Source organism: Onychomys torridus, chromosome 2, assembly GCF_903995425.1.
Source record: "Onychomys torridus chromosome 2, mOncTor1.1, whole genome shotgun sequence".
Classification (NCBI taxonomy): Eukaryota; Metazoa; Chordata; class Mammalia; order Rodentia; family Cricetidae; genus Onychomys; species Onychomys torridus.
In genome coordinates this window covers 134,005,125-134,116,805 of record NC_050444.1, presented here as the reverse complement: position 1 = coordinate 134,116,805, position 111,681 = coordinate 134,005,125, and the positions used below count along the sequence as shown (strand labels likewise).

At 44.8% G+C, this 111,681-nt stretch overlaps 4 protein-coding genes, 1 non-coding gene and 1 pseudogene across 8 annotated transcripts; 4 read left to right on the top strand and 2 right to left on the bottom strand.

Moving 5' to 3' along the window:
• The first annotated feature begins 5,525 nt into the window (after positions 1 to 5,525).
• On the top strand, positions 5,526 to 12,586 carry LOC118577686 (40S ribosomal protein S26-like). Its single transcript, XM_036178218.1, has 2 exons — positions 5,526 to 5,566; positions 12,174 to 12,586. The coding sequence occupies exon 2, from the start codon at positions 12,174 to 12,176 to the stop codon at positions 12,519 to 12,521; it is 348 nt and encodes a 115-aa protein (XP_036034111.1). The 5' UTR covers positions 5,526 to 5,566; the 3' UTR covers positions 12,522 to 12,586.
• A 22,112-nt stretch (positions 12,587 to 34,698) lies between these two features.
• LOC118579054 lies at positions 34,699 to 34,857 on the top strand. The gene has a single exon (XR_004944421.1). It is a non-coding gene; the product is annotated as a U1 spliceosomal RNA (small nuclear RNA).
• Positions 34,858 to 38,201: 3,344 nt separating this feature from the next.
• Positions 38,202 to 67,327, top strand: Rimkla (ribosomal modification protein rimK like family member A). Its single transcript, XM_036178792.1, has 5 exons — positions 38,202 to 38,478; positions 53,454 to 53,684; positions 56,915 to 57,001; positions 61,103 to 61,306; positions 64,024 to 67,327. The coding sequence occupies exons 1-5, from the start codon at positions 38,316 to 38,318 to the stop codon at positions 64,476 to 64,478; spliced, it is 1,140 nt and encodes a 379-aa protein (XP_036034685.1). The 5' UTR covers positions 38,202 to 38,315; the 3' UTR covers positions 64,479 to 67,327.
• A 12,998-nt stretch (positions 67,328 to 80,325) lies between these two features.
• Positions 80,326 to 81,405, bottom strand: LOC118578575 (annotated as a pseudogene).
• A 1,270-nt stretch (positions 81,406 to 82,675) lies between these two features.
• Positions 82,676 to 107,341, bottom strand: Zmynd12 (zinc finger MYND-type containing 12). 2 transcript variants are annotated; one of them, XM_036179767.1, is made up of 8 exons: positions 107,034 to 107,341; positions 99,456 to 99,597; positions 94,924 to 95,095; positions 91,106 to 91,275; positions 88,368 to 88,490; positions 87,225 to 87,336; positions 85,324 to 85,469; positions 82,676 to 82,980 (listed from the first exon to the last, which is right to left on the bottom strand). In XM_036179767.1, the coding sequence occupies exons 1-8, from the start codon at positions 107,141 to 107,143 to the stop codon at positions 82,858 to 82,860; spliced, it is 1,098 nt and encodes a 365-aa protein (XP_036035660.1). In that variant the 5' UTR covers positions 107,144 to 107,341; the 3' UTR covers positions 82,676 to 82,857. The 2 variants fall into 2 exon arrangements, with proteins under 2 accessions (XP_036035660.1, XP_036035661.1); XM_036179768.1 differs by having other exon boundaries at positions 107,090 to 107,148.
• Positions 107,266 to 111,391, top strand: Ppcs (phosphopantothenoylcysteine synthetase). 3 transcript variants are annotated; one of them, XM_036179763.1, is made up of 3 exons: positions 107,266 to 108,207; positions 108,370 to 108,473; positions 110,625 to 111,391. In XM_036179763.1, the coding sequence occupies exons 1-3, from the start codon at positions 107,502 to 107,504 to the stop codon at positions 110,946 to 110,948; spliced, it is 1,134 nt and encodes a 377-aa protein (XP_036035656.1). In that variant the 5' UTR covers positions 107,266 to 107,501; the 3' UTR covers positions 110,949 to 111,391. The 3 variants fall into 3 exon arrangements, with proteins under 3 accessions (XP_036035656.1, XP_036035659.1, XP_036035657.1); XM_036179766.1 differs by lacking the exon at positions 108,370 to 108,473 and having other exon boundaries at positions 108,144 to 108,207; XM_036179764.1 differs by lacking the exons at positions 107,266 to 108,207; positions 108,370 to 108,473 and adding an exon at positions 108,515 to 108,688.
• Positions 111,392 to 111,681: the final 290 nt, after the last annotated feature.

The following is a 111,681-nucleotide window of genomic DNA, read 5'->3' as shown; positions in this document are numbered from 1 at the left end:
TTTGCCTTAGGGCTTCTTGTCTGCCTTTCCTTCTCTATGTCCCGCTTACCTTGCTCCCTCCACATCTAGAAGGCTGACCACTGCCTGGCTGGCCCCCCCGGGGTCTCCCTCTCTTTTTCCCCAGTTCTCTTCTCTCTCTAGCCTAGACTCCTCCTCCTACTTATTCTCTCTGCCCCTTGGCCCTGCCTATTCCACTACTGGCTAGCTATTAGCTGTTCAGCTTTTTATTAGACCAATCAGGTGCCTTAGGCAGGCAAGGTGAAACAGCAACATATCTTTACAGAGTTAAACAAATATAACACACCTGAGGTGATATTGTGTTCCCCAAAATATTGTGCACCCTAATAAACTTATCTGGGGCCAGAGAACAAAACAGCCACTAGATATAGAGGCCAGAAAATGGTGGCACACACGCCTTTAATCCTAGCGTTCCAGAAGCAGAATTCCATCTGGATCTCTGTGAGTTCAAGGCCACACTGGAAACAGCCAGGTGTGGTAACAAGAGCCTTTAATCCCAGGAAGTGATGGCAGGAAGCAGATAGGTATTTAAGGCGTGAAGACTAGAAACTAGAAGCTTTTGGCCTGGTTAAGCTTTGAGGCTTTTGAGCAGCAGTTCAGCTGAAATCCATTTGGATGAGGACTCAGAAGCTTCCAGCCTGAGGAAACAGGATCAGCTGAGGAATTGGTGAGATGAGGTGGCTGTGGCTTGTTCTGCTTCTCTGATCTTCCAGCGTTGACCCCAGTACCTGGCTCCAGGTTTGTTTTTATTAATAAGACCTTCTAAGATTCATGCTACACACACCTTTACATGGTTAAATATTCTGCAACAGATAGCCTAGACTAGGACAGCACCATGCAGGAAAATAAGATATGGGCTGTCTACTTTTAAGAATTCAGTCTAGGGGCTAGCAAGATGGCTCAGCAGGTAAAGGAGATTGCTTGCTGCACATGCCTGGTGACCAGAGTTCAATCCCTGGAATCCACATAAAAGTAGAAGAAGAGAACCACAGGGTTGCCCTCTGACCTCCCCATATGTGCACATGCCCATACACGTACACAATTTAAAAAATATCTAGGTACGTGTTTATATATAACTTCAGCTCTGGAGAGGATATGAAGGAGGATCATGAGTCTGAGGTCATCCTGGACCACATGGATCCTGTCTCACCAACAAAGAACTTGGTCTAGTGGGAAATAGATTAATCAATCACATAACACCACAGTGATAAGGAAAACATAGTCCCAAAGAGGATGCCCCCACCTTCCTGAGAGCTTCAGTTCATCAAGGGAATTGGAATTTCCTGGTTTGCTGGTCTATTGGGTGGATCCTCAATGGAACATAATTAACACTAGCCTTCCCAGCCTTTCAGGTCTCAAAGCCGACCTTCCTCCACCTGAGCTATAGACAGAAATGTACTAAAGAACAGCCCGGGTCACATATTTAAAAAGATGGATACAATGGTTCCCACTGGTCAGGGGGAACTGAAGTCAGGAATCACCAGGGTTTAACCTGGGATCAGAATCATGAAAGGCCACAGTCAGAAATCTCCCTGAGACACTTGAGGGGAGAGTCAAAAGTACAAGACACACATGGACTTAGCCCTAAACCCATTCACTACCTCCTCTCACAAGCCACGGGCAGGACACGTCTAACTGTTTTGGCTTTCTGAGACACTGCCTAGGGATGTGTATTCTGGTTTACAGAGGGCACAGAACTGGGGGAAGAACCTGCTAGAGTGGGATGGGAAGCCACTACTTTTGAGGAACAGAACCAGAAGCCACTGAGATTCAAAAGGTGGAAGACTGATAAAATTGTTCTTTATATGGGATTCCTGCTACATGAGTAGAATATAGCTGGTCTGGCCACAGAAACAAAAGAAAAAAATGAATCATGGTAAGAAGATAGATGTGCCAATTTGCTTTGTTATAGTAACCTGTTAACCATGGCTTTTCATCCCATAACATTGTGCTGTACACCTGTGTGTTGTTCGAATGTTAAATGCTCTTATAATAAAAACAAAACTCAGAGCCAGATATTGGGGTGAAAGCTGAAAGATCAGAGAAGCAGAGCAAGCCACAACCAACTTCACCTCACCAACTCCACCAATCCTCTGACTGAAATCCTCTAAGTGCCTGTCTCCTCATGCCTTATATACCTTTCTCCACCCCATCATCACTTCCTGGGATTAAAGGCATGTGTTCTTCCCAGTACTGGGATTAAAGGTGTGTGCTACCACTGCCTGGCTCTGTTTCCAGTGTGGCCTTGAAATCACAGAGATCCGGATGGATCTCTGCCTCTCGAGTGATAGGATTAAGGATATGTGCCACCCCTGCCTGACCTCTTTGTCCAATCTAGGGGCTGGTGCTGTCCCCTGATCCCCAGGCAAATTTATTAGGGTGCACAATATATCACTACATTGTATGATCCCACAGAGGTTTCCTAGTGAGATTTGAGCTTGCTTTACCTACAGGGCAGCATAAGAGGATGGTTGGACCACAGGCCTGGGTACCAGGTGTTTGGAAGAGTCTACACTTGGCTGTATCTAGCAAGGGGGAGGCCTTTTTCTTTGCCCCTTGGCATTGTTATAAAAAGTCTTTTGAATAAAGTTCTGAGCCGGTGGATAAGGATCCAGGCCCTCCGAGGCTATCCTGTTGCTGTCTTTTTCTCTCCCTCTGTCCTTCTGTCTAAATCTCTTATCCCTCTCTCCTCAAGAGTACCCTGGGGTAAAAGGTGGGGGCTGGTCCCCCACATATAACTTAAACATACACAATGAAATTAATTTTAAAAAATTAACATGTGCAGCAGTACACACACACACACACACACACACACACACACACACACACACAAAGATTGCAATGGCCATAGCAACAAAAAAGGTTCTGGGACCTTGCAAGGAAGAAACATCTAAAACAGAGGTTGGAAGGACAGACCTGGGTACAAATCTAATTTTTCTTAACTTCCTTTGTTGCCTATATCAAATGCAGTTTCTTTCCATCTCTATTCCTGTATCTACAAACTAGATCACAGAGACCTAGCCAAAGAGATTGTGAACAGGCTATCACCAAGTCAGAGCCCCCAAAGACAGCTGTTTACTGTATACACAGGTGAGAGTCAGCATAGGAAAAGAGTAGTGTGCTGTCTTGGGAGGGGAGGTTAGAACAGGATGCTGATAGGTTGGGAGAGAAAGTGGAGCAGGATGCTGATGCTGATAGGTTGGGAGGGAAGGTAGAACAGGCCAGCCCTCAAAAAGGAGATGGTAAGTCTGGGGACCTTAAGGGACAGATTGTGCAAAACAGAGACATGAAAGTGCTACTGTTCTTAATTCCCCAGCTTTATGTGGACTGTAAATTCCCTGAAAAGGACATAGTACAGTGCTGAGCTGTAAGAACCCTATGAACCAAAGATTAGGTACTTCAATGGCAGGATGTTTGACAAGTGTGTGACCCCACGGCCACTTAGACAAACAAGATACCTTCTAATCCTTTTGTCTGTATTTTTTGCAAATGAAAAAAAAAAGGAAAATGAGAAATGAATTTAAAATGAGCCAAGATTTGCAAGAGGGAGAAGAGAGAAACATGAGGTAGGGCCTTCTAGATTCCTTGGGTATCTTTATATAATACATAATTTCATGTATTATATGTAAAAAAATATATATATAAAGCTACACATAGGCCATTGGGAAGCTCTTAGCACTGCTTACAGCTACTTAATCACAACCCTTGAGTCACTATACATACTTAAAGAGCAGTCAACAATCATCTATCAAGTGCCTACTCATTCCAAGCATTGTGCTAAACATCAAGCAGTTAAACATGAATAGATAAACAATTCATTTCAATGCAATTCAACGGAGATTTGTGTTTGTGCCATGGAAACAGAGATGAGGCAAGGCAAACTGTTCAGTTTGGTATAGGAAGCTGTAGACATGGAGGGACAAAGAAAGCTTCCCCCTTAAAAGGTAGGGATAGGGTTAAGTCAATAAATGAGAAGAAGTTTGCTGTCCTGAGACAGTGGCAGCTTTGGGAATAGAGAAAAGCTTAAGTGAGGAGAGAAAACAGAACAGCTTGTATAAACGGGGAAAGGTTGGGTGGATACAAGAGCCAAGGCACAAAAATGAGTCTTATGTTATTAAATACTCATGGCTGATGGCGATAACTAACTCCCGGAGCTAGACCACATTCTCTATGTAAACCACTCTTAAACGGATTTCTCCCCTCCGGTAGCTTGGCTTTAGCTTCTAACTGTATAGGTAAAACAAAAGATAGTTTCCCAAACTGTATGAGCCACACATTTTCTGTAGAAAGGTCCAGCTTAGGCTCAAGTCCATCACCACCAGTAAAAGGGCAAGATAATTTATTTGCTAATCTGACAACAAATTTGCACTAGTATAACACACACACACACACACACACACACCTGCCTCGAACCTTATCTTACCTATACTCTCAGAATCAACCAAGCTAGTTAAAAACATAATGAGAAACACAAAGGCAGCAAGACAGCCGAGCAAACATGAGCCAATGCATAGACTGAATGAAGTAGTCACATTAGCTGTAAGCAGTATCATAGATGAAATGGCACTTGGAAGAGTGAGCCAAATAGTGTTCAGATAGAGCGACCACAAGGAAGGCCTCTTTTTCACCAGTTAGTGATAACAGTTAGGGAATGTTAGAATGAATGGAACTTGGATAGCAAGAGCATGTCAACGAGGTTTGTAGTTCAAGGTGTGCCAACTTGGAAATTAAATGATTAGCTTCAAGGTATGACACTATTGTCTGATTTTGTGCCTTATGTACTAAATAGGAAACTTCCAGAGGCTCCAGTGCTGGGAGACCGTGATAAGGAGTAGTTACCACCTATTGAATAACCGTTATGTACCCTTTGTGTATTTTTATTTAATCTTTACAACAAAACTGGAAAATGTTTTTTTTTTTCAATTTTGAAGAAGAGCAAACAGAGTCAAGATTTGAGCCCAGAACCTTCTGATTCTTATCATTTGTTTTGCCCACTTTCAAAGATTCTCCAAACCCCCAATCATTGTTTATGTTGACATTATGAAAATAGCAACTGCCTGGGCCTAGCCATTTCAAGACAATGTCTTAGCATCCAAGTACCATGAGTAAAGGTGTAAAGAGACAGTATGCGTGACTATATTACCATTCCCAAATGCTTATGATGCCTCCCAAGGTTGGGTTAGACCTTCCCGTTGAGAGCAGAATTGACCACATGACCTATATTGCCTAGTAGAATGGGAGTGGCAGTATGAACCAGGCCTTCAGGCAGTGTGCTGTATCATGCGGTCCTTTTCTCCTGCTGTCCTGATGACCATCACTGCTCAAGGTCAAAGCTATTCCATCTGCCTCAGACCCAGATTGGAAACCACTTATGGCAAAGCCATAGCTGACCTGGGAAGGACTCAACAAATGAGAAAAACAACATCAACCCATTGGGCCATTGAGATCTGAGGATCATTCCTGTAACATAACAGAGCTCATACTGACTGATACAGACATTTTCGGAACCTTTTTCTGGAGTTTCTCAAAGCTCTGGTGTCTTTTCCAGGTAAAGCGATTTGCATGGGGAGTATGAAAGAAAAAGGATATGGAACATAGAAAAATTAAACTCCATTTTGATCTGCGGACATAAGCAGGCCTCTCTAAGCCTTGTTGTAATGAAGTAATGAAGTTGGTTAGAACTCAGTCCCTATTTTTCAAACAGACCATGTACATTTGTTTCTAAACATGGTACTATCACCATGCCCGACACCTGCTAGGTACTGTCCATATTTTTGTCAAACTAATGTTGCTCAATGATCTCGAATTATAACTTAGATCTCCTAACTCACCGCAAAGGCTCTTGCTATGCTACAGTTTGTTGCCAACTTGTGTTAGGAGATTCTTTTTATTTATTTTTATTTATTTATTTATTTTTGTTTTTGTTTTTCAAGACAGGGTTTCTCTGTAGCTTTGGAGGCTGTCCTGGAACTCTCTCTGTAGACCAGGCTGGCCTCGAACTCACAGAGATCCACCTGCCTCTGCCTCCTGAGTGCTGGGATTACAGGCGTGCGCCACCACTGCCTGGCTGATTATTTTTATTTTTGTCATACTTCTAATTTTATTTAAAAGCCACACAAATGAAGAATGGGACATGGGCTCTGGGGGGGGTTTAGAGCAAAGTAGGAGTTCATTAAAGACACACATATTCTCCTGGGGCATTATAGCACTATGAAAAGCACCAAAGATTCCAGAGGGCTTAGTAATTGGAAATTTAGCTTGATCAAGTTGATAATAGGAATGGACAAAGAAAACAAGTAGGTAAACACTAAACTCAGACGAACATCAGGTAAGAGAGTCCTAAGGCTTAACAATTTCTAAGCCTCTTCAAAGAGTAAAGAATGGTGATTTAAAGACCTTCGTGCTAGGCTAACCTGTAGCCTAGCATGTATGGGGGCCCTTAGTTCAATCCCCAGTACTGAGGCAGTGGGTAGAGGAGAAGAAAAAAACCTTCCATGGGACATTCTTGATGCAACACTGAGGAGAACATGGAAGACTAAGCCTGTCCAAACCAATGGATGAATGCCCCAAAAGCAGGGAGAGATTCAACCTGTTTATTACCATTTCCTTAAAGGGTTAAGATACTACAAAGATAAAAGCAGTAGCTAGGGGGCAGTATAGCATAATTGTGATCAAGAACATGGGCTCTCCATCTGCTGTTAAAATCCACCCTGGGCTCAATAACATTAGTTGGGCAAATTTCTTAATGTCTCGAAGCTCAGTTTTCTCATCTGCAAATTGGAATAATCATAGTAGGTCTTCATAGGTATGCTGTCAATTAACAGAAAGCACAAACACTCAGAGTACCCAGAAGAGCTGTGAGTAGTAACTGTTCCTAGTTCCCTGTTTGGTTCATGGAGAAAGGATAGCAGAGGACAGAATTTAATCTGACTGGAGATGAGGGTCTTAAGAAAGTGTTTACATATACATGAACATTTGAGCTTAGCCTTGAAAAGTGTATTGGGGCTTGAAGCAAGACACACAGGGGAGGGGTTCCCAGAAAAAAAGGCTCAGTTCCAGTCTTCAAGGTGAAACATAAGAGGCTCACTTCCCTATCTCACACTCCCCAGGCTTCCGTGAGGAAGTGAGTGAGACTTGTATGCTATCTGCATCACAGCTTCCTCTGCCCATTTCTACTTGTTTTATTCCTCCACCAAGGTGGATTACAGAAGCACCCCTGCCAAAACATACCTCTTGCCTATAAAATTCCTCTCAGAGTCTGTTTATAAAGGCATCTAACAATGAGGTATCATTTATGTTTACAAAGTAGAAACCTCCCTGTGAAGAACTACTGGGGAAACATTAACATAGGTGCTAAAACATCACAGTGTGTCTAACACCATACTAGGGAATAGTCTTTATTTTCTTACACCTAGGTCTCTGTGTGCATAGTTTTGGCTAGAGAAGCTTAATGTTTGTTGTGGCTTGGAAGTGAAATATCCTTCACAGGCTCCTGTGAATACGCACTTGGTCCCCATGTGTTGGCATCTTTGGGGGAGGCTCTGGAAATTTTAAGATGTGGGGCCTTGTTGGAGGATGTAGGTCACTGGGGGTTGTGTGTTTAAAGGTTATATACTTTGTCGCTATCCCTTCTCTCCTTTCTGTCTGCCATGAGATGAGTAGCCTCCTCCTCCATACCTCCCATCACCATGAGGTTCTGCCCAAGTGCAAAAGGAAAGTATGGAAATTGTAAGCCAACACAAGTCTTTCCTCCTTAGGTTGGTCACATCAGGTATGTCACATACAGCCAACTAACAAAGTGTTCTAAATATAGAGCTCCTTATCTTTTTTAAGCTCTTCATCTTGGAAAACTTCAAATACATATGCAAATGACAAGAAACACCAGGAACTCCTTTTATAGAACACCCAACTGTAACAGCTATCAAGAGGCAGGCAGGCCAGATTCATCTACAGCTTGCCCTCACCCCTCACTTTGTACCTTCTGAGATATTTTGAAGCAAACTCCAGACAGCAAACAAATTAATACACCCATTTTTTTCAAATATACCTACAAAAGATATGAATTCTCTTTACAACAAAATATTATCATGTCTACAATCTTAACATGCATTTATGAAGTTATTGTTATTAAATGTTTTAATATATTTTTATTTTTATCACTGTATATGGATTTATATGGTATTGGTTACATAAGGACATTTACACACAATGTACTTCGAATGTACCCTCCATATTTCTATGCTCTGCTTAACTCTCCTCAGTTTTGTGAACTGCCTCTGTCCCCGACAATTTCACTCCGTGTCATAGACACACACATGATCTTATTTGTCCACATAAAATCTAGGAACTGCAGTGAGAGAAAACACATTCTGAGACTGCCTCTAGACACATCCATTTTCCTACAAACAATATGACTTCATTGTTATGGCTGAAAGAAAAATCCATTCTGTATGTGGACACAACATTTTCTTTACCCTTCCTCTGTTGATGGACATCTACAGTTGTCCCCACAACTAGCTACTGTGAGTACTGTTGTAAGTGTGGTATGTTGACCTGGAATTCTCTGGACAAATACCCAGAAATGATATAATCAGGTCAGAGGCTAGATGTATTTTCAGTTTTGGAGGCCCCTCCGTTCTGAACTCCATAGTGCCCTAGCTAGTGTGCATCCCCAGTAACAGTTCACAAAGCTTCCCTTTGAGCACGTCCTTGCTGCATCTGTTGGTTTCTTAGTAACAGCCATTGTCATTGGACAGAGATACAATCTCAATGTAGTTTTGTGTTTCTCTGGTCACCAGTGAATTTGAACATTTTTCATATATTTATCGGTCATTTGTACTTCATCTTTATAGAGTGTCTGTTCATTTCATTAGCACATTTATTTACTTATTCATTCATGTATTTATTGTAAGACAAGGCCTCAAATACCTCTGGCTAACCTAGTACAAGATATGTACCTGAAGAGGACTTTGAACTCCTGATCCTCCTGCCTCCACCTCCTGACTGCTCAGATTACTGGCATATACCACCACACCCAACTAGCTGATTCATCAACCCTGTCATTTGATTTCTTTATTTAGGTATTTTTTGTCCTTTGTCTAGTCTAGATAGCAATCTTCTGTCAGATGTACAGCTAGCAAAGATTTTCTCCCATCTGGAGGCTGCCCCTGCTTTCATTAGCTGTTTCCTTTGCTGTACACAAGCCTTCACTTCACATAATCCCACTTGTCAATTGTCAGCATTATTTTCTGAGTGATTCCTGTTCGGGATGTCCCTACTGATACCTGTATCTTGAGCTGTATTTCCTACTTTTTCCTCTAATAGTATCAGAGTTTCATATCCTATATTGCAGTTTTTGATCCATTTGGAGTGGAGTTATATGCAGCCAATTTTCCCTGCACCATTGTTGAAGATGCTATCTTTTCTATAGTGTGTATTTAGGGCATACTTGTCAAGAATCAAGTAGCTGTCACATATCTCAGCCTGAGTTATGTGAGACCCTGTCTTACAATAAAAAAAATTAATAAATAAACAAATGTACTAAGTACTGAGTGTAACAGACACTCAAAAGATAAAGTACAAATGGCCAATAAAGATATCTGGGTCCTCCATCCTGTCCCATTGAGCTATACATCTGTTTTTTTTGGTTTTTTTGTTTGTTTGTTTTTGTTTTTGTTTTTTACTAAGTTTCTATTGCATTACTTGAAATCAGACATGGTGATATGCCCAAGCATTGCTCAGGATCTTGGGTCTTTTCTGCTTCCATGTGGATTTTTAAGATTGTTTTTCCTCTTTCTGCTAAAAAAAAGAATGATGTTGAAATTTTGATGGGACTGTATTGAACCTACTGTATTGAACTACTATTGCTAAGAAAGCCATTTTTACTGGGTATGGTGGCTTTAATCCCAGTACTCAGGAGGCAGAGGTAAGCAGGTCTCTATGAGTTCAAGGCCCACCTGGCCTACTAAGTGAGTTCCGGGACAGCCAGGGAAATTACAGGCAAACCCCACCTCACAAAACAAAACAATAAAAAGATAATCATTTTCACAATATTAATTCTTCCTATCCATGAGCATGGAAGATCTTTCAGCCTTCTTGTATCTTCCTCAGTTTCTTCAGTGTTTTAAAGTTTTTATTGTAGGAGTCTTTTACTTCGTTAGTTAGCTTTATTCCAAGACAGGTGGCAGTCACCTTCTCCTCATCCCCTCCCCCAACTCCTGCATTTGTTTTTCTCTTAAACATTTTTCAATTTATGTATGAGTGCTTGACCTGCATGTACACCTTTATGCCAGAAGAGGGCATCAGATTCCCCTAGAGATGGTTGTGAGCCACCATGTGGTTGCTGGGAATTGAACTCAGGACCTCTGGAAGAACAGCCAGTGCTCTTAACCACAGAGCCACCTCTCCAGCCCCTAAGAGATGTGTTTTTGTTTGGTTGTTTGTTTGGTTGGTTGGTTGTTTGGTTGGTTGGTTCGTGGTTGAGGTTTTTTTGGTGGTGGTGGTGGTGGTGGTGGTGATGGTTTTTTTTTCGAGACAAGATTTCTCTGTATAGCTGTTGGCTGTCCTGGAACTCAGAGATTCACCTGTCTCTGCCTCCTAGGTACTGGGATTAAAGGTATATGCCACCATGCCTGGCCCTACTGCAATTTTGAATGAAATTCTTTTTCTTATTTCTTGGCATGCTTATATACAGGAAGGTTACTAATTTTACATGTTAATTTTATATCCTGCCACTTTGCTTAAAGTATTTATGATATCTAAGTTTTCCTGGTAGTCTTTAGAGTCTCTCATGTATAAAATTATAAGATATATAGCTTTATTTTAGATTATTTCAGTTTGCATAAAAATATCCTTAATTTCTTTCTTTTTTATTTTTTTATTTTTTATTGTTTTTTTTCAACTTTTTTTTTTTTTTTTTTTTTGGAGCTGAGGACCGAACCCAAGGCCTTGCACTTGCTAGGCAAGCGCTCTACCACTGAGCTAAATCCCCAACCCCTCCTTAATTTCTTTATGTCATTTTCAAATATGTGTAGCTTTGGTTAGCCCCCTTCTTTTCTCCCCCATCTGTCTGTTTCTTCCCCCCACTTTTACCCTTCTGCCCAATCATCCCTTCAGCACTTCCATTTCACATGTCCTCTGTTACCCCCCCCTTCATGAGCCCCTATCTGTTCACACACACTCTCTCTCTCTCTCTCTCTCTCTCTCTCTCTCTCTCTCTCTCACACACACACACACACACACACACACACACACACACATAAACACCCGTGTATACAGGGTAGAAGCTGGGACCTGCAGAGGAGAGGAAAATACGTGGTATTTGTCCTTTCTATGCCTGGCTGAATTATCTCACTTAACATATTCTTTTCTGGTTCCATTCGTTTTCCTGAAATTTTCATAATTCTACCTTTTTCGTAAGTGAATATAAATTCAATATATGAGCCAATGTTTCATTTTCCATTCGCTGGTGGATGGACACCTAGGATGATTTCATTTCCTTGCCGCAAACAGAATGCTGTACAAATGCACCTGTGGTAGAAACAGACCCCAGGATAGTAAGGCTGGCTCCCACAGTGCTTCTAGTCTTCAAATCTTGAGAAACCTCCACACTCATTTCCACACTGTCTCCACTTCTACAACAGTAAGGATTAAGGTTCCTCTTCCCTACATCTAATGTCTGTTATTATTCGTTTTCTTGGTGGCAGCTATTCTGACTGGGACAAGCTAGAATTTCAAAGTGGTCTTAATTTGCACTTCCCAGACGGTTAAAGATGTTGAACACTTTTAAAAACATTTATTGGCTTTCTTTTGAGAACTGCCTATTAATTCAGTGACCCATTTATTGATCAGCAGTTTCTTTATTCTATTTTGTAGTTTTTTATATATTCTGGATATTGATGCCCTGTCTGAGTACTGCTAGCAAAGACTTCCTATCCATCTTTGCATAGCCTGTCCACCCTGCTAACAGCTCCACACTGTCCTATTTGTCATACGGTATATCTCTTAGGCTCCCTCCCAATGCTTACACATCCAGTCACTTGGTAGGTTTCTTAAAATTTTGTTTGAAACAAAACTCAAATAAGATTCACACATGAAAACTGGTAGTCTTTTTTACATTAAAAGTTACTTTTACTCTTTCGGGTCTTGGCTCCAAGATGACCAAAAAAGGAGAAACAACGGTGGACAAAAAGGGCCGCCGCCACGTGCAGCCAATCCGCTGCACGAACTGCGCCTGGTGCGTGCCCAAAGACAAGGCCCTTAAGAAGTTCGTCATTCTGAACATCGTAGAGGCCGCTGCTGTCAGGGACATATCCGAAGCAAGTGTCTTCGACGCGTCTGTGCTTCCCAAGCTCTACGTCAAGCTGCACTACTGCGTGAGCTGTGCTGCTTTTCATAGCAAGGTAGTCAGGAATCGATCCCGGGAAGCCCGCAAGGACCGCACACCCCCACCACGATTTAGATCTGCTGGTGCTGATCCACGACCTCCACCAAAGCCCATGTAAAGAGATGGCTTCATAAAGACAGAAGGAAAAACACCTTAGAAAAATAAAATGGGACTTACACTTTTTGAGTGTAAAAAAAAAAAAAAAAAAAAAAAGTTACTTTTAGCCAGGCTGTGGTGGCACACACCTTTAATCCCAGCACTCGGGAGGCAGAGCCAGGCAGATCTCTGTGAGTTCGAGGCCAGCCTGGGCTACAGAGTGAGTTTCAGGAGAGCCAGGGCTACACAAAGAAACACTGCCTTGGGGGGAAAACAGTTACTTCTTCCAGGAACAGGAACATAGTGGAACACCCTTTATCCCAGCACTCAAGAAGCAGAAACAGGCAGATCTTTGTGGGTTCAAGACCAGCCTGGTCTATGTAGTGAGTTCCAGAACATCAAAGTGATATAATGAGACTGTTTCTCAAAGAAGAGGAGGAGGGGAGTTGCCCGGGCGGGGACTAGGGGTGGGGAAACTTTCCTAGGTCTACACAACTGGCAGATGGCAGAAGCAGAGAAGATATGCAACCCAAAATCTGGCTGGCCCCCAAGGTCCTCTTCTTCCCAGTGGCTCCCACTAGCTCTCCACTGGCTCATTGTCTAGTGAGTATAGTATGTTGAGTCCTTGGTGAAATGCAACTCAATTGTAAGGATGATCCCTGCCTTCAAGGGAAGTACGTCTTTTTGAGAGAAAATGCTACGTTACAAAGACAACTAAAGTATTTACCAGGAAAACATTATGTAGAACAGGAAAATGTGTGCATTTTGCAAGCAAAGACTGCAAGGAAAAAGGAGAACATCCATGTTGACTGGCATGCCTGAGAGAGAGACTTCATAAGCAATGCAGAAATTATTGCAAATGTGAAAGCTTTACCAATGAGCATGGGGTTCTTTACACAAGCATCCTCTCCCTTGGGATCTATGTCACACTGACACAAAGATTTTGTCTCCATGGCAACTGGTCATTGGACCAATGAAATAATCTGTTGTCGTGGTAACCTGATCTCCATCTTACTCCCACCAGGCACCTGTTTTAAATCATCACACCCTCTGACAACTTTGTACCACCTCACTGTTCCTTTCGTCTGTCCTTCAGTAACCCTGTTGTTTCCGGCCACCGGCCTTAGGGCCTCTAAGCTCACATTTGGATCCATACACGAGACTCCTAAAGCCACAGCAAACAAGAGTGGTTTTGTTGTGCGGAGCCACACTACGGCAGGGAAAGCCCTCTCAAATTCAAGAGCGAAGGCTCCTTCGCTCTGAACAAAGTGCGTGACGACCTTCTTCTCTGCACTTCCCTAGGAAAAACACTTGAATTTTTAGACATTGTGCTGTTGTGATTATCCTCCTGCCTCTGTCAGTGACTTCGTTCCCTCCTCTTATCTCTCAAATGCAGGTGTCTCCCAAGGCTCCACTTGTCCGCCCTCCTTCTAAAGTGCACTGCCTGATACAGCTACTCGGCCAGCCGAGTGAAGGTTACTGAGCCCTTGAAAGGAGTTGTAGACACGCTGGATTGAGGCGTGCTGCAAGTTTAAGGTGTACACGAATTTTACAGACTTGCAAAAGCTTGATGTCAAAGAGCTATTTAGTAATATTTGTGCCAATTAAATGTTAAAATGACAACAATCTGGACATATTTAGTATAATAAAACATACATTTCACCTTTTTTTCTGGTTTTTCAAGACAGGGTTTCTCTTTGTAGCCCTGGCTGCCCTGGAACTCACTCTATAAACCAGGCTGGCCTCAAACTCACAGAAATCTACCTGCCTCTGCCTCCTGAGTTCTGGGATTCAAGGTGAGCACCACCACCATCCAGCAATTTCACTGTGGTGATACTGTGCTCCCCCAAAATATTGTGCACCCTAATAAACTTATCTGGGGTAGAAAACAGAACAGCCACTAGATAATAGAGGCCAGAAAATGGTGGCACTCACACCTTTAATCCTAGCGTTCCAGAGGCAGAGATCCATCTGGATCTCTGTGAGTTCAAAGCAACACTGGAAACAACCAGGCATGGTGACACACACCTTTAATCCCAGGAAGTGATGGCAGGAAGCAGATAGGTATTTAAGGCGTGAAGACCAGAAACTAGAAGCTTTTGGCCTGGTTAAGCTTTGAGGCTTTTGAGCAGCAGTTCAGCTGAGATCCATTTGGATGAGGACACAGAGGCTTCCAGTTGGAGGAAACAGGATCAGCTGATTAATTGGTGAGGTAAGGTAGCTGTGGTTTATTCTGCTTCTCTGATCTTCCAGAGTTCACCCCAATTCCTGGCTCCAGGTTTGTTCTTATTAATACAACCTTTTAAGATTCATGTTATGCCAGGCGGTGGTGGCGCACGCCTTTAATCCCAGCACTTAGGAGGCAGAGCCAGGCGGATCTCTGTGAGTTCCAGGCCAGCCTGGTCTACAAAGCGAGTTCCAGAAAAGGCACAAAACTACACAAAGAAATCCTGTCTCAAAAAAAAAAAAAAAAAAATGGAGGAAGGGGCCAGCTGTGGTGGCGCACTCTAATCCCAACAAAGACCAGGCAGATCTCTGTGAGTATGAGGCCTGATCTGCATAGAGAGTTCCAGACAGGCAAGGTTACGTAAAGAGACCCTGTCGCAAAAATGAAAAAACAAAAAAAGATAGAAAAATATGGAGGGAAGAATAAGCTACACAATAAATAAATGAGAAAATTGGTTATGGTGAGAGAGTTCTGGTTTTGGGGTGGTTTGTGATGCTCTCAGCATAGCAGGAGAAACCACGGCCCTGCACTGAATGCTCTTCTCACATGCAGGAGGTAAAATGTTGACTCAAAGTGAAGAGCCCTGGCTGCTCTTCCAGAGGTCCTGAGTTCAATTCCCAGCAACCACATGGTGGCTCACAACCATCTGTAATGAGATCTGGCGCCCTCTTCTGGCCTGCAGGCATTTATGTAGGCAGAACACTGTATAAAATAATAAATGTTTTGTTCCAAACAGACTGGAACGAGTTATAGGTTCTGAACATCATAGTGACTGTTGTTATAACAACCTATTATTTTTGGGCAGAACCGGGGAGGAAGCTCACAGTCTCCACACAGAAGAAATGGTGAAGGGCTAGAGATAGACAGTGATTAAGAGCACTGGCTACTCTTTCAGAGCATTTGGGTTCAGTTCCCAGCATCCACAGGGTGGCTTACAACTATCTGTAGCTCCAGATTCAGAGGGTCCAATGCCCTCTTCTGGTCTCTGTAGACCACAGGCACACACATAGTGCACAGACATACATGCAGGCAAAACATCCACACACATAAAATAAAATAGCATAAAACAGTGGGAAAAGAAAGGAATGGTGAGCAGTTAGCAATATTAATTATCCTAATTTAACCACCACATATTAAACATGTGTATTAAAATACTACACTGCCAGCCCCAAAATATATATAATTTTACATTAGCTAAAACTTTACAAATTAAAAATACTACTCAATCAAAGATGAAACAAAGATAAATTACAAACTTCAATCTGAGTATTTTTGGTTTGTTTATTGACAAGGTAAGGTGCACAAGTTTATAATAAAATTCCTACAAATCAGCAATAAATACGAGACAACAGGAAAGAGGGGAAAAAGAGGTAATTTCTGAGTGGCAAGTAAATAGGCAAAAAATATGCCTTACCCCTAATTCAGAAAGCCTTTGGGACACTATTTCACACCCATCTAAGTAGGAAAGTAGAAAGGATGCTGGTACAAGAGTCGGATATGGAGCACTGGGTTCTCATGCTGATGGGCAGGGTGTTAGTTCTTTCCACCAAATTAGAAGATAATTTGACAGCTGTGTGCAGTGGTGCATACCTGTAATTCCAGCTGCTCAGGGTGATGGGATGTATTACACAGTTGAGGTGATTTAGTTAGGCCTGTCTCAAGAAGGAAAGAAAAACCTGCCAAGAGCGTTGGGAAAATGAAAACTGGCCTGCCATTTGACTCACAGATTCCATTCTAATTGTTATTCTGTCAGGCTAGAAAAGGCTTCACACATGTGTACACAAAGTTTCATGTAAGAATGATCAAGCTGATGTATAGCTCACAGGTAGAATACATATTGAGCGTGCTTGAGGGCCTGGATTTATACACCAGTACCACACTCAAGTGCTCACACACACACCATGAAACATGGTAGTACTGTTTGTAATTTTAAAAAGGAAAACAGCTCATATGTCCAACAAAAGAAAAAGTGTAATTTTAGCTCATCACAACAGTTTCCTATGCAGCATTCAGATAAAGTAATCAGTGTGATACATATCGACAAGGATACACTTCAAATACAGAAAATGGAATTTTGGAATAAGATGTGGGATAAAGTACCATCTACATAATGATACAGCCATGTTTAAAACATATTATGGCACACATACAAACATAAGTATCAAAGACACACTGAATTCATGATAGTTGTTAGAGGCGGGAGAGAAAGACAGAAGTGAAGTTATGCTGTTTACAGATTTTTGCCTCTGCTTTCAATATTTATTCCTTTTTGAAAATCTGAAGCAAGTATGGGTATAAAATATTAGCATCTGCTGAGTGGTGGTGACACAAGCCTTTAATCCCAGCACTCGGGAGGCAGAGGCAGGAGGATCTATGTGAGTTCATGGCCAGCATGATCTACAGAGTGAGTTCCAGGACAGAAAAATCTGTTACACAAAGAAGCCCTGTTTTGAAAAAAAGAAAAAAAAATTAGCATCCATGTAGATGAATATGGGAACAGGCATCCATTCATTTCCACTTTGTATGTTCACAATATTTCTTTCTTCTTTTTTTTTTTCTAAGAAGAATGTTTTGGAAATGTGTAACAACAGCTGCAGTATGAGATAAGTTAGTTTTTTGTTGCTGCAATAAACATTATGATCAAAAGCAACTTGGGAGGGAAGGGTTTATTTCACCTTCCAGTTATAGTTCATTACTGAGGGAAGTCAGAACAGGAGCTGATTGGTGCAGAGGCCCTGGGGAAATGCTGCTTACTGGCTTGTTCCCTGCAGCTTTCTCATCTTATCCAGGGCCACCTGCCTGGGGTAACACCACCCACAGTGAGCTGGACACTCCCACATCTGACGTTAATCAGGACAATGAAAGCTGGTCATGGTGGTGTATTTCTTTAATCCTAGCACTAGAGAGGCAGAGGCAGGCAGAGCTCTATAAATTTGAGGGCAGGCTCATCTACATAGCAAATTCCAGGTTAGCCAAGACTACACAGTGAGACCCTGTCAAAAACAAAAACAAAAAAATAAAAATAAAAAGATGAAGAAGAAAGAGAGAGAGAGAAAGAAGAAAAAAAAGGGCCAGGTATGATGGCTCATCCCTTTAATTCCAGCACTCGGGAAACTGAGGCAGTGGGATCTCTATGAGTTCAAGACCAGCCTGGTCTACATAGTTCCAGGACACAATGAGACCCTGTCTCAAAAAAAATAAAAAAATAAAACAAAGTAATTTTTAAAAACCCCAAATGGTGCATAATCTTATAAACATTCCCCCATAGCTGTAAGGCATCTCTGGATTACTTATAGCACCTAATATAAGTTACTTAGACACGTGTAAGGTGAAATCGAATACCTGACAGAAGTGCTTTAACATGTTACCCATCAGTTGGCTGAAGTCCTCTTGCTCTACCTGAGTGGGAGTCATGGGCAGGTAAAGAGGAAGGAGCTCTTGGAGCACCTTTGGCAGCATTTGTGTCCCTGTGTTTGACAGCAGCACATGATAGCAGTTAGACAGGAGCAGTGGTGGGTACCCTCTGGTATGACAGCTTTCTGCCAGCCTTGGGAAGTAGGACCCTTAACTCTTGTGTAGATCTGGTATTCTAGTTTGCTTTTTCAGTTGATGTGATTAAAAAAAACAAACAAACAAACAAACCACCTTGAACAAAGCAAGTTAGAGAAGGAAGAGTTTGTTCTGGCTTATGGTTCTGGTAGGATGAGAGTCCGTCGTGGCAGAGAAGTATGGCGAGAGAGAGAGGGCATGGCTCAGGAAGCAGATGCCAAGGGCTCACACCTTCAAACACAAGCTTGAAGCAGAGAGAGCAAACATGGAGTAGCAAGTAATGGAACATTTAAATCCCCAGGACCTGCCTCCTGTGCCTTCCCTGCTGGAGACAAAGTATTCAAATACTTAAGCCTAAAGGGGACATCCTCATTGAAACCACAACACACAGGAGGTTAGGATTCCTTCGCTCTTGGCAGCAACTAGTGTCACAGCTTGTGGGCAGGCTTGTGGACTAGAGTTCCTCAGCACTTGACAGCAACCAGTGTTTTATCTCTTGGGCTAGGGGTTTCTGTGATGCTTGGCTGGTCCAAAAGTTTCGACAGCTCTCTGAAACTCTTCTTCTAACCAGGACCTGCAGTTTATTTTCTCTGTCTATTTACAGCATCCTTTAGCTTCAGCACTTCATTCGCTCTATTTCTCCCCACCTTGGCCCTCATTCCTGCCCCGGCCACTGTCTTGAACTGGTCATGTGCCTCTCCCTCAGCTGTTAAGCAGCTAGACACCCCACAGCTCTACAGCTCAGTCTCTGGACCGGTCAGCTCCACCTCTTCTTCAGCTGTCAAGCTGAAGGCTGCCTTGCCACTTCTGCAGCTCAGCCTGGAAATGAACTTAGCCACTGCTGACTCTAGATCACTACTTCTTTGCTGTTTCCACTACTGCTTCATATGACCAACCCAGCCCATACTGCTAAAACTGGTCAAGAAGGTCACCGGAGACACGCTTTTGATTGGGTCTTATGCTGCACCACAGGACGATGTCTCCCAAACTGGCTATCTAAGAGAACCTTATCTAACCACAGAATGGGTACTTGGATCAGTCACAGCACAACTCACATACAAATGAAGGTTTGTGTTCCCACCAATCACAGCACATTTTGCACAGGAATGGAGGGAAATCAAGGCTTGGGTTTGTACAAATCATAGCCTTGCCTCTTTAGCATTAGTCACAGCAGTCATTCTATTAGGCCACCAAGGGAAGTGCCTTGATTTCTTTGAGCTGTTTCCTGCCCATGTGCAGTCCCTAACATGACGCACAATAGACAGGCCAGAGGGGGCAGCTTCCCTGAGGCCCACTTGCTAATTTCCAAACTCAGGGCAATGAAAGTAAACACATTTCACTTACCCCAGGTATCAGAGAGTATGAATCCAGCATGCAACCTGGTCTAAATGATAGGTTTTATTCTTAAGTATAAATCTCATGCTTTTCTAAGTCAAGGACCAAATCATAGCAATAATCTTCCATTATGCTAACAAGAAAACATGCCTCATGCTTCCTAAAAGTGCTAAAATCAGCTTCCTGATGTCTAGGCTATTAACTGTGATGTATCATACTCATATCCCAATGCTACCTTCTAATTCTTCCAATAACTTAGTAGAATACATCACATCATTGCTATCTCACAGAAAAAATAAAGCAAGGCAAAGAAAGTGTATTTGGATACAGGCTATGCCACCATAACAAAAGAATATCAACAAGCAGGGACTTGAAAAGGTGTAGAAGGAAGAAGGTCCAGGCAGGTAGTTCCACCTACAGAATTATCTGGGCACAGTACCTTCTGTCTGGCTACTGGACCATCACCCAAGGTGTTGTCCTCACATATACATAGCTGACTTGTCTGTCACACCTCCGTGCACCACCTGTGGGCAGGGAGAAATGAAAGGATGAAGGACAGGCAGTTTCCTACAAATGCTTCAGCTCACTTTCTGTTGTTTAAAGATGCAAATAACTGTAAAGGAGGCTGAAAAAAAAATGTAGCCTCTGGCTCCATGGCCTAGGGTGTTCTATTACTAAAAGAAGAACACCATGAACATGGAAGATCACAGAATGTCCATTACTGTATCCAACATGTGATGCCCTCCTTCCTAATTCTAAGCTGTAGTTGTTTTCTAATTTTTTGCCCACTCCCGCCCCAGCTCCCAAATAATCACACGGAGACTTATTCTTTCTATGAATGTCAGGCCTTAGCTTGGCTTATTTCTAGCCAGCTTAAATGATCCCTTCTACCTTTGCCTCAGGGCTTTTATGTTGGTTTTTTTTTTGTCTTTGGTGGGGGGCACCACCCAGCTCCCAAATAAATCACACATAGAAGCATATTCTTACTTATGAATGCCCAGCCTTAGCTTGGCTTAGTTTCTAGCCAGCTTTTCCAAAACTTAAATTGTCCCATCCACCTTTTGCCTCTGGGCTTTTCCCATTCTCTTACTCTTGTAAATCTTATTCTTACTCTGTAGCTTGCTGTATAGCTGGGTGGCTGGCCGCTGATGTCCTCCTCCTCCTCTGGCTGCTTCCTTCTTTTCTTCAGCTTTCTCCTTCTGTATATACTCTCTGCCTGCCAGCTCCACCTATCCTTTCTACTGTCTTGCTATTGGCCTTCAATTCTTTATTAGACCATCAGGTGTTTTAGACAGGCACAGTAGCACAGCTTCACAGAGTTAAACAAATGCAACACAAACAAAAGTAACATACCTTAAAATACTATTTCCCAACACTTTTACCTTCCTCTATTTCTGTAGATCTTTTCTTTCCTTCTTATTACAGCTGTGTGGCTGGGTGGCTGGTCTCTGGCATCCTTCTCTCTTCCACCCTTTTCTTCTCCTTGTTCTTTTCTTCCCAGATTTTTCCTCCTGTTTATTTTCCCTTTCTTCTAGTCCCACCTATCCCTCTTCTGCCTATCTACTAGCCATTCAGCTCTTTACTAAACCAATCAGGTGTTTTAGGAAGGCAAAGTACACAGTTTCAGAGTTAAACAAATGCAATAGAAAAGAATGCAACACATCTTTGCATCATTAAGCAAATATTCCACAGCATAAATGAATATATAACACATCTTAAATTAATATTCTACAACACTAAGCCATGTACCCAGATGGAAAGCTAAAGTTCATATTTCTCTTGTAAATTTAATCAATCCAATGTAAGCAGAAGTCTCTGGGAGGGACTTCCTAGGAAGATTTAATTGTCCTTCACCTCTTCATCCCTTTTCCTACTGCTTAGACAGATGAAAGGTTCCAGCTTCACAGTCTATATTTGAGTATGGGTAATGGCCAGCAGGTAGTCTGTGTGCTGGAGATGGTGGGTACATAGGAAGGAAGAACTGGGAGGTTCTGTGACCAAGGAGCCACCGCAGCAATCATGAGCTGTCACACTTCTTTATTTTGAGGGAGAAATAGGTTTTGTATTTGTTGCTTTTAAAATGATGATCAAGCAAATGTTATACCTAACTAATTCAAAATATTCAATTAAATGATATATTCAGGGGCTAGAGAGATGGCTCAGCTGTTAAGAGCACTTGCTGCTTTTGCAGAAGACTCAGGTTTGGTTCCCAGAACCACATGGCAGCTCATAACCACCTGTAATTCCAGTTCCAGGGGATCTGATGAGCTTCTCTTTTGGCTTCTATAGGTACTAGGCACATAACATGATGCATAAATACACAACACTCATAAACATGAAAACAAATTATATAGTCAAAATCATTATTAAGAAGATCACCTCCAGATACATCCATTCTTGTCCCTCCAGGAGCACGTTTTTCATTGACAAGGTGGGACTAGTACCCCTTTGGAAGACAGCTTCGCTCTACTACTGATGACACCATAGTTGGCCCCCACATACTTAGGGAAAGCTATTTATCTTTCTTTGTCCAAATTATAAAGTGACGGGAGCATTGTAAATAGCAAAATATTTCTCTACTAGTTGTGTATGCTGTTATAAGAAAACACCATGAGCTATTGAACTGGATGTGATGTGTTTGTCTCTTCGTTTTTTCTATTAGTATTAACTCCCTTCTGCTTATTTACTTTGCTATCACCTAGCACGTACCAACAGACAGACAAGTGGGGGCGGTAATAGTAAGGACAATTCATAAAGAGCATTTTTGAAATTTATGATACTCTGTTTCTTAATCCCAATTTTTTCTATTTTGGGGAAAAAAATCACAATTATTTAACCTTCGGCTAGACGCATACACCTTTTCTGCTCAGGGCTTTAGCCATTCAAGGGCCATTTGACTAGAATAAAAAATAACCACATGAATAGTGTAACCCACCTGTTCTGTATTGCTACTGAGGAAAATACCACTGGAATAAGTGAAAGAAAATTGTGACTTAATTTTTTTTTTTTTTTTTTTAAGGACTGGAGAGATGGCTCAGAGGTTAAGAGCACCGGCTGTTCTTCCAGAGGTCCTGAGTTCAATTCCCAGCAACCACATGGTGCCTCACAACCATCTGTAATGAGATCTGGCGCCCTCTTCTGGTACACAGGCAGAACACTATACATAATAAATAAATAAATTTTAAAAAAAATTTTTTTTTTAATTTTTTTATTGTCGGCAGGAGCTGATGCAGAGGCATGGAGGGGTGCTGCTTATTGCTTTGCTTCCCATGGCTTGCTCAGTCTGCTTTCTTACAGAACCCAGGACCACCTGCCCAGGGATGGCACCACCCACCATGGTCTGGGCCCTCCCACACTGATTGCTAAGTGAGAAGATGCCTCACAGCTGGACCTCATGCAGGCATTTCCTCAGCTGCGGCTCCTTCCTCTCTGATGACTCCAGCTTGTGTCACGTTGACACATAGAACCAGCCAGTGCATTTGGTCAGTGTGGATACCTTCCAGCTGAGACTGAGGCCTCTCTAGCCTTCCAAGGATTATAAACCAATGTATTCCCTTTTTCCTACATTGGTTTAAATTTGTTTTCTGTCATTTGTAAGTGAATGACTTCTAAGAAACCTGGAAGAGGTCTGAGTACTTGAGCTAGCCAATTGGGACCTTTTTTGTTTTGGTTTGGTTTTTTGGTTTTTTGTTTTTCGGGACAGGGTTTCTCTGTGTAGCTTTGCGCCTTTCCTGGAACTCCGCCTCCGCCCGGCTGGGACCTATCTTATGTGACCAAACCATCTTTCAGTTCATTAAGAACACTAGAGCTGTGGCTACAGAGAAGGCCCAGTGGTTAAGAACCTGGCTTCAGCTGGGCGGTGGTGGCGCACGCCTTTAATCCCAGCACTCGGGAGGCAGAGCCAGGCAGATCTTTGTGAGTTCGAGGCCAGCCTGGTCTACCGAGCGAGAGCCAGGAAAGGGCAAAGCTACACAGAGAAAACAAAAACAACAAACAAACAAAAAAACCCCTGGCTTCTGTTTCTGTTTCTAACACCACATCAGGCAGCTCACAACCACTTGTAACTCTGTTCCAGGAGATCTGATTCCCCCTGGCCTTCTCCACCTACACTTATGTGGTGCACATAAACTCATTCAGGCAGACACACACACACACACACACACACACACACACACACACGCACTCACACACACACTCACACACACACTCACAGTAAAAAAAATTAAAAAAAAAATTACCAGGAGTGATGGTGCACAGTTTTAATCCCAGCACTCGGGAGGCAGAGTCAGGAGGATCTCTATGAGTTCGAGGTCAGCCTGGGCTACATTGCTAGTTCCAGGACAGCCAACGCTATACAGAGAGATCCTGTCTTAAAAGAATAAACAGGGTCTGGAGAGATGACTCAGCAGTTAAGAACACTGGCTGCTCTTCTAGAGGAAGGAACAGGGTTCAATTCCCAGCATCCACATGCAGCTCACAGCTGTCTATAACCCCAGTTCCAGGGGTACATGTAGGCAAACGAGCAATGCTTATAAAAACAAACAAACTAACTAACTAAAAATCCTAAAAACCAAAAGCTGACAGAGCTAATTGTCTCTTCATTCCTTAAATATTGCCAAGGTCTTTTAGTTCTGACTAAACTCCTGACTTTTTAAGGTCAACTCGCTCACGCTCTCTCTCTCTCTCTCCTCCCATCTCTCATTGTAATTTATATAGCATTTCTCCCTTCCCTTTCTCCCTCCAAACCCTCCATATACCCCTCCCAATTCTTCAAATTCATAGCCTCTTATTTCATTGTTACTCCACGTACATATGTATGTGTACACACACACACACACACACACACACACACACTCACTCACTCACACATATTCCTAAATATAGCCTGTCTAGTCCATATAATGTTATTTGTATGTATGTCCGTTTGATGCTGGACAACCAATTGGTGTGCTCTTCTCTGGGGTGCACCGCCTCTCATGCTCTAGTGCTACCTAATTGCCTGTAGTTCTTTGTGTAGGGTTGAGGCCTCATGGGTTTTTCCCCACCAAGATTATAATTAGGCATGTCTGAGTGCCTACTATATGTAAAAACAGTACATATAATACATGGCTCTTGAGAGAGTTTGTCTAGGTGGGCAAATGGTCAAGGCACACACATTTGTGGGGACCTAGAAAGGACTCCACTGTCCAACATGCATACAAGCCACCCATGGTGCTGGGTTCTTGCAAATAAATAATAAATGAAGCTTCATTTCAGCATCAACCGGTTAAAAGTCCAAAAGCCATGAAAGTAGCACAATAAAATAAAAATGCAGCTTCTCCGGCTTTGAGAAATTTCTAGGAAGGGAGAGGAAAAAGCTGCTTGCCAGTTGGATAGTGCGGAAGAGGGCCTTAGGATTCCTCAGCTCCAGTAGTCAGGAAGGGCTTCACAGGTCTCAGTTTTCTTTTTGAGGGGGGTCATATATTCTGCCTGGGAGGTTTCGGGCTTGCCAGATGCCCATTGACTGGTTGTTCACTTCTGCGCATGTCCATTCTTGGAGAGCTGGTTTCAACCTTCACTTGAATGGAGACATTTCTCTCAAAGACAATTTAAGAACTTGTGATTTAAGGAATGTGTGTCTGGGTGTGTCCAGGATGCTGGAATTCTCCCCTCCTGTGTCCTCTGCTCTTACTGACTATGCCAGAATCCAGGATGGGAGTGTTGTCCCTCCCCACCTGTGTGTGTGTGTGTGTGTGTGTGTGTGTGTGTGTGTGTGTGTGTGTGTATTTGTAGCTGGAGATCAAAGTCTGTATCTCATACATGCATACATGTGGGTAAGTTCTCTGCTACTGAGCTACATCTTGAGTCCAGACAGGAAGTTCATTTTATTTAGTTTGTCTGATTTTTGTTTGTTTGGTTTGTTTTTTATTTTGTTTTGTTTTCAAGACAGAGTTTCCCTGTGTAGCCCTGACTATCCTGGAATTCACTCTGTAAACCAGGCTGGCCTCAAATTCAGTGATACACCTGCCTCTGCCTCCCAAGTGCTACCACCACCTGGCTCACACACAATACTTCTAATACTACATATGCAATCTCTTCTACAACAAGCAGTTACACAATTATCTGTGGTCATTATATGGCTAGCTCATAATTCAATTCAATCTTAACACTATTTACCGAACATTAAGATTAGATCCCACAGGTTACCACAAAGACTGTAATCTCTTCAGGTGCCAGCCACCTCCTGTACTCCTGACTCACTGGCTGCAAACTGTGGAGCCCAATCACTCTGACACCAGGTCTGATAACCTGCTCAAACGGTCCACTGAGCTCATGGAAACATCTTGTTCACAATTGCCAGTTTATTCTAGAGGATCCAGTTCAGGAGCAACCAAGCAGAAGAGAGGCATGTGAGGCATGTCTGGGGTGAGAGATATGAACCTTGTACCTTCTTCTAGTGCACTGTGTTCACCGGCTCAGAACTCTGGCAAAGCCAATGGGGTCTTATGGACTGTCTTCATTAAGTAGGCATGGTTGGTTATATCATTAGCCACTGATCACTCAACCTTAGATCTTTCTTCCTCCTAGAGAAGGATGTGGGTGGGATTGCATATTCTCACCTTCTAACCATGTGGTTGGCTGCTCTAGTAACCAGCCCTCCCCATTGGGCACTCCAAAAGTTGCCTCATAAACATGAATTAAAATGTGGTTGTTATTAGCAACCACCCAGGTTCTTTTCATTTCTTTCACTCCTGAGGCTGATTTCAGAGTCTGGGGACAAACAAACAAACAAATAATAAATAAATAATTAGTTTTTAAAAAGTCAGATATGGCCAATGATGTTCCTACCTCTTAATAGATTACAATGGTTTTAGGAAGTGTTTATGGGAATCTACAAAAAGACTGAAATAGGAATTTGTTTTCATTATTATTATGCTAAGTATTGATGTGGTGTGGAATGCATGCATACCACAGTGGACATGTGCAGGTCACTGTGTAGATTCTTTCTTCCCACCACATGGGTCCAGGGAATTGAACTTGCATTGTCAGGCTTGAGGCAAGAGCCTTTGCCTGCTGAGTCACCTTGCCTGCTCCTAAAACATGGACCCAACTAGCCCACATTTCACTAGGAGTTGGTGTCACTGTGTTAAAAGATGATTACCCATTTCCTATTGTGTAAACTCAGCCCAATCTTGTGCCCATTATATTGTAAACTGTCACGTGCTATTTGAGCTCACTGAGAAGCTGATTCTAGCTTCAGGGTAGGCCCCTCCCACTTTCAGACCTGAACACATCTATGTTAAACGTCTTCCAAGACCCCTTGTCCAGGATGGGCTGGCCTTCGAACCCTACAGCAAAGAGGGAAGAGATCAAGAGTGAAAGCAGTATGCCCTGGACAGCTGAAAGGAACACTGTTTCTAACAGGTTCCTGGTGTTTGTCCACCATACAAAAGAGCTTGTGGGAGAAGGAGAAATCCAGCCATGGGCAGTCCAGCTCCTGGAAGCTCAACTCAGGCTGACCGCCTCAGTTTCCTGCCCCAGTCAGTTTCTGCAGGATGCTGTGAGCACTCAATTCAATGACCTTATCTCTCTCTGTGGCTGTTTCTTCCTTTACTTGGAAGCCTCACACTAGGGGACAAGGGGCTGCTCTGCTCTGCCCTGCCCAAGACTCTGCTGGGAACTCTGGCTGGCTCAATAGAGGTTCCTCAATTGGTTTCTGCTGGATGTTTTGAGCAACATATTTTATAAGGTTTGCTGTCTGTCTGTCTGTCTATCAGCTACTCGTTATTAATTTTTTACTTTGGCTCACTGTATACTTAAAAAACACACTTTAAAACTGAGAATATGGGTATCATAGATCATTCTCTGGACCATACAAAGTAGGGCTCCAAATAGTACAAGCTCAGCTGAGTAAAACAGGCCTGCTCTGTTAGGGCACAGCAGTACATTATACACATATATCCAGCTACCTTGGAGTCAAGATGGGAGGAGCTCATTGAATTCAAGAGTCCAAGACTAGCCGGGCAACATAACAAGGCCCACATTTCAAAAACAAACCAACAGGCTGGTCTGCTTTGCAGATCAGATAAGTGTGCCCCTCTTCCTGCAGGCAGTCTAAGTATATTGTCTCCAAATTTGCCAAGTGAGTAGACTCAGTCTGCTGAGTGAACTGTGCCCTATAGGCTATTTGTTATTAGCTAAACTGAGAGTAAGATGATCTTTTGGTTCGTGTGTGTGTGTGTGTGTGTGTGTGTGTGTGTGTGTGTGCCCACACACGTGTAGTATTACTGCATTTATGTGCATGTATACATCTGTGCATATGTGTATGAAAGTTGGAGGTTGAGTGTATTCCTCAATTGATCCCCAACTTATCTGAGATAGACCTCATTGGTTTGGCTAGCCTGACTGGCCAAGAAGTCCTAGGGACTTTCTGGCCTCTGCCTCCCCAGCGCTGGGACTATGGATGAGTGCTGCTTTGCCTGGCTTTTTACACAGGTACTGGGGATCTGAACTCAAGTCCTGTGCTTACAAAGAAAGCATCTCACCGACTGAGCCAGCTCTGCAGTCCCAACTTCTTGTTTTCTATCTATATCCTTCTTGTGTGTCGTATCCTTAGGAGTCCTAAAGATAAAAGGTTGGCAAAACAGAATTTGTAGCAGATTGAGCTATTGGTCATAATGTCAAATTTCTGCTGCTCTTGAAGGAAAGATTATACCTCCCTATTCCACTGATGTCAGGATTAGCCAGGCACTCTTGCCCTGGTGAAGAGATGTGAGCTGATCTCGAATGTGCAAGTTCCAGACTGAAGAGTCAATATGTGATTTGACTGCTTTCCTCTTCCATTAGATGCCAACACTGTTCCAGACACAGAGTTTGTCTCCCCTGCATCCAGTCTCCCTTCATTCCTCCTAAGACAAACTCCAATTTTGGCCCTGTATTCACCCACCTCTTCATGGCAAGGTGGATAGAGGGAGGAGTCTGTAGGCCAAGTTTTCCTGTTTCAACCACCTGCTCCCAAATAACTGGCAGTCGGTTCCTACTGAAGTGAATTGGAGACTTAATATAAATTATAAACGCTCAGCCAATAGCTCAGTCTTGTTACTAACTAGCTCTTACAACTTAACCAATTTCTATTAATCTATGTGCTGCCCTGAGGCTTGTGAATTTTACCTCCCCATTTTGTATGTCTGACTCCTTCTCTGCCTAGCTGTCTACTCCTCTAACTCTATCCTTCCTCATCCCATCATTCTCAGTTTGGCTTCCCTCATTTAACTTTATCCTGTTCAACTATTAGCCAGACAGCCTGCTTATTAAACCAATCATAGCAACATATATTCACACAGTGTACAGAAAGACTATTCCACAGTAGGAGTCCAATTCCCAGACACAGGGGGAGAATTATCACTAATTTAAGTTATGCACAATGGATCCTCATTCTTTTCTACTGTGAAGCTGAAGTTCTTACAGGAGGCCACATTGCAAGAGCTAGCTAGTAAGAAGCCTGAGCCATAGACCAAACAGTTTGTAATTAATATTAAGCCTCTGAGTGATTATTTTAAAAGTGGCTATGGAACTGTGGGATCAGGACTACATATGGCACCCAAACATTTGGCAAGAATTTCCATATACAACCTGAGAAAGCTTAAAAAAGAGTTCTAGAACACATAAACAGAGCCAAGAGCAGCTTCCTAGTTCATGTCTCTCATGTGGGCCAAGGTTTAGAGATGCTGCAGCATTCAAACATGGCAGATTCCTGCTGCAGTACACAGAGGCATTTCCAAGCTATGCAGCACACAGTGTGGTGGATTTAGCATTTGCTAGTACAGAAAAAAAAAAAAAAGGTTTCTGGGATACATGTTGCTTAATGGAGACATGTACCCACTGCTTCTCAGAGTTGGCAGTGAGCATGGCTCCCAAAGCTGGTGGTAAACATACCTCTGCCATGTTGGGAAGCCAAATGGGGCAGAGCCAGCAGCAAAAGCCAAAGATTCAGTCCTAGCCACACAGCTTAAAAGTTTAAAAACTCTCCTGTCAGAAAAGGATTATAGATATAAAATAGGACAGATTCAGTTGGAAAAACAAAACAAAAACAAAAACAAACCTCTAAACAGTTCACAGTATGTATAAAATTGTACATAGACTTAGGAAAGAAAGGAAAAGGAATATAGGCAGTTATACAAAGAAATAAATAGTTTTAGAAAATAAAGTCTTTAAAAAGACAATAAAAGTAATATAAAAGAAATAAGCCACATAAAAAGTGGAAAATACACAGAGAGTCTGGATTATGTATATTATTATGTTTTCTTTGAATTTCTTGACTGTTAATAAGCTAACTGCAGAAAGACATTTGATTGTAAAGGCTGCTAAGCTAAACCAACATATATATTTTAAAGGTATTTCGACCTTGGGTTTAAGCATATGTTGCTTTGGCAAAGAGGTTCTGTTTTCATTTCCACAGAAGATGAGAACCAGTGGATTGCTTTCAGGTTAATATGGTTTGATCAAACAAAACCCCCTGAAAAATCTCCAATGGGAACAGATGGCCCACATGATGCAACATTTCAGAGCACCTCTGTTGCAGTTTCCTCTGAGTTCTGCATCCAGAAAGGCTTCAAGGCTGCTGGCTAAGATGATCCAGCCCCACAGACTACTCCAGTCATGACTTGACCATAATCCTGAATTTTTCAGGGCCCACCAAAGATTACCAGTATCCACAAACAGCAGGAAGTAGCCTAGAAAATTATGCCCACATTCCCAAAATATGGATTATAGATGTTTGTTTTTGTTTAGGGGGCTTGGTTACAAATTGTTACTGGTCATAGTCATTTGCTTTCTGAAAGGAGAAAGGGAGATATGATATAGATAAAAAAGATAAATTATATTGAATCTACTTTGATCCAAAAAACAACTGTTAATAGCAAAATACCTTACTTTGATATGGATTTTGGTATAATGATACAAATTTAAAGTTAATTTTGCTACACTGTATATATGTTTCTATTCTTGTTTAAAGGATTTTTGTATATTGATACAAAATTAAGGTTAGTTTTGTTACAACATATTGTATATATGTTTCTATTTTTGTTTAAGGTATTATACCTATGCAGTTCATTTAAAATATAAGGTAAAGTTCTAATTTTTGAAAGCTATTATTATAAACTATTTAGGATAATAAAAAATAGGTTAGTAGTTAGTCTTCTACAACAATCAAGTTTGTAAATATGTCAAGTATGTTTTCAGGATCATATAGAGATTTTTGGGGCTTTTTTTGGTTTTGGGGTTTTTTGTTTGTTTGTTTTTCAAGACAGGATTTCTCTGTTTAGTTTTAGTGCCTGTCCTGAATCTCACTCTGTAGACCAGGCTGGCCTCAAACTCATAGAGATCCACCTGGCTCTGCCTCCCAAGTGCTGTGATTAAAGGCATGTGCCACCACTGCCCAGCAAGATATATTTTAGATAGATGGTCTTCAAATACTTCAAAGACCTATAGAATATGGTATTTAAAATATTTTGTTAACATAGGATTTTTCATGACAATGAGATACATCTGCTCCTGGCAGTGCCAATTCACCCCAAAGTAGATGTTGGGCATTGAGGAAACTCCTTATAGAGTTTGCTTTCATTGTGGCAGGCGTAGTTATTTGGGCAAGCAACTGCTCTTGCTGGACTGCTTGATAATATGTTGTATAAACTGGACATGCAGAACCCATGGGAAAATGACCACTGAGCTGTGGTCATATTTTATTTGTACTGAAATGTGATTTTATTTGTATATTAATAAAGTTGCCTTGGGGTCAGAGCAAACCATAGCAGAAGCTGGGCGGTGGTGGTGCACACCTTTAATCCCAGCACTTGGGAGGCAGAGCTAGGCAGGATCTCTGTGTGTTCAAGGATACAGCCAGCATGGATACCAACCATAGAAGACCTGGAGGTCTGTACAGATAGGCAGTGACAAGGAGGTCATGTGGTTGGGTTTACAACCAATGAGAAGGCAGAACAGAAAGTCTATATAAAAGACAGGACACAGGAAGTAGGTCTCTTGCGGAGAGGAAAAACAGAGCAGCAGTGAAGAGTAAGGTTTTCAGCTCTCAGCTATTGCTCTGACCTTTTGACTTTTAACTCTGCAATTGGCTCTGTGTTTCTTATTTAACAAGACCATTACATCTACACTGAACTTTGCCAAAACAAGATGAGGTGGTCCTTCAGGTTCCTGCTTCTCAGGAGAAACTGCCAGATACTCTAAAGGACTCAGAGAAAAGTCACTGATGAACTTTGCCAAAATAGGCAAAACAGTCCTTTAAATTTCCTGCTTCACTGAAAAGTATGCTAGAGACTTTAGACCTATAGGCTGAAGATGGATGCCCCAACATTACAGAGGAACTTCGGGTGACTGTCCAGGCAACTAGATGTCTCTGTCATTTCTAGACTTTTGGAAGTTGTTTACAATCCACTTCCTGTTTACTTAGGTAATAGTATATCCTCCTGGGATCTTTGATGGAGTTGAAGACTAGTTATAATTATAGTTTTCCTTAGTTACGGTAAAAGGTAAATTAGATATAAAACTTTAGACTCACAAAAATAGGATAGATGGTAGAGTATTTTCCTTAATTTTGCCAAATACAAATAGACTAGACACTGTAACTATAATTCTTTCTTGATAACTATTTTTGTTATATGTAATTTTACTATGTTAAAGTGAAAAACTTCCTTTTTGATTAGACAAAAAAGGAGAAGTGTTGTAGGATGGTCTTTCTGTATGTTGTATGAATATGTGTTGCTACTATTGGTTAATAAAGAAGTTGCTATGGCCTATAGCAAGGCAGAATAGAGTCAGGGGAGATGCTGATCCCTGCTAGGGGAGCAAGATGTAATAGAACACAAGTAACGCCACAAAGTGATGTAACAAAACATAGATTAATTGAAATGGGTTGAATTATGTTGTAGGAGCTAGTTAATGATAAACCTGAGCCATAGCCCAAACTGTTTGTAATTAATTTAAACCTCTATGTGTTTACTTGGGACCAAGTGGCTGTAGGACATAGGAAAACTTCCAGCTATACCACATGTTCGTTTAAAATCCTGCAAGCTCTAGGACTTCAGCAGAGTAGAACATCATGGTTATAGAGAAATAGCATGTTGCAAGTTGGGAACCAAAATTTTCTTGGACTGCTTTAGGCCTTTCATGCACTTTGAACCTTTGCATCTGACTTAAAACCCTCATGATTATTAGGTAAAGCATAGGGCTGTATCTTAAATCATAACAAACTGTTAGCTTCCAATAACCCAAAGCTAAAATGCGCTAACAGTTGAAACCTATATAAAATGTCCCCATTTTGCTGTAGCTCACCTACTTGGCACTCCACTGATGCATTGATAAATGTGTTTACCTATGACTTTCCTTGTTCTGTGTCATGGGGTAACTTGAGTCTGTGTTCCCTGACTGGGGTAAATAAATGATGTTCCTATATCCTTGAAAGTGGAGAGGTATTTTTTCATGTTGATGCTAGTGACTGGTTTAGGTGTGGGAAGTCTGCCTGAGGGCTTCTGAGAAAGGTTTTCCTGCTGATAAAAAGCTACATGGGCTGGGCAGTGTTGGCGCACGCCTGTAATCCCAGCACTTGGGAGGCAGAGGCAAGCAGATCTCTGTGTGTTCGAGGCTAGCCTGGTCTACAGAGCTAGTCCAGGACAGGCTCCAAGCTACAGAGAAAACCCTGTCTCGAAAAACAAACAACAACAACAACAACAAAAAGCTACATAGAAAGTGTTGGTCTTGACTTTGTGCTGGATTCTGTGTGGCTGTGACCTCTGGGTGTCAAAAGTGAAAAAATGGAAAAAGATCAGGGTCCCTGATGTCAGTGAGAAGTTAAATGAATAAACTGAAGAGGTCACTTCTCACAGTTTTTGTTTATATGAGATAATATCTTCCTCTTATGGTGGAAGACAGTTGAGTCTGGAATGGAGGGGTTTAAGTGTAGGAACACTGGAACAGCAGAACAGCATCCTCTCATATGGTTGAAGTTCAGAGACATTAGGGTTAGATTTGAATTTGAAAATCATCTATAAAGAACTACTGCATAAATAACATGTATTAATTGGCATTACTATAACAAAATATTTGAGATAATCAGTCTATAAGGCAGAAAATTCATTTTCATCATAATTTTGGAGGTTTTGGTCCAGGGTTGGCTGAGCTCCTGCTTTGGAGCCTATGACAAGACATTCTATTCTGAGATACTTGGCAGAGGAGGTAGACAGAAAATGGAGAAACTGGGAAAGGGCTGAAGTCCCAATGCCCCCATTTCCAGTGACCCAGTTTTACTACGATCCATATCTTAGATGTTCTTCCACTTCACAATAGCTTGACAGACTGATGACCAAGACCTTAAGGCACCTGGTCTCCAGGGGGACGTTTATCCAAACCACAGCATTGCACCTCTTAGAAAATGGTCTTCTATTTGGGGAAACTACTTCTGTGCTTGAGGAATTGTGATGATACAGCAAAACATTCCACCCACAATTGAATATGGCCATAATTGAATAGGGTCATAGGTTCTCACCTATGTCCAAATCCTGGGCCAGGAAATCACAGAGGTGTTAGCGACTGCCTGGTGAGGAGAGCTCATGAGAAAGTGGTTTTAACATCTGACTCCCCAGAGGCTGCTTGGCTTAAGCCTGGATTGTGTGGACCTTGGTAGTGATTTGCTCATGACAACATGAGTGTGATGTCTTTGAAAGCGGGTTATAAGCAGCTTGAACTTTATTGATTCTCATATTGTCCAGCAAGTTATCATCCCAGGTTGGTTATGATCTCTTCTATGTATTGTTGGAGGAAGTGTATGTAAAACGAAGCTGGATGCAGTCCTGTTGAAGATCCCACAGACTGCTTGGCCTTGGTTGAGTAGAGCACCCAGGTTGTTGTGGACAGTGTAATGTCACAGGCTGGATGCCATAATTACCTTGGTATATCTCAGTCTCTCTAATAGCTGTTTGCCTTCAGGCTCTGTGACTGACCTAATCTCATGACTACTGGGCAAAACTCTTGGAATGCATCACTAAGTTTGGCAGACCTCTACCAAACCTAAAGCTAAGAATCTCTAATATAACATTCGATATTAACAGGAGGGAAGATATTATGGTCAAGAAAGTCGTCTCCCGGGACAAGACTTATCCTTTGCACCTGGGAGGTGCTGAGCCAAGATTTTCCCAAATGCAGGGAAATCAACTGCATACTTTGTGGTAGTGGGAGATTGTGTTCATACAATCTCCCATTAATTAAAAAAAAGATAACACATGAACCAATAGAAAATGTTTCTGTTCTTAGCTATAGCTCACCTATCTGATGCCCTACTTTTCTTATCAAATATATTAATTTATGACTTTCTTGGTCCTGGGGCTATAAAAGTTTGTTTATCCTTTTCCATGGCAGAATATGTCATTCAAGGTACGTGAACTCATGTTTCCAGGTCACTCATATTGGGCTCAAAATGAGCAGTTTTCTCATGGCCTTTTACAGCAGAGCTCTGCTTTTTTGTCAACAGCTCTGGTCTAATGCTACTAGACCTGGGTGAGGAAACCCAGCCCGACCTGTCCAGTGTCTTCATGGACCCTCAGTGTAGCAGTTCTTCCTCCTGGGTTGGGGCAGGATTCTTCCTGGACTAAAGATCATGTGACTGACTAGTAGACAAGGAAGGGCAGGTCTTTCTGGCCCACGCTTATATGAAGAGTGGGTGATATTATCAGCACATTTTTAGGTTTTACTGTTGTCTTCTAGGAAGAGGCAATCCAGACTTTATGGCCTGCACTGGGAAAAAGACTTCTGGTTTTTATACCCCACCTCAAGGAAGAAAGGGCAATGGCAGTAACAAGGTCAGGGGGTCTGGAAAAGAATGTCTCTGCTCTCCTTCCATTTCAGTTTTGAGCCCTAGCAGGACCTGAAGGGTGATTCTGTAGAAGTAGAAGCCCTGTAGAGACAAGGCTACACAAAATACATACCACAGGCAGGCAAAAAAAAAAAAAAGAAAAGAAAGAAAAGAAAAAGAAAGAAAAAAGAAAAAGAAAAGAAAAAAAGAAAAAGAAAGAAAGAAAAGAGAAAAGGAAGAAAAAAAAACCAGGCATGGTAGCTTGTGTGTGCCTGCAATCCCACTATTCAGGAGACAGAGGTCAGGAGATCAGAAATTCAAAGTCATCCCTGGCTAGATAGCAAGTTCTAGGCCAGTCTGAGTTACACAGAGACCCTGTCTCCAAAAACAATTTCAAAATGCCTTGGAAAGCTGGGTGGTGGTGGTGCACGCCTTTAATCCCAGCACTTGAGAGGCAGAGGTAGGCGGATCTCTGTGAGTTCGAGGCCAGCCTGGGCTACAGAGTGAGTTCCAGGAAAGGCACCAAAGCTACACCGAGAAACCCTGTCTCAAAAAACAAAAAATAAAAAAAATAATAAAAAAACCAAACAAACAAAAAGCCATGGAAGGTCGGTTGGGCATTGTGTGACAACTACCTTTAATTCCAGCACTTGGGAGCTAGAGGCACACAGATCTCTATGAGTTTAAGGATAGCTTGTAACACAAAATCTTAAAAGGTCCTATTAATTAAAAAAACAAAAAAACAAAAAAACAAAAAAACAAAACTGGAGTCAGATATTGGGGTGAAAACTGAGAGATCAGAGGACTAGAACAAGCCAAGCTACAAGTTCTTCCTGCTAGGAAATCCTCAACCCAAGAGAGAGCTACTTCCTGTATACTCACGCCTATGTACCTTTCTGTGCCCGTCATCTTACTTCCTCTCTCTACCCAGTTACATCACTTCTTTCCGCCTAGCTCTATCACTTCCTGCGTATCTGTACAGACCTCCAGACCTCTATGGTTAACTAGTGCTGGGATTAACTAGTGCTACCATGCCTGGCTCTGTCCCCAGTGTGGTCTTGAACTTACAGAGATCCGAATGAATCTCTGCCCCCTGAATGCTAGGATTAAGGGCGTTTGCTACCCCTATGTTTAATATAGTGGCTGGCTTTTTCCTCTGACCCCCAGATAAGTTTTATTGGGGTGCACAAATAAAGTATTACCACAGTAGCCTGGTCTATATAGTGAGACCTGTGCACACCCCAACCCCATCCCGCAAAACCATGCAACCTCAAGAAAACAGTAAAGGCAGGGTAGAGCCTCTAGCTACAAGTAGAACTGTGGTTAGACCACCCTCTTTCAAAGCACTAATTACAAGACACTGGCTTACAGGTCTGTTACTTTAAGAAAATACAGTCAGGGTCTGGGGAGGAGATGTTGCAACCTTATTGCTGGAAAAAAAAATTCTTTTAAAGCCCATTTATACCGAACTTTCCCAGAGTCGTATCTTAGTAAAACACGATATTCACAGTGAAATGGGCACCTTACCAAAATGTATTGCCCATTTATAGATATCATTGTTGAGTTTGAGTTTGAAACTGTAAAACTCCTTTTGCAATAAAATAAAAAGAAAGGAAGAAAGAAAAAGATGTTTTAGGGACAGCAAGGTGGATGAGCAGGTAAAAGTGTTGTTGGACAAACCTAGTGACCTGGATTCCATCTTAGAAGCCCACCATGAAAAGAACCCATTCCCCAAAGCTGTTCTGTGAGGCCCGCAAGCTCTTGTACTCAAAACACACGTCATAGGTGTATAAGAATAATTTTTAAAAGACGTTTTAATGAGCTGGAAACGCAAATGGCTAAAGTCAATCCCATAGTTATTTAGACATGTTAGTTAGGAGCTGGTGAGCTGGCTCAGAGGGTAAAGGTATTGCTGTCAAGCCGGATGACCTGACTTTGAACCCTGGAGCCCACATGGTGGAAGGAGAGAACCAACTCCTGCAAGTTGTTCTCTGACCTCCATGTGTGAGCCCTGGTAGCATGTCACCGGCCCACCTTCTGCACCATAAATAAGTAATTAGTTTATTTTCAAGAACTGAATACCAGGTTTCACACTATTGTTTGTAGGTAGAATTTGCAAATGGCTAGGACCAAGGACAATATGTAAAGATGACTGGGTTTAGGGTGGAAGCAAAATGAGTTGTGGACTGGGAGGGAGAAACACACACCAGTGTTCCTCCTAACTCAATGGAGTCTTAAACCTGTTTTTATGACACCGAGGTTATGATAACCCAGAGCTGGTGCAAACCAGAAGAGGATGCCCAGTGTAAAAAAACCAGACACCGAGAAAAGCATAAGCATCTTGGAATTATCTGAACGAGACGCTGCTAAAATCCCAGCTGCCGACACCTCCCAGCCCAGGCTGCAGGCCAAGATTAGGGCAGACGAATCGCTCGCTCTTCGAAGGGTGAAGTCCAGCTGCGCAGTCCGGCCGTGTGACCTTGCCAGGCCGGCAGTCGTTTTTGGAAGAGGCTGGTGGAGCATCTCAGTCGCGCCCATCTGGGGGTGCAGCGCCTCACCCACCCGGCCTGCGGCCGGTGGGCTCCGGAAGGGTGGGGTAGGGGGTGGGGGTCGTACCAGCCCCGCCCGGCCGCCGCAGGCTGCGCATCTCCGCAAGCTCCGGGCCGCGTCCTCCCCGGGCGCCGCGCGGCGCTGATTGGCTGGGCGGTGGCGGCGGCGGCGGCGGCGGCGCGAGGCGATCCGGCGCATTCTCCGGCCGGGGCTGCAGAGGCGCCTGGCGCACGGCGCGAGCGGAGTCGCGGTGCTCGCCCAGGTCGCGCCAGGGGGTCGCGCGGGCGGGAGGGCGGGCTGCCGCCGCTTCGGTCGCCATGTGCGCGCAGGTCTGGCTGCTGACCGACCGGCTCATCCGCGAGGACTACCCGCAGGTGCAGATCCTGCGCGCGCTCCGACAGCGCTGCTCCGAGCAGGACGTGCGCTTCCGGGCTGTGTTCTTGGACCAGATCGCCGTCACTGTGGTCGGCGGCCACTTAGGTGAGCGCGGCCCCGGAGGGGCGGGAGGGGCGCTGGGGTCCCGTGAGCCAGCGGCTCTCCGCATTGAGCCCCCCTCAGTGGTAGCCCCTCTTTGCAGCACGCTGAGGCCAACAGTAGAGAAGATGCTAAATTCACTGAGGAGACGGGTTAGTGGGGCATTCACATTCACCTGAAGCTAAATTGTAGATTTGCACAGGTATGGACTCAGAAATTTGAGGGATCAACCCAGGATTCACAAAATTGTTCTTAGGGTAGATGTTTGGGAAACTTTCCTACCGGTATGTGTGCACCACTGATGAATGCCTCAAACTGGCAGCCTAATTATGGGAGACAGCTGAGAAAGATTGAGATCGTCTCTGGAGTTTAAGGGGCAAGAGGAGATATTTGATGATTTTCATGAACTCGTCCTCCTTCCTAAACATGTTAAATTCTCTGATTCCAAAATAGTCAAGTACACATCCTTCAGACTTTACCCATCCTTTTAATGCCGGGTCCAGGAAAATTGGAAGGTGGAGGGTAAGATATGGTTATCACCCCTGATTCCTCTCAAAGCGTTCTGTTTTCAGATATTTTTATTATCCTCAATACAATCCTGTTTTGTATAAGCAGTCCATGAATTTGGAAACTCGTGTTCACTGGCTTACAGTCTGTGTTCTCAGCTATTTCAGGGGGTCCAGGGCAGAAGAAGGTTTGGCCTTCTTGGATATTTCTTGGAGTGCTATTCATATTTCATCTTTATCTAGTGGGTAGGAAGTCCCTTCAGCAAGGGAAGGAATTCCAAATTTTGAACAGACTGCTTACAAGTGAGGTTTTGAGTACGAGTCCCTACATGAAATAGCTCTGTTGAACATTGTTCATCCATAAGTGTATTTAATTAAACCTTCCATGTGTAGGATCAGATTGCATATACTTTTTGTTGTTCTTGTTTTTTTCGAGACAGGGTTTTTCCGTTTTGGTGCCTGTCCTGGATCTCGCTCTGTAGAGCAGTCTGGCCTTGAACTCACAGAGATCAACCTGGCTCTGCCTCCTGTGCTAGGATTAAAGGGGTGCGCCACCGCGGCCCGGCCTAGATTGCATATACTTTTGCAGAAGTATACACAAGCATTAGACACCTCACATTTCAAAGAGGTGTGGCTATGTGTGAAGAGTACCATCTCTCAAACCTCGATTGCTAAAACCCTCCCAATTGGTTAATGAACTACATTCCTGAACAGAGAATCTGAAGGACTGTGTTCTTCTTACAGCTTTTCCGTTACCAAGTGTCTTGGCTTTGCTTTGTGCAGATCACTTTGATTTTGATTTGGGGTTTTGTTTTTCAAGTTTAATTTTACATGTATGAGTATTTTGTCTTTATATATGTGTGTACCATCTTCATGCAGTGCTTGCAATGGGCACAAGAGGGCGTCATATCCTCTAGGACCTGACACTACAGACAGTTGTAAACCACCATGTGGATTCTGGGAATCCAACCTGGGTCCTCTGTAAGAGCAGCCAGTGTGCTCTTAACTACTTAGCATCTATCTCTTCAGCCCCATCTCTTTGAATCTTGTGTTTCATATTCGAGTTGAGGTTCTTCAAGCTTGAAAAGTCCATGCTTTTGGTTCCATATTTAAGTGGAATGATCAGTTATACTTTGGTGATCTAAATTAAGTCATATATATATATTTGAGCCAGAGATGAGTTTGTTTATTGTAAAGCTTGTAAAGATGTCATTTTTGAGATATGGTAATCAGATTTACTTATCATTTGTTGGACTTTACAGGCACATCAGCAATTCAGAAAATGCTCTCTCTGTGTAACTAAAACTCCATTTTAAAGAATCAATTGTAAGTTGGGGATTTAGCTCAGTGGTAGGCCCTGGGTTCGATCCTCAGCTTAAAAAAAAAAAAAAAGCTGGGCAGTGGTGGCTCACGCCTTTAATCCCAGCACTAGGGAGGCAGAGCCAGGTGGATCTCTGTGAGTTTGAGGCCAGCCTGGGCTACAGAGTGAGTTCCAGGAAAGGCGCAAAGCTGCACAGAGAGAGCCTGTCTCTAAAAACAAAAACAAAAAAAAAAACCAAAAAACAAAAAAACTAATTGTAAGAAAAGTGAAAGTTAAATCATGATGCAGAAAGCATTTAAACAATTAAGTGGAATTCATGTGTGAAAATATCTGTACTCACAAGCCAGTTATTTTCTTATAAGCTACAAGAAAATCTATATAGATGCTTGGTGGGTGGAGAAATTGAAGACAGGCTTTTGTTGTTATTGTTGTTGCTTATTTTTGGTTTATTTATTTATTTATATTTTGATACAAGGCCTCACTAGGTAGCCTTGGCTGTCCTAGAACTTGCTATGTAGCCCAGGCTGACCTCAACTCACCGATATCCACTTGCCTCTGCCCCGCAAGTGCTGGGATTAAAGTCATGAGCCTCCACACCTGGCTCTGTGATGGTATTTTTTACTTCAGTGATCTACCCTAACCAACCTAGATTTGGATGGGGGTGGGGGAGGGACTCTTAGGGAAAGAGCCACAACCTTTGGATGACTGAAACAGTCCTGTGGAAAGCACCCCCTTTAGACTCTGCTGGCTTAACATTGTGAAAAGCATATCTACTTTGCTTTTTTTCCTCTGAGAACCTGCAGATTATTCAGTAAGTGTTCATTTTCCTAAACACAAATGGTGAACAAGACCATAATGCATATAATAAATAATAACAACAGTAATAACACAGTCACAGTAGTAGGCACTTACACATATATGCCTGATTTGCGCTAGGTTCTTTTTACTTATTAACTCTCATAAACACAGCGAAGTCACTGTACACACAGCACCAGCTGGAAATTACAACCATACTCAGTGGATCATCTGGCTTTTCATGTGTTAGCCAATGCTGGCTTCACTGTTGTCTCATGACTCGGGCTTCTACTAAATATCAGTCTGAGGTCCCATCTGGTTCTCCCAGATGGTAGAATTTCATTCATCCCTCAAATCAAGCTCAACTCACTGTGTCTCCTGGAGGTTTTCCCAAGCTCCCTGCCCTATCCCCATGGAGAGGCTCTTCCACCTGCTACCAAACAACTTCAAAGTAGCACTCTGGATTGTATCGTGATTTATCTGTATACAAGGTTTGTATCTCCCCCCACCCCATATGTAGGATCCTTTAAATATGTGTTCCATAACTAGTACACAGTAGGCCTTCAGGTAATGTGTGTTGTCTGATTTGAAATATGAAGCTTGTACTATAAGTACACAAGGCTAGGGGATCATGATTGGGTGTGTGTGTTTTTATGATGAGCTCTTATCTGAAGACAGGTTTACTGATAACAGTTAGGCTTTCTGACCAACCCCAGGTCAGAATCATTAGCTGACTCCAATAAGGGATAGTTATAAACTATTCATCCAAGAAAGAGAGTGTTTGACCTGGGAAAGGGGGCCTGTGAGCATTTGTCTCCTAGAAGCAGCATGATTCAGCATTCCTTCTGCTTTCAGAGCTCCAGCTTTAGTGGCCATATCTATTTATTTATTGATGTTTATGCAGCCCTAGGGGTTGGAGTCAGGGTCTTGTGCGTGCTTGGCAAACGATCTCCCCCTGGACATCTCCAGTGGTGTAGAGCACTTTCTAGGTCAGGCTCTCTTTTATCTGGGCTACTAAAAATTGAACTCAGGGCTTTATTCGTGTACTAGATGAGCACCCTGCCACAGAGCTACATGGCTTGCCTTTTATTTTTTATTTTAAGACAAGAGTCTTGCTTTGTTGCCAATTTAGTCTGGTCTTGAATTCAAGCTCTTTCTTACCTGGACTATATGAGACCCTGTCTCAAAAAAAAAGTGGGTGTGGGGGTGCTGATCATGGTGATCTATGCCTTTAATCCTAGTGCTTGAGAGGCAGAGAGGCAGGTGAGTCAAAGTGAGTTTGAGGCCAGCCTGATCTACTTAATGAGTTCCAGGCCAGCCAGGGCTACAAACTGAGATTCTTTTTCCAAAATAAATAACTCAAAACTTCACTATCAGCAAGTGATAATTCAGTTATGCTCATTTGAGGATTGAATAGAAATGGTGAGCCTTTATTCCTGCACCTCTATTATTAAATTTTAATATATGTTTTATTCTTCACAACAATTCGATTTCCCCATTTTATCCATTTCATTCAGCAGGTGTTTACTGAGCAGTGTGCCAGGCAGTGTGCTGGAGATACAGAATGGCAAATATAAGAACAGATATGGCCTTCACCTCAGTAATTCGTGTGTGTGTGTGTGTGTGTGTGTGTGTGTGTGTGTGTGTGTGTGTGTCTGACTGAATAGTTTTATTCTGCTGACCATATGTAAGGTATGATTCTAGGTGCCTGAATGACAGTGCTGGCAGTCAGTGCCTCTCTGGGATATTACATTCTGTGTTGAGGTAGGATATAAACAAGGTAAGTAAACTTCACAGAATATTTCTGAAAAGGCTGAAGAGGAAAAAAGCAGGAGGTGGAGAGTGGCTGCAATATCAGGGTGACTGGGGTGGTCCTCACCCACAGGTGCATTCTTATAAAACACTGTTTCCCTATGACTTTTCCAAACATCTTTAATGGTTTTTTTTTAGCTCTCTGTCCTCCCTTTCCCTCTGTATTATCCTCCCCACTTCCTCCCACCCCAGGAAGTGCATTATTTAGCTGTAGAGAGGAGTAGACTCGTCCAGGCAGAAAGGAGCATTGAGGAGGCCAGTGTGGAGGAAGAGAGAGAGTGAGGGTGGACATGAGAAGAGGCAGAGAATTGGGATAGAGCTGGGGATGAGCAGCAGCCACACGGGGCCTTGTGGGTTCACTCCAGGTGATGGTCTGGCGGAGGTGACAGTGAAAGGCTGACACTGGCAGTCCCCAGTGGGTTCCACTGTGGAGCTCTGAGCAGAGCAGAGAGCACAGCGAGGATACAGTCTTGAAGACTTTCTTGCGAAGAGAGATTAAGGGGCACCTACGGATGAGAGGCTTTACCTATAAAGGAAGAGATTGTGGCTTGTTTATATGCTGCTGGTGCCGGTGATCCAATGGAGAGGGAGAAACTGTCTCTGCAACCACCAGGGGGTAACCATAGGTAGAAAAAACAAGGGGCCAAGGATGGGCTCTGGGGACATCGCTCCTGGCCACGTTGAGAACAGACTGGTAGTGCTGAGGGCAGAAACAGAATCACCTAGTGGGTGTGGCTGCAGTCTAGATGAGAGGTGCCGGTTGGATTGGAATGATTTCTGGGAAGGAGATGGAAGATGATGGGTTCTGGATGGATTTGGAAGGCAGAGTTGGGATCTGTCTACTGGATCAGATATTAGAGTGTGTGGAAAACCAGTGAAGGAAGATTGCCTGAGCAGCTGAAAAAAATAAATGTGCCATTTACTCCCACAGAAAGGATGAGTAAAGAGTGAGTTTGGGGAGGTCTAAGTGTCTGAGATGTCGGGGGTGAGGGAGTGGATGGGGACTGTCAATTAAGTGTTTCTGCTAGAGACTGGAATGCAGAAGAAAGGCCTGGCCTGGAGATACCAAAGTCGTGCATGTGTCTACGCCCATCATTGGCTGAGGGAGGAGAGAAAAGGCTTGGAGGAGAAAGCTCTGGGACACTCCATAGAGGTCGGGGGAGCGAGAGGAAGGAACCCAGGAGAGGATGGCTTCCTGGGTTGTTCAAAATGGAAGCTGTGCTCAGACCACATCAAATATTGCTGTAGATCAGCTTAAGAAGAAAGGAAGGGAAATTGATTTAACTGTGGACTCTGTGTGAACCACTGTAAGGCACCTTCCGTGTGTGATGGGCAGCAGCGAAGGTGTAAGGATTTCTCATGAAGGGCCAGTGAAAGCAGCACGAGGCTCAGGAGGAAATGGGGGGGGGGGGCTTCTCTTTAAAAGTTTATTGTTATTTTCAAGTGTGTGCAAGCACACAAGCACAGGTGCATTGGACCCCATGGAACTGTAGTTACAGGTGAGCCCCCATCAGGAGCAGCCTCACTGATCATCTCTCCAACCCCCAGGGGCTTTTCTTAAAGAAACAATGTCAGTTATATGCTGTGTCAGTGGCTTAACAGAGAAGAAGAACCCAAAATTTGAGGAAGGCTGGGTGGTGCCTTAATGGGTGAAAGGGGTGGGAATCCACTGTGTTTCCTGGGGTTACTCTAAGCTAGGAGCAAGAGTGGCTAAGCCACCTGAGAGAGGGAGGGTAACCTGGATGTCACAGACTCAGAGGGGGCAGATGTGACCATGGGAGCCTTTGGAGAAGTTAGTTAGTATAATGATTGCCAGCCATCCTTAAAGATGACTTTGAGACTAGCAGGTGTGTGTGTTTTTCTCTAGGTGTGTTCTACTGCAAAAGAACACCCAAGAAGTAGATAGGAGCTCAGTCTGACCAGGTTAATTATTTATCCAAGCAAGCAATGGGTGCAGGGCATGTGCAAGAGAGTGGCTATGAGTTTGAGGGTAAGAAGGGAAGTGATTGTAGGAAGCAGTGAGGGGCAGTGAAAAGATGGAGAGATCTGCATGGTAGCTCCCTCTGTGTTTGGAGTGTGGTTCGAGTTGGGGCCATAGGACAAGTAGTCTGGAAAGCTAGCAGGTGGTGTTTTTGTAATTGTGAGACTTGCAAAGTCTGGGCAGAACTGCAGGGTGGCCATGGTGAGATGCTGGGTCACATCCTTGGAGGAAAAGAGCTCCAGAAACCAAAGTGCCTGGCCATTGGAATCCTTCGCAGGGACACCGACAGCCCCGATATTTATTATAATGTGGGAGTCAGGAAATGAAGTTTCATGGATAGTCAGGGAGTGACCCTTGAATGATGTGTTGTGTAATCTGGTGAGAGTCGGCATGGTTCTTATGCATGAGAGGGAAAAGGATGTTCTAGAAGTTCAAATGAAGAGCAGGTAGCTTGTCAACCCTATGTCTAGGGCTAGTGATCTGAGGGGAGAAGGTGAGAAGCAGCCTTGGCGTGGGAAGGTAAATGGGGACAGAGTCACTGGGGAGAGAAAGTGACTCAGAAGAAAAAATACCACAGTTTGCTTTCTTTTGTTGTGATAAAGACCGTGACCAAGAGCAACTTGGGAGGAAAGGGTTTATTTGCTTCCGCTTCCCAGGTGTGGTCTATCAGCTAGGGAAACCAGGACAGGAACTCAGGGCACATTGATACTGGTGAGTGGGTGCCTGCAGAGGGCAGAGGAGTTGGATCACTCTGGAGAGTTACAGACAGTGGCCAGCTGCCAGATGCGGCTACTAGAAGTAGAACTCAGTCAGGTCTTCTGGAAGGACAATATGAGCAGGAGGACCACCTGCTCAGGGGTAGCACTGTTCCCAATGGACCAGCTCTCCCACATTAATCATTAATTAACAAAATGCCTGCTGGCCGGTGGTGACACACATCTTTAAACCCAGCACTCGGGAGGCAGAGCCAGGTAGATCTCTGTGAGTTAGAGACCAGCCTGGTCTACAGAGCGAGATCCAGTACTGGCTCCAAAACTACACAGAGAAACCCTGTCTCAAAAAACAAAAAAAAAAAAAAAAAAAAAAGAGAGAGAGAGAGAGAGAGAAAGAAAAGAAAATGCCTCACAGACTTGCCTACAGGCCAATCTGAAGGAGGCACTTTTTCAGCTGAGGTTCCCTCTTCCCAGATGACTCTGGCGTGTCAGGTTGATAAAATGTAACTGGTTCAGAAAGGAAGGCTCACCAAAAAGGTTGACAGCGGAGTTTAGAGCCCATTGATGTGGCTTGAGAAGATACAGCATAAATGAAAAGAGGCAGACAGATGGCAGGACCGGCGAAGGCACCGTGAATGAAGGCTGGCAGTAGAGTCAGTGGCAGAGCTCTTGCCCAGCATTTGTGAGGGTGCACAGCTCCGGTGGGTGGGGCTGGGGAGCCATATGAAGTCTGGAGTCCAGGGAAATGATCTGCCTCAGAGATTGGGGCCTCAAGTAGCTGAGTGAAGGACTTGGTAAGATTTGTTTCCTGGTTTCTAGAAAGATTATGTTGGTGAGGTGTTGTTGATGGTATGAGAAGTGAGATGGGCAGGTTTGCCAAGGTCTGAGACTCTTGCATTTTACAGACAGGAAGACAGATCTAGAGAGATGGCAAACAGTTCAGCCAGGACTCTGGTGCAAAGACCAGACCAGTCTGCCTCCATTGCAACCTTCCTGAGAAGTCTTCCTAAGCCTTTTCACTCGGAACGTAGCACCGATGATGCTCCATCCTTGCTGCTGGCTCTGTTCAGGGTGGACAGTGTACACCATTAGCTTCACATCTTCCTAAGCCCAGACACATGGGAGTCCTATCTGAAACAGTCCTCCATTCTTCCCTGCCCCAGGCAGAGAGAACCATTCCAACACTCCCCTCTCCTCTGACACCATACATGCCCTCACAGGGCACCCAGCGCGTTAACAACTGTGTGTTAGCTTTCTTCTTACATCCCAAGGACATTGTCTCACTGCCCCCATCCTCAGTCCTTAGGATGCAGTCCGGTCCTTCAGCTGTCTGGAGCCCTCCCTTTTCCCTTGCCCTTTAACCATTTGACTGCCGGCTTCCACTTCTGCCACCAGTATCTGTATCTATCCGATGGCCTGCTGTGCTCCCAGGAGCCCGTTCTGCTAACACACACAGGGCCAGGGAATGGAACCTGTGTCCTAAATTGCCAGCTCCCTCCACCCCTCAGGTGGGTGTATTTGTGGTCAGTGCTGGAGGATTCCCCTCCAGGGGGTGCTAACTCACTGGTCACAGTCTTAGCTTCCCACACTCCCTTCCCAGACGCCACCTCTCTCAGCATTTCTTCAAATTACTGCCTGTTTGACTACATGAACTTAAATTGTGGTCTCAAGATGTCCTGGGAAAACCCAAACTGAAATTGGTCCAAAGACACTGCCCAATAAATTTCTGCGTTGAATGAGTACAAAATAACCCATGCACTGAGTCAGACTTCAGCTTCCTCCAGGAGGGGGCTGTAAGCTCCAGGAGGGCAGAGGCTGCCTGCCTCACCTTTGTGTCCTGCTTAAGGGTGTGTCTGCCTCAAAGCAACAGTTCAATAAAAGCTGCATTGAATTAAGTGACCTCAGAAAAGCAGTTAGTGGGAACGGAAAAGCAGCCACTAAGTCACTGTAGGTTTTAGTGGGGTAGAGGTGAGATTTCTTGAGCATCTTCTCCCATAGGACCTCAGAAGGATAAGCACAGGGGTGACCGGGTCTACCCCAGAATCAAAATGACTTCCTCCTGGGAGGTGGCAGGGTAGAGAAATGGAGCAGCGCTGCGGCACAAGCCTATTGTGCTCTGATGACACATGCAGAGGGTGACAAGGACAACCATGGAGGTGACTGACTCTTTACTGGCACCTTCCAGAGCTTCAGTGCCGGCCACAGTTGCAGGATCCTGCTAAAACCATAGCCCTAAATGTGCCGTAAGTGAGGGCCTCCTTTGCTCCCACCCTTCAGTGTCCTGCTGGTTCTGCTGCTTGCTTTCTGCAGGGAAGGTTGGCTCTCCTGGTGTACTGGAATCCAGGTTAGTGCCGAAGTGTTCTTTTGTGAGGCTGGAGTGTCTGTGTGTGTGCACACAGTGGGTGGCTTGCGTGGGCAGGTTGGGAGAGCTGCAACCCCCAATGCATCCACTTTGTGGAAATGCCAGGCCTTTGCCGTCAGATCTCCTCCATCCATATTATGGGATGCCTTTAAATGAGATGATAAATGTGGATGTTCTTAGGAGAGTACCCAGAGCAGAACAGATGAATGAATGCTCAGTAAAAAAACGCCAGCCAATGGGGCTGGGGATTTAGCTCAGCGGTAGAGCGCTGGCAAGCGTAAGGCCCTGGGTTCGATCCTCAGCTCTGGTTAAAAAAAAAAAAAAAAAGCCAGCCAAAGTTGGATCTGATGGACAGCTCCTTTGATGGACAGACTTCCCTTCCTCTGTGTGGGTGATGGGGAGGGTGGTTCTTTGAGTTTTAAAGCTCTACCTTGGAATCATGATTTGGTTTTTTGCGCAGTAATGCTGTATCTCCATTGTAGAGTACGTTTGTGTGCTACTGCACACACAAATGCACAAGTTTACTTTTGTTGAATTTAATCCATCCTAACACAGGTTACGGAAGCAGATTTGTTTCTTTGGAGAAGTTATTCTCCTTTTCTGTCCTGGGTTGTTATTCTTGAGTCTTGTTTGTTTTGTTGTTTTAAGACAAGGGCTCACCATGTAGCCCAGGCTGGCCCCAAAACTATGCTCCTCTTGCTTCAGCCTCTGCAGTGCTGGGGTTATGAGTACACTGGTTTTTGTTTTGTTTTGTTTTGTTTTATAAATTTGACATAAGCTAGAGTTATGTGGGAAGAGAGGAGCTCAGTTGAGTAAAGGTCTCTATCACATTGCCTATAGGCAAGTCTGTATTGTGATGTGGGGAAGGGCTAGCCTACTGCAGGTGGTTCCACCGCTGTGAAGGTATCCCTGGTGATCCTGGGAAGTGTAGAGAGCAGGCTGAGCCACCCATGGAGAGTAAGCCAGTAGGCAGCACCCCTCCCTGGTCTCTGCATCAGTTCCCGCCTTGAGTTCTTATCCTGACTTCCTTCAGTGATGGACTGTTACCTGGGAGTACAAGATGAAATAAACCCTTTCTTCCCCAAGTTGCTTTTGGTAGTGATGTTTATCACAGCCCCCCAAATCCAAGCTAATACAACAGGTGTAGACCAGGATTCAGGACATTTCTACTTTGTTTTAAGGAAGTAAAATATTTCCAAATGCAAACAGAATTCAAGAGGAAGTTGGGATATAGTTACCTGTGAAAGTAGAAGGCAGAGAAAATTGTGTTTTGATTTCACAATGTTGATGTACCCCAGCCAGTTTGACTTCTAGTCTTTCCCTTCTGTCTTTCTGACTTCTTTAAGGACAGAGTGTTTTTTTTTTCTTTGTTTGTTTGATTTTTTTTTTTTAAAGTGGTTTGAGGCTAAACACAGAAAGTCTCAAGGCCAGCCAGGTGGGGATGTGGGGTGGAGGAGGCCAGAAGCTGCTCACATCCTCCCCCACCTCCCTGGGTTAAGGTGCTACTCAGTCATGTTAAGTCCCTAGCCATCTGAAGGTGAGGGCGGCTTTCCTTCCATTCAACACAGCCAACTGGAGCCTGGTCATCCAGTACATACAGGTTCTCCATTCCCTTGCCTTGAGGTCTGGAGATCACAATGAGGACTTTAAGGACCATGGGAAAGGTGACAGGTTCAGTAAGCTGTATCCCTACAATGGGCTTAGCAGGTGCCCACCTGAGAGTCGATGCTAATGGTGGGAATTCGTGTGTGGTTAAAGGTCTCAGACTTTGCAGGCAGGTTTGCCAAGGAGCCAGCCCCAAATCCAAATTGTTCTTGGCCACATGTGGGTGCTGTTCCTACTGCAGCCAGAGGGGGAAGCAGTTTTCTCTACCTGAGGTCACGGTGTAGCAGTGTGATGATGGCCAAGGTGAAGAGACTGAACAAGGGTGTATGGAATGGCCCAGAGCAGGAGTGTCATAGGTGTTGGAGGTCAAAGATGTATGGTTATCCCCTAGTGTTTGCAGGCAATTGTTCTAGACCCTTCCATCCCTTACCAAAATCCAAGGGTGCTCTAGGCCCCTACGTAACATGTGCAAGTCACCTGCATATATCCTTTTGTACTTCAATGCACCTCCAGATCATTTACAACACTCGATGTAGTGTAAATACAATGTAAGTAATGTGGATTCTTTGTGGGTCTTTCTAAGGTAGGTGGGATTTGAACCCAGGGCCTTGTGTATAATTGGTGAGTTATCTACCACTGAACTATACCCTCAACCCTGGAAATAGTCGCTATACTATATTCACATTGTTTAAGGAATAATGTCAAGGAAAAAGTCTTAACATTTTCAGTATGGATACAAATTAAGTTTTTCCAGTACTCTCTATTTGCAGTTGGCTGAATCCATTGATATGAAACCTGTGGATACATGGAGCTGGTGTAACCCCAAACCCAACAGGTCCCTCTGCCCAGGGCTAGACAGCAGCATAGTCAGACATCAGACCTGTCTTCATGCCTGGCAGAACCGTTTGGGTCCTACTTTAACCCATTGCGTTCTTCGTTTATTAAAGGCGTCAGTGGGAATGAGCCAGGCCCAAAGATTTACCTTTGGAGAAGAGAGATGAAGTCCTGGTAAGACTTCCTAGGTGTTTGTACTGCTGCTTATAGAGGCTGAGCTCTCTCTGTGCACTGTGGTCGGTATCTGCAGAATTGGACTGGATTCTTTTCCTGCTGTGTGGAAGTGTGTTTGTCCGTGGGCTCAAGCTGGGATTTAAAAGCTGGATGTTTCTCTTGCTTCTGGCTTCTCTAGGTCGCTTTTCTGTCGCCAAGCTATTTTCTCATTGAGTGGAAAAAAAAAAAAGTTGTCCTACCTTGCTTTTTGGAATGTCTGTGCCATTACAATGCCAGTGCCTTGTGTGTGTAGCATTTTGTTGGTTTTCAAAGCGTTTTTGGCCTCTCTGTCTCACTGCATAACGATGTGCTGGGCATTCTGTACTTGTTCACCATTTTGATCAATGTGGATACCTTTCTTTTTCTTCCAGTTTTGCCCTGTCTCCACACTCTGACTACTTGTTCCGAGGGCTAAAGAGAGGGGGGATTTTTCACAAGGCAGGCAAGGCAGCTATAAACAGTCCCGTTTCTGGTGGCCTAATGAAGCTAACCCAGGTGCTTTTTATAGACTAGTCCCAAGACAGTTCCGTCTGCGGGCTCACCGCATCAGCAAGAGTGTGGAGAAAAATGTGACTTAGGAACTGTCCCCCTACATCCACACCTTAAAATTATCAGGGCAACATCGCCTGGAATGGCCGACTTGTAAGTTAGATCCACACAGTCCTTTTTGTGAATGGCTTACTTTTTGTTTGCTTGGTTTTTGTTATAGAGATTTTTCTTTTTTCTCAGCTTACAACTTCGATATTGATATACTCACTATTGTCATTGCCATGTAGCCCAAGCAGTCTTTGAACTCTTTATCCTCCTGCCTCAACATCCTGAGGGCTGAGACTGTGGCTATGTGCCACCATGTCCAGTTTAGGAAACAGTACTGTTCCCTGGTGTGTGGCACTGCACTGTCAGGAGAACCATGAACTCAGGCCCTCAGACAAGGTAGCAAGCACTCTACCATTGAGCAACACCACACACCTCAATCCCTGATGGAGAAATTATGACTTCATTTGTACATTTTGGTTTTGGCACAATAGGTATAAAAGGTGTGCTAAGTTAAAGCCACCTGTAAAGTGGGTCTATAGATTGCACTTCAAAGGTTTTCTTTAGAGCATTTGGAAAATTCCTTTGACTTTGTTTAGGAGGGAGACAGACATAGGAAGTCCTGAAACTCAATTCTCATGGCCTCACACATAACATGTCCCACCTCTATCACTCCAATCCCAGGGCTGGGTGCACCATGGATACTGGGTGTCCTGCCTCCCTCATTCCATCCCAGGTGCTGGGTGCCTGGAGTCAAACAAACCTTAGGGTGTCAGGGCTGAGGGACACCAAGCAGTGTGTAATGGTTGCCTCTACTCCCTGTGTTTCCTCTGCGCTATCTTTGAGTGCCCACTCCATTCTAAAGGAGTACAAGAGTGTCTGAACTTGGTGAAGCCTGAATCTGTCTTCCTGCCACCTCTGTTCAATTCAACAAATATCAAGTGCCTACCAAGCACTAGGCACTGTTCCAGGGACCGGAGTCAGCACAAAACACATCGACAAAAATCATTTCATGGCTAGCTCTACCCCTTGGTGTCATGCGAGGCAAGCCAGAGAATTCTTCTGTGCAGAAGTCCTTCAGGAACCTGTAGGTGCTCAGGGTCCTCACATCAAGTTGAGTCCTTGATTAGTCCAGAGTAAGGTAGACAGCCTCAGATCTTCTCACTCGTGTATGTTACAGTTTCTTTCAATAAGTGTCATTTAATGAATATTGAGTTCAATACTTGTTAAGCATTGAATTGATTTTTCATGGGCATTTTAAATTTTGGTTTTGTAAATACACTGTACACTTGAAAAGACATTTTTGGAAAATTCAGATAAAGAGAAAATACAAAGAAGAGCTCATTGTAGGAGCTTATGTCTATCATGTCACTTGGGGTACTAAGGCAGGAGTGTTGAGGTGAGGCAAAGCCACATGGGCTATATAGTGAGTGCCAGGCTAGCCAGGGCTACATAGCAAGACCCTATCTCCAGAAAAAAAGAAATTACTTGTACCCCTATTTTCACTGTTAAAACATGTATTTCTTTGCTCCTTTCCCAACCCACATCTATTTACATAGTTGAGAACATAATGAATTAGTTATTTTAAATCCTTGGGTGGTGGAGGGGGCAGTGTTGGGATTTTTTTTTTCCCTCTGTTAAATGAGTTCAGACTGAGCTGGGGGTTGAATCTTGCACATATTAGGCAGGCACTTTACATAGCACCACTAGAGTTCTGTTTCTCCATCTAACATTGACATGGGCATATATGAAATATGACTGTATGTTGATAAGGATTATTAATCTGGATGAGGTATAGCATAGGCCTGGAATCTCAGCCCCTGAGGCAGAAGGATCTTGAGTTTGAGCTAGTCTGGGCTACATCATAAGATCCTATTTTTTCTTAAATGATATAGAAGTGGTTGCATAATGTTTCAGCCAGTAGATTTTTCCTAAGGTTCAGTCACCAAAGAGTGTAGGGATTCCAAAAATGGGCCACACTGATGCCTCTGCTTGAAGCCATTAGCCTCCCAAGCCACTGGCCCAGAGCAGTCCTAGTCCCCTGGGAAGAGGGCTCTGACCACAGCTGTGCTGTGGGCTGACTTTCCTAACTTGCAACACTCTTGGTGCATTGCATTCTCTTTCTCTGTTCATTCCTTGTATCATAACCACGCTCTGCCCGTTTGTCAGAGGATGGTGCTGTCTTCTGCCTTACCGCATCCACCAGGATGCCCACGCGCTGTTTTGAGGCTCTCTTCTGGCCAGATGAGCTCTGGAAGTGCAAAGCACTGGCCAGCGCAGAGCTCACTGTAGCCCTTGCTTGCAGGCCTGCAGCTAAGCCAGAAACCCCTGACCACCTTTCCCGATGTGGTGGTTGTACGATTGTCCACGCCCTCCGTCCAGTCAGATAGCGAAATCACCATCCTGAGGCACCTGGAGAAGCTGGGCTGTCGCTTGGTCAATCGTCCTCAGAGCATCTTAAACTGCATCAACAAGTTTTGGACATTCCAAGAGCTGGCTGGACATGGGGTCCCCATGCCAGACACCTTCTCCTATGGTGAGTCTCCCCAAAACACATTTATAACTCCTTTCCAAAACACTGGTGTGTCTGTTCTCTCCCCCAGAAGCCTTCCTGTGTCTCTGGTTGCTTTTTCTGATGAATCTGTTTACCTTTGAGGAATTAACATATTGACTGCTGGCTAGCCCTTCTGTGTGAACCACCTTGGCCACTTTCTGTTTCTAGTCGTTCCTTAAACATGTACCAGCCACTGTAAGAGGCTAGCTTCATCACTCACTGTTCTGTGGCTGTGAAGAGACACCATGCCCAAGGCAACTCTTATAACAGAAAACATTTAACTGGGGCTTGTTTACAGTTTCAGAGATTTAGTCCATTATCATCATGGTGAGGACCATGGATGGCAGCAGGCAGGCAGGCAGGCATGGTGCTAGAGAAGTAGTTGAGAGCTACATCCTGATCCACAAGCAAGGAAAGGAACAAAGCCCCCACTTTGACCCACTTCCTCCAACAAGGCCACACCTCCTAATCCTTTAAATCCTATCAAAGAATTCTTTCCACTCCCTGATGACTAAGCATTCAAATATATAAACTTATGGGGACATTCTTTTTCAAATCACTGCAAGCTCTGGGCTAGAACAGTACAGTCCCCAGGGCATTCCCAGGGCATCAGAAACAAAAGGCCACAAATATACAGGCAATTCCCATGCAGTAAGGTCAGTGTTTAGGTGCGAGAGTCACTGCCCTTAGGTGGTACAGAAGTTCACGAGAGAGCTCTGACCACAGTGATCAGACATCAAGGACCATCTCCTTAAAGAGGGAGCATTCACTAAGCTAAAGATAGCCTGTGAAAAGCAGGGCCAGGAATTGAGAGCAGAAAAAGAGCCAGAAGCAAAGAGAACATGATTAGCTGTATCACCAGTGGCTACAGACGTTAAGGTTGCTCCAGAGAGAATTGAGGCCTAAGATCGGAAAGATAAAGGGTGCTGCAAGCAGCATGCTGAGGAGATAGTTGTATCCCAAGATTAACAGGAGGCTTCTGATCAGGAAGTACCTAATCAGAGTCACCCTGCAGATCACTTTGGCCACCACACGGAGAGTGAATTACACAAGACAGAAACAGGGTAGGCAGTGGTGAGTGAGGGATGGTGTCGCAAACTAGTAGATATGTGAGCCGATTCGGGAATTGTGAGGGCAGTGGACAATATACAGCAGAGTGACCAATTGTGTATAGAGGGTCTGGGGAGGAATCGAGGTGACCGGGTTCTGGCTTGTGTCACTAGATGCCAACACATTCACGGACTGAACTAGAAACAGGAAAAAGAAGCAAACTGGTTGTGAGGGTGAGTAGCTGGCAGGGGAGAGGATTTCAGTGGAGAACTTGGTCTGTTTGGGCATTTACAGTCTGTGTGAGGGAAGATGATTGGGAAGCAGCAGTGGGCTCTGAAAGGCTGGGGACGAGGATTTGGAAGCTGCTGTTATGCTGAGTGAAGTGATAGGCATAGGAGGTCACTCAGTGTGCGCATGAGTGTGAGCATGAGTGTGAGCATAAAGGATGAAAGAACAGAACGCTAAAGGGTGCCCTGGAGGGGTTTGACATGGAATGCTCATGTTTTATATATTTACTGCAGTGAAAAGGTAAAACGGAGCTGTGTGTGGTGATACATGCCTGTAACCCTGGCTCTTGGGAGGCTGAGGCAGGAGAATCATAATTTTGAGGTCAGCCTGGGTGGCTTAGGTAGGGTTTCCATTACTGTAAAGAGACACCATGACCACAGCAACTCTGATAAAGGAAAACATTTCATTGGGACTGGTTTACAGTTTCAGAGGTTTAGGCCATTATCATCATGGCAAGGAGCATGGCAGCATGCAAGAAAGACATGGTGCTGGAGAAGGAGCTGGAGAGGTCTACATCTTGATCCAAGGGCCACAGGGAATAAACTGGGCCACACTGGGTCTTGAGCATATATGAGACCTCAGAGCCCACCTCCACAGAGACACATTTCCTTCCACAAGAGCACGCCTCCCAACAGTGACATTCCCTATATAGACCAAGCATTCAAACACACATTGAGACAAAGTCTATGAGGGCCATTCCTATTCAAACCACCATGAGACTACAAAGTGAGATCATCTCAAAGAAAACAAAAGAATAAGACATAAAATTGAGGGGAAAAAAGAGGGAATCTTTTAGGGAATGGATGAAGAAGAGCTTACACAGGGAACTGGGTGGATGCAGTTTGAGAATTGAGAGGAGGAAGCAGAGAGGTCACAGAGGCCACTGGGAAGGATGGCGTCATCAAACGCCCACGTGGCTCCTCCAGGACAAGAAGACTCCTTCCGTTCAGTGATGGGGAGAGAAGCCACCATGAGAGGCCTGAAGAACCGAAGGGGGAGCAGAGTGATGGAAATTCCTCCCCAGACCCTCTATACACAATCGGTCACTCTGTTGTATATTGTCTACTGCCCTCACAATTCCGGAATCAGGCTCCCAAACAGCCTGATGGTGGGTAGCAGAGTTGCTGTGAAGGGAAGGTGTGGAGCCCATTTGTTTAGTATGGGATGGAATTCGTGTCAGGAAACTAGGACGGAGAAATGGAAAGAAGAGCCAAAAGGAACGTTCTGGTGGCACAAGACCTCTGAGGAGGTGACAAAGCATGTCCCCACTTCCTTATTGGCCATCAACAGGGAGCCAGTCACAGGCCCTAGAAGCTACTATTGCCTGCTACATGGCCCTCTCCACAGCTTGGCACTTTCCTCCTTCAAGGCCAACAGAAAACTCTCTGAAGTTTTGTTTCCTTTTAAAGGGTTCTCCTGATTAGAGCAAGCCCACCAAGGATCGTTGACCTCCACCGCTTTGATGGGCTCAAGGGTAATAGATTATTAATGTAATTCCTGGAGTGATAATTTGTGCTCCCATAGTCACTGGCCTCTCTCCCACTCAAGAGAAGGGACTGAAGAGAGGAATGTTCATCTGGAAGGGCAGGTGCCTGGCCCACCATCCTGGGATTCTGCTCCCACAGACATTGTGAAGGAACCGACTGACTGTAAGAATACCGTTAGGATTAGACTAGCTGGTGTGACATTTCCATGTAGATAGTGTGGCTGGTAGTAGCTTCCCTCAGTCCCCGCCTTGCACATGACAGCTATGTATTTATGTCTGCTGGGTTTGGATGGATGCGGATGGATTTCATCAGAGCATTCTGAGGGAGCAAGTGGCCAGCCTCTGCCCCATCGCCAACCCTTTATTGATTGTTGCTTTTTCTTGGCAGGTGGGCATGAAGACTTTTCTAAAATGATCGATGAAGCAGAGCCCCTGGGCTACCCAGTGGTGGTGAAGAGCACACGGGGACACCGAGGTCAGTGGCGCTGCTGGGAACTGCAGTTCTGGGCACAGGCATGCTGTGCACACTCACAGTGTCTTCTCTCTGCTCTGTCAGGCTCCCATCTCTCCTTGAACTCCCCTGAGCAGATTAGATTCTCAAGTCCACAGCCGGCATGTCTGCTCTTTCTCTGGAGTAGATTCTCAGGAACAGATCTGTTCCTCCTTGCTGAACACCCTCCCAGGTCCCCGTTACCTTAGACTAAGTCCAGGTTCCCCATCATGGCGTCAAGGCCTGTGCAGATGGCCTTTTCCATTCCAGGCTGTCCTCACTCACTAGAGAGACTGTGTACACTCTGTCCTGGAACCATCTGCTCTCTCGACTTCACTGGAGCACTGTCTCTGCTCATTGTTAAGGCCAGCTCCTGACATCATTTCTTCTCTCAGCACACCCCTGGTCTCCCTCTTTTTTTTTTTGTTTTGTTTTCTTCAGACAAAGTCAGTCATTCTTCTCTTTTGTTTCGGTAGCATTTTGTTCTTACTTCCAGGGCAGTGATGAGCTGCTCGGACAGTTCTAGTTCTAAATGATTCTCAGGGTGGGGACCAGGCCCTGAGCACCTGTTTCCATAAGGCACTGGTTCTCAATCTTACTGACGCTGCGGCCCTTTAATACAGTTCCTCATGTTGTGGTATCCCCTCCCCCCAGCCATAAAAATTATTTCCGTTGCCAGCTCATAACTGTGATTTTACTACTGTTATGAATCGTAATGTAAGTATCTATGTTTTCCGACAGTCTTAGGCGACCACTGCTATAAGTCCTGCTACAGTGCTCAGTGCAGAGCAGAGGTGTGGCAGAGATCTTAGCAGGAGAGAGGAGCCCTCCTCCTGCTGTTTTGTGTGTGATACAGATGGCATAGGACACTTGGGCTTCTGGAGGAAGATGCAGCAGCCTAAACAGATGCATGCTGACCCTTGCTGTGATGGAAACACCCAGAGAAACAGTCAGTGCTTTCAAGCTCACATTAGGCAGTGCAGACCATCACATTGCAGGGTTTGTGAACAGACATGTCCATGGGCTCCTTTGAGCCTGAGGAACGGGAGAAGCTCACTCAACCTTTTTCATTTCTGTTTTTAAACTTCTTAAAAAGTTAATTGATTTCTGTGTGTATGAGTGTTTTACTTGCCTATATCTGTGTGTCACATGTATGCAGTTCCTGTGGAGGCCAGAGAGGGTGTGGTGTCCCTCGGAACTGGAATTACAATTGTGAGCCACCCTATGGGTTCTGGGAATCGAACCTATGTCTTCTGGAGGAGCATCTAGTGCTATAACCATGGAATCATCTCTTCATCCCCTCATTTCTGTTTTTAAATCTGGGCCATTCTATTCCATTAACACACTCATGCACCACACTGGCTGCCCACCTAACTGTACACTTCCTATTACCTGGCACTTGGACATCTTCAAATAACTTGCTTCCTCTCCTCAAATTTCATTAGGCGTCTGGGATTCCATCACTTCAGGAATGGTTAAATATTACAGTTTGTTTTATTTTTACAGTACTTAGGATTACAGTCAGGGCTTTTAGTGTGCTTGCTAAGCACACTGCCACCATGCTACATATGCTACATTTCCAGCCCTGAATGCTGGTTATAGTTCTGAGAGTTGCTTTTCAGTTTTATAAGCCTCGTGTGTGTGTGTGTGTGTGTGTGTGTGTGTGTGTGTGTGTGTGTGTGCGCGCGTGCATGTGCATGCTCACGTGGCATGCGCAGAACCCATAGGAAGGTGTCGGTATCCTCCTCTCTCACACTCCACCTCACTGCTTTGAGGTTAGTTTTCTCTAAAGAGCTCAACAGAGAGCTCCAAGTTTTTCTACTTGTCTGGCAGCCAGTGATCCTCCTGTTTCCATGCTCTGAGTGCTGGAGTTATAGATATGCATGGGATGCCTGCTTGTTATACGGGTGCTGGGGAAAACATTTCTTTTCCATTTTGGCCTAAAAGACTGCCCAGTCATGCATGCTTATGCCACATTTTCAGGGCAAACCTGATTGGGAATGCTGCTCAGACCTGTTCGCTGAGATGCAGGTATAGATAGCAGGTCCTGGGGGCTTGCAGGGACACAGATGATCCCAGCAGCAAAGAAGAGCTTCCAAATCACAGAGGAATGCCCTCCCAGAAGCCAGTCTCTGTAGGATAAAATGAGGATGGCCAAATGTAGCTGGAGGCTTTTCTGTGTCCCGCCAGGTCCCGCAGCCGCTTATAAAATAATCATTCAGAGGCTTACTATTATAAGTGTTTGGCCAATGGCTCAGGCTTAATATTACCTAGCTCTTACATTTAAATTAACCCGTTTCTATTAATCTAAGTGTTGCCACATAGCCGTGGTGTTACTGGTCTGCTGACATCTTGCTTCTCTGGCAGCTGGCTGGCTTCTCCCTGACTCTGCCTTTCTTCTCACTGTATCTCTGCTTGGATTTCCCACCTGGCTCCATCCTGCCTTGCCATAGGCCAAAGTAGCTTTATTAATTAACCAGTGGGAGCAACACATATTCATGGCGTATAGAAAGACATCCCACATCAGCCAAATAATAAATGTTATCCACTTAGAAGGATGAAACGCAGAACTGGGAAGATGATTCAGTTGGTAAAGTGCCCACTAAATAAGCATGAAGGCCTTGGTTTGGCTCCCCAGCACCCCCATAAAAAGCTAAGTATGGCAGTGCATGCCCAGAACCCTGGCTCTGGAGATGCAGAGACATGAGGATCATTAATCTTGCCTAATGGTTGAATTGCAGATCTCAGTGAGAAACCCTGTGTCAAAAAGTAACTGGGGCTGGAGAGATGTCTCAGCGGTTAAGAGCACTGGCTGTTCTTCCAGAGGTCCTGAGTTCAATTCCCAGCAACCACATGGTGGCTCACAACCATCCATAATGAGATCTGGTGTCCTATTCTGACCAGCAAGCATGCATATAATAAATAAATTTAAAAAAAAACCCGTGGAGGAGCTGAGGAGATAGTGGAGATGGCTCCATAGATAAAACACTTCCTGTGCGAACATGAGTGCCTGAGTTCGAAACCTCAGCAGCCATGTCAAAAGCTGGGTATGGCTGACGTGCCCCGATCCCCAGTATTGATGGTGGAGAGGCTAGAGAAAGGTGGATCCTGGGAGCTGGCTGACTGGTCAGCTAGCCCAAACAACCAGCTTCTAGTTCAGTTAAAGACCCTGTCTCAGGGCAAGAAGGTAGGGACTGATAGGGGAAGACACAAAACACCTTCCTCTGGCACCACAGGTATGCGTGGGTGCACGTACCATCATGCTCACGCACATGCACTGTACATACATATGCCACACACACACACAGAAGGTGGGGAGCATTAGAGGAAGGCACCTGACATTGATCTCTGGCCTCCACGCCTCCCACCTAGACATGTATGTGAATGCATGCACATGCCACACAAAATGCAAGTTGGAAGGGTGTCGCCTGTCTTGTGGCAGTGGGGGCCTTGAGGGCCTCTTACTGTGTTCTGGTTGTCCTCCTTACGACTCTCTCCACACTTGAGACTCCTCTCAACTATGTTCAATCAATTAATCTGTGAATACGGATGAGTGTCTTCCCTGTATACTAAGCCCAGGGTGGGGGTCTAGAGCAGAGAGAGAGAGCTAGACACAGGCCCTGTGACACCTGAAGGTGGTGGGAAGCACTGACTGACTGAGTAGGAGTCTCGGGATCTTGTTTTGCCCCCTTATCTGAGCTTCTGGAATACGTTATAGGTTCATTTTGAAAAAAGAGCAGTCTCAGAACACGCCTGTAGTCTCAGCATTCTGGAAAGCTAGGATCAGAGGGTCAGGAATTTAATTTTAGCGCAGCATGGGTTACATACAAAGTAAGTCTCAAAAACAAAAAACAAACAAAAAACCAGCCATGGATGTGGGGAGAGAGATGGTGAGGTTAAAATCTGAAGAAAATAAGATTCAGTGCTCTCTGATTAAGAAGTCTCAGAGAAATGGGAGGGGCCAATACACGGAAAGTTCCAGAAAGTTGGTACCTGTTTGGGGCGGGGAAGCAGGCTGGGGAGGTAGGACTACAAAGACAGGTGTACAGCTTCTCCAGCTCTTGCTCTTTATCTTTCTTCCTGAAGGAAAAGCTGTTTTTCTGGCTAGAGACAAGCATCACCTCTCAGACATCTGCCACCTGGTCCGCCATGATGTGCCCTACCTGTTCCAGAAGTATGTGAAGGAGTCACATGGGAAGGACATCCGGGTGGTGGTGGTGGGCGGCCAGGTGATTGGCTCCATGCTGCGCTGCTCCACGGATGGCCGCATGCAGAGCAACTGCTTTCTAGGTAAGATGGGGAAGGCTTGAGGGGGCCCCAGGGACCTCCCTGGGCTGTTTGATCTCAGTGAGCATATACCTGCTGCTGATTGTGGATCTCACAGAGAATGAGAGAGGAACCTTTTATGGCCCCAAGCAGGCCAGGGGAGAAACAGGAAGTCAAGGGCTGGGCCAGAAGACACAGTCCTGGGTGTTAAGACACTAAAGTTTGACAACTTGTGCAGATGTTAGGACTTAACGTCGGGGTTGACAAGGCAGAGACAAGAGGACCAGTGTTTGGGGAAAAGTCTGTTGTATAAATCCTAAATGATCTAATAATAAAAACATGGAGCCAGATATCAGGGTGAAAGCTGAAAGATCAGAGAAGCAGAACAGCCACAGCCACCACCCCACCAACTCCTCAGCCTGAAAGAGCGTGACTTCCTGTCTCCTTTTGCCTTATATTCCTTTCTCTGCTCAATCATATCACTTCCTGTCTCAACCTTCCTAGTGCTGGGATTAAAGGTGTGGGATCCCAAGTGCTGGAGTTAAAGGTGTGTGCCACCACTGCCTGGCTGTATTTCTCTTTTAAGATTGGATTAATCTCATGTAGCCCAGTGTGGCCTTGAACTCACAGAAATCCAGAGGATTCTCTGTCTCTGCCTCCTGAGTGCTAGGATTAAAGGTGTGTGCCACCATTGCCTGACCTCCATGGCTAATTCTGTGGCTAGCTCTGTTCTCTGATCTTCAGGCAAGCTTTATTTCCTAGATTATAAACAATATGTCACCACAAAAGTCCGTTTGAGTAAAGCATGGAAGGCACAAAGAAGGGGGTAAGGAGACAGCTTTGAAAATTGCAGCCGCTCAGATTACCAAAGACCTGTGACCCAAGAGCCCCAGGAGCTGGGAACCCAACCCAGTGCAAAGGCACAAACTTACTTAAAACATCAAGATTTTTTTCTTGCTGTGTGGTGTGTGTGTGTGTGTGTGTGTGTGTGTGTGTGTGTGTGTGTGTGACTTGATTGCGATTCTTAAATGTGAACTTTGCACGCCTATAATCCCAGCACTCGGGAGGCAGAGGCAGGTGGATCTCTGTGAGTTTGAGGCCAGCCTGGTCTACAGAGCTAGTCTAGGACAGGTGCCAAAGCTACAGAGAAACCTTGTCTCAAAAAACAAAAAATTTATTTAAAAATGTGAACTCTGTAGATAGCAAGGTTATGTTGCAGCATAGAAAGTCCACCATACCCAGGCCCTGAACTAAGTCTGTGGTCAAAAGGAACATTGTATTTGCTCTCACATTTTAATTGAAGATTTCCTTTTCCTTTCATGCACAAAACTGCCAGAAAGCTGCATTTTCTATTTTGGCTAAATGCAGAACCCTTTAGCCTACTCAGAAAGTTTATTCTGTATCGTGGGGAACAGAGACATTGCAAGATGTCCCCATCACAGAAAACTGTGGTCAACCTTGGTGAATGAATCTGGAAAAAGAAAACAGAAAAAGAAAAGCCCTACAGTTATTTCCTGACTCAGCAGATGCATGCTCCAAGTTCATTGACTAATAAAGAGGCTCATTTGCTGATTGTTTTGCCAAAAGTCTCCAAGAAGCCCCATGAATCTTCAGTGGAGTCTGGATGACAGAAATTATGAGTCAGTTCTTGCTCTGGGCTAGCACATGGCCCAGAAGCTGTGCAGGCAAGACACTTGTGAGATACTCTACCCCCCAAAAAAAACAAAAACAAATAATCTGGGTTGGGGATTTAGCTCAGTGGTAGAGCACTTGCCTAGCAAGTGCAAGGCCCTGGGTTCGATCCTCAGCTCAAAAAAAAAAAAAAAATCAGTAGCAAACTTCTGCCCTCTGGGGTTCTCCCATTGTGCTGTAAGCCTGTATTTAAGACCTCCTCCCTCCTTTAATAAACGGCATTTGGCATTAAAAAAAAAATATGAAAAAAAAAAAAAAAGAGGAGAAATACTCTGACCACACAGGCAAATTCTGAGTTAAATCTGCCCCTCAGTGACTGTCTTCATTTATACAATAACCATGTGGAACCTTGTGTTTGTGGGTAGACATGGTGTGTGGAGGCCTCAGGTTAGTAGTATATTATTATTATTATCTTTTGTTTTCTGGTACTGGGGACTGAACCCAGAGCCTTGCCCATGCTGGGTAGGTGCCCTGACACTGATGCTCAGCCCAGCATTATTAATGATTATAAAATATGTTGTTCCTATCTACTATATGATAGGTAGATTATAATTTTTCATTTCCCTGACAACCATTTCTCAGATACACACAATGTATCAGGCACTGTGATTTTCCAATATTAATTAATTTATTATTTGTTTATTTATTTTGGAGCTGAGGATCAAACCCAGGGCCTTGTGCTTGCTGGGCAAACGCTCTACCACTGAGCTAAATCCTCAACCCCATCCAATATGTATTTTTAACTTTAAATTTTGTATGTATGTGTGTATGGCATAGGTGTGTGGGTACCCATAGGGACCAGAAAGGACATTGGAGCTCCTGGAGTTACAGGCACTTCTGAGCCACCTGAAATGGGTGCTGGGAACCAATGTGGAGTCCTCTGGAAGCTTAGTCAGTGCTTTTAACCACTGAGTCATCTCTGCAGCCCCAACGTTCTAAAATTTTAAGTAACATGGTGAATACCTAGCCTTTTGACATCAGTATCCTCTCTCGAAGGGTCACCAGGGAGTAGTGTTTGTCACCTTTGCATTACTGTGCTCTCTTCCCAGGTGGTGTGGGTGTCAAGTGCCCACTGACAGAGCAAGGCAAGCAGCTGGCTATCCAGGTATCCAACATCCTGGGCATGGATTTCTGTGGTATTGACCTTCTCATTATGGATGATGGCTCCTTCACGGTGTGTGAGGCAAACGCCAATGTCGGCTTCCTAGCCTTCGACCAGGCATGCGGCTTAGATGTGGGGGCCATTATTGCAGACTATGCCATGTCCTTGCTGCCAAACAGGCAGACTGGGAAGATGGCCATCCTTCCGGGGCTGTCAAGTCCCAGGGAAAAGAGTGAGCCAAATGGTTGTGCTTCAGCTCAGGGAGTTGAGAATGTCTATACCATCAACAATGGTTCTACCTCTAGTGAGAGTGAAGCTGAACTGGGAGAGGTCCAGGATTCCTCAGCAAAAACGATTGGGGTCCCACCCCCCCATGTTGCCCGAACCTGGTTACAACATTAACAGGATTGCTTCAGAACTCCAGTGAATTCCTGCTTTTTTGGCAGCATATAAACCAAATCCTACTGCTTCCCTGAGTAGTGTCCAGTGAGTAAGATCTGGGCTAATTTGATTTCATTTGCACAGAAACTAAAAAATCCCATCCGGGCACTCAGCATTATTTCTAACAGTGGTTTGAACAAATAGCCTAGCTTTGTGGTTTTTCTGAAGACTCATATAAAAAGCACTCACCACGAACAACATCCCAAATGATCTATTTGAGACCACCGTCTACTTCGAGCACTTGGATGCAATGGTAGGCTTTAAGGTTCTGACTCTATGCTGCTGTCCCTGGCTGTTAGCAGCAGGAAACATGAGCTTGTCTCCTGGAAACACTTTTCTCACGTGTAGCCAGGAGATGGAGCATGTACAGGCAGGTGGGATGCTCAGAGAACCTAAGGATGTCTCCCCTCCCCCCACTCCCTCTCGGCCACCATCTTACCATAGTCCTCCAACACTCAGGAGCTTCCTCTAGCCATCTCACTGAAGCACTTTGTAAAAAGTAAGATGGAATGTTCTTTGACCTCATTGGTGTGGCATATGTCCTGCTTTGTAACAGGGCATTTCTACAGAATGCTTTGTCGCTCAGAATCCATACCCCTGTTTCACCTAATGCCAGCTCTAGCAGCTTCACGCACCTTTGCTGCCTTTGACCTCAACTGGAAATGCATCTGGATGAGCTATGGCCACACACTTTGTTTCTTGTGCACTAGAACCCAACACTATGGATTTTTCTCCTCAATGGACTCTACTCCCTTGTCATCTGGAAACCAGTGGGTTTTTTACCACAGAAAGTTACTGGACAGTGACTGTTCCTCCCCTCTGCTTCTGGATGTTCTACTCCTACCCAGGCTCCAGGAACCTGCCCTTAGCCATTTTTCCAAATTGGGGGGACTCGGGCATTAGTGGAGGGGTGAGCGGGGCTATTGTAGGCATGATACCAAGTGCTTCTCACTTTAGCTCCTCAAGCAGTAGATGAGATCTTTCCCTTGGGAGGAATTGTAGAGATGGAGTTTTGTGTTTTTGCTTACAGGAAGTCTAACTGAAAATAAGCAATGACCAAATACATCTGAACAAATGCATCCTGGAGTTACCTCTTTGCAGTTACCTGGGAGACCATCCTCTTGGGCTATTTTATTGCAGGTGCCAAGATCATTGAGGATTCCTCTTTGGGATTACCTCAGAAGCCATCAAAGGAAAGAGGCCTCAGCTTTATCAAGAGGCCCTGTTTCGTTTCCTTTACCCTCTCCCACTCCTGGTACCTGCCAAGGCAGGGCCAAGCTCCACCGCCCATTGTATTTGCCAGATCAAATACTCTTTGGCTATTAAAAATTATAGACCTAGCCATAAGAACAAAGATTTGCCCACTCTGAGGAAACATGTAAGTTGACAATTTCCAAAGAGGGTTCTAGAAATGCGGGTTGGATCTGCTACACTGACGTAAGCAACACTTTCCTTAAAGTGTCTACTTTGAAGGCAATACCACCCGAGAGTAAGCGCAGGCACACAATCCCTGTATTCACTCTACCGTAAGGGTAGTGTGTATCAAGTCAAAACTGTAACATGTTTTCACAACACCTTTCAATAGAAATTGGCCTTTCAAATATTGTAGTGAAAACCAGATTTCACCAAGCAACAGTTGTAAAATGTTGAAGAGCGTTGGTGCCACATTATAGAGATGTCACACCTGACAGCTGTAGTTTCTGTGCAGTGTCACCCCGGGGTACATGCCACTGACCTGAAGCCCGAGGAATGTGTCTGTACAGCTGAGGAAGGACAACATGTGCCCTTGTAGACTAAGACCTGTATCTTCTTACCACTCCGAGTGGCTCTAGAAGAAGGCCAGTTAGGTTCCGTTCCTGCTGGAAGTGGTCAGATGCAAGCCCGCTGTTGGCCGACCGGAAGCTACACTCACGCTTGTCCACTGTTTAGTGCAAGCCTCTTCTCGCTGATCCGAGTCCACTGAGGCCCAGGCAGAGCTGCTCAGAGTGTTCCCAGATTCCTTTGCCAAAGGAGGCCCATTTCCCAGCTGGCAGAGATGTCTGTCGTGGGTGTTATTGTCCAAAACTAATCCTGCCTACAGACAGAGAGAGCTGACTCTCATCTGGATCCTAGCCCTGCTCTGGGATTTCCATCCCACAGCTGGCCAAGGGCAATTACTTGAGTCTCAGCTCCGTGGCCCAGCCATACTTGCCACAGCTGCCTACACTTGCTGGAAAGAGCATGGGGAAGCAGAGCCAGAGTCTGGTCCTGGCTCTCCCAACACGGCTGACCACCTGAGCTCTGCATTTCCATATTTCCTCTCTGTAGACAGGGGAATTGGCCTATTTTATTTACCTTTTGGTGCACTCTGAGGCTGAAGTGAGTTCATAAGCACAGCTATGCATTTGTGGGAGGTGGTGACAGACACCTCGTACACGCTGGTTTGTGTTTCTCATCGCTCCTCTGAGAGAGTTAAAATTAAAAAAAAGGAAGAGTCTGTGAATTCTTGGCATTAGCAAGCTCAGCGGTAGTAACGGCCCAGAAGAAAAGAATGCAGCTTCTTAGAGGCCTGCCTTCTAGCCTGAGATACTTCACAACCTGAAAGGAGTATGGCTCTTGGGGTAGCCAAAGAACCTTCTAGATGTATCCTGTATAGCCTGAAACCCTTGACTCCTGTACCAACACCAAGTCTTCCTCTGTAATATAGATTCAGGGTGTGTATGTATGTGCTCTTCTCACTGTCTGGTAGTAACATCTTGAAACTGGTCAGAACTGGAATGTCAATAGCTCAGTCACTCAGAGTATACATGATTCTGCACTTGGGAAAAGTATCTTCAGGTGTCTTGTCTGATTGCTTGTGTGGGGCGAACGGAAGGTGGGTTGGAGACTTTGGGTCTTTAGAATGTGATAAACAGCATGCGTGAATCATGAACCATCACCGTTACCCACCAACACTCCCACCAGAGCATGCGAATTTCAAACAGACCAGGGTGGGGAAGAGATGGGGGAAAAGGCCTGGGATGGTTTTGTGGCAGAGAGATAAAATCAGGATCACTTGGAACTCTAAAGGACAGGGAAAATGGCTTAAGTCATGGTAAGGACATCCTGCAAATATAGGAAGGATCGAAGCAGCTAATTTGAGGGACAGTGGGTTCTAGGACCAACCAAGTCCCAGAATACCAGAGTACAGAACTTAAAGTGCGGAGTGGTTTCATTGTCAGGCACAGCTGGACACTGCCCCTGTACTCACAATACAGCCTCTGCTTGGTGGTAGTCTCAGCAGATGTTTTTAAGAAGGACAATAGAAGCCGGGCAGTGGGGGTGCATGCCTTTAATCCCAGCATCCAGAAGGCAGAGCCAGGTGGATCTTTGTGAGTTCGAGGCCAGCCTGGTCTACAGAGCGAGATCCAGGAAAGGCACAAAGCTATACAGAGAAACCCTGTCTCGAAAAACAAAACAAAACAAAAGGACACTAGCAAAAGCTATTTGTCACTACTTTCAAGTTCATATTATTAGATCCCGATAGAAATCCTGGTAGTGTGCTGGAGAGATAACTTGGTAGTTAAGAGCACTGGCTGCTGTTCAGAGAGGACCCAGGTTCAATTCCCAGCATACACAATGGTACTTTGCAACTACAAGTAATTCCAGTTCCAGGGGATCCGACACACCCTTCTGGCCTCTGCAGGCACTAGGCATTCATATGATGCGAGCACATGCAAAATGCCAGAGTGCGTGCGTGCGCGCGCGTGCACACACACATACATGGGCAAAATACCTATACACATAAAAAATAAAATATAAAAAAAAGTTGTTGAAAAAAAAAACCCTGTCGTTACTGTTGGCTCAGGAGCTCAAGGTTCATGTAGATAATTGCTTTAAGAAATGCCTTAGTTCCTTTTATGTTACTGGGATTAAACATCACTACCAAAGCAACTTATAAAAAGAAGAGTTTCTTTGGGGCTTGTGGTTCCAGAGGGACCGTCACGGCAGGGCAGTGTGGCCGCAGGCACCAGCATGAAACAGATGAGAAATCACATCTTGAACTGCAAGCAGGAAACAGATTGTACTCAAAATGAAACCTCAAGACTCAGCCCCAGTGACACACTTCCTCCAACAAGGCCATGCTGCCCAAGCCTCCCCAAAGAGCCACCAACAGGGGTCCAAGTATTCTAATGCCCAAGACTTATGGAGGGGAAACTTTTTCCTAAAGTACCATCCTCGAAGACAAACTGTTCCAACCTTTTCCTCCAACCAGGCCAGTCACTGTTCCAAATTTGTAAACCCTGGTACCTCCCCTCCTGAGGCTCACACGGCTCAGTCTATACTCCCTCAGGCTTTTCCATTTCCTCCTAAAGGTGCAGTTCCTACACCACCACCATGGAGGACTGCCACAAAACCAGCTTTCCAACATCATTTGGTAACCTCCACAACCTCTGTGACTCCAATGTAACATTAGAAAGGTCACCCCAGAGAGCCAGGGCGGAGACGAGCGTATTCCCCGTCTCACAAAAGTGGATCTGAGTTCCAGAAGCGAGGGACACTGAGCCAGTCACCAGGAAGGCTGGACCTAGCATGCTGCAGGAGGTGACTGTTCCTCTACACAGCCAGCACTGTCTGCCATCCCACCCTCTGCCCTTTCCATTCTGAAGAGCTGGTCATGTGGTTGTAAGTGGGCATGAGTGAGGTTTGCAGAATGTAGATCTGGGCCCTTCCTAGACCAGTGGAGAGTGTGGTGCTCCGCCCTGCACTTGGTGATGGGTTGTGATGGGGAAGGTTCAGGCCAAGCTGACGAAGGGCCCCCAGTGTCCCAACTTGGCTGATGTCTCTCAGCGGAAGTCCTGGAGATGAAGGGTTAGGCTCAGCCGAGGGGAATCCTGTGACACACGCTCCAATTGCAGACAGCAATGATGTCAAAAGTGCCCCCCCTTGTTTGTGGACATCTTTACAATCAGACACTTGGTAGAGATTCTTTGTGATGGAGCCCAATGTCAGCAGGCAGCTACCCCTGGACAACCGGGTGGGTCTGGTAACTGAGTTTCTGTGGTTTCTAAAGGACTCATGTTTCGGCAGCACCTGCTGACCCCAAGCTCCTGCTACCTCATTTTAAGCAATGGTCTTGTCTTGTCCTCACACTGTATCCATGAAGGTATAGTTTCCTTTCCTCCTCCATTTCTACACACAGCAACATTTATTTAATGGCGTGTATGTGCCCATGTGCTTGTGTGTGTGTGTGTGTGTGTGTGTGTGTGTGTGTGTGTGTGTGTGTTGTGAGGGGACTACAGCAATGCAGGCGTAGTAACACAGCTTCTCACAGAGCTCAGGGGAATCTCCATTTAGCCGTCTTCCATGTGGTATTTGTCTCCACTCCCTGGAACAAGTCAAATGCCTTGATGCTCCTGGATGCAGCCATCCTTTCTTTTACCTTAAACTGTGGTGGCTTTCAAAGGGATTGTCCTCAACATGTCAGCTCCCTCCCCCAGGGGAACCTGAACGCCATCTCAAGGTGACACACTTCCTTCTCACTACACTGACTTGGTTAACACCACAGCCACCGTCCACACTTCTAGCTCATGGGTACACCTGTGGACGATGACCTGGACTAAAGTGAAGGGTGCCAGTTTGAGTCCGACCTGGTTCAAACTGGATAACCTTGTGTGACATTAGACACAGCCACAAATCTTCTGTCAGCTATAAATGTGATCAATAAACACAGTCTTGAATGTGAAACAGTTTGCCACAGGCCTGGCTTTCTTTGGGTACCTTGCTCCTCATTTCCCCCACTGTGAGCAATCAGAAGCAGTGTCTTCCCAGGAGCGTGGCTGAGTGCCAAGGGATAGAAGCTGACAGGCAGCAGCTTACAGCTGGGAGAAAGAGATGGCGTGGGGGGGGAGGGGGCAGGGCGGACGACAGCTGGAGCAGACTGTGGCTCAGGCTTAATGTCTGAAAGGCTCCATCCATCCTAGAGACTGTGTGGTACAGCAGTGCAAGCCACGGGAACGTATCTGGCTTAGAAAAATCCTGGTGGAAAGGCTGCCTGGGACACGGGAGGCTGGAAGCTGCCGGGAAGCCTGACCTTGCATGATTTAGCACCCGGTTTTCTTGGCTCTTCTGTCTTAGATTTGCTGGCTTTGCATCACATGGACAGAGAAGGTGCCAGGGAGTTGCATTAAACCTGTCAAACAGAGGGTGCAGGGAGTGTGGAAGTGGGGAGGGGGGGCTATGCAGAGAAAGCTGATGATACAATAGCACCATCTGGTCTTGGCGGGGATGTCAGCCCTAAGGTCAAATGGAACCAACCAATAGAGCAAGCTAAGAGGCTGCTGTCTTGGGCTGATCCTCAGGGGGACTCCCAGAATCTCCTATATAGAAGGAATGCTGATATCTTGTAAAGGGAGAGTGAGGGACCCTGGGTGACTGGAGAACTGATTAGGTTTTTTGTGAAGGCAAGATTAGGCAGGTGCCTAGTGTGTTTAGTCTTACTTGAAGGTCCCCAGGGAACAGTGATATGCCAGAGCTGGCTAATCCTGGCCCACAAGAAAGGACTGAAGGCTTTCTTGGAAGCCAGTGACCTTGTGAAACCTTTGTAAGTGACATGAAGTCAGGCACACTGCTTGCCAACACTGCCTTTCTGCTGATTCTGTCTACCTTCTGTGTCTTCCACATGTGTGTGTGTGTGGGGGGGGGGGATCTGTTTCCATTGCTTGAGAAGTTTTGGAGTGATTTGTGAGTCACAGTCTCCCCTGTGGGAAACACTTGGGCTAAGTTCCCTCGGGGAGAGCCCACTGCGGCTTTCCCTTGCATAACTAGCAAACTGAAAGTGTGCTTTAAGGGAAGAACAGCTGTTAGCTGGGACACTAAAGAGCTCATTTGCAAGCGGGTCTTACAGCAACAACAAAGTTAACTCTCTCAATAGAAGAGAAATCAGTTTGAAATGATTTGCTCTTCTTTGCTTTGTTATTAAGATTATTGCCGTGGACCAGAATGCTCCATTCGCCTTTGTGCTCTGTGGCTTTTGGACATCCTTTTAAGTAAGAGCCACATGCTGAGTCTTCATTTTATTATTTTCATATCATAAAATGAGGGGGGACGCTTCAGAGAGACTTCATCTTATTCACTCGCGCACCAGCTGCATTCTGAAAAACCATAATTTTCCTTTCAAACGCGGAGTGTTGTCTGAATTGTAACAGCTCCCTGCTGTCAAGATGATGGGGGGGCACTGTTGCAGGTGGTGTGAGCTTGTCAGGGCTGTTCACCATGCTCTCCTGCACTGACGAGTGAATTAACAATTCAAACCGCCTCGTGGGAGATTTAAAAGCTGTTTAAAATGGCAGTGTGGCGCAGCCAGGGGTCCTGGGGGATTGAAAGTCTCGATGCCCACCCAAAGAACTGTGACAGGTCAGTGGGGCCATCATGGCTGCTCTTGCCTAACATTTCAAGAGGCTTCTTGGGAGGAGCTGTGATAGAATGTTGAGGTGACAGGCCTGAGGTCCCTGAACTAAGGATGCTCACAGCAGCGCAGCAGCAGCAGCAGCAGCAGGCAAATCAGGAGCTCAAGAAGAGGTGAGAGTCAGGGCCAGCATCAGCTGCTGTAGCCAAAACAGATTTGTAGTAAGACCCCAAGTTATGTGCTCCTATCATCCTTCACCCCAGATGCCATGAATATGACCTTTTTAATTTTTAAAGAAGATTTTACATTCATTTCTGTGTTTGTATGTATTTGGGTGACTGAATGCCATGTGAGTGCTGTTCCCACAGAAGCCAGACGAGGAATCCCCGGGAATTGCAAGTGGTTGTGATGCCAGTTTGATTTGGGATGTGGTTTTTGGTACAGCTGTGCTGAGCTGAGTGGTGTGGCTCTGTTCCCTCTTGATACCACTGGGGAGAAGCCTGCTCTAATCTCCCAGTTCCACTCTTCACCCTCCTGCTCTCTGACCACGAAGGCTTTGCCGCAACTCTTCTGTTGGATGTTCCACGGTGTCAGTGTATGGGTGTGGGTATGGGGTAGGGGATGAGAAGGTGACGTCAGGCATACCTACCATGCTCTGCTTCAAAGTCGTCAACTCATGAATGTCACTGCCCATTGTGTATCCAGTCCTTGGCTGTCCAACTGTTCCTACACCACTAGTATATGGAGAAGCACTGACCTCACTGGAGACACTTGTTGAGACTGAACCTGATGGAGTTCCCAGCAGCTCCTGCCTGCTTCCCCACAGAGATGTCACCAGGCCTGTGAAGTTCCTGCACACTACAGTTGTCTCTTGCAGGGACAGAGGCTGTGTCTACTGTCCTCAGTTTTCTTTCACCAAGTCTCATCAATGAGGTTTTTAATCGGACATCTTTCTAATCAGAAGTCCTGTTTGGACAAGGGACTTCCTTTGAGGCTCATGTTGTGTGTGGATCACCAGCACAGACGAGAGAATAAAGTAACAAAGGACAAGTGGACTCCAAGTAACAAGGACCAAAGGGTGTGACTTTTCCAGGGCACAATTTACAAGATGGGCCTAGGGTCTCAGAAGGACTGTTGGACAGGTTTGCTGTACACTTAAGTAGTGGTTCTCATGGCTGTCTGTCCCTGCAGGGTCTGAAATGAGCTATTTTTAATTCACTCTGTCTCTAAGATGCTATCTTTCTCCTCCTCTACTTTTTCTTCACTGTTCCAAAGCCCCAGTTCCCAAGAGAGAATCTCCTAAACCAATGGAGTACTGGACAGATGACTCAGCTGTTAAGAATACCCACTGTTGGGCTGGAGAGATGGCTCAGAGGTTAAAAGCACCGACTGTTCTTCCGGAGGTCCTGAGTTCAATTCCCAGCACCCACATGGTGGCTCACAACCATCTGTAATGAGATCTGGTGCCCTCTTTTGTATACATAATAAATAAATAAATCTTGGGGAAAAAAAAGAATATAAAAAAAAAAAAAAGAACACCCACTGTTGTTGCAAAAAGCCTGAGTTTGATTCCAGCATCCACATGGAGATTCACAATGTAAGACTGTAACTTCAGTCTCAGGGGATCCTATACCCTCTTCTGGCTTCCACAGGTAGTGTATGTGGTATATAGGAATACATTCAAGCAAATACTCATGCCCACAAATTAGAAATAAAAATCTCCAAAAAATAAAGTTTCTGTATGCCATTGTCACATGTGACAACATTAACAAGTTCTTGACATCATTAACATCCAATCCATATCCTCATTCCCCCAGGCATCCAGAACTGCACAGAGCTCCAGCATCGGCCAGTGGGTTTGTCATGGCAAGAGGTATTAGGAAAGGGTAGCAGTCGCTTCCTGGCCACCTTGTCTATGGCTCTGACAGAAATGGGTAGGTAGAGTGGGGACCAGTGGAGAGACCCTTAGGTTAGTTACAGTCACCTCCCCAAGCTGGTAGATGTTGAGACCTCCTCTCCTTTGATTCCTGATGTCCTGTGGTCTTCCTCTGTCCCCCAACCCCCAGCTTCCTGCTCCTGGTACCACCTGTCTGTCTCACTGGTATCCCCTGCTTCTCCATTGGCTGCTGCTGTCACTGCAGAAACTTCCTAACTCAGAGAACAGACTTCTCCCACACCCTATGCTCTTCCACCAAGCATAGGTTAGTTTTGCTCAGTGATTCACAGCTCTTTAGTCTCCAAGGACCTTACATCTTCACTTATTATTTATTATTATTCTACCTTGGCAGAACTCCTCAAAGCAAGAGAACATTCGAGAAGCAAGCACTATCCTGTAAGTCCTAAAGTCTCTGACCAGAGAAATATAGCAGCTGGGTGTTTCTTGATATCAAAGACATGGTTAGGATATGTGGACTGGAAAAATGTGGATATAGTCTGTGTTGTATTGCATAGTATCGGATTTATGTCCACTGCCTGATGAGACTAAGAAAATGCACTGGTTTTGTTTTATTCTTATATAAGGTATATATTGGGGGCATATCTTACTTTCAATGCTCAAAAAACAGGAGCTATGTATAGAGAAAATTATAAAGCCTGTGTGTAGCCGGGCGGTGGTGGCACACACCTTTAATCCCAGCACTCAGGAGGCAGAGCCAGGCGGATCTTTGTGAGTTCGAGGCCAGCCTTATCTACAGAGCAAGATCCAGGAAAGGCGCAAAGCTACACAGAGAAACCCTGTCTCGAAAAACCAAAAAAAAAAAAAAAAAAAAAAAAGCCTGTGTGGTGGAATGGACACACAGAATGGGGAGGTGGGCATCATGGGAGTTCTGAGAACATGTGTCAACCTCCAAGACTCACTGCCTCAACTCTATCACCCATTCAGTTTCCTCCCTTGGGCTCCCTTCTCTTCCTTGCCTTCCATCATCCCTACGTGTGTGTCTGTTTCCAAGGTATTCATGGCCATGCATGTGACAAGCTCAGATTTCCCTTTTGAACTCTGGCTCCTTTTCATACCATCAGATTGAATATTCAATTACCTCTCAGCTCCACGATGTCTCGTAAGTATCTCCAAGCTCCCATATCCCAACAGTGTCCCTCTCTCTGGGCTTTTCACCTGGGTGCACAATGCCAGCCATTTGCTCAGACCAGAAAAATAAAAAATCCACTGGTCATTTTTGGCTTATCGTTGCCTACTTCCCTGTTACATACAACTTTGTTTCTTGTAGTGAAACTTCATTTTCAAACTACAAGCTTTTTTGTTATCTTTCCCTTTTCCCAACCCTGTTTATTAAAATCTGTGGGGAAATCTCCAGTCCTGACAAAAACTTGTCAGCAAGTAGCAATGTTCATACTATATAATCATGGCTCAATTAATAACCTTGTTATTATTTTAAAAGCTCTGACTGCTGATTATTTATGTATTTATTTGTAGTTAGAGTTTTCCTGCCTGGCCCACAGGACAAATCTCTTTCACCGGCCAGGCCATAGACGCTCAGAACCAACCAAGTAAACACACAGAAACTTATATTGCTTACAAACTGTATGGCCGTGGCAGGCTTCTTGTTATCTAGTTCTTTTATCTTAAATTAACCCATTTCTATTAATCTATACTTTGTCACTTGGTTCGTGGCTTACCTATACCTTTACATCTTCATTGTCATGGCTGTGGCTGGCAGCGTCCCTTTGCCCCAGCCTTCCACCTCCCAGAATTCTCTTCTCTCTTGTCCCGCCTATACTTCCTGCCTGACCACTGGCCAATCAGAATTTTATTTACACAGAGCCATATCCACAGCACTTCCCCTTTTCTTTTTTTTTAAGGAAGGTTTTAACTTTTACATAGTAAAATTACATATAACAAAATAATTATCAAGCAAGAATTACAGTTACAATATTAAAGAAGATATCCTATCTATCTTATATTTGTGAGTACAAGGTTTTATATCTAACTTATCTTTTATCATAACTGAGGAAATTATGACTATCTAGCCTTCAACCACATCAAAGACCTCAGAAGGATATAATATTACCTGAGAACCGGGAGAAGGATGCAAGCAACTTTCAGGAGTCTTGCAGGGTAGACAGAGACAGCTGGCAGCCTAGACAGTCACCTAATGTTCCTTTGTAAAGTTGGGGCATCTGTCTTCAGCCCAGAGGGCTAGAGTCTCTTGGTCACTTTTTTCAATGTCTTGTAGAATGTCTGGCAGTTTCCTCTGCGAAGCAGGAACCTGAAGGACCATTTTGCCAAGCAAAGTTTAGTGGTCACCTTTCTATGAGTCCTGTATGTCCAGTCGATCAAGCAGTCCAGGCAAGAACAGTTTCTTGTCCAAATGGCTATTTTTGCCAAGGTGAAGATAAACTCCATATGAAGTGTCTTCAATGCCCATCCTCCTCTCTGAAGTAAAATGGTGCTGCTGGAGCAGACATGTCTCACTGTCCAGAAAGTCTAAATTTTAAAAATATTTTAAATGCCATATTCTGTAGACCTTTGAAGTGTTTGAAGATTACTTGTCTATCTGAAATATCTCTGTGTATACCTAGAAGACTTAACTAACATGGCTATGAGTATGATTATCATAGATGATCAGTTATTAATCTATTTTTAATTATCCATTACAATTTTAAATGAGCTGTATAAACATAATATCTTAAACAAGAGTAGAAATATACATACAGTATAACAAAATTAACTTTAAGTTTGTATCAATAGACTAAAATCTATACCAATGTAAAACATTTTAAATGAGTTGTTGCTTTTTAGAAGTAAGTTCATTAATCTACCCTTTATTCCTATTATATCTATACCATATCCCCTTTTTATCTTTAGAAAGAGATTGTATTTATAATCAACCTGTTTTAAATAAAATAGTGGTTTTTCTCTGTCCCACACCAGAGGGCTCTTCTGATTTGGGACATAAGAAGCTCTTAACCTTTTTTTTTTTAACAATGTGCTTGGGTTTAGAGAAGGAGTGAGCCAATTCCATCTCCAAAGCCAGCTTGATAATTTTGGGAATGGCATAGTTTCTCTTACTACTTCCTGCTGGAGGGGGGCGCTGTATCTTATGGGGACACAAAGAAAATTTTAGGATTATGGAGTAGTCCGTGAGGGTAAATCTCTGAGCCAGTTGCCTTGAAACCATTCTGGATGTCGGATCATTTAGGCCATGTTGTTATCAGAGACCTTTCAGGTGGTCTTGGCTGATCAAACCTGATATATCTTAATCTGGAAGAAATCCACAGCCTCTGGCTTTCTATGGAAACAAAAGCAGAGACTCTTTTCCAAAGCAACATATCCTTATATCCAAATTTTGAAGTCAAGGTATCTTTAAAATTTACATATTTGTTTAACTCAACAGCTTTTACAATCAAATCTTTTTCTGTAGTTAAAAATCCCAAAGACAACATAAACCAGATTTTCTGTGTAGTATCCATCTTTGTAAGACTGAAACACCACTGTGGCTGCTGGCTCCACCCACCTCAGCTTTCCAACATGGCGGTGGTACAGTTTATCGCCAGCTCTGGGTCTGGAGCCATGTGTACCATCAACTATCAGAAGCAGTTCTATCAAAGCAGCACATAGCTCAGAAACTTTTTTTTTTTTTTTTTAAACCATAAAGGCTAAATCCACCATGCAGCAGAGTAAAGTGCTGCTTCTTGTAGATTCCTCATTCCCGCCATACTGCAGGTCAAACGCACACACCAGGAACCTGCCAAGACTCCCGAAAGTTGCTTGTGTCCTTCTCCCATTTCTCAGGTATTATTATATTCCTTCTCAGGTCTTTGATGAGGTTGAAGACTAGCAGTTATAGTTACAACTTAGTATAGATATATACTTAGATAGAATATATTAAGTATTAGACTCAGGTTCTTTAGGATAGGACACCTTTTGGAATGATCTTTGTAACATGACACCTACCCACGCTCTAGACTTCCCTGGATTTTAGTATGTGTTTTTTGCTTGATATTGTTTGCATTTATTGTAATTCCAACTTATCTAGGTCATTATCCCTCATTACTCCTGGACAATATTTGATAACCATTTCTTTGTATATAGTCTTGTATTAGGTTAGAACCTTCTTATTTAGACAAAAGGGGGAGATGTAGTAGGTAGCTATCCCAGCCTTGGCCTATAAGTTCCAACCCCCATTGAGGCTTTGGTAATGGTCACGCATGCCCACAAGGCGGGGCTGAGGGAGGAAGCTGAAGACCCAGGATTGAGAGGAGAGGTCTCTCTTGGTTCTGGGACTCTGGACACAGGAGGTAGACCGAGCAGAGTTCTCCAGAGAACACCGCCGGACTGCGCCATACCTTTGCCAGACCCTACAACCTACCTATCCCTTCATTTGTAAGTTACCCCACAAAATAAACCTCCCTTTTAACTACGTGGAGTGGCCTTAATAATTTCACCAATATTTATTAGCTATTTTAAAACTTTTAAAATTGTACTTATTTATGCACTCATAGTGTGTGTGTGTGTGTGTGTGTGTGTGTGTGTGTGAACAGATGTGCATGCACATGCACATGCCATGGTGTACATATTGAGGAGTTGTGTACATAGAGGTGTTGTGATCACAGGAATTGGTTCCCTCCTTCCGCTATGTGGGTTTTTGGGACAGGACTTGGGTGGTCAGGTTTGGAGGCAAGTGCCTTTACATGCACCATCCCACCAGCCCCATCTCATTAGCCATTGAAACTGTACAGTTGGCATATGAACAAACATGAAATAAAATATGAATCTCTACCACATTGCCATTGATCTGATAGATATTAGGAGAGACATTATGTCACTTCATGTGACATAATGCTGCCATTCAACACTTCTCCATCATTTTTGAAACACTTTTATGCTAAATGTTTGTTTCATGTGAGCTCTTGTGCCTGAAAGATGTTCCTCACAGTCATTGTGAACATAGTCACTTCACTTCTGCCTGGAGCTGCAGTGGGACATGGCGAGCCTATGATTGCTGGGGCCATTTGGGTAAAATTATGGTCATCTGAGATCCTGAAGCACAGCACAGGTCCACAACATGTAACTAGTAACTAAAGTGTTAGATTGTAAGATGCAGATCAACTCCTCAGAATGAACTTTGCTCAACACAGGTTCCCAGACATGATGTAATTTGTAACAGCTCATGTGTGCTTGCAACAGAAAAAGAACCCCCACTCCCTTTCAGGGGTAATCCCTCATCTCCACCCTTGAAAACGTTATTTTTTGCTGCTGAAAATTTTAATACAAAGGAAAGCCACAATGATCTGGTAGGAAACTGAGATGGTCAGTTTCGGGGAGAGGGGGACAGTATCACCAGAGTGCTTGTTCTTTTCTACCTGGCTATAGTCTTTAGGGGTCAAGTAAACCACACTTGACAAAGCTCTTTGGAATTGGGATTATTTTCTGTATTGGTACATTACATATAAAAATAAAATACATTTTCATTGAGGAGGCAAAAGATGATGGCAAAAGATTTTCAGATTAATAAAGGAAAGAAAACCTCGGAATTTGCCATCAGCAGACCTTGTTATAGGAAATAGTAAATGATTCATCAGCGATGTGAGCCTAGATGGGAAGGATGACAAGTAAGAACACGAGGACTTTATGAAATAATAATAAGGGTATGTAAGGGTTTAAGGCTTACTTGAAATGAATGTCAGCATAGAAGTTGTGAGAAAGTAAATGTAGCTAAGATATTGTGAAGACTTTCTGTGTTGCAGGATAGATGATTCCTGAGTAAATTTTAAGTTTTCTTTTGTTTTCTAAGCTTCATTTAGGGCCCAGTGTGCTAGCACATGCCTTTCATCCCAGTACTAGGAGACAGACATTTGTGAGTTTGAGGCCAGTGTGGTCTTCATATAGAGTTCCATAGCAGCCAGGACTACATAGTGAGATCTTGTCTCATAAAAATGGGGAAAGCATTTTGTTTTTATTTTATTTATTCTGTGTGCCTGGGTGAGTGTACACTACATGCATGCCCTGCCTACAGAATCCAGAAGAGGGTGTTAGATCTCCCATTGCTAGAGTTACATACAGTTGTGAGAAGTCCTATAAGGGTGCTGGGAACTGAACCCAGCAGGTGCTCCTAACCACTGAACCATCTCATCTCTCCAGACCAGAATTTATTTATTTATTTATTTGTTTGTTTGTTTATTGGTTTTTTGAGACAGGGTTTCTCTGTGTAGCTTTGTGCCTTTCCTGGAACTCGCTTTGGAGACCAGGCTGACCTTGAATTCACGAAGTTCCACCTGCCTCTGCCTCCCCAGTGCTGAGATTAAAGGCGTATGCTGCTGCCGCCGCCGCCGCCACTACCACCCCCCACTCAGAATTTTTTTTTTCAGAATTTATTTTTATTTTTTTATTTTTCGAGACAGAATGTCATGTAACCCCAGTTGGCCTTAGACTTACTCTGTAGCTGAGGCTAACCTTGAACTTCTGATCCTCCTGAGTACTGGGATTACAAGTGTGGACCACCATGCTAGTTTATGTGGTGCTGAGGATCTGTCCCAGGGTTTCTGCAGACCAGGTAAGCACTCTACCACCATCTCTAGCCATGAGTTTAGATTTTTTATTTTATTTTATACTAGTATTTTTACTCAGGACAAAAAACAAGACATCTGCGTCACTTGCAGTATTGGTCAGCTTTCAATCTGGCTCTCCTGCCCAGAAGTGTCTACTGCAAAAATCCATCTTTCCAAGCCTTTTAAAGAAGTTTACTGCTGGCAGCGGTGGCACACACCTTTAATCCCAGCACTCAGAGGCAGAGCCAGGTGGATCTCTGTGAGTTCAAGGCCAGCCTGGTCTACAGAGCAAGATCCAGGACAGGCACCAAGACTACACGGAGAAACCATGTCTCGAAAAAAAACCAAAAAATAAAGGAGTTTACTATCTTCTTTGCTTATTTTGAGTTTGTGGCCTTGGAAGCTCTGAGATTTTGTCACATAGCAGAGTTCACAGTTTCAAATTCCCTTTGTCCTCTGGGATGCCATCTTTTCTCTGGGCTTCTCTTTGGATCTAATCTTAATTATTTTTTCTTCTGCTGCTGTTTTATTCTTGGCTTCTCTAGTGCCTGATTCATTGCATCTAATAAAGCAGCTATTTGAGGCCAGTAAAGCCATTTTCCCATCTAGAAACACTGGTCCCCATTGTGCTCAATTGCAACCAAAAGCCCAACAAGAAGTCCGTCTGAATCTACACCAAGATATTTTTCCATAGCCAGATTTCAGGGCAATTCTGGAATCAGACAATTCGACAGCATTCGACCCTCTAGAGGACAGGGCCCCTCATCCACTTCTCTGCATGGAACTCCCAGTATAAGAAGGCCATTGTCTAGTACATGGTATGGGCTCCTTTATCCATTTCAGTGCCAACGGCTCCTGAAATCTCCCTGAAGTTGGATACAGTCCCCAGATTCCGAAATGTCAAGTTGGGTTTCTGCGTCCTCTTCTTGTTCTCTCTCCTTCTCTTTGCCCTCTTTCTTTTTACTTGGTGCCCTTGAGCACAAGTTTGGTGGACTTCACCTAGGAGTATCCGGCCATGGTTTGGCACTCAGGTGGCAGCCCCTGGCAGAGTTCCCATAGGCTGGGAGGAGGAAGTGGAGAAGGATGGAGAATGGCTATAACGGTGGGAGTTGAGTTTAGATTTTGATAGGACTTAGCTAGGACTTAGCGATGAATGCTTACGTTTCTGAGGTAATCACTACAAACACAACAAACTGAAAGAGAGAGGAATAAAATACAATGAAACTTTTTTTTTAACTCACTGAGGAAAACAAGAAACAAACCAAATCCTGGTCATCACCAGTAGATTTTGTTTTATTTGTTTATAGGATAGCCTGTGTGTGTGTGTGTGTGTGTGTGTGTGTGTGTGTGTGTGTGTGTGTGTACATATGTATATGTTTGGCTATTGGTAGAGACCTGAGCTTTCTTTAGGCTTGTCTGTGTGTGAGGCCCCAGTCTGTCTTCTGCATGACAAGGTCTTTTTGTGTGTGTTGGAGGGGCAATGGGGGTGGGTGTATTGGTGAAACTATTAAGGCCATTCCACGTAGTTAAAGGGAGGTTTATTTTGTGGGGTAACTTACAAATGAAGGGATAGGTTGTAGGGTCTGGCAAAGGTATGGCACAGACCGGCAGTGTTCTCTGGAGAACTCTGCTCGGTCTACCCCCTATGTCCAGCGTCCCAGAACCAAGAGAGACCTCTCCTCTCGATCCTGGGTCTTCAGCTTCCTCCCTCTGCCCCGCCTTGTGGGCATGCGTGACCATTACCAAAGCCTCAATGGGGGTTGGAACTTCCAGGCCAAGGCTGGGATGGCTACCCACTACAGGGGAGTCTCCTCTAGACAGGACAGATGGCTTACACCTGTCAAATGGTCTCAGGCAGTGCTTTCTGGGACTCCCTTCCATGTACGCTTTGTCCTTGTTTCCTGTTTCATATCCTTTGTGTCCCTGTTCATTTTCACCACATTCTTTTCCTCTAAGTATATTGCTTTAATCCATTTGTTCATTCTTAACTGTCTTAAATTATTTTCTCAATGATTGCTCTAGGGATGATAATGGATTGTTTTTTCCCACAGTCTGCCTTTAGTTAATGCTAACTTAATTCCAAGGTCAGAGAAATTGTGTTCCAATATAATCTATTCCCTCACTTGGTGAAGGACTAGGAAGCACACATGGCTGGGCGCAGGGGCAGGGCACGCTGCGCTTCCAGGGAACATGATGAACTGTTTATAGTTTAATTACAGCACCATTTTAGCCATGTAACTATACATTACCCAGAGCCATACAAAGTCACAATTAGCCAAGGGCAAGGTCATGATAAACAACAGCTTTATTGACTACTGTGCCCAAAGCTCTATATATCACATGCTAATAGGATCACAGTCCCTCAGGAAGTTCCAGGGGAGGAGTGAAGGCAAGCTAGAGGACCTCTGAGCAGCTCTGAGGAAAGCATCCGTCAGTCCACAGCCCCCAGGCACCACCAGCCCTGGCCCTCTAGGTGATGGGCTGATCTTCCTCGGTTGAGATGATAGTCAGTAACTCTTGAGTAACCCTTTGCTCCTGCACACTGAGATACTCTTCAGCTAGACTGAGAGCTCTCGTGGCGTGTTCCTTTGCCTGAAACAGAATTTCAGTGGTAAGTGGAAGTCGTCCCAGGAAAGAATATCAATAAGAAACTCAATTTGTGTTTAGCTCAGAAACCGGGGAGGGAACTGGTCACCTTCTCTCGATAGCCACTGAGCTCCATGGAAAGTTCACAGACAGGTACACCTCCTCAGGAGAGTGAGAGCTGGGGAGGGTTTCCAGCCAGGGACCAGAGTTAGGAGGCAGAGAGGTCTCCTCTGGTGTCACAAGATTATCCCAGAGACGCTGGGGCCCAGAGGCTCCATGGGATCTGTATCTCAGGGTAGTCTCTGTCTCCTATTTTCTCCACCCTTTCTTCTAAACACTGTTGACTGAGTAGCTGTCCTGACCAACTATACACAGAAGTCCATGTCCTTGTGCAGGAAAGACAGTAAACACAGTGAATAATAAAACATGATGGTACTGTTTTTATTTTTTTGAGACAGGCTTTTTCATAGCCCAGGCTGGTCTCAAACTGACTGTGTAGCTGAGGATGAACTTGAACTTCTGCTCCTGCTGTCTCTTCCTCCTGAGTGCTCAGACTACATGTGTGTACTACCACATCCATGTTTATGACAGAATCTTAAGCAGAAATGTATGCCAAAGAACCAAAGAGAGTAGAAAAGAGGTATTGGAAGTATTGGTGGTGGTAGTGGATGTCCTGGTTGTTTTTGTTTGTTTGTTTTTTCCTTTTGAGGCAGGGTTCTTCTGTGTAGCCCTGGCTGTCCTGGAACTCACTCTGTAGACCAAACTGGCCTCGAACTCACAAAGATCCACCTGCCTCTGCCTCCCAAGTGCTGGGATTAAAGGTGTGCACCACCACTGCCCGGCTTTTCTGGCTAATTTTTATTGTAGACTTGACACAACCTAGAGTCACCTGGGAAGGGAGAAGCTCATTTGAAGAGTTGCTGTGATCAGACTGATCTGTGGCCATGTCTATGAGTCTTGATTGTGATCTAGGGGCGGGTGGGGGGAGCCCAGCTCACTATGGGCGGCACCATCCCTGAGCCAGTAAGCATCATTCCTCCATGGCTTCTGCTTCAGTTCTTAGCCTGACTTCCCTCACTGATGGACCGTGAGCCGGAAGTGTAAGTGGACACAACCCTCTCCTCGCCCCCAGGTTGCCTTTGGTCGCGGTGTTTATCACAGCAAGAACAGTCAAAGGAGGAGGGTGGGACCAGAGGGCGGGACCACAGCTTTAGACAGAGAAGAAAGACATGGAGGAAATGGGTGATGAGTCTCCAGGTACAGACCGGCCTTTTTTGTCTACACACCTGCAGGAGACCTAACATCCTTAGCATGCTTTGGAGTAATGACTTCCCCCTAAAATGGACCCTGACCTGTAGAAAAGAGGTTTTAGACAATGGTAATGTGAAAACTCTCTGGAAATATTTTCCTAGTCTCTATTTCTCCCAGAATTCCGGGATTAGCACCCCTCTTCTGTGCTCCCACAGTACCATGAGCTTTGCCATCACTCTCTTATGACTAGACTGAGCTGCCCCAGACCCAGTGCTTTACAAAAGTTCTAGAAGGAAGAGAGGGAGGGAGGGAGGGAGGGAGGGAGGGAGGGAGGGAGGGAGGGAGGGAAGGAGGGAGGGAGGGTGTGAGGAGGCAGTGTGGAGTTCTCCATGTTGCCCACATGCACTTCTGTTCTATTTTTCTTTATAGCACTTTTTACCGTCTGAGGTGATATTATACATTTACATGTCTGTCTGATTAGGGTAGCTTCCCTTTCTCCAGAAGTCCCAAGTTCTACAGAGAAGTAACTAACTTGTTTGCCTATCTGCTACTGTCTGCTCCATTCTTGACAGAAAGCCTTTCAAGTGGTAGATGCTTGATAAATACTTGAATGGACAAATCAATCAGTAGCCTGAGATAGACCACTTACACACATATAACACATTGAAAAAATAATCAAGCCTTTCTTTGCCTCAGTTTCCTTATCTATAAAGAAGGGGTGAGAATTAAACATGTAATGGGCTTCAGCCAGTGTCTGGCCTCCTTTTTAACTGCTGAGTGGCAGTTCCTGTCTGCCTAAATCCCCACAGCAACAGGGAGCTAGGACGCAGCGGCCACTACAGTCTCCACCTGCATCTTTAGAACCTTCCTGGATGCCGCAGGTTTCCGTGCACTACCCCCCACCCCCACCCCATTCAGTTCATCCACACAGCCCTGCAAATGCCCCCAAGAGAAGAAATCCTGGAGTTCATCACACAACCGGCCTGGCAATGTTATAGGCAGAAAGCTTACCCTGAAGGTAGCGGGCAAGACCTAGCTGAACTGAACTGCTCGAGGCTTGGCTATCTCTGTCTAGGCAGCTTCTCTGGGGAAGCTTACCTTTGAAGGCTCCAGCATCAGATAGTAAAGTATGCTCAGGGTCTTCAGAACAAGGACGGTTTTTTGGGGGGTTTTGCTGGAAGTAGCTTCTCGAATGCTCAAGACTGAAGTTAGGATCCGAATGGCCTCTGCTTCCTGGGCTTCATCTGCATTGGAAGAGGAGGAAAGGCCCACAGACCTCAGAGGCTGGTGGGGGTTGGGGATGGGGGAAGCTCAGTGGCTTAGAGGCTTGGTGGGTAAGAAAGCTTGCTGTGTGAGCACAAGGACCTGAGTTCAGAGCCAGGCAGTCATGTAAAAACCAGGTATGGGGCTGGAGAGATGGCTTAGTGGTTAAAGAACACTAGTTGTTCTTCCAGAGGTCCTGAGTTCAAATCCCAGCAATCACATGGTGCCTCACAACCATTTGTAATGAGATTTGGTGCCCTCTTCTGGTATACAGACAGACTGTATACATAATAAACAAATAAGAAAAAACAAAAACAAAAACAAAAACAGGTATGGCTGTTTGGCTTGTACCCAGTGGCTGGGCAGGAACAGAAACAGGCTTGCTGGAGCTGGCTACATAGGGCATGCTGCATTTGTGTATACACACACACACACACACACACACACACACACACACACACACACACGCCCTTGTCCTAGACACTCCTGCTGCAGCCTCCTCACGGGGGTTCCAGGAGTCAGGGAAGTAGGACAGCTTGTACAGCTCTCCAGCTCGTCTACCAGGTCAGTATCGGAGTGACCACAGCCCCCAGAGTCGCTAAGGTTTCTATTTCAGAGGCTGACATCTCTGAAAGGCAGACTCCTTGGGACCCATCAGCCACGGCCCCAGTTGCAGCTGCCTAGTTCCTCCCACCAAGGTCAAAGACAGCTGACCTACAACAGCCTGACTGTCCCCACTGAATCTGCTTATTTCCCCCAAGATCTTTTCCTTGTTTTATTGAAATATGCTATTAGACTTGCTATGTAGCCCAGGCTGGCCTTGATCGTCTATCCCCCTGCTTCTACCTCTGGGTGCTGGGATTATGGATGATCCATAATCCCAAAAACTTCCCAGAGGTTTTTGTTCCTTTGTTGATTATTATGGGCCTGCACTTAAGAGCATATATTTAAGTGATAAGATTAAAGAAAAAGGCAAAAGGACATACCCATGATGCTAAGCATGGCTGCCCATGCATGGCTATGTTTCTACTATAATGGGAACTGTGTTCCTGATGAGAAAAATGAATAAACTTACTAAATGTCTACTCTTTATCTCACAATCTCGCCTTCAAAGTCGCCCTTCCCGTGTCGCCCGCCAGTCTTTAACCCTTGTCTGGGACTCCTGTCAGAGTCTGTGCTTGCGGAATGTCCTTTCGCTGCTGCAGACGGGCTGTGTCACCTGCCCTGGGGTAGCTTTTGAGTAGGAACTAGGTCTCCCAGCTCTTTACCCTCTCAGAGGGCATGGCCCCACCAGTGCCACCCAACATGCAGCCCTTTGCAGGCCTGAGGATGAGATGGATCAAGTCTGGCCCAGGAGGATCAGGGGGGTTCAACAAGGTGACTTCTGCACAGAACGTCCCTGGGCTTATGTATGGACCATGGAGGCACAACGAAGAAGAAACCACCAGGGTCTAATGGGGATCCCCTTTGCTCTAAGTCTGCCCTTATCAGCCTCCTGAGGATTGTGTGATATGGCGGGAGTCTGAACTTTTTCTGATACTGGTACAAGCTCTTTGAGCCCATTTTTCTCTCCAGCTGCAAAATGAGGACGGTGGCACCAGTGGGCACCATTGGGCACTGATGGGCACCGATGGGCACCAATGGGCACCAATGGGCTCTGTGAGAACACACAGAGTCAAGACCTGAGTGTTGGGGGGAAAGCCATTGTGCTACTTGCCAGGAGACCTGCCACTTACCCAGGCCGGTGTCATTCACAAATTGTTTGCCCAGTAAGTCTGTTTGTTGGGAACGAGCCAGTAAGAGGGTTTGATAGTGACCATTCAAATATGTATGCCAGATCTCCGAGACCTGTTGGGAGAGCAGGGCGATCAGACCAGCAGGTCAGGGCCAGCCACAGGCCAGCCAGGTGGGAACCTGCTGTTCAAGGCCAGGTTTCCTGAGTCTAGAAGCCCTCACACTGTGCATGGGAGCAGAGGGAGCCCTAGGAGTCCAGTGTGTAAGACAAGGGCTGGGCAAGCCCATCAGGGGTAGCCGGCCAGGGTCTCAGGTAAATGGCTACCATTAGGAAGCACATACTCACTACTCCCATTTACATGTGAATAAACTCTGGCTTAGAAAAGTTACCAACACACTTAACTTTTGGAAATAGCTGACAAATGGCACAGCTTGGCTCCATACTCAGGTCTGACTGACTCCAAAATTCATTGGGTTCAGGTACACCAAAATGCTATTTTTTTTTTCAAGACAGGGTTTCTCTGTATCCTGGCTGTCCTGGAACTTGCGCTGTAAACCAGACTGGCCTCAAACTCAGAGATCCCACTGCTTCTGTCTCCCGAGTGCTGGGAATAAAGGTGTGCACCACCACTGCCCGGCCCAAAAAAGCCTTTTTCTACGAAATGGTTCTAAAATAGAAATCCAGAGTCACAGTATAATAGCCTATACCAGAGGCATTTTCATATATTGGAAAGTTTTTACAAAAGAGTTGGTGGGGGCAGGAGAGACAGCTCAGTGGATAAAGTGCTTGCTGTGTGGGCATGAGGACCTGAGTTCAGATCCCAGCACCCACTGAACACAAGACATGTACTGGGTGGTGGCAGAACATGCCTGGGTGCCACAACACACATGTGGAGGTCAGTGGACAACTTTTAGGAGGCAGTTCTCTCCTCCCACCATGTGGGTCCTGGGTCAAACTCAGGGAAGTTCCTTCCTTCCATAGGACTGTCTTGCTGGCTGTGTGACAGGGTATGACAGAGCCTGTCATAAGCTCTGCTTCTCTGTGAATCACTCTGCAGATGCTAAGGATTAGCCATTTTAGCACTAGAGAAAGGAGAAAGTGAAGGACTCGGAGGGTTAGGCTGTATAACCTGATGCAAGCTCACCTTTGTGTACAGTGTGTCTGCCAGCTCCACTTTGTTAAGACCATGGAAGATATTGGCCAGGTGGAAGTAGCCTCCTGAGGTCCTGATGTCTTCTGTTCCAAATGCACAACTGGCAAAATAAATCTATTGTGGGGGGAAGAGAAAGGGCGCTTGAGTTCCCCCGGGAAACCAAGGGAACAATGGAGGGCTTGTGTCCAGAATGCACAGAAAAAGACATTTACTATAGCCTGATGTGAAAGTGGACTAGGGACCCGAGAAGACACTCCTCCAAAAGATACATGGATGGCTAATCAGCATGTGACAAATGCTGTAACTGCCAGTCATTCGAGAGATGCAGGAAAAAATCACAACGCTCTTACCGCTCGCTCCTCATAGCCAGGATGATGGCTCTCTCCAAAAAGAGAAACCGGCAAGCCTGGGAGGAAATAAAAGCCCCAGACATGGCTAAGAGGGATGGGGAATGGTGCAGCCTCCAGGTAGTGGCCAGGCGGGTCTTCAAAAGACTAAATATTAACTGTGGAGCTGCTGTGGGGCGCAGGTATTCCTCCACTGGGTACCTTCCCAAGAGAGGTGTGTGTGTGTGTGTGTGTGTGTGTCCATGGAGAGACTGGTTCACAAACATCTGTCACAGCTATTCATAACAGCCCCAGAGCAGAAACACCCATCATCTCAAGAGTGGGTAAATAACCTGTGGCCCAGACAGAGTGGACAGGTCCTTGACAATACAAGGGACCAGCTGCTGATCATATAGCAACACGGATGGACTCCAAATGCTATGCGAGGTGAGAGGAGTCAGACTCTCCCTTTACAAAGAGTCTGTGGAGGGCTGGAGAGGCGGCTCAGAGGTTAAGAGTTCCGACTGCTCTTCCAGAGGTCCTGAGTTCAATTCCCAGCGACCACATGATGGCTCACAACCATCTATATTTAGATCTGGTGCCCTCTTCGGAATGCAGACAGAATAATAAATAAATAATCTTAAAAAAAAAAAAAAAAGAGTCTGTGGAGACCGAGACTGGCCACCTGGGGCTGGGATTTGAATGGAAAATGAGCACAGATGGAGACGAGGGGGTTCTTTGGAGTGGTGGAAATGTTCCAAAACTCAATTGTGCTGCTGGTTGTGCAGCTCTGTGAATGCACTAAGACTTACTGAAGTGTACACATGAAGACGGGTGTTTCTGTAGTTTATATCCATGAAGTGTGTGTGAAAGAAGAACATCTGGGTTTGATGTCAAAATCTGCAATCCCAGCACTCAGGAGGCTGAAGCAGGAGGATGGTGAGTTCAAGATCAACCTGAAGTTTTTAATAAGACCTTGTCTCACAAAACATATCTAGAGACAGGTGTGGCATGTACCTTAATCCTAGCACTTGAGAGGCAGAAGCAGGTGGACCTCTATGAGTTTAAGGTCAGCTGGTATACATAGTGAGACCCTGTCCAAAAGAAATACAAACAATCCCAGCACTTGGGAGGCAGAGGCAGGCGGATCTCTGTGAGTTCGAGGCCAGCCTGGTCTACAGAGCGAGATCCAGGAAAGGTGCAAAGCTACACAGACAAACCCTGTCTAGAAAAACCAAAACAAAAACAAAAAAAAAAAGAAATACAAACAAAGAAAAAAGACAAATATATGTGTGTGTAGATAGAAAGATAGATAGATAGATAGATAGATAGATAGATAGATAGATAGATAGCTTATGGTTGAGGATTTAGTCCAGTGGTCCCCGGTGCTGAAGTGTGTGTGTGTGTGTGTGTGTGTGTGTCTGTCTGTCTGTCTGTGTGTGTCTGTGTGTGTGTGTCTGTCTACTGTGTGTGTGTGTGTGTGTGTGTGTGTGTGTGTATCTGTCTGTCTGTCTATCTGTGTGTCTGTGTGTCTGTCTCTCTGTGTGTGTATGCGCACCCATGATTCCCCCACTGGATCTCCCAGCCTCCTCTCCCCAGCTGTGCCTCCCACTCTTTAGTCCCTAGCAAAGTCACACAGCAATGGCACCCAGGATGACCATGGAGGTCAGTCTCCCAGGGCAGAGAGTTGCACAGAAAATGGCCTTGAGATTCAGGGAATCGTCTAAGGCAAGTGCAAAGGCAGGCGACCAAAGGGAAAGGTGTGTGCGTGGAGGAGAGTGAGCGGAGACACTACAGAAAGACCCCGTGGAGATTACAGGGAGACCCAACCTGGAATTCGGGCGCAGGGACTCTGTCTGATAATACTTTCCTCTCCAAATACTCTATGAGGAACTCCCTAACTTGAGAAGAGCAGCTCATCACTCTTCCTGTCTAACATTTGCAGTTTTATAGATTGTAAGTACTTTCTCATAGATCCAGCTCATTTAAATTTAATAACCACAGGCTGAAGAAGTGATGTTAATGTTATTTTAACAAAGAACCACAAAGTCCAGCGCATACAGTCTTGTATCATTAATCTCTGCAATGCACTGATGTGGTTGTGTCTTACATGTGGAAGAAAGGTTAACTAATTTGTCACAGAACCAGCAGAGCTGGGGACAGAAGCACAGCCAGTGTGCAGCTCTCTTCAGAGACAACTGAGGGATGGGGAAGGTGGGGCCTGGCCACATTTGCACAGCCAGGAAGTAGAAGCGTTTGAACCAGGGTCATTAGAACTGAGTTCTTGCTGCGACTCTCGAATGGTCAGTATGAGCAGTAAGTCTTAGAGAAATGCTCAGTTAAAGAAACACTGAACAGAACTGCCCTTGGAAGTATCCAGGGTTTTTAAGTAAACTCACTCACATCATTAGCCAGATGGTAACGGGCTTCCTCGTGGTTGTTCTTGGCTATGTAGAGAAGGCCCAGGTTCCGGTGCAGTAAAGAGTGTGTGGCATTACTACAGTCAGTTGACTTGAGGACTGTCCACCGGGCTTGGGATAGATATTCTTCAGCCTGCACTATCCGGCCCAGACCTGCCAAAAATCAGTTATAAAAGATGTTATAAGCCAGGCAGAGTAGTGCATGCCTTTAATTCCAGCACTCCGAAGGCAGAGGCAGGAGGAGTTTCATGAGTGTGAGGCCAGCCTGGTCTACATAGAGATATTCTATCTCAAAAACTACCAAATAAATAAATAGGTTATAATTCAGTTTTTAAAGAATATACAATGAAATATGAGTTGTCATTCATTGATACAAATATTTATAGGTGCTGCAAACTGCTCGTGAACGTTCATAGCAATCTATTCATAACAAATGTTCATCAGTTGATAGCATATCCTTATCCATGAGTAAACTGTGACTAGTCATAAAAAGAATATGGCCTGGATCCCTGCTACAGAGCAGATGGCTTGAAAACAGCATGCTAAGTGAAAGAAGCCAGGCACCAAAAGCCACATATGGTCAGATTCCATTTATGTGAAATGCCCAGAACAGGCACATGCACAGAGAGACAGAAGTTAGTAGTGGCTGGGAGTGGAGGAATCAGGGAGAGGAACAAGTGTGGATGTCTAATGAGGGGTAACTACTAATAATTACATGGTTTTTAGAGGTGACAGAATGTTCTATAATTAAATAGAGTGAGTTATACAACCTTTTAAATATATTAGATTGTACCTCAAAAGGGTGAATTTATAAATTATGAATTCTCTCTTTCTGTACACACACACTAGACCTTTAAATAAATTTTTATTTATTTATTTACTTGGTAATTTTTTGTTTTGTTTTAGGTAGGGTCTCTGTAGCTCTGGTCTTGAACTCTATATAGACCAGATCTCTATAGAGATCCTCTTGCCTCTGCCTCCTGAGTGCTGGGAAATAAAGGTGCATACCATTATACCAGGTTTATACCAGGCTTTTAAAAATACTTATTTTTAGGGCTGGGTGGTGGAGGTACATGTCTTTAATCCCAACATCAGGAGGCAGAGGCAGGTAGATCTCTGAGTTTAAGGCCAGCCTGGTCTACAGAATGAGTTCCAGGACAGCCAGGGCTACACAGAGAAACCTTGTCTTGAAAAAGAACAACAACAAAGTTCCCAAGGCCAAGTACAACTTCATCCAAACAAACAAACTAGAATTACAGTGATTCATGATAGAGAAGCATGGCCAGCCCTACTGTAGTAAAGGTATGACAGTGAGCGTTTGGGAACTCACGTCCTACTTGGTGGAAGGAGGTGCTGCCTGATTCTAGATGTGCTAATAAACCCAACTGAGATGGTTAAATTTAGGCAGAGCTGGGCTGCATAGCATCCAGACACTGTAGCTGAGGATGGTCTTGAACTTCTACCTTCCTGCCTCTACTCTAGACTTTACTTCTGTATTTTCCATCTAATATCTTCTGATCACTGTTGCCTATGAGTAAGCATCAGTAATGGAAAAGTTGTGTTTGTTTATCAGATGGGTTGAGAACACACTATCACTTTCGTGACATGCCTGTCCCAAATCCTCAATACAGTCACAAATACAACTGAGGGGTGCTTTATATAGTGATTGGTGAGGCTGGAGAGTTGGCTCAATAGTTAAGAGCACAGACTGCTCTTCCAGAGGTGCTAGGGTTCAATTCCCAGCACCCACATGGCAGCTCACAGCTATGTGTACTTCTAATTCCTAGGGATCTGGTGCCCTCTTCTTGATTTCTCAGGTACTAGGAACAGATGTGGTGTACAAACATACATGCAGGTGAAACACCCCTATGCATAAAATAATACAACTTTTTAATTGGCCAATCATCTATGATGTTGTGGGATAATTTTTTTGTATACTGTAAAGATGTGTCTCTGCCTAAGGTGCCTTCTGATTGGTTTAATAAAAAACTGAATGGCCAATAGCTAGGCAGGAGAAAATAGGCGGGACTTCTAGGGAGAGAACTCTGGGAAGAAGAGAGGCAAAGATGCCAGTGAGACACCAAAGAAGTCAGACACACAGTACAGAGGAGAGGTAACCGAGCCACATGGCAGAATGCAGATTAATAAAAACAGGTTAAGTTATAGGAGCTAGCTGGGGAAAAGCCTAAACTAAGGCCAAGCTTTCATAATTAAAAAGTCTCCATGTTGTTATTTGCAGGCTGGTGGTCCTGATGAGACAATAAAACTCCACTCAGAAAGTATCAAGGTCAAAAAAGCTGAGGAAAAGCTGAGAAACATTTCAAAGTGAAGATTAAGCATAAGGCAACAAGAGAGAAAATGTGTCTGAATTGTGACTCCTGGGGCTATAAACACATTGTTGGAGAAGCCTGAATGGGATCTTCTTAGAAGGGGAAGTGCTTTATGGGAAGTGCACACTTGAGAGTTCCAGACACAAAGACCCTCTCTCTGCTTTACAGTAAGCAGCATGATCAGTGATGGCTTGCACGGGCTCTTATATTACACCAACAAGCTAGATATGTGCTTTACAGTTGAGCTATAGTACTAGCCTGAAAAATGTTATTCAAAATGATGGCTATTAAGATGTATATGGTACCTAAAACACTGCAGATGCTCAAGAATGTAAATTCCTCTCAGAATGCTGATCTCCTATAGCAACCCACAGGCAGGTGTCTGCTAAGATCGGCCCTCACTTTAATGGTAGTGGGTTCCTCTACTTCTGAACTTTGACCCCCGGGAACAAGGGTAGCTTCTACATTTCAGCTGGATTAACAAAATTCTGTCTTCTAGGAATTTGCAAAGGAAATCAGATGCTAATCCACTTCTGCTTCTCAACTTGAATCTAGAGGACATGCAGATTTAACTACATCTGATATCTGAGGGTAACTGTCTGCTGCGGTGAGCAAAGGATGTTAAAATTTAGTCTGCAGGTAGGCAAACTGAAGCAGATACCTACAATGGGGCAGAGACAAGAAAGAAGGCTGGATGTAGCTGAGTTGATAGGGTATTGGCCTAGCATGCATGAAGCCCTGGGTTCGACAACACATGGGAATTTAGTGTCTGCCTGAAATCTCAACACTGAAGGGTGGTGGAGGCAGAAGGATCAGAATTTCAAAGTCACCTCTTAAGCAACCTAGTGAGTTTGAGGACAGCCTGAGATTCATAAAGGACCCTTAAAAGAAAGAGAAGAGCCTAGGAGAAAGTCGGAGAGTGCAGCCCATTTCCTATAGCAGTCGGCCCTTTAACCCCCTTACATCACTCCAACAGTCTAATCGATTTCTTCCCTTTGCCCAGGCCAACTTGGGCGGATTTTTTTTTTTAAATACAGTGTTTCTTTGTATAGCCCTGTCTGGCCTGGAACTAGCCCCCATAGACCAGGCTGACATCGAACTTACAGAGATCTCCCTGCCTCTGCCTCCCAAGTGCTAGGATTAACGCTGTGCACCACCACCTCCCAGCTGGTTTTTTTTTTTTTTTTTGAGACAGAGTCTCTCTTATGTAGAGTCCTAGCTGTCCTGGAACTTGCTGTATAGACCAGGGTGGCCTCCTGCCTCTGCCTCCCCAGGGCTAGGATTAAAGGTGAATGCCACCAAGCCCAGTTGGAGTGGATTTTTGTCAACTGTGGTCACTGCCTTCCCCCTCCTTTGGCTATACCAAAAAAGGGAGTGTGGAATCAGACCCTTCCAGCAAGTATGTCTTGCCCCTGTAGGAATCAATACAGAACTTCAACAGGTTCCAGGGTCTAAAGTCAGCCCCACTCACCAAGGCTGGCCTCAGCCAGGAGCAGGTAAGCAGGCACCAGCTCTACTGAGCTCAGGCCGTGCACATTCATGCGGAATCGAAGGGAGTGCAGAGCCGCAGGGACAGCGTCTTCATGTTTTCCTTCAAAAAGGTATTTCTGGGCAACAGTGTAGCAGAATTCGATCAAGTGCTTCTGTGGAAGGTGGGATAGACACTGTGAGGCAGTCCCGAGGGAAAGGCACAGGTGGAAACACCTCAGGTAATGTCAATGCCTGGCTGAAGGCACTTGGTGAGCCTGCCTGTATTAGGTGACATGAGATTCAGGGCTGGGGTGGATAAAAATGCAAACTTGGGGCCCTAAGTCCAAGGTCCAGGAACAGGTATCTCGTTCCAGTTCAGAATTTGGCAGACAGGCGGCTCTAGATGAACAGTATTCAGCATTCCTGTATTCTTGTTCTTAGCGTCCTTTTCCATCATTACTTTTTATTTCTTTCTTTTTAAAGACAGAGTCTTATGTAGTCCAGGACAGCCTCAAACTCACTATGTGGATGAACATATGCCACTATCCAGTTTTATGTGGTACCAAAGCTTGAACCTAGGGTTTGGTACCTGCTAGCCAAGCCCCTACCAACTGATGTGCATCACTGGCCTTATCCTTCCAGTTCTAATAAAACTTGAATTTAGCAAAGCTATAGATGACACAGGACAATCCAAAATCTCTGTCTACAGAAAGACTGTAAGCACCAGAGGACTGGGACCACTGCTTCAAAATAGTCTCTTCTAGACATAACAGGGACACTGCACCCATGAACTCTCAACAATATGGTTGTTCATGCAAGACCAGACCAGCCATGGATGGGGGACATTTCCTAAGAGCTAGTGGTAGTCAGTGGCTGCTGAGGGGCAACCAGTTTTCTTCAGGGATGAACCATCTGAAGGCTTCCCAATCCCAAGGGGTCAGGTCCCCAATTATGTGCATACAGGCAACACTACAGGGGACACACACACACACACACACACACACACACACACACACACACACCCCATTACAGAAGAGGTCATGAATTTGAGAGGGGTAGGGGAACACGGGAGGCACTGGAAGAGAACAGGGAGGGTAGAAAGGGTGCAAAGTATGTATGAAATTCTGAAGAAATTAACATTTAAATTCAAAAAGTAAAACTTTCTGTCTTTATATTTGAGTTAATTTCAAGAAAACATCTCTTTTTCCTTCTGGAAGTATCCTGCCTGGCTAATATAAAAACAACTTTCAAGTCCTCATTGTTCTCAGATGATTGGAGTTTTATAACACTAAAATTAATGAGTTTCAGGGGGCTAATTTTGGGGGTCTGGGGAGATAGCTCAGTGGGTAAAATGCCGGTTGTACAAGCCTGAGGACCTGAATCCAGGTCCTTAGCACCTACATAAAACATCATAGTATTCACAATAACCATAGACTGGAAGAGGGACCCCAGCGTCTCACTAACCAACCAGCCTAGCCAAAAGGGCAAGCTCCAGGCTCAGTGAGAGACCTTGTCTCAAAACACAAGGTGGGTAGCAGCAGAGAAAGACAACCCAAGTCAACTTCTGGCCTCCACACATGCAAGCATACCTGCATACACATGTGTGCACATGCATACAGAGGGGATTAATTTTCAAAATAATAATTGATATTCTTTTTTTCTTTTTTTTGGTTTTTCAAGACAGGGTTTCTCTATGTAGCCCTGGCTGTCTTCGAACTCACAGAGATGCACCTGCCTCTGCCTCCCAAGTGCTGGAACTAAAGGTGCGTGTGCCATCACTGCCTGGCTAATAATTGATATTCTTAGTTGGGTGGTGGTGGCACACACCTTTAATCCCAGCACTTGGGAGGCAGAGGCAGATGGATCTCTGAGTTCGAGGCCAGCCTGGTCTACAGAGCTAATTCCAGGACAGCCAGGGCTACACAGAGAAACCCTGTCTCAAAGAACCACAAAAAAAATTAAAATAATGATAATAATTTATATTCCTTTAATGCCATAATGTAAATTAGTTTTTATAGTCTCCTTTATACCCTGATGTAGTTAGAGTTTTCCTGCCTGGCCCAGTCAGGACAAATCTCTCTTACCCGCCAGTCCCACAGTCGCTCAGACCCAACCAAGAAAGCACACAGAAACTTACATTGTTTAGAAACTGTATGGCTATGGCAGGCTTCTTGTTATCTACTTCTTCTATCTTAAATTAACCCATTTCTGTTAGTCTATACTTTGCCACATGGCTCGTGGCTTACCAGTGTTTTTACATGTTGCTTCTCATGGCGGCGGCTGGCGGTGTCTCTCCCCAGTCTTCTACTTCCCAGAATTCTCTACTCTCTTATCCCCGCCTATACTTCCTGCCTGGCCACTGGCCAATCAGAACTTTATTTACACAGAGCGATATCCACAGCACCCTGATATATTAATATCATTTTTATTTCCTCTTATACCAGTGGTCCCTAATGCTATAACCCTTTAATACAGTTCTTCACGGTGTGGTGACCCCCAACCATAAAATTTTCATTGTTACTTCATACCTGCAATTTTGCTACTGTTATGAATCATAAATGTAGATATTTTTTCAAAAGGTCATGACCCACAGGTTGAGAAACAATGTCTTATAACCTAAAGCTCTTACCATAGTACTTGGTGCATGGATTCCATGGACTGAACCATGCCCCACCCAAGCTCTAACTCCTTGTCCCTCAGGATATGATGAAAAGTTTCTGCACTCCATAACCCAGCAATCCACATCAGATCAAATCAGATTGAACTAGAAAAAGCCACGGTTTAATGAGTAAAGGGCTCCAGGGTGATTTTTTTGGCACCCCAAAAAACCAAAGGAAAGGAAACCAAAAACCACATGTCTGTTTTCTGGGATGCTGTTCAAATGCCCTGTGGGAGTGGTCTTGAGCACCTCTGGGGGAGGAGCTGTGTTTGGAGGAGCTTTCTGAGGGGCAGGGTCTGGGCAGAGAGGTGAGGCTCCCACCAGAACATTCCAGATTCTTTGGGTATATGGATGCCAGGGTACCAGGGGCTTAGGTGAAGCTCCCACCAGAACAGATTGTATTTGCATAAAGTGCTCTCCAAAGAGGTGGTTAAGTTAAAATAGATCCCCTCACATAGACTGCATCTAGTTTAACCTATTAGGCATCGTAGTTACATTGTGTGTGTGTGTGTGGGGGGGGGGGTGTCCATATGTGCCATAATGCATATTGGTCAGAGGACAAATTCTGGGCGTCAGATCTCTCCTTTGACATTGTGGGTTATGGGGATGGAACTTAGGTTGTCAGGCTCAGTACCCTTCCCCATTAAGCCATGTTACCAGCATTGACTGGTGTCTTTATAAGAAAAATAGGACAGCCAAAGAAACGCCAGAGTGTTGTAGAATATTATTTCAAGATGTGTTACTTTTGTTTATGCTCTGGGACATTTGATTAATGATGCAAAGATGTGTTTGATTAAATAAAATTCACCTGCGGTCAGGAGGCTGAGTCAGCAATTAGCTGACAGGAAGTGGTAGGGAGGAGCCAGGTGAGAAAGGGTTTATAAGGACAGTGAGAAGCTCGAGGGCTTTTTAGAGACGTGAGCAAAGAGAGGACGTGAGCTACTTGCTATTCAGCCTCTGAAGCGCAGAATTCCACCTTAACCTTTGAACCTTGAGTCCTTTAGAGGGACAGAGATTTAGTTAAGTTCCTTTTGTAGCTTTGAAAGAGTTGGTGCTTGAGCGAACAGAATTCTCTCTGGCTATGGCCCTTGAGGCCTAATCCCCGAGTTGCTGATTCAGTTGGTGATTCAGACAGCTATGGCTTAAAAGGCAGCAACAATTTAAAAACAACAACAGTGATGTGTGCACACAGGCCCACATAAAGACTCGGCAGGAAGGCAGCCACCTATCAGCCAGGAAGAGAGATCTTAGGAGACACCAAATCTGGGTCTTGGGAGAAGGCTCAGTCAGTAAAGTGACTCATAAGCATGAGGACTTGAGTTCAACATGCAGAGAGACCAAGGGAAAAAGCTGGGCATGGTGTCCACGCTTGTACTCCCAGCACTGAGGAGATAGCCACAGGCTGGGGCTCACTGGCCAGCTAGGCTAACCTACTTGGTGAAACCCAGCCCAGTGAGAGACCCTGTCTCCAAAGACCAAGACCAAGACCAAGGTAAATGGCTTCTGAAGGACACCTAACGCTGTCCTGTGGCGTCCAAAGGCAATTCAAACACACATGTACACCCGAAGATACACAGGGTGCGGGCAGAAGACTGGGAGGGTTGGGAGAGGACAGTGGGGGGAAGAAGAGGTGGGAAAGGGAAGGGGATGGGGGAGGGTACAAACCTTGACTTGGACCTTCAACCTCCAGCAGTGTTGAGAAAATGAACGCTTGTATGCGCTGCTCTATCTGTGGTATCTTGTTATGGCCACTCAAGCAAACCAGCACAGTGGGTAGTCAGTGAAAATGTGGGAAATGACCCAGTGAACGGGACTGTGATTGGCAACATGAAGACCCAGGCCCCGCCCTCACTATCACCGGCTGTAGGACTTGCCTGTCGCTTCTGCAGCTGCTGCAGGCCATGCTGCCTTTCTTCCTCTGAGTTATAGAAGGGCATGGTGGTACGCAGAGGAATTAGCAGCTGGCATATCTTCTCATGGATGCTGCCCCAATCAGCCTTCTGATGCACAGGCCCACTGGCAACAAAAACACACGGCGTTACCTTGCTCTTTATCTCCTCCAGCCTAGCTCTAAAGTCTAGAAGAGTCTGCCCAACCAAACGTGGCAGGGGCCTGAAGCCCTTTCTGAGATGGAATTCTATCTTCTCTCATGTCTTTATTTGTATAAAAACTGCATTGGCAGGGAGGAGGGTGGTAGAGGCTGGAGAGATGGCTCAGCAGTGCTCTTAACTGTTCTTCCAGAGGTCCTGAGTTCAGTTCCCAGCAAGCACATGATGGCTCACAACCATCTGTAAAAGGACCTGGCACCCTCTTCTGGCCTGCAGGCACACATGCAGGCAGAACACTGTATACATAGTAAATAAATAAATCTTTTAAAAAACAAAACTGCTTTGGGATCCCTCACCACCAAAAAAGCAGATTAAAACTACCTTGAGATTCCAGTCAGAATGGTTATCAAGAAAACAAATGTTCTGAGTGTGGTCGCACACGCCTTTAATCCCAGCATTCAGGAGACAGAAGCAGGCCAATCTCTGTGACTTTGAGGCCAGCCTGGTCTACATAGAGAGTTCCAGGCCAACCAGTGTATACACAGTGAGACCCTGTTTTTAAAAAAGAGAAAGAAGCCGGGTGGTGGTGGCGCACGCCTTTAATCCCAGCACTCGGGAGGCAGAGCCAGGTGGATCTCTATGAGTTCGAGACCAGCCTGGTCTACAGAGTGAGTTCCAGGAAAGGCGCAAAGCTACAGAGAAACCCAGTCTCAGAAAAAAAAGAAAAGAAAAAAAAAGAGAGAAAGAAAAAATCAAAACAAAAAACAAGTGAACAACAAATAATGGAAATATGTAGGGAGAGATGAACCCGGTGGGAATACAGACTAGTGTGGAGATTTCTCAAAAAAACAAGAATAGGAGACCAGACAGGTGACGGTTCAGTGGTCTAGCGTACTTGCTCTTGCAGAGGACCTGGGTTTCATTCCCAATACCCACATGGTGACTCACGATAATTCCTAAGTGTGGTTCCAAGTGGTCCAACCCCTTCTCTGGACCTTCGAGAGCACTAGGCACACACGTGGTGCACAGACATACATGCAGGCAAAACATTCCTACACGCAGAATGAATTAATCTAAAACAATTTAGTCTAAAAACAGTACTACCACAAGGCCAAGCTATACCACTCCTGATGTGACTAAGTCCTTCACCAGAGAGGTTCCTGGACATCCATGGTTACTGCTGCATCATCTACAACAGCCAGGGAATGGAACCAGCCTAGATGGTCATCAATGGACAAATGAATAAAGAAAAGGTAGTATGTCTACATAGTGGAATTTTATTTAGCTGTAAAGAAAAATGAAATTATGACATTCTAAGGAAAATAGTTGGAACTGGAGGCCATTATGTTAAGTGAAATAAGTCAGACCTAGGAAGACAAATATTACATATTTTCTCTTACATGTAGTGCAGATTTAAATTTACACACACACACACACACACACAGAGAGAGAGAGAGAGAGAGAGAGAGAGAGAGAGAGAGAGAGAAATGTCACAGTAAAACCCTTTTCTTTGTGTGCTAACCAAAAATTATCTAAAAATAAACAGAAACTGTTGGGTTTGGGAAGGGGCCATGTGACGGGATCTTTTCTGCAGACCCCTGTTCACACTGGAGGTCACATATACACGCTGTGGCTCTTGTGTTAAGCACAGCAAACACAACCGGGTGTGGTAGCCCAGGCCTTTAATCCTAAACAGAGGCAGGCAGCTTTCATCCCAACTCTCAGGAGGCAGAGGCAGAGGCAGACAGATCTCTATAAGTTCAAGGCCAGCCTGGTCTACACAGTGATTTCCAGGACAGCCAAGGGTTATATAGTGAGACCCTGCCTCAATAAAGAAAGGAAAGGAAAGGAAAAGAGAAAAGAAAGAAAGAAATTTTTCTGGAAGAAATAAAAAAAAAAAAAGGAAGAAACCCAGAGGATGGGACAAAATACTGGCAAATCATTTATCTGACAAATGTCTTGTATCCAAAATATATTCAGAACTCCTAAAAAGTTAGAAGATCCAGTTCTTTTTGAAAGGGAGGAAGGATTTAAATAAACCTTCCTCCCAAAGAAGATATAAAATTGGCTAATTAGCACAGGAAAAGATACTTGTTAGTTACTGGGGAACTACAACGCCAGAGCTCCCTGCGAAGCCTTGTCAAACCCACTAGAACAGCTGTGAACACAGATATAACCAAGAGTCAGCAGGTCAGCATGGCAGGGTGTGCAAAAGTTAGACCCTCATTCCATGGAGGCCCAGGCAAGAGGGCTGCCATGAGTTCAAGGCCAACTGAACTACATAGTGAGTTCCAGGCCTCTCTGGGCTACAGAATGAGACCCTGTCAAACAAACGATGAAAATGCACGTACAATGAAGTCTGTAAACCAAACTGTCACTATCCTTTCTAAAGACATTGGCTTGGGGGCACAGCATAAAGTACCTTCTTACTCTCTCCTGCCTTCTTTAACATGATTGCAGCAGACATTGTTTTCTTTTTTTTTTTTTTAAAGATTTATTTATTATGTATAGTGTTCTGCCTGCACGTTTGCCTGCAGGCCAGAAGAGGGCGCCAGATCTCATTACAGATGGTTGTGAGCCACCATGTGGTTGCTGGGAATTGAACTCAGGACCTCTAACCTCTGAGCCATCTCTCGATCCCACTGTTTTATTTTCAAGAGTCAAAGTTACATTCAAGACCTTCTCCCACATCACAGCAACAAGAGGACATTCCCAGTGCAGTCTGAATGCCCACTCCCATCCCCCAGCAAGCCTGAAGACAATGCTGATGGTGCACGGACTATAGAAGAAAAATGTTTATAAAGTCTTTCTTAGACCCATCTCACAGACAATTCCTTTCCCTTCCCCAAGGAAAAGCTCCTCAGATCTATCAACTCCAGTGTTCAGATGTCCCCAAACAACTCTAGAACAATGTAAAGTTGTGTTTATTGTTTGTTTTGTTTCATTTTTCAAGACAGGGTTTCTCTGTATAGCCCTTGCTGTCCTAGAACTTGCTCTATTCACACAGGCTGGCCTTGAACTCACAGAGATCCGCCTGCCTCTCCCTCCCAAGAGCTGGGATTACAGGTGTGCACCACCACCACCTGCAAAGGTGTCGATTTTAATGAATGGAAGTTCTAGAGCACAGAACTCAGAGGATGGCAGTGGCATCGGGTGGTAAGAAGGCGGTTTTAGTCTCAGCTCTTAGCTATTGCTCTGACCTCTTGGGATTTTAACTCTGCATTTGGCTCTGTGTTTCTTATTTAATAAGACCGTTACATCTACATGAAGACTTTCTAATAAGTCTTTTCTGATATTAAAACTGCTTCCTTTTGTAATATGAAAAGGTGTACCCAAAGCTGAGTGAAGAGAAGACTGGGCATGAATTTCTTGGAGGAACCCAAGCCAGGGGATGTGGAAGCCAGTTCTACCGATTAATTGTTCAGCACACATGCTGCTCTTTTTGTTTATTTAATTTTTGGTCTTTTTCGAGACAGGATTTTTCTTTGTAGCTTTGGAACCTGTCCTAGAACTTACTCTGTAGACCAGGCTAGCCTCGAACTTACAGAGATCCACCTGCTCTGCTTCCCAAGTGCTAATATTTCTTAAAAGTAAGTCATCTTAACTCACTGGGACTTTTCAAGGGGGCAGTGGTTCATATGGTTTCCTGGGACAGACAGCCCTGTCTCCTCCCAGACACCAGCAGCAATGGGTCAGTGCAAGAGTGTCTGTCTCTGTCTGTCTGTTCACACACCTGCCCCCTCCTGTGTGTGTGTGTGTGTGTGTGTGTGTGTGTGTGTGTTTGCTGTGCTTTCCCTTGTTCACTAGGCCCTTGCTATTGAAAAGCTTCCAGCTCACGGGACAGCTTCTCTGGCACTCGTTATCTGCTGGAATTTCATCTCAATGATCATGTACTTCATGATCAGAAAGTAGTCATCTCCATCAGTTAGGGACACAGTAGCCTGGGCAGAATGGCCAGTCTTGAAGGGGAGTACCAGCCCAATCACAGGCTCCTCACAGTTTTCAGTGCCTTGTGGAAAATGGAGTAGGGGCTGGGTCTGACAGTGGCTTTCCCTACAGAAGCAGTGTGGTACTCCTCACACCGCTTCCTCTTCACAGCTCCCAGATGTGGGTCATGAAAGCGTGGCCAATGCATTGTGTCTTCCATGCTTTGCCATGCTGAGGAGTTTCCTGGTGACTGACTGCTTCCCAACACTAGGCTTGTTTTTGTTGCTGGAACAGTGTTGATAAGCACAGTTTCTTCAACGGCTAGCAAGTATTGCTCTTCCTAGGTGAGCTTGAGATGATTGTGTCAACTAGAGGAACCCTGAATCCAGGACCACAGTGACTGCATCTCACCTGGGTCAGCCTGGAGCCACCAGATAGCCCTCAACACTACACTTACATGGCCAGGCTTGACTGCTCTCACAGCCTTGTCACCGTCACCTTCTTGACAGTGTCCTCTACAGTAGTTTTTTGGTTTTTTAGTTTAGTTGGGTGTCGTGGTGCATGCCTTTAATCCCAGACGTAGAAGGATCTCGGAGTCTGAAGACAGCCTGGTCTACGTATTGAGTTCCAGGACAGCCAGGGCTACAAAGAGAGATCTTGTCTCAGAAAACCAACAATTAGATTTTGATGATGTCAAACTATTTTCTCTTTGGTTCCTTCTGATGTACAATCTAAAACCACACAGATTTATAATTATCTTCCCTTCTAAACCTTCTGTAGTTTTGTAGCTAACATTTAAGTCTTTCGTATATGATTATTTTTCACACAAGATAGAAGGTGCAGGCAGGTCTGAGTCCATCCTATTACATGTGAATGTCTACTGCACTGCGCACATTTGCTAAAGGTGCTGTCCTCAATGAATGTTTGAAAATCAGCTGATCTATGATCAGCTGATTACTTATAGACTCTCAATTCTGTACATACTGGAGCATTATAGGAAGTTTGGGAACTGGAAATGTTGTATTTCTGTATGAATTTTAGGATCAGCATGTCTAAGTTGGCATTTCACATGGATTGCACTGAATCTATAGAATAATTTGGAGACTGTGACTATCTTAATAATATGTATTTTAATTTCTTTCAACAATGTTTTGTTAGAACGTAGGTCTGATCCTGTAGAGTGAATCAGGCCATACCTCCCTGAAGCTCTCTCTGGGGTGGAATTAAACAGTCTGTGCTCCTTCATGCTTCTTGTCAAATACACCACAGTAAGCCCAGGCAACCCTAGAGTTTACATCAACCCTCAGCCTCCCAAGTGTCAAAATGACAGGCGTGAACCACCACACCCAGCTTCCCATTGCTTTTTTTCCTGTTTTGTTTTGTTTTGTTGTTTTTGTTTTTGCTGTTTTGTTTTTTTCTGAGACAGGGTTTCTCCAGCTGGCTTTGAACTCTGAGACCTACCTGCCTCTGTCCCTGAGTGCTGAGATTAAAGGTGTGCACCACCGCCCTCCTGCTTTTTATTATTAAAATACCACTTGACTTTTTCTCCCTGCTGGCCAGTGAAGGTATTTAAAGTTGTATCATGCATTCAAATTAAAGGAAAAATATTGCAAATTACTCTTATCTATATGCTATGAACTGAGGATTCTTCGATCTACTATTAACGTTTCAGTGTGTACTTTTTATAAAATTATCCTTCTTAAAATGTTCTATTCCAGGCCAGCAAGATGGCTTCCCACCAAGCCACATGCTGAAATGGAGAACTAACCCCTGAAAGTTTTCTTCTGAACTGCACACACACTAACACAATTAAATAAATAAATGTACTGTTTTTTAATGTTCTGCCACCTGGGAACACAGTCATAATTAATGGTATATAACATAATTGTATTTAGAAGAAAACAGAAGGAATTTCACCAAAATGCCTTTTTTTTTTTTTTTTTTTTTTTTTTAACTGAGCGATAGGACTTGGATTTAGTTCACAGGCTACTTGCCAAGATTGAGGATGTACTGAGTGAAACATGGAGAAAGGCATCTGGAATGGTCTGAAAAAGGAACCTTCACTCTGTACCTGGAGCACTGTAATAGTTAGGCAGGGTCTACCCTCCAATGCAGCACCCTGCTGCTGCCTGTCATCCTCATGAACACAAACAACGTCACATCAACTCCAAACCACCCACATGGCTTGCTCAGGGGCAAATTCCAAATGCAGTCATCTAGTGTCACCCCAACCTCTAGCTTCTTGGTTCAAACTCCTCCCCCTAACTGATCACAGCCCTTTTAACTGTTTTTTGACTCAACTCATAGAAAGAAATAAAATTTATGAATATGTATTATTTATACAGTATAAATATAGGTTGTGACTTAGTCATGACCTGATGCATCCCAGTCTGCAACATGGAAATCACTGACTGCCCCTCACACGGTTTTCTTTACCACCTAGGTTCCAGCCAGCTGTCCTCTCACCCTTAGTCCAAACTAGTCCCGGATAGCTGGGAAGACCTCCCCTTCTTCACGTAGCAAGCCTCTGCTGGCCTCTCCTTACTCAACCTAAATGTTATTTCCTCAGAGAAACCTTTTTAGATACTGTTGCAGTCACCATGTTTCCATCCTCAGACATCTCAGGTTTAGTGCACCCTGAGTGACAGTATGTGTCATGTACAATGGATAATAATGACTATGAGTTAGGTTGGGAATGTTAACATCCTAATTTGTGAGGCCCAAACAATCCAGGGTTGGGAATGTAATCTAGCTGGTAGTATCTACTAGTATGCTGGGACCCTGGGGTTCCAGGGTCACACAAACCAGGTATGTTGGCACACACTTGTACCCCCAGCCCTTGAGGGGTATAGATAGAAAGATCAAAAGTTCGATCCTTAGTTTACATAGTGAGTTTGAAGCCAACTGACTACACGAAACCGTCTTCCTCTTGAATTACTAGGTCCTCTACACTCAGACTCTCTTAGCTGTGCACTGGCCAATTAGTCTTCTTTTTGGTCCGCAAGGACACAAGTCTTTCCTACTTATGAGCCCTATCTGTGCCCTTTCCAGGTGCTTACTATCTTCAGACCAAGTATCCACCGTCAGAGAAGCTGTCTGCCCAATTTCTCACATTTCCTTTGACTTCTGACATTTCCCCCTGAAATTATCATTTATTTACTTCACTGTCTTCCGAGCTATAATGTTTGAGCTTTGAGGGAATGGATCTACAGTACTGGCCCATTACGTTCAGCACCCAGAACGGGGCCCCACACGGTAACAGTAGGACCCCTGGGAAACATCAGGGGAAAAACCAGTAGAGTGGGAGAGGAGGCAGACGAAGCCACAGGAGTCTTAGAGAAGCGTCTTCAAGCCTGCTCTGGCCTTGAGGGGTCGTTGGCAGAAAGAGTCACCACGTATACAGACACACAAGGCCAGCCCCAGGGTTCGGAGACAGGCAGGGAGCAAAGGCGCCAGGCACCGCGTTCCAGGGCCTACCAGTAATAAGTGACTGTACAAGCCGTGCACACCCTCTCGGCCGGGGCTTCGCACACCTCACAGCAGAGCCGGCGCCCCTTGGGCACCGCCAGCGGGTAGATCACGTTCATGGTGCAGCCCCGCAGTGTCTGTCTCCAGGACGGTTGCCAGGCTCGCCCACGAAAGACATAGACGTCACGTGACAACCGCGGGCCAGCAGGGTAGACCGGATTTCAAGGGCAAGGGGGCGGGGAGCGAGGCGGGACTAACAGCGGTAATCGGGAAGGGAAGAATGCAAACTCATAAATCCCAAAGGTTAAACGGCTAGAATTTGATTGCAATGGAACCCAAGCTTGGAGAGGGATGTACGGTGGCCGATAAGGGGAAAAAAATTTTTTTTAATCCACTTAGCTTTCCAGACTAGGAAACCCACAGGAAGTATAATTTTTCTGGATTTTCGAAAAAGACGCTTCCTCTCAATGCACTTCGATGGACTCTGACAGACCGACCGACAAGCATTTTGAAGCCTTGGCGAGGTCAGGACCTAGGGATGTCCAGAGGGCAGGGAACGCCCACAGTCACTATTTGCGGTTGCGCGTAGCTCAGGAATCCGGAAGGGGGCGTGGCGCCGGCGGCCGGCGTGCCGGGACGCAGTGGTTCCTGCGTGCAAGTGACTCTAGCTTGCAGATGGCGGAAATGGACCTGGTCGCGGACTTGCCGCGACCCGAGGGTGCTGCGCGCTGGGCAGAGGTTATGGCTCGCTTTGCGGCCAGGCTGGGCGCGCAAGGTCGGCGGGTGGTGCTGGTCACGTCAGGAGGCACCAAGGTCCCCTTGGAAGCGCGAGCCGTGCGCTTTCTGGACAACTTCAGCAGCGGGCGACGCGGGGCAGCGTCGGCCGAAGTCTTCCTGGCTGCGGGTTACGGGGTCCTGTTCTTGTACCGAGCGCGCTCGGCCTTCCCCTATGCCCACCGCTTCCCGCCCCAGACCTGGCTGTCGGCCCTGCGGCCTTCTGGCCCAGCCCAGTCGGGGAAACTGAGTCTGGAGGCCGAAGAGAATGCACTCCCGGGCTTTGCTGCAGCATTGCAAAGCTACCAAGAGGCAGCTGCTGCTGGCACCTTCCTGGCAGTAGAGTTTACCACTTTGGCGGACTACCTGCATCTACTGCAGGCTGCGGCTCTGGCTCTCAACCCACTAGGTGAGTGCTGTAAGGAACCCAAAGGTTCCTTGGATGTAAAGACATTCTTCCAGCCTCTTTTCCCTCATGCTTGCTGCTTACCCCACAGCCAGGGAACTCAAGTTGGAAAGAAACAGACCCCAGGCCCTTCCCCGATTTCTTAGACTCTGGTTTTCTTTACAGGCTCTTCAGCGATGTTTTACCTGGCTGCAGCAGTGTCAGATTTCTATATTCCTGTCTCGGAAATGCCTGAACACAAGATCCACTCATCTGGTGGCCCACTGCAGGTGATGGGCTCTCTTCCAGAGATCTGACCCCCTATAACCAGTCTTGGGTTACTTTCCTCTTGATCTGGAGATGGCCTTTCTGCATTCTGTATGAGCTAGGCACTGGGAATACAGAGATGAATAAGACACTGCCCTCCGTCAAGGACCTCACAATCTAGCGAGGGCCTGGACACCAGCCATAATCACAAATCAGAATGATAAATGCTGTAGTGGAGGTATGTACACAGAGCAGTCAGATCTCGGGGTAGTGAGCTGGGGGAGTCAAGTTTTCCTGGAGATGGACTCATCGGAAGATGGGTATAATAAAAGTGGGGAAGGTCATTCAAAGTGGAGTTACAAGTTGTAGTTTGCAATTGGGTAATGTTCTGTGAAATGAAGTGCTTTGGTAAAACTGAAAGAGGCAGCTTGCCTTTTCGTGGGGTTGGGGAGAACAACCTTGGTTTTTGTTTTTTGGGGTTTTTGCTTGTTTGTTTTTTGGGGGTTTTGTTTTGTTTTGTTGGTTTGTTTATTTTTTGAGACAAGGTTTCTCTGTAGCTTTGGTGCCTGTCCTGGAACTCCCTCTAGACCAGACTGGCCTGGAATTTACAGAGATCCACCTGCCTTTGCCTCCCTAGTGGTGGGATTAAAGGCGTGGACCAACACTGCAGGGCTTGGATTCCTTCTTAAGACACTTGGTCTTTATCTTGTGAAAGACAAAGGCACTTAGGTGGAACAAAGAGATAACAGTTTCTGTTTGGGCTTAGTAACACATTCCCTTCATTGCAGCCCTTCAGGTACAGATGATCTCTATGAGTTCAAGGCCAGCCTGGACTACATAGTGAGTTCCAGGCCGGCCAGGGCTGCACAGTGAGACCCCATCTCAAATAAAAATAAAAGGTTTTGTTTGTAAAGAATATTCTAGCATTTTTAAAGATGAGGTAGGAAATAGAGTGGGTAAATAGGAGTTAGTATAGTTTAAGGAAAAGGTATTAGAGGATAGTGTCGTGGCTGAGAATTTAAGGTGATTTGGTGCCTTGGAACCTGAGAGAATTCATAGACATTTATTGGATAAGTAGTTTATAGATGGAGCTATTGGAAGGGCACCTTTGGGACAGTTGACTTACACATTTTGGAGTGCTTCCTGTGTGTCGAGTACTACGGTAGTACCTAGAGAGGAGGAGAAGTACACTAGCAGTCTCTAACACTGCTCGCACTCTTGAGGGGAGTAGAAGCCCTGCCACTGTGCACCGGTGAACTGGTGATAAATGCAAAGAGAGAGAGAAAGCGGGAGCTTGTGTGTGATTTCTGTCTCACTTGCTAACGGGCCGCATACTCTTTAGCAGTCTTGGGAGCTCCAGTTTTTTTATTTACCTTGAGAATAGACAGAATGGCTCAGTATTCCCCTTTGGTTATATATATAAGGCTTTAGGAAACAGGGCAGGAACTTGAATCAAGTGAAGACCAAGTCATTTGTGTCCTCGCTGGTCTGTTGTGATTGTTGTATTTATACCTGTAGTTAACCAATGAAAAAAAATGCAAATAGAAACCAGTAGCCACTCCAGCAAGTTGACATGTTTTAGAAGAAGTTTAAAAACCAGTATTAATGGACTTCTGCCAAAGTGATATTCCCATGAGTGGATTACATTTGTTTATCTTCAGATTTGCATTAAAAAGAGATGAATGTGATCAAAATACAATGTATAAGGTTCTGAAAGAGTTAACAGATACTGAAATGAGTTAAAGGGAGTGCTGGGCATGGTGTCACTTCCCACCTCTAGTCCCAGCACTCTGGAGACAGAAGCTGGAAGATCTGAGTTTGCAGCCAGCCTGGTCCATATGCCAAGTTCTGTCTAGGTCAGCCAGGGCTGCATAGTGAGACCCTGTCTTCAAAAGTCATAACAATAGTAAAATAAAAGGGAATCAATTGTAATGAGAATGACAGAACAGTACAGGTTCAGAAAACATTTTACCCCAAAGCAGACGTGAGGCCTAGAATTTAGGTGCCATGAGCCCTACAGAACCTAGTCTTTAGGCATTTAGTGTGCTCCAAGAAGTTACACAATGAGAAATCCCATTTACACTTCGGCACAGGTCGGTCCCTGATTGCTTAGATTCCTGGCAGGGACTGACCAGTGTTTACTTATTAAACTTTGTGTGCTCTTTCCCGTACAGATAACGATGAAGATGGTGCCAAAAATGCTTTCTCCTCTGGTTAAAGATTGGGCTCCCAAAGCCTTTATAGTTTCCTTTAAGCTGGAAACTGACCCCACCATCATCATTAATCGAGCTCGGAATGCTTTGGAGGTCTACCAGCATCAAGTGGTGGTGGCCAATATCCTCGAGTCAATACAGTCCTTTGTGGTCATTGTCACCAGAGACTCAGAAACCAAGTTACTGCTGTCGGAGGATGAAATCGCAAAAGGCATGGTGATAGAGGAGAAGATAGTGGAGGACCTTCGCTCGCGACACACGGCGTTTATATGCGACAAACACTGAAGGAAGCGCTGGCCTATCACCCATCCAGGGTTCTTACAGCTGGCAGGAAGTAGGATGAATCCTTTGCTAAGGGTACAGACAATGAGGAAACAGTGTGCAGGCAATATATGTCAGAATTTTGTTTCTGACTGAACCGCTTGACACACTCCTCTTGATTTGGAAGTGGAACAAGAACTGTTTTTTACTTTTTACAAAGCTGGCTGGGATTTCGTGTTCTTCAGAACAGATGTGGGGGACTTACACTGCGTGTCAGCCTACTGTACAATAGAAGGATCGTGGACGCAGGAGTGGTCATGCTCTGAAGATCAGGTATTTATCAAGTGCCTACCATGTGCCAGGGCCTGTAAGAGCTTTGATAGTTGAAAAGATGAATAAACAATGTCTGGTTCAGGAACTGGATGTACAAAAATTTAAGTGCAATAAAGTATGTGCCCACAAACTGACACATGGAAAGGGTGGGGTTTTTTTGTTTATGTGTTTGAGCATATCTGCCTGCATACATGTCTATGTGCCATTGTGTGCAGTACCTTTGAAGGCTGGGAAAAGGGATCAGATTCTCTGAACTCCAGTTCCAGAGGTTGTGAGCCTCCCTGTGGGTGCTGGGAATTCAACATGGTCTTTCTTTCTTTCTTTCTTTTTTTTTGGGTTTTTGAGACAGGGTTTCTCTGTAGCTTTGGAGCCTGTCCTGGACTAGCTCTGTAGACCAGGCTGGTCTTGAACTCACAGAGATCCA

Excerpts from the sequence above, each read along its gene's own strand:
- LOC118577686 (XM_036178218.1), top strand. The coding sequence starts at position 12,174 with ATGACCAAAAAAGGAGAAACAACGGTGGACAAAAAGGGCCGCCGCCAC.
- Rimkla (XM_036178792.1), top strand. The coding sequence starts at position 38,316 with ATGTGCGCGCAGGTCTGGCTGCTGACCGACCGGCTCATCCGCGAGGAC. Across the intron at positions 38,479-53,453 it reads TGTGGTCGGCGGCCACTTAG|GCCTGCAGCTAAGCCAGAAA; the intron begins GTGAGCGCGGCC and ends CCTTGCTTGCAG. Across the intron at positions 61,307-64,023 it reads GCAGAGCAACTGCTTTCTAG|GTGGTGTGGGTGTCAAGTGC; the intron begins GTAAGATGGGGA and ends CTCTCTTCCCAG.
- Zmynd12 (XM_036179767.1), bottom strand. The coding sequence starts at position 107,143 with ATGAACGTGATCTACCCGCTGGCGGTGCCCAAGGGGCGCCGGCTCTGC. Across the intron at positions 91,276-94,923 it reads CCTGGCTGAGGCCAGCCTTG|GTCTGGGCCGGATAGTGCAG; the intron begins GTGAGTGGGGCT and ends GATTTTTGGCAG. Across the intron at positions 85,470-87,224 it reads TGTGAATGACACCGGCCTGG|ATGAAGCCCAGGAAGCAGAG; the intron begins GTAAGTGGCAGG and ends CTTCCAATGCAG.
- Ppcs (XM_036179763.1), top strand. The coding sequence starts at position 107,502 with ATGGACTCTGACAGACCGACCGACAAGCATTTTGAAGCCTTGGCGAGG. Across the intron at positions 108,208-108,369 it reads TCTGGCTCTCAACCCACTAG|GCTCTTCAGCGATGTTTTAC; the intron begins GTGAGTGCTGTA and ends TTTTCTTTACAG. Across the intron at positions 108,474-110,624 it reads CATCTGGTGGCCCACTGCAG|ATAACGATGAAGATGGTGCC; the intron begins GTGATGGGCTCT and ends TTTCCCGTACAG.